General features: G+C 46.6%; 2 protein-coding genes across 11 annotated transcripts in view; both read left to right on the plus strand.

Moving 5' to 3' along the window:
* The window catches only part of LOC118787864 (protein mono-ADP-ribosyltransferase PARP6-like), an 18012-nt gene extending 16042 nt beyond the window's left edge, over window positions 1–1970 (plus strand). For all 5 annotated transcript variants that reach the window (XM_036543594.1, XM_036543597.1, XM_036543595.1 and 2 more), the window contains exons 21-23: window positions 8–71; window positions 508–592; window positions 702–1970. In XM_036543594.1, the coding sequence (XP_036399487.1) occupies window positions 8–71; window positions 508–592; window positions 702–804 (252 nt within the window). In that variant the 3' untranslated portion in view covers window positions 805–1970. The remainder of the gene's footprint in view (window positions 1–7; window positions 72–507; window positions 593–701) is intronic.
* Window positions 1971–19878: 17908 nt separating this feature from the next.
* On the plus strand, window positions 19879–119057 carry si:dkey-205h23.2 (CUGBP Elav-like family member 4). 6 transcript variants are annotated; one of them, XM_036544594.1, is made up of 13 exons: window positions 19879–20209; window positions 28083–28165; window positions 84132–84180; window positions 91155–91283; window positions 96202–96281; window positions 101500–101643; window positions 102133–102277; window positions 103670–103819; window positions 104467–104529; window positions 105084–105164; window positions 105930–106073; window positions 114286–114434; window positions 118680–119057. In XM_036544594.1, exons 1-12 carry the CDS (start codon window positions 19960–19962, stop codon window positions 114411–114413), a joined length of 1446 nt encoding a protein of 481 aa, XP_036400487.1. In that variant the 5' UTR covers window positions 19879–19959; the 3' UTR covers window positions 114414–114434; window positions 118680–119057. The 6 variants fall into 6 exon arrangements, with proteins under 6 accessions (XP_036400487.1, XP_036400491.1, XP_036400493.1 ...); XM_036544598.1 differs by having other exon boundaries at window positions 105087–105164; XM_036544600.1 differs by having other exon boundaries at window positions 104467–104511.
* Window positions 119058–144179: the final 25122 nt, after the last annotated feature.

Below are 144179 nucleotides of genomic sequence, written 5' to 3' on the forward strand. Positions count from 1 at the left end.
TTCTCAGAGCCGTCCAATACAGTCCAGGTTCCTTCAGAGCCGGAACTTAAACTGCATTGCTCTTTGTGAAGGTAAACTGAATAAATGAATAAATGTCACTTAAATAGATTCAATGTACTGTATTAACAAGAAGAAAATCGGAATACTGAGCTGGTTGCTGACAGTGTCTCTGATTTTCAGGGCAAAGAATGAATGGGTCCACATGTGACCTGATATACATTTACAGAGATGGTACTGTTCGAAGACCACTCTGTATCAAGAACAGGTTAAAATGAACCAAACTTTCATACTTATCCATAAATCCAGCATCTTCATGACAAGGTTATATTTCTTTTCCTGTATGAAAGGGGCATATGACTGCTGCTTTCATTCACTTCAGTGCAAGCGTCGACCTTCAGTTCTAAGGACCTGTGTTAAAGCTGGATAGATCATCATTAGAATGATATGGAATGTTGTGACACAGACCCGTGCTACTTTATAGATGAGTATGTCTGTATATTTCTGCAGTAATAACATCCAAGGACCTCCAGAAACATGGCAACATCTGGGTCTGCCCCGTGTCGGACCACGTCTGCACACGGTTCTTCTTTGTGTGAGTGCAGCGTCACTGAGGCTCAAATCCTTGCCGTTAACTTTAACATCCTTTCAAAAGCATGCGTTCTCAGTGAGCCGCTTCCCTGACCTGCCCGCCTGTCCCGCAGGTACGAGGACGGCCAGGTGGGAGACGCCAACATCAACACCCAGGAGCCCAAGATCCAGAAGGAGATCATGCGCGTGATCGGGACTCAGATCTACTCCAGCTGAGCTGAGGCTGTGGGGTACGGCCAGCAGGGGGCGCCGAGAGGCCTCGCGAGTCTGGAGCCTGCTGGACGGCTGGAGTTAAAAAAAGTGTCACTGCAGACACAGATAGGCTTTCAGAATACTTTCTTCAGTGGCCAGAAGGGAGAGCGAGCAGTGCTCTCCATCTGTTTTCCTTTCAATTTGCCTCTCCTCTATTTACTTTCCCTCTGTTCTTAACGTCTATTCTCTGACAAGCTGTAATAGAACTTTTCTTCCTCAGACTTGTTGTGGGCCTCAGGCATGGCGGATAATGTTGAGGAACTGAACTTCAGCCCTGCAGACTGAGCGAGGTAGAGGGATGAAATATCTCCTCCGGAAGGCGTCTGTTTAGGTCAAAACAGAACTCTTTTGTAAGAGGGGGTCTGTGAAAGCACACGGCCTGCTCTCGCTGGCCTAATGGAGGGAAAAGGCAGGAACTGGCCCCAGAGCGGAGTGAACAGCAGACTGCGGGCCTCCTGACCAGAATAGACCTCTCACCGTGTCCCACGAAGATGCAGCTCGGACATCTCTGCCTCACAGTCCTGGCTTTGAGCCACCAGGCCGCTACACTCATCCTTTTCTCCCTCCCTCTTTCCCTCTCTGCTGCGGCTGGAAATCTCTTTTCATCATTTCCTCTTCATTGATATCTAACACCCGTAAACGACGCAGTAATTTCAGGCAATTCAACGACGGCCGGCGACGTCCCGTCCTCATTGGACTGGGGATAATGGATGAACGCGTCTTTGTTTGTTCGCTCGTTAGCTCCGCGAGGAGGCGTTCCGGGGGTCCTCGGCCCGCCTCACACTCCGAAAAACCCGCATCCCATGATTTATTACGAGCGGAGGTCGTCGCGGCTCCTGCTCCCACAGTTGTTTCGCAAATTAGAGCTGATTTCCCTTCCGTGCTCGAGTACACACAGAGTGTCTGCAGACTCTGACTCTGTGACTGCAGAGTCTGAGCGAGGAGCATTACCGCCGTCCCCGAGAGTGACTGCTCACACTGTGCAACAGCACAGCAAGGGCAGAGAGGGAGGAGCAGGTGTGTAACAGAACTGAGATTCATATTAAAATATGCACTCTTCTTATGTATCCTTATATTTTTTCCCATAGGACCTCGCTTGCATATTTTTACACACACACACACACACACACACACACGTGCACACACATGCACAGACACGCAAACACACACACACACACACACACACACATGCACACACACACGTGCACACACATACAGACACACACATGCACAGGCACGCAAACATACACACACACACACACACACACACACACGCACACACACACACACACACATATACTGATGGAAAACCAAGGAAACAGTCTGACAGCTTTTCTTGGTCAAGAGAGGCCACGAGGACTTGGGTAAAGTAGGAAAGTAGGAATGACTTTGCCTCTACAGATTTCCATCCACTCAGCAACAGGGATCATTCTCTGAACAGCACATAAGGGATTGTGTGGCAGGTTCTCAGCATCCCTGACTAAAGATTCATTCCCAACGGAACAGAGGCCGTTACTGAAGTGCTTTAAATTGAATCAGTGCTGTTTACCTTGGGTAATGAATGCCACATGTATAATTTACTTAATTATTTATGCTTTGACGTGATTGTTGGTCTGTATTTTTCCTTCATGCGTTTCTTTACTTGACATTGCACTTTTTGCAGTATTTGCCACGTTCGAAGAGGCTTGTTTGAATGATTAAATGCCATCACCCTTGCTGAGGTTATTAGCAGCAACAATTACATCTGGAGAGAAACTTTCAAACGTGGAAGGGGATGGCACTCCTGGCAGAATGTTTGACAGGAAGCTGAATACAGAGAGCTGTATTGCTAGCACTGAGCAGGGAACTGGGAGAGACACAGACACCTGAACATACCTCTGCTTCCCCGGTGTCCTTCCTGTCCGTACAGTGCACTCGGACCGTCAAAGTCCGCTGCGACCCCAATGGTGACACTGCACGGTTAATTATGTATCTGTGGTTTGTTGTCTTTTTTTCTGTCGGTCTTGTGCTTGAAGGGGATTAAAATGAAAGACTGAAAGTTCAAGGAAAAAAAATAAAGACAGATTTTGCACAATTTTACTCAGCTTCCACCTGTTGCTTTTATTCCTCTGTATACTGACTCACGCAGCTTGTACAAACTGCACTTGCACCTCAGAGACTGAGGGGGGCGCCGACATTCTGTTTGACTGCTAGAGGGGAATACATTGTTGCACTGTAAGAGAGGACAATGATAACTCTAGAATACATTCACTAAGACATCATTTACCTGTGAACACTTTGTACATTTGCAGTAAGCATAGCTCTACACGCAATAAGCTCCTGAATTCTGTGTGCCACTCCCATTACTTTTAGACATCGAGTTTCCTCGCTGGATTTAAACTTTAACAAATATTATCTGTGTTCCCTTAAAAATCTTTCCTGGATTTCAAACTGTTCAAACTGGAACAATTAGTGTGTGTGTGCGTGTGTGTGTGTGTGTGCTTGTGCGTACGTATGGGTGGGTGGGTGCGTACAGATTTGTGTGTTAGCATGCACGCAACCACTCATCTGTGTTTGCATGTGTGCTAGCCTGCCTGGTTATGCACGTGTGAGCGTGAGAGAAAGAGATAATGTGTGTGTGTGCAACCCTTTCCATACCTTTTGAACAAACATAATTACATCTCCTTCACATTACTCTTCCCTGATGTCTGGGTAGCCTGCCTGTCTGCCAGAGTTATATGAGGAATGAGCACACAGGTCATTTTGCTGTCAACAGTAGCTGCAGTCAGACTGACGCGTGGATCCAGTTTATTCAGACGCTCCAGAGCGCTGTCCAGCGTGAGCCCTGCAGTTTCATACCAACCATCCACTGTGGGGAGCTCTTGTATAATTTATCAGCTCTGTTTTCCAGCCACCCACATAAAGGCAGACACACACACACACATGCACACACATACAAACACGCACTTGCACACATGCACGGACATGGACACCTACACACACAGAGTCACATGGATGAACACCGCCTGCACGCTGAAACACGCTCCCATTCGCTGCCGCGCGTCTTCCACGGGGTGTGCGTGCACACACGATCTTGCTTTGTGTGAAAATCTGATGGGCGCCAAAATGTAAAAACACTCATGCACAACAACTCGCATGCTCACTCATGCACTGAGAGCCAAACACAGCCCACGGGCACACGCAGACTCACATACGCATGCAGCAACGCACGTGCAAATGGTAGTGAAGGGAAAGGCCCAAAAAAGGACAACACAGAGGGGCTGGGTCAACCACAGCCCCCTGCCCAATCCCCCCCACCCGACGCAGTGGCGGCCCGCCTTCCTGCCCAGGCTCCGTAATCGCTGTGACCGCTTGATTCCTGCACAAAAGGAGCAATTAAAGGGAGTTGTTTAATTAGCCGCACTTTATTGAACTCCGGTCTCTTAACTTGCAGCTCCAGCCTCGGCGTCAGCAGCGGTGGAGGACGAGGCTGACAGAAAAGGTCGCCGGTTTAACCAAGCTTTAAGGGTGTCAGCCAGTCAGGGCTGGGTGGTCCTCTGCGGTCCTACACGGTCCTCCTCGTCCTGACACATGGAGCGCCAACCCTAAAGCTCACGGTCGCTGCTCAAGTAAAGATCAGGCCAGACAGGTGATCTAATTCTGCCCCACCATCAATGCCGCTTTATATAAAGAGCAATGTTCCCTACCCCCTAAAACCTGCAGCACTGTTTGATTTACACCCTGACCTTTCCTTTTCATCACCTCTTTAAAAATAAACCACACATGTTGGCCTCCTCAGAATAAGTGCTCACCATAGGCACTAAGAGCCTAAAGAGACTGTCCCTTGGCGGGAGAGAGGTGGCAAAAAAGACGCGTGGCTTGTTAACAGCCACAGACTGCAGCCGAACGGCACCGGGAGGTATCACGACCCGGGCAAAGCCACATGAGGCCTGGCCCAGAATTGCAACAGCTGGGTGGGTAATGTTTTGTAACGTGGAGGCTCTCTGTCCTCCTTCGTTTTCGAAGTGTGCTGGGGAAACGCCGACGCAAACGGCCCCTGTCATTTACCCCCCGAGTCTTAATTATCGCTCTGAGTTCTCCCCTCACCTCCCGTGGCCACATTCCCGTTGATGTATGGATCCATCTGTACACTGCGTAACTCCGCTCTCGCTAAGTGGTGTTTTCGACAATGGCTCCGACAATACGTCTCCGGCGAAAGTGACAGTCCTCTCAAGACAGAGAGGGGAGAACAAAAGATCGCTCCGAGGATGGGAATGTCGTGATTAAAATTGCCGCAAGGCCAAAACTGCAGCAATTTGGCACTAGCCATGTGCATCTGCCTCTCCCCGGTGTCCTCTCTCGTTCTTGCTCTCTCTTCCTCACTTTCCCTGTCTATTTCTACTTTTTGTATGTTCTCGCTCATTTATCTTCCACTTTGGAGAAACCGCAGCAGAAAATCGCCTCTTTTTGCTTTGAGGAATGAAAGTGTGAGTTGTTGGTTTTCTTCATTAATTATGTCTGGATTAGCTCTCGTCTTGTCCAGGGTTAATCTCAAGCCGTTACTAGCTCCAAATGACGGTCATGATGTCATGCACGCATCACTTCCTCCAGAAGTTAATTGGCAGATTGTCCTGACCCGCGCGGCCGTGTCGCCACGCTGGTTTCATTAAGCTGCGGGCCTCCGAGCGAGGCGGACAGCGCAGTCTGGGTCATGCACGACCCCAAGCCTGGCGAGAGCTCACCGCCGCTCTCGCACGCGAATGCCGTTGTCTGCTTCAGCGTCCACCCCGGCCTGTTAAACAAGGAAGCTTGATGAAGCTACTACCGATTCGTTTTTTAGCTTTTCTGCTGTTTTTTTTTCATTTTATTTTAAATAGATGCTTTTTTTATATTTACCAGAGGAGCAGCTTGCCAACTTCCTGTCAATTTAGGAAACAGCCAATCGCAGTGTCTGTTCCTCGGTCCCTCTCACCTGACGACGGGCCTCCCTTGCAGCGCCTCTCGGGTGTCGTAAATGACAGCCGCCTCTCCCCTGTCTGTTGTGACGCCTGGGAGCTCTGACCCCCCCGCTCCCCCCGGTGGTGATTGGCAGCTGTAGGTCTCATTTATCCGCTGTGTCTCAGAGGCTCTTCGGCGGTAACATGAGCAGGGGGCTCTGCTGTCCTGCTCCTTCCCTGATAAAGCGCCGAGGCCTGATTCATTCTCCGCTGTCCTCCGGGCTCCTCCTTCCTCAAATCTCTGTCAGAGACGCTGTGGTTTTTTTTTTTTCCCCCCTCTTTGCTAAATTTCCCCTGAGCTCCTGCCTCTTATTTGTCCTCCCGGTAACTGAGGCAGAGGGAGATGGGTTGTCTGTTTCCCTCCCCGTAGAGCTCACAAATTCAATTACGATCCTGTAATCTGACTGCAGCTCCTCCACCGCCGCTGTCCGATGCGTGTGCGTGTGTCTGTGCGCGTGCGTGAGCGCGCGGACGTGTGTGTTCTGTTGAGGGTAGAGGCACACTGCTGCGGCTGTGCCCTTGGTTTTTGCGGTCACTTCCCACATCATGCCCGCCAGAGGTGGCCAACAGGGCTGCGTTCCTCTGCAAAGGCAATCACTGGGAGGCGAGGCACGTCGAGGACAGTTCCAGGACCTTCCCTTTCCTTTTTTCGCCACCGCCCCCACCTTCTCCTCCCTCTGCCACTCTCTCACTCCCTCTCTCCCCCCTTTTTCCTCCCCCCCGCCCTCCTGGGTGGCTGGCTCCAAACGCAGTGACCAGAGCCGGAGTGACATTCAGGAACGGGTCCCCTGCCTCAAGAGCTGACATTTCTGGCAGGCTTTGATGGCGCCTTTGAACAGAGATCTGTGGAAGGAAGAGCTGGCTGCCTGGGAGCGGGATGTACCCTCCCGTACCCCTCCGCACCCCCTGCTGGGCCCCCCTTCAAAGGCCTGCGCGTCGCCGCGTCCGGGAGCAGCTGCGTCTCTGAACGCCTCGCGCCCCCCTCTCCCTTCCCCCTTCCCAGAAGCCCCTGCTCATCCTCATCTGTACCCTCAGCCTCCAAAGAATGATTAAGTGAGCAAAAAAAATGAATGAAGAGAAATAACAGGAGGCCACCTCACTCTTAGCTGCACACGTCCACACGTTGCCATTGCGTTTCGCGGTTGTGTCACCCTTGGTGAGGGACCCCGGGTTCGATTTTTGCACAACGACAGCCACACAGCAGCCCTCACACTGTTGAACTTAATCGGACTGTGTCAGAAGTAGCCCCATCTTTTAAAAACAAAGGACATAAACAGGGATATGCTCTTACGTGAGACCTCGCCCACTGATTTATGGCTGTTTGGAGGGGCTGTAACTCTGGTTGAGGACATGGGACTCGACTCACTTAGGGGAGGTCAGCTCATCCTCCACTGTTACCCCCCCCTTCACAAGAGCTGACCACTGAAAACTCCTCACCCCCCCATTCTGAGATGTGGTGGCAGCCCACCAGCAATGCAGTATTGATCAGCTGCAGGGTGACGTCTCACCTGTTAATTGAATGGCTTTTCCATCAGGGCTGTAAAACACCTCCGCCACACTGCGTTAAATGCCTCCGATGACGCACCTCTGTAAATCTGTGGTTGGTTAATTGCCCTCGCGTTCATGCGCCCAAGGTTTGCCTGGAGACGCCGGGCACGGCCGCCCGGTGACGGCAGCCTCCTGGGTGACATGTCGTTTCTCAGGCAGATGGTAGGCAGGCCAGGTCCCGCAGTGAACTGAGCACTAGCGTCACATCCCTCGTCTCCCCTCCCACATGGCCGGCCTCACTCTCACCCATCTTAAATCACACTTGCCGGTCCATCCCTGGGACACCACAGAACCACAGATACTCCATATATTATCCAGATAGCCAGCTCTGTGTATTTCACACTGAAAGCACTGTCTTTCCCATTGTCAGAGTTGTGGGCATACCAATTTACTGGGCCTTTGTGAAGGTTCCTGAAGGGCCACAATCTAAAACAGAGCAGCCACAGCTGGTATAGCGGCGCAGTCATAGCTACAACCTACTGTTGCCAAGCAGAACCTCGTAGACACAGGCAGAAAGATCAAGGAAGAAAGACAGGAGCCAAATATATGGTCATAACATAGAATATTTTGGAACTTTCCGGGCTGGATCTATGTCCCTCACTATCTAGTGAATTAACAGGGATGGAACTGGAACGGCACATCTCAGTATCCATTGCGGCAGCGCAGCGAAAGAGAGGTTAATTGGATTGTAATTAGAGCCAAGGTGATTAATTGATAGCATCTATAAATTTCAATTCTTTTTTTTTTTCCTATTGTGGACGTGCCAAACGAGAGTGTCAGTGCAGACGCAGGAGGGGAGGGAGTGGACGGAGCATCCTCCCTCACTGTTTCGCGGGAGAGGAGAGTTCCCTCGCCGCGTCCCTCGTATCGTTCTCCCTCATCGTCGGGCGTAATTACAGCTCCAGATTATCAGCTCCTTCCCTCTGAGTTTCGCTTGTCCAAGCACGCGGTGGCGGAGCTTGTGGATTAAGGCGTGAAATCTGGGTGACGGTGACACGAAAATGACTCCACGGTGCCACACTGCAACACCTACATGTGTACCCCCTTGCTCCCCCTCCCATTAATTTTCCACACACTTTCCCCCATTGTCTCTCAAAGCTGGCCAAAATGTGTGGCAACGTGAAGCTTGCAGTCCGTTTTATGTCACATTTGTGTAACAATGTGCATGTGTGTTGTATTGTAAAGGAGGGAGCTCGGCTCTGAGAACTTCCTATTGTCATATGTGAAGCTCTTCATTCACGTTAAAAGTAAAACACATTTCAGAGTATTGAACATGGGCTGTGCATTACAGCAGTTGTCAGATTGGTAGCACTTCATACGAAGGCCTGTTAATTAGTCATTAATAAAACATTAACATGTATTCGTGTTTTTAACTTTATTTTTCCTCAGTGCCTGTCCTAAAGTCGACACTATGCACCCCTTATAAATGACTTATGAAAGATCATCGAGCATCAATTAATGCTATAAAGCTGTAACTGACTCCTTTTGCAGTGCCCGTCCTGAAGTCATTTTTAAGGAATGAATGATGTCTGCTTCAGTACAAGCACTGCAATAAATGTTAATAATGTTTTAATAATGTATTATTTAATGGTTAATTAATGAGACCTTAATATAAAGTGTTAGCGTCAAATTTATGGGCTTTGAGATTATTTCCTTCCAGTATCGCAGAAAACAAAAAAAGATTTGTTGAAGCTGAAAATAAAACGGACAAAATCTTCTTTTGTCAGATTTCGCCACAGTACAATAATAATAATAGTAATAATAAAAAAATGAAGAAAATCTCAAATATAGTAGCTCTTAGCCTTACAAACAGAGCTTTCTTAGCCTATCAGCACAAGCTGTGAGTCTAACCTTAACATTCAGTCACAGAGGAGTCCACAGATACAGAATGCTTTTGGTCTGCTCTTTTACCTACTGGAACAACTTGTGCTTTAATTGAAAAGGCTCGCACAATGTCCCCGGCATAGAATGCCACACAGGGGTGGCATCAACTGCAGCACCAGCCAGGCCCCATCAGTCAGAACAGACTCAGCCAAACGGCCCTTCGCCGCAGCCCTGAGCCGCGTCCGCGGGCTCCCGGAGGAGGACGGAGAGCTTTCTCCTTAGTACCGCCACGCCTCAGAGTGAGCGAAACGCTCGCCGCTGACGCTGAAGAGGCACTCAGAGGCCGGCGATGGCTGCCAGGCCTGTTTGCGCAGCTGCCCCGGCCCCCCAGAGTGCCAGAGAGAGGCAGGAGGGGGGCTGTGCATGTGTGTGTGTGTTTGTGTGTGTGTGTGTGTGTGTGTGTGTGTGTGTGTGTGTGTGTGTGCGCGTGTGTGTGTGTGTGTGTGTGCGTGTGCGTGTGTGTGTCGGACAGGGGGGATGTGGACCGTCTGTGTAAGTGGGAGAGGGGGAAGGGGTGAAATCCATCTGTCAGACTTGGATAAAGACACCAGAAACAATGAGATTCGGTCCTGGGAGAGGCACGCTCAGAGGAAGGGGGAGAGCTGCCAATCCGATAAAAAGTGCCCCCCTCTCTCTCCCCCCCCACAATCCCACCACTCTCCAATCCCATCGCACCACTAGAGGAATAATCTCGCTCGATCTCTGATGTTCAAACGGCCCATCTTCCTCTGATTGGTGCTGTGCCACCTGTGGCTCTTTGGTCAGCTCCCAGCGCCGGAGCCCAGAGCCGCGACTCCCCATAGAGAAACAGGTGGGAGTGGCAGGGGTCCCTCCATCAATCGCAAATTACACCTCTGATGCAGGTTATTGCTGCAGTTGTGCAATTGATGTCTTAAAAGGAACCTTTTCGTGGGGGCAGCTGCTGGATGGACACGGGGCCTTGTGGAAGAGCTGTCTTCCCTTTTCACTCTCTCCGCTGTGGATGACAAAAGGGTGGGGGGGGGGGGCTATAAAAGGAGAGTAGGAGAACGGAATTTTAAAAGAAAACATGCATTCTGGGATGTCACTTTCCAAGGCCGCCGCGTCGCGTCGCGCTGTAGTAGCCTTGGCCGCTACCTGCCGCTCTGTGCTTAAGGGAGAGGCCGGGCTTGTCCATCATCGGCGAGGCTGCGCCGAGGAGCAGGTGGCACTGAAGCGGAGTGAGGCCGGGGGACACGGCGCCCGTGTCACGGTCGTGATGACAGGAACGCAGCAGCGACCAGGGGTAGGGAGAGAGCCGCAGAGCGGAGTAATGAGGTTACAGAACAGGCCCTGAGCCCGAATCAGATAATGAGGCTTTGGGCTTTAAAACAAAACAGAAAAATAGGAAAAATGCAAACCGTGCAGCACAAAAAGCTGGACTCCTCTCCCAATTACAGTCACCTTCAACGGTCTGTTTCTGGAGTAGCATACCATGCAAGTCTGAGGGAGACAGCACACCTTTTAACACACCTTTCAACACTGTGAAGCTGGGAAAAGCTGGACTAGATCAGCCAATAACAGACCTGTTCTTCGTCAGCCCTGCTACAGATTACATACATCTGGAGGAAAGGCAAAGTAAAGCAGGGCAGCAGTGTAGCGCTGTGGTAAGGAGCAGAGCTTGTAACTGAAAGGCTGATGTTCGATTCCCTGCTGGGACACTGCTGTTGTACCCTCGGGCAAGGTACTTAACCCACACTTGCCTCATTTAATATCCAGCTGTATACATGGATCACATGTAAAAATTGCAACCTATGTAAGACACTGTGGACAAGAGCATCTGTAACAAATTGGTACTTGTTAAAGACAAGACAAATAGCTATCAGGATGTACTTTCCTCCCTGCGATGATACACATTTCCGAAAACCTGGAGTTACTGCTTTTAAAAAGTGCCCGTCTCTTGTGAAGTACAATAGTCAGAGCTTCTTCTCCCCCAAACCCATCAGACCCAGTGAAACTATCAGCTATTTCTCATTACTGCAGCAGTCAGGGGAGTCAGACCTCACCCCTCTCTGAACCCCCAGGGAAAAAAAATCACAGTCCACAAGGGTGAGTTTTTAATACTTCTCACAGTTCTCAGCCCGCACAAAAGCAACCCTAATCAGTTTTACTTGAATATACTCTGTCTAATTTATCAAACAACTAGTAATTCGCTGCAGTGTGGAGATAATGACATGTGATTTCAAAACCTCATTGAATTCTTGAGTTGCCCCGACAAATGAGAAACATATGAACGTAAATGGATTAAAAAACCCACACAATAGCGCTATTTCATTATTTTGATGTCATTCATCAATGTAATGTCATTACAGGTAATCTCCAGTGATTAGAAGAAAGCTCGCCGATAAATTGGCTTAAGCCATTCAAACAGTGTTTTTCTGCATTCATGTATGAGTTATAATTACGCTGTTTTGCTGCCGCAATTTTCCCCAAAAGTCAGCCCGTGTGAACATGCACACGCGTGCGAACGCACGTGTTCGCTCACACGTATCGACAGCCCACAAGTAGCACTAACGCCCACTGAGTGATCTCTGACTGAGGATAGCATTCATCAATCACAGCTAACTCCCCCCCACCTCCCCGCTCCTCCATCCAGATATTATGTGTTTTGCTTTCGCCTTCCTTATGATTATTGTTGTGTTTGATGCATCTCCCGACAGCTCCCATTTCCATTACAAGTTGACAATTAATACACCCGAATGCGATTATCGTGACAGGGCATCTCGGACGGGGCCGCGGGGATGCTGAATGGACTGTGACAGGGCGTGTATTAAGACGGCCCCCCCTTCTCTCTCGCCCTACGCTGGCTCTGTCATGCCGGACACCGCCGCTACCCCCCCCCCTTCCCCCCCGACTCAAACACATACAAGTGGAAAGGTAGGTAGATAGTCAGACTGCCACACGCCACAGGTGAGGGGCCGCCGCTGAAACGATTAGACGCGGAGATGGATGGACTCCGAGTGATTGACAGGGTTCTGCTCTGAGCAGAAATAAAAACGACCGGGCTGCTGTGCCCCTGCCCCCCCTCCCCGCCCTCTCGTTCCGAGTGTACCAACTCTGTAATTCTTCCACTTTCTCTCTCGCCATGCCCCTTCCTCACCCCCCCCCCCCCCCCAAAACTGTCACTCCTTCCCTGCCCTCGTGGAGGGACGGCAGAGGGCTGCGTGTCACCCCCTCCCCAGAGGGGGCAGGGACGGGAGAGAACCGGCCTCATCTTTGTAACATTAATAAACAGCCATGAGAGCCGGAGTGATCTCTGCTCTGATCCCCGCGTGCATGCCCAAGCTGTGACACTCCAGACAGCCAGAGATGCAGCTCTCATGCGGATAAATATGGATGGCAGTTTGTGTTGCAGGGCCAGGGCCACTATGCATGTGCTCTGTTCTTTTCTACCTCTAGGGGGCTCTCAGAGCCCCTGCTGTGGCAGACCCGTTAGGGTTGGGGTTTGGGTCAGAGGGGCTTTGTTCTGTAATGCAGGTGGTTTTGGTGGTGGTGGAAGCGGGGGTATAGCGCAACCCCCTCCCCCACCACCCACCACCTACTGGCCCACCCACCCCCCAACCCCTCTGGCTCTCTCTCCCGCACACAAACATCAGTAATGAGAAACGTGCTGGTTCTTGGCTCCGCACGGGCATAAATATTTTAAACTCTAATGACTTTCCCACCCCTTCCCCCCAACCCCTGCTACCCATGTGTGCCGACCCGTCTCTTGAGTTCCAGAAATCCAATTTGAAAAGAATTTAGATATTAATTTTAAGAAGACAAATAGAAGTTCCTTCCGCATACATGCTGGCACTGAGGGTTCAGCTGCATGCATCATGAAACTGAAACCAGCACAAAACTCACTCCACTGGGACAGCAGACATTGTGCTTGATTGAGGAACCATCCTATACGCATATGATATAATTAAATTACCACGACTTCAGCTTGGCAAATGATAAGCAAAATCTTTGTTCCATGGTGAAAATTCTGCAGGGTCTGTATCTGCAGGTTTTTAAAATAGGACTGTCTTGGAAGGGTGCAAAAAATCCTGTACCCTTGTAATGTCCCTCCCCACAGCTACTGAGGAAAGTGCAGTTCCTTTTGTCTCGCATTCACCTTAGAAAGCTAAATTGCAGTAAAATACCTGGTTTATCCTTACATTTTGGACACCTGCAAATTTGGACCTGTCTTCCAATGTTCCGATTTAGAGAATGAAAAGATTTGTTTATAGATACGTGGCTGACATTTTCTAACAAACCCCCCCAAAATACACACACACACACACACACACACACACACACAAACACACACAGACACACACACACACAGTAAATCTCCCACAATGCTTTACACAAAACAAATAAATGGATCTTAGACAAAAAGTTGGGATAGTTTTCTACCCAGAAATAAATTTTCGCTCTTTCCATTATTTATTTATTTTTTTTAAAGAGACCATCTCCATTTCTAATCATTCTTTTCCATTTGATTAATCCGGCATCCAGCAGTTAGCATTCTTTGCAAAGCGAAGGGATGTGGGTATTACCCACAGTGGTGTAACAACTACCTCAGAAACGCCCCCTCTTTATCTAACTGTTCAGTACCCTTCATGCTCGCACGTTAATTAATAATGTCAAATAATGTCATGGGCAAACAATGGGAAGGGATGTCAGAGTACGGTGGACACGAGCAAGGTTAGCACTGAGCGACTCCAGACCGTGAAGATGAAGATGACACCTTTTCTTTCCTCTGTTTCTTCTCTACTCCTTTCTTCTCTTCCTCTTTTTTTCCTTCCTTTCTCTTTTCTTCACATAAAAGCAGTCTGTTCTGCGGGTGTGAGAGTGAGTGGGAGAGAAAGAGAGAGAGAGAGAGAGAGAGAGAGAGAGAGAGTGAGTGAAAGAGAAAAAGAGAGAGAGTGAGTGAGAGAGAGAGAGAGAGAGAGCAAGGTTAATTAGACAGAGGGCCGGAGAGAAGGGTACTTGATAATGGGAAGGAGCGGAGTGGAAACAGATGGCCTGGAATTGATTAAGTTGAAGGAGAACTTCAAGGAACCCACTGGACCAACCATTAGTCCTGATGTCTTCAGAAAGGAGGGGGAAAAGGGATATGCCTCACGAAACAACATAATTTGAGTGATGTTCCTAATGCAGATTGCTTGATTCAGAACGGTGGCGGACAGTGACTTAAAGGGGAGAGCAAATGATGGAGCTGACACTGGTTAGGCTCAGAGTGGCTGAGGACTGAGATTGTCCTCTGTTTAAGAAAGGCCTTTGACAGGAGGACAATCAGAGGACAAACACAGAGAAGACCAGGCAGAGGAATATATAGCATGAGTGGAATCACAAAGTACTGGAAAAGACCACAGTGCAGACCACCATACCAACTGTCTCACAATCTCATGAGCGAAAACCACGCAAAGATGATTAAGAACTCAGACTCCAACATGGTGAAGTACAGCACGGTAGAATGGTATGAAAGGAAAAAAAGTCACAACATTTTTGTGTCAAGCAGAATATAACAGAATGTAGCATGAACTAAAACAAAGCAACTTTAGATCATACAGGTCTCCTGTGCCTCTGAAATACGCTCAATAACTGGCCTCAGTGGTTCCTGAACCATGTGGTGTTCTTACTGGCACAGTACTGTGTTCCATCAGAGCTCGGCTGTGAACCTGCTATCTACCACGGCTCACGCTTTACAGCAACTGCAGTGTGAGGCTTGACGCAAATAAGGCTGAGCACTTCCTCTGGTAGGCACAGTTCTCCTGCTATTAATTAACAGTCAACATCAGATTTAATTAGATCTGGACTTAAGGAGACCCTTGTCTTCCTGCTCTACCACTACATTGTCTCTTCATCTCTTACCAACTGAGATACTTCCCCTTCAAGAACATGTTTTTCATTTTTTCCTTGAAAAAACGTGCACGCATATTTTTAGCACTCTTCAGAGGCTTATTCCTGTATATTTCGGGACTAAGGAACAAGACTAGATAGCAACATGCTTGCTACCACAGCTGAAACTGCCTACAGTACACCAGAGACACAGACAAGTGATGCAGCTCCAGTACAGAATTCACAGCGCGGAGCAGCAGGAGCTGATAATGAACAGATTTGAAAACCTTTCTGAAAGGCTCTCTTTCTCAAACTCCTCTCTGGAAGTCAACATGTATGAAAGAGCAGTTTGTTCGCTAAATGTGTGCGCTGTCTAAGAAACAGCTTCAAATGGCTCGCCAATGCTCCTGCCGGCTTCCGCTCAAATAGGAATAGACAAAAACGAGCACTGGATGTTCGTAATATTCTGTTAGTTCGCAGCTAAGATTCATTTTTATCCATTTCACACCAAAGTCCTATCGACACATGGTACAGTACGTCCACCACATGAGATTAGATTGAACTGCATGCTGGCTAATTCATCTTACATCACATCCAATACAGTGTGGATGAGCACGGCACACACAGCACAGGAGTAATGCACTATCATTGCTGACGTGTTGATGTGGGCTGACACAGTATGCATTATGGCCAATGCCTGTGACCTGGAGGGGTGCTAGCATTAGCTCTCCTGCCTTTGGCCTCAAGTTCTGCCAGCACAGTGTTGGGTGCTTGGCCCCACTGTCATCTCCTGACTTTCAGCTTCAGATCTGCACCTAGATAGACCAGAGTCACACAGAGTGCACGCACACACGCACACACACACACACACACACACACACACACACACACACACACACACACGTACACACACACACACACACACACACACACACACACACACACGTACACATGTCACTCGCAGACTCTGGTAGTGATCAGGTGAGTCAACATGTCAACATCAACCCACCTGGATGTCACAACGTACAACACAAACACACACACACACACACACACACACACACGTCTGTCAGGGGCCACCAGGAGGCAGGAATTCATTTAAAAATCACATGACTAAATCGCGTACACTGCATGTAGGGCGATGCATGCATACACAAAATATGAGATGATGAGCAGCCTGTAGTGCAGCGGAATTAATGAATTCAGTTTCATAGATGCATAAGTATGCCTTTCTGGCAATTTTAAAAGGGGAAAAAAATAAATATGATACCTCCAAAAAACTTAACTAAAATAACATATATAGATTCGAGTTCTTAATGATCCAGATTTTTCTATACATCACATCCAATGTGCCAGCCATCCATCAGAGAAAAGTTACTTGGAAAGTTTTGAAATTTCGCGTATTCATTTCACATCATGATAATTAATGTCTACACTGTCAGATCTTTTTTATGCAGTGTCATGAATTCCCCTGTTTGCCTGGTTTCTCATTTGTGTAATTGCCTCGACTAGTTTACTCAGAAGAAGTACATGCATATGCCATTCTGCATTCACAAACGCTTTGCCATACACACATCGGGCCCTGTAAAGCAAAATCCGGAATTACAATAAACCAGGAGTGAATTTATAGAGCCATTTCTCCTTTAATGGGTTCCGTTTATAATGTATGATTCTCATTGCAATTCTTTTTTATAATGATGGGAAATCATTCATATTCAAATAATGTTGGAAATAAAACTATATCAATGTGCTGGACTGTGCCATTTGCCCAGGGGAGAACAGCCTGAGAGGGAACATGGTTCTACGAGCTCCCAGAAATCCTGGCAGCCACTGTGGTCCCTGATAACCTCTCTTTTCCTTTGTCCCACATTTATTCATCGCTGCATTTGCTGCGAAGGCTTTGCTTTATGTGTGATCGAACCAGCTGGATGTCTGCTTGTCATTCACTGAAACACCCCACGACTAAACAAATTGCAAACAAACAATGGGGGAGAGAGTGAGAGAGAGAGTGAGAGAGAGAGAGAGAGAGAGAGAGAGAGAGAGAGAGAGAGACCTACATCAATGAAATGTAATCTACACTTTGAAAATGAAAATGACCAAACCTGAAATACTTAACAGCTGCCCAGGCTGAATAAACAGTTATTCCTGTTATTTCCTGAAGAAAATGTATTCCGAAAGAGCAGAGCTATGAAAGCAAATTATTGTTTTAGACTTTTATATCTGAGGGTGGGTGGGGGTGGGGGGAGATTAAAAAATCACATTAGGAGGCACATTTTTCCTTGTTTCATCAGTTCAAATGGGAATGAGTTAGATATGCTGATTCTCTGATGTTATTGTTTGCAAATGTCTTTGCTGTAATGTTTGAATCCATTACATTGGCTTTAAAATGTTGACATGCTAAAATGTGTTTATATAAGACAGCACAAAACAAGCAATGTTTTAATATATTTTTGGTGGGCATTTAGGCCAGTCTATTTTCATTTATTCTTTTATTTATTTGTTTATTTTGCTTTCAGCTTCGAGCTGAATTTTTCAAATTTCAGATTTCCCCTACACTCGGGAACAACTTTGAACCGAGTGGTCAGGTATTCCGGTGTACAGTTCTAAGGAACTTCAAACAATCTTTCATGCCATACAAAAGGTAGTGCTGGCAATGTCGTGCCAGTTCCAACCTGCCACCAGGAGGGGAACAGCTTCTGTGCCCCCCCCCCCCCCCCCCGCGGCTCTGTGATGCGCATCACAATCCAAGATCTCAAAAAAAGAAAGAAAAAAAAAGATCGCCTACTCTGGCTGCTACACTCAAATACACTGAAAGAGTACAAGCACAAAATATAATAGGCAATAAGATCCGGTACCTGTATTTTCCAAGTCGGTAATTCTGGCAACGCTCACAGCTGTGACGAGAGGTTCCCCACTGAGAAATGACAAAGAAAAGAAAAAACAAATCACAAAACCAATAAGCAGCACTGAGACTGAATTAGCTATGCCTTTATGGAAATGAAAGCCTCTGATGGTGCTGACAAGGAGACCTGCTGTGCCTCTATACCACATTTGACGAATAAAACCTGCATGCTCGTTTTGAAACGATCTACAAAGTGATTAGATACATAGGCAAGTGAAAATAAATCAATAAAACTAGGAATATGGGCGCTTTACCAGATGTTACCATGTTGCCAACGCCCCCTGATGTCTTGAGAAACATGAACTTTTAAAGACTAACGCCACTGAAAACCAAACAATTCGATCGTATTTGCTATTTCGACAACTTGGGTATTAAACAGACCGTGGAGTTTGTTTTCAGTTACTTTGGGGGAAAGTCAGTTGAGCTCTCTCCTCTCTAAAACGAAGATGATATGCTTTTACTGAAAGGTGGCCGTAGTCAAGTGAAATAATGTGCTTAAACTATTGAATTAATTTTGCCTGTAACCATGCAGCTATTTGGTCCCCTCAAGAGAGAAACTTTTTATGAGTGAAATTGTTTTGTGAGAAAAACACAAAACATAGCTCGCTTCAAAATGATGGTATGACCTCAATTTGTAACAACGCACACAATTGCCTATCTTGAGACTGCTTCTTTGGTTCGTATTGCATATGCATTCAGTTGTACACAGTGAGCAATAGCCTATTTACATTACGTATTCGCGTATAGGTGGTTTTCATTTTCATTCGGGTCTATTTTTTAATCCGCGGGATATTTTGTTTCCGAAAGAGGTGGAATCATTGCACCGCCTCGTTCGTGCGCTCACATCTGAACAACAGCTCTCTATACAGCTCTAATTCCTACTCCTGTTGTGCTCTTCGGCATTTTCAACCAACTCCGCCGCATTGACTTCACTAATGGGCGGAGTCCAAAAACGTTTTTTCTTCGCAAATAAGTACCATGGTCAGCAACAGGCAGGCAGCTGCGTGCTCGTCCTGGCTTTGCTCGGGTGGTCACTATACTGGTGTTTAAGACTTCTTAAATCCTATTTTTGCGAAAATGACACTTGTATAAGGACTTAATCGATTATGTCATCAAACTCTGTTACTGACAAAAAAAAAAATAAATCAAATACTGTTTTTCCACGGATATTAATGATGTCTCTATTGTATGGTAAATGCTAATACAGTGATTAAACTGAATACTGTACACATTAGTTTTACATACTGCTTGACGTAGTAAGGACTACGACACACGAGGAATCACTTAAAATTCTTAATCTTGTGAAACACATTCCTTATTTTTGTACCTTCGCCTCAACTATTTCTGATTTATGATTTCTATACAGTGATTAAGATATTACAACTGATTAACGATGCACTTTTTGGGAAAAGATGCCTTCTGACGTTACGCCGTGTTTAAATATTATGTGTAGGCCTGCACACGCGTATTATCTATTTGATTCTTAACATCCCAAGCTCTCCCTTTACGCAAATGTTTGGATTCACACTCCACCCCATGGGCCTCCGCTCGTTGTGTCCTCCGATTGGCTAAGCCAGGCTTATTATGCAAATTGCAAGGGGGTCTTGTCAGGAGCCCATGAGCTGACGTCACTAGGCAGAGTGGCAGCTGACACGGGGAGAAAGAAACAGATTGAGAACGAGAAGAGGAATGAAAATATATAAAAGATAAATAAGGTGAAATCAAAACAATAGGATCGAGAGTGGGAGGGCTAGTCAGAGAGGGAGAGCGAGAGAGAGAGAGAGAAGAGCAAGGAGAGAGGGAGAGAAAGAGACTGAGAAGGGGGAGTGCGTGCTTGAGATAGAGGGACAGAGAAGGGAGAAGAGAGAGAGGGATAGAGAAAAAAGAGGGAGAGGGAAGGGAGAGAGAGTGAGAGAGAGAGAGAGAGCGAGAGAGAGAGGGAGAGAGGGAGAGAGAGAGCAGTCGGCCCATTGAAGAAAGATGGCTACAGTCACAGCGAACGGAGTGCAGCAAGAGAATGGATTCAGCACCACGAACAGCGCCGGCAGGATGAACGGGCTCACAATCGGACAGAACACCATTCCCATGAAGGACCACGACGCCATCAAACTGTTTATCGGACAAATACCGAGAAACCTGGAGGAGAAGGACCTGAAGCCCTTATTTGAGGAATTCGGGAAGATATACGAACTTACCGTGCTGAAAGACAGGTTTACAGGAATGCATAAAGGTCGGTTTTTTAAATTTATTCTGTTACTGTTTTGCGCCACCTCGGGCTGAACTGCTGTAGATTGGTCAGTACTTCGGTAGAGTGCATAAAAAGTGTCGCGTTTATTCTCCAAGGCTGAGGTGGGGGTTGGGACGACGGTGAGCAATATCACCCGTTTCAAACTAAATGAACTTGTAGGGACTTCAGATGTACGTGTGCTTGGGAGGAGGGCCGACATATCCATGTCCCTCTTAAAGAGCGTTGGGTTTAAATGCGTCTACGCACATGAGTCCGCATGTGTTTCTCTCACAAACAGCGATTACGAGCCGGGCGTCCAGTGGCTGACGAGTGCTAAGATAAACAGCTAACCAAATGCGAGTTTTGAAAGTAATCCGACAAGACTCACTCTTTGGTTTACAAAAGCTTTTTGTCCAGGGAAGTGAACGCATAATCCACGCCGTCTTCGGTCGTAAATTAGATTCTGACGTTAAGTGGCAGGACGATCATACGTGAAGTTCACATCTGGCCATATGGTAAGCGATTAAGTTAGCTCTGCACTCATAAACTGTCATAGAAACGAATTAATGTGCGCGTTCTTCCGCTTCTCTTATGCAGGATCGGGAAGCGCAAATAAATAGCTTGGGCACTGTGTTTTGCTGCCAAAATCTGTGTCGTCGCTTTCAAAGAGCTCTTTCCGACAGCAATATTTGCAATTTTATGAAAAATGCAGTAAAGATTGCTGCTGTATTCCGAAAAACAGTCGCTGTCTCCGTCAAAATGGCGTAATTTAGTTGTCAAACGAAACGTGCCTTCACGACAGTCCTAAAACTGTCCTACAACTGCTGTTATCCTGCCCTTGTGGTTAAATTCCCTGAATGCAACTCTTATTTACTAAATGATCCAGTAGATACCCTCAGATACCCTCGATTAGTTCCTGCATGCCTTAGACGTTGGCATATAACAAAATTACTGGAACAGTAAATGCACTTTGATTTGAAAAAACTGAGAGACCAATCCATAGTGCTACCCTGTTCGTGAACGCGGATCCCAATTCAATTTCTAGCCAAACGTTGGCTTCTCACAGTAGTTGAGAAGATAATACAGACTAAAGTTGGCCGATGCCACGAAATGTATCTCTATCCTTGCTTACCATCAGGATTACCAGCATTAAAACCATAAGTAGACCTTGCAACAAACTGAGAACATTCGCAAAAATGAGAACATTTGCTTCACGCTGAGAAATATGTTCTCCACTCTCGCACATAATGCTTCACAATGATGGATTTGGATGAAGCTGTCTATGATAACATTAAATGGTTATTTAAACGTCTCCCTTGATGATCAGTTCGACCTAGCAATGATAGTCACTTCTCGAAGCGCTGTTTTGGCTCGATTTACGCGGTGATATATATTATTTTCAAAAGACGTCTTCAACAACACATGTAGGATTATTGCTCAACAAAACATTACACCGACATTACAGTGATGAAGAATAACCAATGGAATTTTACATTGGTTAAATGCACGAAATCCTTCAAAACGTCGGCCACGTTTTGTAAAGTATCTGATCCTTTATCTTCACATTATTTTAATAATATTCCCAACATTACTTCTTAGATCACATTGCAATGTGTTTAACGATTGCGTGGCTGTAATATTACATACAAACTGCTTTTTCATTTTTAAATGTAGCGTATATCATGTATCGTAGAAGAACTGAATAATGTTACCAGATACACAACAACACGTTTTTGGAGAAGAGTCATTTCCCCCAGTAATGAAAGCCTGTATTAGTATTGTAGGTGATTTTGTGAGATAACAGATGATGGAAGTGCGGCATAATAAATAGTGCTGTTTACATATATAATGTCAGCATAACGAATTTTGACATGATAAGCAGAAGAGCACATATTATTATTTTTATTATTATTATTATTATCATAATATGCCAGAAAATGAACTACGGCAAACTGAGAAAGGGAAACAATAGGTGTGTTGATAAGGTAAATAACTGTCTTGCGCTAATCATTTTTATCACTCACCTTTAGTTCTGCGGAACGGACTTCTAATCACAAAGATCCAGATTGCGGACTCGCCCCAGGGGGCCGTTGGCTAAGGCGCTGTACGGAATTAAAGGAGCAAGTTTATAGTTAATAGGTGCCGCGCTTCGGGAATCTGTATGGCACCGCGGGACGTAGAATAGAGTCCGGCATTCAGCTCTCTCGTGCCTTGTGTCCCGGGGGTTTCCGGCCACTGTCTCTTTTGTGCGTTATCAGTGCCGATTATATATAACTACAGCCTACATTATGCCATTCTGCTATAATCAATTAAAACAATGTCCTGAACATTGTTGATGTACTCAATTTAAGTATATCCATCCCTTATCGTTCACTGAAGCAGTTTATTCCAAGGTGCATGAACTTATTCAAACAATTCAAACAGTTATGCACTGTTTCCAATTTAAACGAAATTCTGCCCCATAATAATGTGGTATTACTCTTATGTGATTTTTCTAGCAGTTGTCGGTAGAGTGTAAATATGCAGCAGTCAAAGTAACTGCTTCCCTAAGTCCTGTGATTTTGTCACAATGTGAGACACGAACAAGGCAAATACAAGACAAAAACTCCGCTGATTATCGAAGAGATGAATGTGAAATACAATCTACTTTGAGGTATGAATTTTGGGGAGGGGGCGGTATTGTGAACCACGCCCCATAACAGTTTTCAGTAACCACAACCACAAGATGTTAGGGCAGGGTTTACAAATGCTTTCCGAATGACAAGGTGAATAGCATTCCAAAATGACATACATCTGAATAATTCAATGCATACGCATAATTTGTGTAAAAGTGCATCATCCTAATTGATTAAAATTTACTTAAGAACCTATATTATAGTTAAGATAAACATGCGGAGATCGTCTACACGGACTACGGCTGGACGTATTAATGTATAATTATCTAACAAACAGTTAATGCTGCGCTTGCTGAAGTGACGAGCCTGCTATTGGCATCTGACTTCATTAGTCTCGTTCTAGATTACTTCTATGTTAATTTACTTTTCAAAGTATGCCCTGATTTTGGAATCGTTTGGTGTTTCTATTTTGTTTGCCATAGGCGCGATTGCAGAAAATGATTCTGAAATACAGCATTTGGACGAGTGTCCGAAAGGCTGCTGGACTGCCTAGCAACAGGTCACCCGCAGCACGCAGGACCTCTTTGCAGCAGCTGAACATCTTCAGCTGCAAACAAGAGCAGACGAACCAGCCGCCTTATCCTCTAAAAATAACATAATATGAAACGAAGCAATGTATATTTCCATATCATGCGAGCCTTGTTAATAGTGTAGATTCATAGATCGTCATGGTTTGGTTGCATTGTGAACGATTTCTTTCCCCTCCAGTTTTCTTTGTCTTTCATTTTACAGGACAATATTTGGAAACCGCGACAAGGAAAGGGGTTTTGATGCCGTCAATAACAGGATTAAATCTTACAGCCTAGTTGAATAGGACACAGAGACACAGATAGATTATTCTACTTGAAGAAGCTGTGGATAATAGTAAAAAGCTCACAGCGCAATTTTGTTTAGGTTGCAGCGTTGCAGCGTCGCAGCTTGTAATTCAAAGATCAAAATCTAAACAAATGGCCGTGATCATCTCAGCAGGCAGTCAACGTCATTTCTACGTTGTAACTTAGAACAACTACATACATAAGTGGGTTTAGCAACGTCAAAATTAAAATTTATTTAAGGTTGAACAGAGGGTGAAAACAGTTACAGTTAAAAACAGAGGTGCAACGAGCTAGCAGAAACAGCGGGCCTCTTGGAATAGAATTTACCGTTTTACTTAAGGATTTTATTATCCGTTTATGGCTGTCCTAAGTGTGTAATTCAAACAAACACAACATTTTTACTAGTTTTGTTGTTGTTCTGGCAGCTTTTTCTCTGTAGTTCACTTTTAATATCACAGTACCTCTAGTCACCACACTTTGACTTTGTCAGATTTTTAAGTGGCTAGTGCTGGTGAACGGCGGTTTAAATGCTAGTTTTGCTTCCATAATGGGCCTCATTGTTTCAAATAAAACGTTATTGCTTTAAGTGAAGTCATTTGGACCAAGTCGTTTTGAGTCGTAATTATAGGTTTGTTCAACAGACGTCGGTGGCATCCATTGATGTCATAAAGTTGACTGCGTTCACAATTCAACATTGACTAAGTTTACAAAATTCATCTGATTTTAAACATGATCCAAAGTTAAAGTATAACTTTAATTCGACGTTAAACGTTCAAAATCAAATCTATTTACCAATTTCAACACAATTTCAGTACTGATGCATAACTTCGGTTCAACGTTTGAAAAATCACAATTTATTTCATTTTCAAAAGCGACCACTTTTAGCCTTATTTTAATATTGTTCTGTAACGCTGCTTCATCGTGGATCATTCAACGTCGATTCGATTTGCAGAACCAGCCATGGTTTAACCATAGCTTCAGTGTTGGTATTCCGTGTTAAGGCAAGGTTCCTTCAGCAGTATTTTGATGGTTTTACAACACCATCAAATTATTCTTCGAGATTATGATTATTACAATGATAACAATTATACACATACATATTATACATGCGTGTGTAAGTAGTATCAACAGTTTTATCACTGGGAGTAGTAGTAGTAATAGTGGTTGGTGGTGTAGCCCTTTAATTAACATAGCCAATTAATAGCAAACTCACTCCCTCTCTGCCACTACATCTGATTTCCTTTAGTATTGGAAAGATGGGCCGACTGTCTTTTACTTGTATTCCCCTTTAAAACGTTTTTCTCTTTAGTTTTTAAAATGTAGGCCTATTTATTTAGTATAAAAATCATAGCAGTCAAACAGCTAGGATCTACGGTGCATGTGTCATGTTTAATATCTGTCTGACCCGGGTTGAACAATCATTAAACACCTATGCTAAAACCTATGCTGTAACGCCTTTCAAATACTGGGAGTGTTAAACGGCTGAACAGTAGAATGAGTTTGGATGTGAAAAGGAATCAAGATCCGCGCTCATGCGATGGTTTACGATTAATTCATGTGGATCGTGGGACGTCAGCCTGAACAGATGAGATGTGGGTTAGGAATACCCGCCCGCAGCTTTGGAATTCCTGCGTTGTTTTCATCAGTGGGTTTGAACGTCTCAAATTAAAAATAAAATTCATTTTTCGACTGTTAGCGATATTCATATTTCTCCATTATGGTTTTTCCATTATGTAATGTTTTCTTTTCTTTGTCTGGGGGCACTCAGCTGTTCCTCGAGTTGTTTTTTTGTTTTTTTTCTTGGTCCAGTCATTTCCCGCTTTGCTGTGACTGTTAGAGAGGGACAATGTGTAGGATGCAGTGACAGAGGCACACCTCCTCTGCCGAGGGGACATCAGGTTCATGGACAGCATGGTCAGACATGTCGGCCGGACCCAGCCTTTATCGTTTCCACGTGCTCTGAATTAAACTGGTAACGGTGGGCATCAGGTTGGAAAAGGAGAGATCGGGCAGGCGCCCTGGAGGTGGGAGTCGGAACCGCTGGCATTTTGTGTACAGTCGTCAGTTGCCCTGGAGAGAGCTGGAGCTCCATGGACTCCCACAATCCGAGGGAGATGAGGTGTTATTAGATGTGAATAAAAAGGAAATGTTTTTATTCTCTGTGCACCAGCGCTCCTACGCACTTGCTTGTTGGTACCTTGGAAATAGTTGACTCCGTAGCCTTCCGCACAAGCGATAAAGAAAAGCAACAAGCAAAAAAAAAGGCTCTGACACAGTTTTGCTCTTACAGAGCCCGTCTCTGTAAATGCGCGTTGATGGAAAGTGAGGACCGTTCTCTCTTGGCCGTGTTTATTTGTTTTCCCTGCAGCCTGTGGCTTCGTCTCACCCCGCCCCAGAAGTTTCCATTTAGCTGTAAACAATCAGAGACGAAGAAAGCCGTTTCGCCTTTTTTAAACGAAGGCACAAAATGCGATTTTAAAACATTTACCGGAACCTCGTTTCGGGGCCAGTGATTTCTTGAGAGGTCTCCCGGCTGCGGGGTGGGCATGACTCATGCTGAGCGATCAGGTGACGGTGACAGGCAGGCCTGCGTCAGTGTTTCCCGTGGCTGAGTGACAGGGGCTGGCCAGGTGACGGTCGATTTCTGCTCATTAGCCCGGGTGTTAGTCTGCGAGAGAGGCGGCCCTTTCTCAGCGCGCTCAGAGGTTGCCATGGCTGACTGCTCTCCGTGCCACACTGTTGTAAAGTTGTAAAGACAATCGATACAAAACCTTCACCAGAATATATATATATATATATATATATATATATATATGTATAAACATCTGCTGTTATCGTTGCTCCAAAACAGCATTCAGCTGCACAAGATTGCCCTCAGACATTTCATCCATTTCAGTTAAGTCAAGTGCAGCAGGCCTTGTGGTAAATTTTATTAGCTGACCATTTGGTCATGTGCACACAGGCTGCTTTGCCCTATAAACAGAGTGGTAAGAAAGGAAGGAAAAGTGCCTGTCTTGTTTAAGTGCACATGGTCGCAGACAAGCAGTTTGATGGGTGCCAATGACTTACACAGCACTTAATTTAACGCCAACAAAAAGCTATATGGTACATCTTAACAGAAGTGAACTGCCTTTGTCATTGATAATCCTGATTTTACCAACATTGTGTGTCTTTTCTCCCTGGTGGGTGTTCGTGAATGGGTTATAGGCTTAATGCAGAGAGCAGCTTGCGAAACATGAGATGGGGAGATGAAAACAAAATTGATCATGTACTTTTGGTAGCATGCTACAATTACACATTGGTGTATGCAGATGTATTGAACTTTAATTAAACTCTAAGTTATAGACGTCCATAGAGGGCCATAGCAAACTGTTGTTTCGCACAAGCACTGCACAGCCCAATCTCATGAATCAACCCTGCTCATGGCACGCTTGTGCAGTTTCTCCAGCAAACTCGAAAAGGACCTCAACTGCTGCTCAGGCCAAACAACCGATGCAAGTGAGAAGGGAGCTGCAGCATCGCTCAGATACGCCTGTCCCCTCCTATTTATGCTGTCAGATATCTGCAGGAGCATCAGGATCCCTGTCACTGGGGAGGAGATCTCTGTCTGGGCTCCAGAACACGGCCCTCCTTTGTTCTGCTCTGTTCATCAGTCTTGCTCAGGAGAATTTCTCCCACGACGCCGTGCTGATTGCAGAGGAGGGTGAAGGTTGTGGTAGAAAGGAGCTGTCTTGGCGGCGTGCCCTAATGCTGCACTCCTGTCCCGGGTTGAGGGGTGCTGTGCGTGCGCGCGCGTGTGTGTGTGTGCGTGTGTGCGCATGCGCGTGGCCCCCCGCTCCCATGGGAAGCCTTGGCAGCAGGTGTGACATGCAGTAATTGGAAAATATGCTGCCCGGTGCAAAAAAATCTTCCGGAAGGGGTCATCCACTGTCAGCTCGCCCGAGCGCATAACAGAACAACCACTCAGGGTTTAATGAAATCTGTCACGTTGTTGTTAGTGTCGGAGTTGTCCATACATATTCAAATGAGCTTTTTGTTCCTCAACTTTGAGGATAGCTGCACCAGAAGTGAAAGGTCATGTTTTTTGGTCTTTTACAGTAGTTTTGATAGCTTGGGAATCTTTTTCCCTGTAAGTATGAAAGTTTTTTATATATACTTATTAAATTTTTACTTTTTTCCCTAAGTATAAAACTGACTTTACTTCTGGTAAAAGTATTGAGATTTTTTTGGATTAGTGTGTGGGAATACTTCCTCTGATTGACTTTATGGGAGTAGACCAAAGTTGATTTTAGCACACTTGTTCCTTAAGCACGGCTCTTGACTCTAATCATTGCCACGCAGTAAAGCCTCTCTGTCTTCTTCCTGTCTGCCTGCCTGCCTCTCCAGGATGTGCCTTTCTAACATACTGTGCCAGAGAATCAGCACTGAAGGCCCAGAGTGCACTGCACGAACAGAAGACCCTTCCAGGGGTAAGTGCCATGATTTCCCTCCCTAATTTCGCTCTCTGCCGGGGGTAAGGGCCATGTTTGCCCCCCCCCCCCCTCGCTTCAGTTCCCTGGCTGCAGCCATCTCAGGTGCCTCTGGTTATCTTCACAAATCCTCAGAGAGAGAGAAAGAGAAGGGGGTGGGGGGCAGAGAGGATATGTGTATGTGTATGTGTGTGCGTGTGTGTGTGAGGCAGAGGGAATGTTCTCTGTTGTGGGTTAATCAGCTATTTGCAATGCAGTAGATCTCTTGGGTAATTTACTGTGCAGAACATACCGGACTTCAGTGCACTGACGGAGTCCCTCAGAAAGAGCGTCTGTCCTGTGACTTCCTCATCAGTACGTACTATGGTAATTGCCGAAAAAATTAGAGAAGTGAGGGAGTGCACTCAGTGTTAAGGGGAGGGACCTTTTCGCTGAAGTCTTCTTGGGGATGTATATAGCAAAAAAAAAAAAAAAAATGCAATAAGTGTTCACACTAATTAGAAACATGAGACATGCACTCACCCTAAAGAACAGTTATGCTTATATCAAGATCATCAGGTTCAAAGAGATGCAAATTCCCTCAAGTGTATCAGGTACTGTAAAGAGACAAATGCATTTCTAGTGATTATGTGCATCAGCCAATCAATTAGGATAGCAGACAGACAATACTGATTCAGTACAGAGATGCTGAACGCATACACTTCGATACATCGTGCTTCACATCGATACATTTATATGCTCTAATTTACAAGCCGTATTCTGTCCCAGCCCCCACAACATTCAACCGGCAATACTGATCCTTCTCAACGCGCGAATCATCAAGAGTCTAATAGTCCTTCCGCCGCCTTTCCAGCGGTAATCTTTGCGTTTTCTCTTGTTTAAAACGGTTAGCGTAATGCCTCCGTGACTCTTGGGAGAATCTTCAAGGCTGATGTGGCACAGCGTGAAGCCAGCTCCTCAATCTGTATCAATTTTGAGCTAAGCTCACCAGCATCACGGGCCCCTCCCGCACGTGAACAGAGACAACAAAGGCACCGCGGGCTGTGATGGCTCAGATTCCTGCCTTTTTTTTTTGCGCGCTGAAAATTTTTCAGGTTTTTCTTTTTTTTATTTTTTGCTATACCCCATCTGCCCGCCATCCTCTCCCACAAGCTCGCAACATTTCAAGGAATTTGGCTCTGAATGAGGTCCTGAACGCCGACGTTTTTGATGCTCCGCATTGTTTCACTCTCTGGTCCTTATCTGGCCTATCAGAGAAGGCTGTGGATGCTTTTGGAAAATAACCCCCCTGGCCACCCCTGAAACGCAACCAGAGCGGCACACGAGTTCAATCAGTTATGTCAATTATTCTGCCAAGCAGCCAGTGGCGTGAGGGAGACAGGGGGCCGTGCACGGCGTGGCGCTGGGTACGGCTTTGAACAGCTACTGGCCTGCTTAGAAAGGAGATCTGCCGTGGTGGGCAGAGAGGGGCAATAAAAAGCTTTCCAGCTCTTTGTCGTTTTTTTTTTTTCCCGAAGCAAAGTGTTTCCATCCTTTGTGTGCATGTGTTTGGGGGGGGGCTGGACATCATTTGAGAGAGGTAAAGTCAGAAACAAAAACAAAAACCAAAATAAAAGAACCGATGCATTCCTGTCCTATCACCTGGAGGTTTCCTATTGGCCTGTGTACTGTTCCGTCATTTATTTATTTATTCGTCTTCCATTTTACATTCACATTTTGATTGTAATCTGTTGCTGCCAATCTCTCACCTGGTCATTTTTTTCAAATCTATCCGTCTGGTATGCATATGCAGCACATGTGATGCTGGTCTGAAGTATATTGCACGTAATGGAAACCCCCCCACTCCCCCTCCCCAGATGGTGAATGGTTATAGTGCATTGTAGTGAGAATCTGGCGGGTTCCTCAAGGAAAGGCAACAAGCTTGCGCAGGAAATCCATGAGGTTAAGTCACCGTCTCAGTTTGTCGCTCTCAGGCCATGATTAATGTGATCCCTTAAATCTTCTGCGGAACGTCACTTCCCTGTTAGCCACATGGATGCACAGCATGACTGTTTGTAGCTGATAATTTCATATTTAAACAAAACCTGCTTCCCTTTTGTTGGTGGCAGCGAGTTGCTCGCTACCAAGGCCAATTAGTTCGTTGGGTACGGATGTAACAGGCCTGCTAACTGGGGCTTACGCACGTCCAAAAGCCCATTAAAAATTCTGAAAAAAAAGACAGTGTTTCTTTATCTCCCCTTCCCTATCTCTCTCTGTCTTTCCTTCTTGCTCTCTCGCTCTTCATCTCTCTCACACTTCCTCTCTCCTTCCCTCTCTTCCTCTCTCTCTCACTTTTTATCTCTCTCCCTCCCTCCCTCTCTCTCTCTTTCTCACCCATGCTCTCACTCCCCACCCCCCATCCCCCCCCCCTCGCTGACACTCTCCTGCTTCCTCTCTCTCTTCTGCCTGATGTCTGTGTTGAGGGTACTGCCACAGCCTTGCACTTGTCATTTCATCAGCCGCGTGGAGGTGTCTGAAGAGTGCTACAGGCTTTCTTTTTTTTTTTCCTTTCCCCAGCTGAGATGCTTCGGCAAGACCTGAACACTTTATTAATAAAGAGCCAGTCAAGCGCGGCCGGCCACATTAGCTGGTGAGGAAAAAGTTCGGGAGACTGAGTTTCAGAACTGTTTCTGCACAAACTCGGAGGGCCACGTTTCCAGGCTTTTGCTTCCGCTAAATTGAGCGACAAAACCTTTCTGTGCTCTCTCTCCATCGCACGCTGGCACGCTTCTTTGGTTCTTACCACGCGGGGCCATTGACTCTATTGCGTATTACACAGAAATGGTCTGGAATGGCTTTGTTCAACGAGGCTGGACTTTAGTGAGAAACTTTAGCCATAGATTAGTGCATTGACTATGTCTCCCGATTTTGACAGCAGCACAATGTATCTGACAGATTGAGCAGCTTCCCTTTGGAATACCTAGGGTACAGGACAGTACAGCTGCTTTTTTCATGTTTAACATGCATGTGTCCGCAAGGGGACCAACACTTTGCTGTTCAGTTAATAGCATTTTACACATATGATTCCTCCTCTTGTTCTTTATCATTCCATAGAAAAGGTAGCTAATATTTTGTCATGGGTGATAGGCTACCCAAAGGCATTATCAGAGTTCTTCTATGGGGTGACTGCAGAGCTACATCAACACGCCCTAACGCCAGGAGTCCCCATCTGTGACACTCTCTCAGTGAGAGCAATCGGGAGGCTCAGACTAATTAATGGAACAGCACAAGGTGGGCCGACACTTTAAAGGGGAAACTGAGCTGGTTTATAGGACAGACTCCATTCTGCTGCTGGTCAGCCAGCCATACACCCAGGATTTGTTGCTCCATGCAGAGGTTGCCCGTGACTGCTGATCTAGGACCAGTTTTTGCTGTTAAGCTGCTAATGGTTAAGGTTAAACTTGTGGTTGGGTAATCTGGCCCTAGATGAGCACTTTGGTGCAACTTCTGCCTGGAGCTGATTCGTCAGACTCCAATGCCCATGAGCAATTCCTATGATGAGAAAGGAAGGTGGATTCTGGAGTGAGGTTGTGGGGGGCGGGGGTGTGTGGGGGGAATTTATAGCTCTCTGCTCTGGGCCATAAATTAGATAGCATTTAGATTTTTTGCTACAAAAGGGGACTGAAAAAACACGATGATGTGATTTCTCTTTGGTACACCCTCAACTGGAAATTCTTAAAATATGCTTTTCTTTCTTTTCTGGGGTCTCAACATTGGTCAGTGAATACAGTCCCAGTAAAAAATGTATTTACGTCTTTATCTTGGATATATATCTGTCAACCACCAAGCTTGCCTGCCAAATCAGGTAACTCGGTGACACGTCCTGTTGTGCACTTCATCTGAGAGGAAATGAAGTCTGCCTGAAGCGACTGCAACGGCCTCTGCACAAGCAGATTAGAAAGGTGCGCACTATTCCGACTGAAGTTGCCTCACTGTTTAACGAACGCCATCTGATTGTGCAGGAAATTTCCTCCCCGCTGGTGCCGGCCGACTGCAGGCTGAGAAGAAAGGAGGTGTTTATTGGTAGGCTGCTCCAGGAGGGCGGCCTGCTGTTCCCAGGTCAGCGGTGCCAGGGCCCGGTGTAAATCCACGTCGGGGGGCGGCGGCCACACATACAGAGCGTCGAATCAGGCAGTGCGGTGTGTACCTCACAGACCGAGGTCAGGTCATGATGGCGTAAAGGAAACTCAGCATTCGGAGCAGACTCCAGCCAGTCAGGCCGCCGGGTAAAGACTATATGGAATGTGGTCAAGTCAGGATAATATAGACAGGGGAAACTCAGTGTTAAGAGTGTTAGCCTGCGGTCAGTGCTTGCTGTTTAATGCAGGGTGGGAGAGAGGCCAGGAAGAAGGCAGGGGAACCAGCGTACAGATCAGCACTGAGGCTTTTTGCTGTACAGCTGAGAGCCAGATAAAGGGGAACAGATTGCCCTGAAGGGTGATGGCATAATGGTTGGCGTCTCGTGACGGCCCGCCTCCGGAGGGTGACTCGGTGGGGCCGGGCTGCGCGCTCCCGACCGTGTGACTGCGTGCATGTGCTGGAGTTGTATTCTGAAGGACACTTCAGACGCTTTTGCCAGATGCCATCCATCTGTGTCACAGCGAAGGTTTTCTCCGTGGAGCTCTCTTTCTGATTTATACATTAAGTTACTTACGAATGCAGTGCCACACAGGTCATGTTTAACAAATACTGAGATCCTCCCTTTCCTTGTAGTAAAGATGATTGAGGGTTTCGGGTTATTTTCCCAGTGCCCCTGTGCCCCCCTGGTCCATTGCGAAAAATTCGAATGCTGCAATGCCCCCCTCCTCCCTGTCCCCCCTCCCCCCCTCTGCATCTGTCGGGTGGAGCCCGAAGACTGTGGCGTTGCATGGATTCCTGTTCTAATTTATCTGCCTCTGCCTGTAATGGGGCAGAACTGGTAAATGTGACCACAGGATTGTTAACATCACTGCTTCAGTGGAATGGGTAAAGATGGCAGAGAAGAAAATGAGCTTCCATGCCAACGCATCCGACAGGCGGAGGAAGTAGGCATCGTTTTCTTTAGGCCATACACACACACACACACACACATACACATGTACACATACACACACACACACACACACACACGTGCAGAAATGCACACGGACACAACCACCAACACGCACCCACAGGCACACACAGGCGTACACACACAAACATACAGACACACATGGTGCATACACACACGTTCAGAAACACACACACACGGACACGCAACCAGGCGCACCCACAGGCACACACACACGTGCACTGACACACTCAGGCAGACAGCATCCTGTGTCACTCAGATGGGTGTATATCAACCAATTCTAATTCTCAGAACACATTAGCAGTTACCAGAGACATCAAGGCGATCTGCAGGAGCGCATGGCAGTGCCGAGTTAAGCAAAGTGCTGCGGTACAGGGCAGCCAAACTCATCTAACAGAAAATTTAATCAAATTAAATTCTTTCCTGGTTCAGAAATAATTTTATCAATTCTGCAATTCTCTCTCTCTCTCTCTCCCTCTATCTCTCTCGCTCTCCCTGATGCGTGCACACTAAGAAAACTTTTCTGTTTCACAAGTCTACATAAACAAAGCAGGCCTTCTGCTGTGTGACACAGAGGCTGACGGGAGTGTAACTTTAAAGTTGGAAGAGGCTTTAAAATGATGAGTCATCAGAGAATGGTAAGACATGGCTGAGTGTGGGTTTGCATAATTGATATTTAACATTGCCAGGACAACCGCTTCCTACGCCATGTCCAAAGGATTAACTGTGCAACTCTTATCTTATTGTGACTTCCATTTGGGAAAGTGACCTTGCAGCTGTTCAGACTGTGATTAAGACCTTGAGAGCGGTCGCGGCGCATGCGAGCATTGGCGGAGAGGGGCGGAGTTTCAGTGGGAGTCTCCCTCCCGGAACGTGCCGTCTCCGTACACAGGCACGCAGCATGCTCTCGGAGCTGAGAGGGGAACCTGTCTGCGCGTGGCTCTGTGTGTGTGCGTGTGCGTGCGTGTGTGTTTTATTGTTGTCAGGAGCAGGAGTAAGGGCTGTTGTCTGCCCTAGCAGGGCACCATGTCACAGCGGTAAACCTGCACAGTTCTTCTCCCATTTGGTTGTACCACACATTTCTTCTCCCACCCACCTCTGCATTATTCCGCTGATCTCAGACCTGTTTACAGGACAGGGTCTGTGCATGCCAATTTGGGTTACACTATCACACTAACCCAAATATCTCAATTTGGGTCACACTATTTCAATGTCACATTTCTTTGTCAGATTGTAAACAATGCCTCTCAAATGTCTTATTCTCAGCTGCCAGGAGAACCTTAGCAATTTGATTAAGACAGTACTGTGCATAATAATAAAGGGTCCTGGGTTATACATGCTTATGTGGCACGCTGCTTTGTATGTGTGTGAGGGACAGAGGGGATGTGTGTGTGTGTGTGTGTGTAATCTGCAGCAGTGCTGCGCTCAGCTTCAGGCAGGGCACAGAAGCGTCCGTGAGCAGCGGTGAGCGTCACCCCCTCGCAGCCTCGTCACGCCGTCGCCTCCCACGGTGACCCTACCGCTAAACGGGGAGGAGAGGGACAAGGAGCCGACTCCTGTCTGGCTGGGAGAAGAGAAGGGAGAAGGGAGAGGGGGGCGGAGCGGAGGAGGGCAGGGGAGAGAGGGGCAGACAGAGTGTGGCATGGCATCCTCTGCAGAGCTGCCTGGTGGCTCTCTCGCCGCACCGGCATGCGCCGGGCCTCAGATACAGCAACACAGCATGCGCTTCACCACCCTCCTGCTACTGAATCCCTCTTACAGCCCTGCGCTGTTCAATAAATGCATAGCACATTTGAAATGGGTGCTTTTTTATTCCCATTTCTTCACGGACACACTTGGTACTATTCCACAGCCCCATCATCAAGCATCAAGATTTGGTGCAAGATACAGTCCACCCATGGTTTGTTGTTTAGATCCTACCACAAGATGTAAGTTCTGTGGTCACTAACTTCACTGATCAAATATATTGCAGGAAAAAAAGGCTTGCTTAGGTTGGCTGTTTCTCAAATTGAAGGGCAAAGTGCATTGCGGTTAAATTGAATAGAGGCCAATCATAAGAACAAAGCGCTATGCACTTAGGTTGAATCTGGGCTTCTGAGTCATCTGGGTGCATGGCCTCCACTCCAGCAACACACTGTAATCACTTTTACAGCCGCGGATGGCAGAGGAGTGAAGTGGCTTTTTTACAAACAGCAGCAGCAGCCGGCTCACCTTCCAGCTGTCGCAGCCCCCACCCTGGCCTTCCGTCCTCTCTCACAGCTCCTATAAAAGATCGCCATAAACACAAATACACTCCGCCTCCGCCCCCCGCTTCCCCCTCGTCTCGAGCGGAGAGGGAGGGCTGTCGCTCTGGGGAGAGACGCAGGGTCCTTGGCGAAGGCAGATTGAGTTTCGGCTCTTACATTTAAACGGTGTCATTAAAGCAGGTGGGTACGAGAGGAGCCGGCCCCTCCACACCTCATAAAGCTTGGCGGCCGTGGAGGGGCGAGGCGGAGACCCGCAGCGCGGGCGGCTTTCCGGGGAGGAGGTGGGTTGGGGGGTTTGGACGCGCGAGTGGCACAGGTTCGCCCGCCGACAGTGGAACGGAGCTAACGGCTATGCGACCCCTCACAGCTGCTCCGAGGTCTTTCCTTTCTGAAACCTTGGAAACCTCACATGCAGCTTGTTCCCACTCACATCTTAATCATCTTGTATCCCCACCCAGTTCAGTAAAATAGTTTCCAGACACATTTACAGATGGACTTTCATTTTGAGCAAATTTACCCACAAACCTTTGTTGCTTGTCTCTTCCTTCTAAATTCCATTCCATTCGAATTTCTTTCTAAATTCTTTGTTGCTTGTCTCTTCATTCTAAATTCCATTCTACCACAATGTGTTATTGTACATTAGCGTATTTAGTGTGGTATAGTATAGTAGAGTATAATTTTGTGCCATATATTTTACCCTTGAGTCATTTGGTGGTTTATCAGGCCACAACAAAATCATCAATATATCAGCTATTGTATTTGATGCATATTTCCATACTGAACGTACTGTATATGTACCCTCAGAAATGAAAATTTGATTTAACGCAACATGCATGCTTCTTGTACATGTCTCATTACTATTCAGCTCCACCAAAGGTTTCAATTTGTTTATGCAATCATTCGTTACCTCATATTATCTCTCCTTCTATTTGATGTTTTGACCTTTCATTTTTCTCTGCCTTCTATTTTTCCTGCTTTTTACCGTCTTCGAGAGACAGATAATTCTGCTAATTGCATCCACCCTCCTCAGTAAATAATTGCTTTTTTGTCGTTGTAATGAATCCCGGTGATGCCAGTTGGATCTGCGGTGGCCTGGTGCATCACTCGCAGTCCTGGGTCCCCACGGCCTCTGTGAGAAACCAGCGCTCCCCAAAATGAAAGAGCCTCCCCCCCCTCGCTCCCCGTCCTTCCCCGATCCGCAGCATCCTGGACCATAAATCTCTCCCCAAATCCCACTTAAACCCGAATCAGCATCTGTCCTTTAAACTGGGCTGCCTGCAATTATCTCACCATTAGAGATCTGTGGCTGTGCCTGGCCTTGCGTAAGAGCACCGGCTCAGAAAATATTAAACTCAACCTTGTAAACATGGCCTGCTCCGAGAGACCTGTTTCTCTGTTGTTGATGTTTTCGGAGACGGCTGAAGCTGTCTTTTTGGGGTGGCCAGGGCGGCGTGTCAGTTCTGTGGGGGCAGGAGAGTTGTTACAGCATCCGCTGCACGCTGCTGCTTGTTTGCACTGTCTGACCGTTGTTTATTTTGAGAGAGGGGGGGGTGACTTGCTCTGGGGGCGGGCAGACAGTGACACTTTCCTCTGCCAGATTAGTCCTCCAGCAGCCAAATTTGCACTTTAAGCCGCGATGCTGGGGAGAACAGGGAGAGAATCGACGGCCGATTCTGTGCCACTACTTCAAGCTGTGTTGCTTGAGATAGGAGGGGGGGCGCAAGGTAGCTGTCTTTAATACAGAAGGTTGGTAATGCTTTAGAGATGGCTGTAAAGTGACAATGAGATGACGGGGCTGAGACTTTCTCATGGCTCGCGATGAGACTCAGCACATGCCAAATTCAAATTTAAATGCAAATTCCAATTTCAATTCAAATTCAAATTCAAAAATTCATTGGATACCATGTCCATGAATCCTTGCCCAGCCCAACAGCCTCACGCTGGCCTGCCTGCTGCTGTTTCTCTGACCCCCCCTCGTGAGGCAGGGAAATGTCGGGGGGCTGGGGGGCTGTTTTGGGGCAGTGGTGTGACAACGACAGGCAAAGCTGTCAGTAGGTAGTGCTGGCTGATCTCTGCTGATTGGCTATGATGGGAGATAAGATGCCACGGAGCAGGAATGTGAAACTCAGATAAGGCGGAGATTAGCGCCCCACAAAGAGAGGGAGAGAAAGAGAGAAACAGAGGGGGCGGAGCCTGGGGGAGGAAATGAGACAGGGAGAGAGATGCAGAGATGGGTAAGGGAGGGAGGAAGAGAGTAGTGTGTAAGCGTTGTTCAGTTTCAGAAGGTTTGCTCCTCTTTGTTGAGTTGAGCTGACTGCCCCATCACTCTAAGTTCGTTTTAGGAAGGCTGCTCTGACTGAGTCCTGCATATCACACGGACAGAGACTGAAATGTCATGCAGTTATGTTTTCACATGTATAAGCCTGTCAGTGTGTGTTTTCAGATGTGCAACAGCTTAATACCCCATCTTTATGTTAAACTGTGTCAGTGGATATGTCAGTGTCTGACATTGTGCTCTGGAATTGACACCCAATGCACATGTGTCTACACGTTTGTGTGTATGTTAGCATACGGACATACTGTACTTTAAGTGTTATTACTTGTGTATTAACATGTGCGTACCACGCACAAGCTGGACTTTGTGTGTGTGTGCGTGCGCGTGTGTGCGCGCACGCTCCAGCGCGGGTGTGGTGGAGAGGAGTGAGCTAGCCGATCGTCACGCGAGCCCAAGCAGCCGGGGGTTTCCACGGCAACGGCGCTGCACACTCATGCGTGGCGAACGGAGAGACACTCGCGCTCTCTCCACAGGAGGGGAGGATTGGACGCGGAGGGGGGGTGGGGGTGGGTGTAGGATTTGGGGGTGGTGAGGATCCTGCCGGGCGGGGGGGGGGGGGTGTCATATTTGCACAGCCACGTCGGCGGCTTTGAAGATAACGGTGCGGCGCAATGATTAGGTCGTCAGGGCCCGTGGCCACCGCCGCGGTTTGTCACAGCTGGAGCCCGCAGGCACGGCCACTGAGCCCAGGCGAGAGGAGGGGGTGGGGGGCGGTGAGGGGGTGGGGAGGGGGCAAAGGAAGCCATCTACAGCCAGGCCCTAAAAACCAAATCACCTGGACTTCGTTTCGTCGAACCGTCGCCTGCTTCTCAAGGCCTACCGTATCCCAGCGGCTCCATGCATCGCAGCTGGAGAGCTTTCCCAAAACTGCACGTGGTGCTACAAGCTGAGTACGTTCTGCTGAACGCTGGTCCCTCTATGCCATGAACCCTCTGGAGGTGCTTCCGACGGTCGCTGCGCTTCGACGTCAGCGTACACTCTTTCGGCGCGTCGGAGGAAGACGCAAACAGAAGCGTCCTGTTCCGGTGGGGAGCCGTGGGCCGCTTTCCACGAGACTCAACAATGAGAGATAAATAAATCGATGCTGGAGAGCCTCCTGTTAATTGCAGCTCTTTATAAATCTCTCGGCGAGGACTGGACCGGCATCAATTATGGTCAGCCAGATCAAAGCGGGGAGGGGTTGGGGGGTGAAGAGAAAAACTGCCGAACCCCAACCTAACAGTCCGTCTTCATTCAATTACAGCGGCTGGAATCCAGCCCCGCGCCGATGCAGCAGGAATGACTCACTGAGACTTTACGCTGGCGATAGCGTGGCCATTGTGTTTACCCACACAGAATGGCAAAGTAAATCAAAGCGTATTGAAGCCCCCTGAATGCGCCTGATTTCCCTTTGTTCTCCCCCATAAAGTTTGTCCAATTTACACACAATTTACATTCCCATTTACACAGTATCTCAAACCGCAAAACAGCGCGGCCCAGTATCCAGGGTTGTTTTCCAATTGTGAGTAAGCGTCGTATGGAGTGAAAAGGATGGTGTTTTAAAAGTATTGAAGTTAAGGAACAGTAGTTCTCCTGCTGTGTGTGAAGAAGTTAGACAATGAGACATAGAAAGTCTCCTCAGTCCCCTGACGCAGTGGGATGTTTAATCAGGTGTCTGAACTGAGAAGGTGAGGTCACCCCAGCAAACTCATTATATCTGAATGAGGTACTATGCAAGGATAGATGAGCGCAATCTGTCTGAGTCATCTCCTCACATCTATCTCACAACACACACCCCTGCACAACCGCACGCACACACGCGCACACACACACACACACGCGCACACACGTGTACACACACACACACACACGAACACATGCCCACCCACACACACGGACACACCCACTTACACACTCAAACGCAAGGTACAGAGACATGCACTGATGTGCCCGTACACACACACACAGACACACACAAAGCTCTCAGTGTTCAGGGCTGATAAGTCATACTGTTGGTGGAGAGCCAGGAATCTCCAGGATGTATATGTCTCCAGATTGATAAGCCTGGACAAAGGAAATGAGACTTTAATGGATAAAAGGAGGTTGCTCCAACAAAATAAATATATATCTCAGGATGCACGAACACATTATTAAGAGTCAATAGTCTGAGGGTTCATTAGTGAGGTCTTCGTGTATAAATACATTAATAAAAGTAAATGTATTGTTTAATCAATAGTTTCAGCTGTCAGAAAAAAAAGATGATCACTCTCTGGTCAAATGAGCTAAGCAAAAAAAAAATCGATTTAGTTTGTTATTTAACTCCACTAAGGAGTCATTATTTGATAAGGGCATATCATCTAGGATGTTTGCGGAAGCTGAGTGCACATTTCAACATGTACCATTTTTAAAAGAGACATTTAGCGTGATGTGAATGAAAACCTATATAGGAAGCAGCCAGTGGCTTATCTCTTGGATCTGATAAGCAAATTATATTTGTTCATACTGGAATAGGTTTGATCAGCAAACCCTGGATACCTTGGACATTTTTGTAATACTTTGCCTTTTTTGCATTAGAGTGTGGTATCAAATCTACAGAATTAACCTCACTACCTGCTCTGAAGAGAACGTGGTATGAGGCAGGATCAGCAGTGATCTCACTTGTTTGGTCTCAAACTGATGATTTCCTGATTTCAGCTCTAACGAAAGGGGTAATGATGTAGCCGATAGGGTTTTAAGCAAGGCCTTCCATTAACAAGGTGAAATCAGTATACTGATGCCTTAAAAGGATTCTGCTGGCTGGTATTTCAGCGTGACATTTTGAATGACTTTTATCTGGCAGCCACAACTAAGATACAGATGGGTAGCTTATATCAATGTGAATGTTCGGCCTTGTTAAGCTATTGATAGCTTTCTGAGACTCTCTACAGCAGGTCACAAATGCTGTGTTGTTACTAGTCAGAGCTGTTTGGTTGCTCTGCTAAATTATTCTTGTGTACATTGCTTGCTAGAAAAATGATTTTGAGAGATAGAGACAGGCTTATCAATTGACTGGCTAGCCTTTGAACATGTGCAGGCTATTGTATATCTACAATATCTGTGTGTGTGTGTGTGTGTGTGTGTGTGCGCACGCGTGTGTGTGAGACTATATGTCTCAAATTGGGAATTATTGGAGCTATGGCTTATAACTAGCATTAGAATTAGTTAATCACAAATTACTATCAACAAGAAGCATCCCATGGTCTGATCTGACACCGGATAAAAATGGTTTGGCAGAGTTTTGACTGGTTTGACGCTGTTTTCTTTGTGCCAGCAAAGATGAAACAGCCAGACGAAACTGCGTTCACGTTCGTGCGCGTGTGCGCACACGCGTGCGAGAGTGCGCCCGTCCGCGCGAGCGAGCGGAGGGAGAGCGTAATGTCATAATAGGCGTTAAGCGCGATGCATCTGGGTTCCCGGGCGAGGCAGCGCGAGATGGGGGGGACTAACGAGGATGTATGGCTCCTTCAGGATCCATCGGCGGACATTTTTCACCTTTGTTTCCCCCACCCCCCCCCCCCCCCCCGCCACTCACCCCCCCGGTGTCTCGGAAAGCCGCGCTTCTTCAAAGCACTGCCATTACGCGTCTATTACAGCACTCTCCAGAGCTGACAAATTACCAGCGCCGTGCGCAGAATCCTAAGCAGCGGGCCCCCACTCCTCCCGTTACCGTCTGTAATTGAAGTAAAGCCTTTATCTGAGTTTTAAGCCGCTCCGGCTCTATCTCTCCCTACCTCTGGGTTATTTATACCCGCCCAGCTCCATCCACTAAAGCATGGCATTTTATTCCTTTGTGTGGTTGATTAATTAGGAGATACATGTACTGCATTTTTTCTGCTTCTCTTACCTTTTTTTTTGGGTACACCTTGGTTAGAGACCACAGTGTTAGGACATGATTGCAAAAGCATGTTTGAGGCGTTCAGATGTTACCCTCCCTCCACCCCCCAGCTTTTTAAAACTGTCGTCTTTTGTTGCTGACCTTTTACGACGAAGAAGTGATGGAAAATATGAATTGAGACTTGCATTGTGTTTGTGTCGGTATTGACGCAGGCTTCAGTCCACGGCAGCAGGGTAAACTTCTCGTCGTTATCTGGCCGTGAGTTCTGTTTTTATTTTTTTGCATTCCGAGCCGTCTCCATGTAGGAGTTTCAATCATTCCTGAGGAGCTGCGGCACGTATCTCCCTCCGGTTAGGAGCGATTACGGCATTCATTTTCTCTGTAACCCCGATGGTCCCCACAGACTGACCCGTGAGCCGGCCCCCTCCGCCAGCCGGCCGCTTACACTCCCAGCTCTGTCCACGCAGGCTGTCTGCCTGTGATTGAATTGTGTGTGTGTGTGTGTGTGTGCGCTTGTGGCCGGTGCAGCGTGTGACCAGTGTGCATGCATGTCCTGGTTTGCCATCCAGGCCGTCTGAGACATTATTAATGGATGACAGAGATGTGTGAAGGTGGGGGAGGCAGAGTCTTGCCGTGCAGCGGACGCGTTGACACCGCTGCGGTCGCCATGGCGAGCAGGCTGAACGCCACAGCCTCGAGGGAGGCGTGTCCAGCTGCCCCCCCACACCCCCAGGTGGCTCACGCCACCCCTTCTGCTACTGCTGACAGGGAGGTCAGTGGTCAGGGGGGTCAGCGCGTCGCTTTGGCCGATTTGCTAGTCTCATGGTCAGCTCGTGTTCCCACTCAGTGGTTTCCGAAATTATTTTTAGCTGCCATTGTCGTGGCTATCAAAGTTGCCTCTGAAAATTGATGGACTTCCGGAACTGGATGGTCTGCTCTGTCGGTTGGAGTGCTTTGTCCTATTTAGCTCTCACAGAGGTGTGTGTATGTGGGTGTGTGTGTGTCTGTTTTTTATCCAGGTGTTGTTTTTCAGAGAGGCTATTCCGTCCTCGAGAGTTAATGTTTCGCGGTTCAGAAAGACAGTGAAACGGGGAGAGTCTCCCTGGGCATTTTCAGGTTTAAAATAAAATGGCACTGTGTGTGAAAAAAAAAAAAAAAAAAACCCCTTCAGCATTCACACACAAGTCACCTGCAGTGACCCACGGGGCTCTAAATGAGCTTCAGCCCTCAGTGTGAGCAGGGCGGCTGCCTGCCCCTCTCTTCACTCGCTGACCACACAGTCGATAATATTCTGAAATTGTCAAACAGAGCCGCGCCTCAGAGGGGCTTCCAGGCCTCACAGGGCCCTGACCCCCGACTGTAACGCGACTGCAGCGAGACACCTCCTCCTCCCACTCGCTGCCGGGGCCGAAAGCGACTTCATAGCGCCCGTGCGCGTTTATTTGCCAGGTGTGGAAAGGGAGGGGCTGCGAGGCCCGGCCGGTGGAGCGATATTTACTGTAGTGTTTGCGTCCACCCCGGCCCGATCGAAGGCCCGAGGCGCGCGCGGGTATCGAACGGCCATCGACGCGGCCACGCCTGAGATGCCGTAGCTCGCTCTGTTAACACGCGGCGAGCGTCCGCTCCGTGCCTTCCCTCTCTGAGCCCCCCCAACCCCCGAGCGGATCCCACCGGCAGAGGGCTTTGGAGGGGGGGGGGCAGGATGGGGAAAAGCCCTGCCCTTGAGCGGAGAGCAGGGAGGGTTAGCCGCGCTGCGTTACACTCCAGGTCTGATGGCAATTAAAAGGCAACAGGAGTATTACAGGAGGCATTAAGGGGACACGCGCCGAGATCACCCCCATCCTTCAGCCAATTATCCCACCGCTCATCTATGCAGCGCCGGTGCTCCCTCCCCACAGCAGCGGCCAGGACCCCCCCCCCCTCCGGGGGACGTGCCTCCGGGACCCTCCACCTGCAAAGGGCGGGTACTCATTACCCTCTCTCCCCCCGGAGGGAGGGGCAGGACAAATCATTCCTCCCGGCACCAGCCTGCCTCTGCGGCGCCATCAGTCACCCACACACACGCGGCGTCGCAGCCACAGTGGGGAGCCCTCCTCCCCCAACACCCAGCACCCTCAGCTCCACTCACTGAAGCCAGCCGAACGCAGCCGGCGGCGTGGCCCGGACTCCCAGCTGCTGCCACCACTCCTCACTCGCTGCTCTATCTGCCCTCTTGTCGTTTATCTTATAGCTCTTTAAAGGCTTGATTCAGTTTTCGGTGTCTGATTTATTGATTGGGGTTGGGAGGAACACAACGGGCCGGTGTGTGTGAGAGCTGAAAACTCCCATGCGCACTCACAGCAGGCTGGGCTGCTTGTGTCTGCTGTCTCGAATGTGTCTCATCCGAACGGCCCTGAGTGATTTTGCATTTAGCTTATGTATGCAATAGGTCATAAGTAAAAGTGAACTGATTCCCTTGTTATATATGCCTCCCCCCAGCAAAGAGCCACACAGTACTGTTGCATGTCCACAGCAGGAGGCCATGCCTATTGTGGAGCAATGCCTGCTCTTCATTTAGAGGAACCTTGAAATTCTGCATTAATTTACGGGGATATCTGGCGCGGCTCTTTCATTGTGGGCCCTGGAATTAAAGCGTAATCCATTGGCGACGGTCTGCGCGAGCGGCGATAATTGCCGCGGCGGCGTCGCCCGTCTCGTTGGGAACGGCGGTCTCCTCCATGCGACGACCCGGTGGAGTAATTTCTTTCTCTTTCTTTCTTTTTCTTTTTCTCTGACCCCACGGAGATGAGGAGGCCCCAGGCTGCAGAGGGGGGCGCAGAGGGCGTCTGAGAGATGAGTGGGGCTGATGGGAAATCGGGGGGGTCAGGGGGAGGCATACCTGGGAGAGGCCTGCTCCAGGGAGGGAGTGCGATAGCAGAGAAGTGGCGGGAGGCTTATGAGTGATGTATGTCCTCTCCCTCCCACACACACACACACACACACACACACACACACACACACACACACACACACCTCTGCCACTCTCCCCTCCTACCCCAACCCCCTACCCCCCAATCCCCCCTCCCATTCCTCAGCCCCCCTGACAGTAATTTGACAGCGCTGGAGTTGACAGATTTGAAGGCGATGGGGTAAGCGGTTGCTGGGGCGGCTGTGCCGGGCAGCTGCTGACTGGCTTTGAAGCCGGCGGTGTGATCAGCGAGCGATGATGTGCCCGGGGAGCAGTGGGGGGTGGGGGCGGAGGGCGTTAGGCGGGGGGGGGCCTGCCGTAGAGCACTTGGCACGCTGGCTTGGACGGATGCACTTTTTGAACCGCAGGTGCAGCAAGTCCTCAGGTCTGCACTATAACCTAATATATATAAATATATATAAAGTCACATAAATAAACATGTGGGCCTTCCTCTGAGACCTATGAATTATATGTTATTGCAGAGATGGAGATGGCCAGAGAGGGTTGCTGGCCTGAGAGAGAGAGACATAGCTTTTTTGGCAGAAATTAATAGCAATAATTGTATGAAATTAATTAATAAAATGGTTTGTTTGCGAACATGAAAGGAGGAGAAGAGCCTCAATTAGAGCTGCCAGCTGTGGGAGGATTGGGGAGTTCCTCCGGAGAGGTTCAGACCGGCTTAAGGGGTATTCGTGAGGTGGTCTCTCCGCGAGCCCTCCGACGTGTCTCTCGCGGTGCATCCCAGACCTCAGCGCACATCTGTGCTTCGGAGTCCCGCGGAGAAACTCCGGTGCGCTGCTCACAGGAAGTCAGCATCGCAGAGGATCCAAACAAAGGGACTGAGAACAGCAGCATTTTCTCAAAGGACGTGAGGGACATCTCCTGCAATTTTTCAGTAATCATTATGGGAAAAAATAAAATGAATAATGATACTATTACTACTAGTAATAATAACAACATTAATAATATGAATATTAATTATAATGACTATTACGTATTTTATACTGATGCATCTGTTACTCAATAATTACTCAAAGAAGCATGTTTACATAGCGGCCCCTAGCGGCTGGCATCGAATCTGCTCGTCGGAGACGTGGACGAGACGCCGTCTTTATTAAGTGTAATCATCCGTTGATTTTATTTCATTTTTGCAAGAGGACGCGAGCTGTTCTTCAGTGGGTGGGTCTTTTGTGGCTACATTTCGAACAGATATTTAAGCCAAACCAATAAATATCCACTTGGTCTGCAGATCGTGACAAAGAGAAAAGTATGGACAGAAACGGAGGTGCGCTGACTTTTTAAGCGATTGCGGTAAAAAAAATATATATCGATTGCAATTAAAAAAAATCTTTTCATTATTTTTGTAGTAGCTGATTGCGTTGGTGAAAGGGAAAACAACGTTTCATAGTTATATCGATTTCACTTTTAATAGATGCCTTGTATTTTTTGTTTTTCAAGTTCTGGTAGATTAGACTGGGTTTATAAAGAAAAAGACTAGAGGAGATTTTTTGCGGATCAGATGCAATCCATACGAGTGCAGCAAGAAAATGCGCCTTAATCTACCACCCAAAATAACCCCCATTAAGAGATGCATTCAACAGAGCTCGGTTTGGCAGATTTGAATGATTGACAAGAAGTGGTGCTCCGCTCTCTGCCAGTAGCCTTTTCTTTAGAGGCTTTTGTAGTTTGGCTGGATTTTACATTAACCGTGTATGACCACAAGATGGTCTAATGAATGAAATCTTTAAAAACACAGCTGATCATGAGAGTAGTCATTTCACTGAGACCTACAAGCCCTCTCCAGCTCCGTTTTTCAAATTAGATGTTAAATGGAGGTGCTGACTTTGTCACTATAAATCCCATGGTGCTTATTGCAGTCCGAAATCAAGGAGTTACCCCTGGCAGACTTCCAAATGTGGCTCTCTCAATACGGCCACCTAATAATCCCCTGGTTTAATTGGCTAAATCAGTCCCTGCCTTTTCACCTCAATCCATGTGTAGTGATCACTGTGATTCAAAATGACATTAGCCAGTTGGGAGTGAACAAACCCTCACCCACACTCTGAAGCGCTTTTAAGACCATTGGAAGACTCTAATTCACCATTACTTATTTACTTAGTTATTAATACATAGAAGGTGCTGAGCATCTGATCTCACACCTGCTGCAACATGCAAAATTTCCCCCTGTGTGTCTTCAAGAACAACAGTGCTCCAAGTGGGGTTAACTCAGAGCGATGAAGGCGCCAGTACCATGTGTTGTAAATACCACCATGGGCATCCGTCTGTGCTGAATTCCCTCCACCTCTTCCTCCTTCCCTCCTGCCAGCCAATAACATTCAAGAGGAGAAAGCAGACAAGCTCGGAAACCTTCCTTCCTTTTAAACGGCCAGCAATGTGGCGTTGTAGTAACCGAAAGGTTGCTGGTTTGATTCCCTTCTGGGGTGCCGGTGCTGTTCCTTAGGCAATGTGTTCAACCTAGAATTGCTGCAGTTGATAACCAGCTGCAAAAACTGTAACCCATGTAAGTCACTCTGGATAAGAATGTTTGCTAAATCTAATGTAATTTAAATCCTTGCACTCCTCACAGTAGCCTGCTTAACAAGATGTTTTTGGGGTGAAATACACGGAGGGAGAAGCATGCCCCCCTGGTGCCATGTACATCGGCCTAAACTGGTCCAGGAAGGTGCCACACCCCCAGGCCTTTCTGGCCATATGAACAGTGAAACACCATTCTCGGGTGTAACCCCACTTTTTTAATTATGATTACTGGTAAAAGGCATGTTACGGTGACCTCAGCAGAGCGGTGTATCTGTAGGAGTCATTGTTGCCCGACCTCAGCACCAGGGCTGGAAGGAGAGTCTCGAGGCCCGGAGGCAGTCCCCGGCCTGGGGTCCGTGACAGCTGGGAGGGGACGTCGGTGGAGCTCAGGTCCTCTGCGAGGGAGAGGAGCCCGCGTGTGTAGCGGGAGGGAGGGATTTGGCTTCAGCGCAGGCCCCCTCCCCCGGCGAGCGCGTGACCTTTAAACAGCCAGCGTGGGGCCGCCGAATTCTCAGATGGGAGCGACGGGAGCGACAGCAAAGCAGAAGAGGAACAGAGATGTAGGGAAGGATAGAAAGAGAGTGGGAGGAAAAAGACGGACGAGGGGTATTTGGCAGCGGAGATGAGTCCGAAGTCTTCGCGCCTGTCCCTCTTTGATCCGCGGCGCGTCTCCTTCTGAGATGGAACCCGGTTCTGTGCCCCTTAGCACCACTGCTACTCCGCTCCCATGTGCATTCGTACTATCCCCAAACACATAGCACACTTTGCATTGCCCCTAACTCTTTCAGAGTCCCGCCCCATCTCTGATCCTGCCAATCACAAAGCCCCCCATCTCCAATGCCCCAGCTCCACGGGAGTGGTCCCTCTAAGCTCTTTGCCTTTTGCCTTCATTAGCTTCCTCCTAGGTGAGTGAGTCAGGGTGATTATTAACATTTCTTAGCATTATCGCTGCCCTTTAGCATGTGCATGTTTTAAAATCAAATTTATTGTTGTGTCCCATTGTGTGGCTCTTACAGTGGGTGAGAGAGAGGGAGCTGGAGAAATGGTGGGTAGAATTACGGTTGTTTGAATTGCAGAGTTTGTGTACCTAGTCATCAATCTCTGACCCAACAAAATGCTCATCTTCACGCCTCTACCCCGAGTTTAGGACTCTTGTGCTGCAGAAGATGGTTCTGAGAGAACTCTTCCAATAGAGTTCCCTGAATAGTCCTTAAAGCCGTAATAAAGTGGGGTCAGTGGAATATTTAAAATACAGAAAGGTCAGGATTGTAAATGGCCTCTTAGTGCATGAGTCTCGGCAGGGCCTCTTTTTGATGTGTCGGATTAATTCATCCCCATGTCCCATCCACTCCAAATAAGCCGGATTCTGTGTAATACTTAAGCAGATGAGTTTTTTGGTACATTGCGTTTTTTTCTTAAATGCTTTGAAAGATTAGGACTGAGGCTAGACATTGGGGGACATGACTAGAAACAAGATTTTGAAACAAATTCAGACTTGAGGTATTACTTTCTTTGTCTATGTATTGTGTGTGTGTGTGTGTTTGTGCGGCATGTGTGTGTTTGTGTAGTGTGTGTGTATGCGTGTGTGTGTGTGTGTGTGTGTGTTTGTACATATGTGTGTGTGTGTTTGTATGTGTGTACATTCATGTGTGTGTTTGTGCAGTGTGTGTGTGTGTGTTTGTGTGTGTGTGTTTGTATAGTGTGTGTGGTTGTGCGTGTGTGTGTGGTCGGAGCCCTGCTCTGCACACGCGAGGTACGGGCCTGTTCCTCCCTTACCCGTATCCGAGCAGATGCTCCTCCGCGATTTTTCCTGCCTCCGCTCTGAAAGGCATATCTCATATCTGTTGTGGGTTTCATTTCCATATAATTGAATTCTGGCCGTTCCCCATCTGCAGGGGGATTCGGTTAAGCTGAGAGTCCTCCTTGACTGCCGTTACCTCTGTGCAGACTTGGCTGCAGCTGTTACCGAGACTGAGAGAGGCCTGGGCCTGTCTCCGAGGACATCTGCACTAATTACAGTGTTTATTGGAAATTAAAGATATACCAGCTAATGGAACACACTGAATATTTCCTCCAATGCAATGGCATTAACTCCCCGCCATCATGCACCTTCTGCGCAGGGGGGAGAGAGAGGGGAAGAGGATGCAGGCATTAGCATAAATATGAATTTTTAGTTGTCACAAAAGTACTTGAATGAAAAACAATATGATGAAACAACCATGTTTTGGTCTGTAATTTCAGCATCGGGGCCAATAAATCACGCGTGACAGCTTTCTGAGGGGGCTCTTTGCGCACACTCCCCCCCCCCCCCCCCTTCCCCCCCTGCTAGAGTGCTGGATTTGTAAGGGCACAGGAGCAGCCCCGTGCCTCCTGCGGGACTGACCCTCTGCCCCCAGCGTCCTGGCTCGGGGTGATCGTCTCGCCGCGTTCACCCAGAGGTCTTGAGGAGCTCGGCGGGGATTAGCGGAGCGGCGCTCACGATCTGCAAGGCTTAGCACTCGCCTGCTCCGGCCCTCATGCAGAATTCAAAGCCAATCCATATACATTTCAGACCTGGGAGGGACTCTGAGATCTCCAGCCTGTTTTGTGCTGTCTTGTTCCTTCCCCGCATTGTGCGTGCACTTGGTACTGCACATCAGGAGAAAAGTCTGGATGCTGTGGTGATTCTGTCGAGCCCCGCAAAAACTGACACACCGTCTTGTGTGTGGGTCGGTGGTCTGACATCCGAATGTAGTCTGAGAGTGACGCTTCATACCCTCCAAAGCTGTAACTTATTGTTTGTGACTCACTGAATTATTCAAGCACAGTGTCTCACCATGGAGCAACCAATCTTTTGAGTGGTCAAGCCAGTGATTGACAGAACACCGTGGCCCCGCCTGCTGTGCGATTCATGAGGCCACACTCTCCTGTCACTAGTAGGTAGAATCATTTGAGGTATCGGGGAGGGAAACAAGCTCCTCGTATGACCTGCGTGCGTCTTTCCTCCTGCTAAGGGCTAACTAAGGGCTGAAAGCGGGGAGCATTAGCAGAGATGTGTCACTTAGCCATCTGGAGTTTAGCTCGTCATCTGAGAAGTGGGTTCCTCTTCCAGACCTCCACCCCTGCATTCCTGTTCTTTTCCTCCTTTCCTCCTCTTGTGTGTGTACATGCTTCCACAGAGGGATCTCATCCCCAGTGTGGCCAGAAGACATCACAAAGAACAAATGTGTGTGTGTGTGTGTGTGTGTATGTGTGTGAGAGAGAGAGAGACAGAGAGAGAGAGAGAGTGAGAGAGAGGGAGGGAGAAGACAACGAACCAATGTTTTTATTTTTCACCCCCCAGCAGAGCCCCCCCCCCCCACCCCCACCCCACCATCATGAGGGATATCAAAGCATGGTAGTGAGCGCACCGCTCCAAGTGGACACTGAAACTCAGGAGACTCTACAGCTCGGCATTCTGGGGAGGATTTCGGTATAAACGAAGCAAGCTCGGTCCCTCTGAGACCCACACGCTTCTGTTCCTCTTTCCTTTTGAATAGCATTAAAAAATACAGTAAGGAAGAAAGATCCCACAACACAAGTGTGCGAGTGAAAGAGCCAGCATTAAAAAACAAGAGAAACAGACAGATATTTTCAGCATGCTTCAGCAGTGGTCGTCAGTGACAGGTTGTCAGGTCACATTTTGTCTCTGAGTATTTTTGTCCATTTTCTCATTTCCAAAATCTCATTAGGCTGCCTAATAATAAACCTTTGGCGGCCGGCGGCATGTGTTGCTGGCCGGCAGCGTTCTTTGTCTTGCCTCTATTTTAGTCCAGCTGCTGTATCCTCTGCCCTGTTTCGGGGGGCTCACATTTGTCCGGCACCGACTGTCCCCTGAATGTCTCCGCGAGCGAAAAAGTCCTCCAAGCTCCTTGGAGCTCTACTCTGGCTTGATTGACGGGAGAGCGGGTTTCGCTGCGGACCCGGCTCCGGGGGGGGGGGGGGGGGGGGGGATCGCATAGCCTTTGGACCGCCTGTCTCCACGACGATGAAAGCAAACGCGTTTATCTGTGGCTCCAATATTAAACTCAGCCGATTTCATCATCTGGGTCTGAGCTGGGGAAAAGAAGCTAAAAATAATAAGAGTGAAATCCAATTTGATAGAGCAATAATTGGATTTACAAACATCTGAGGAGAGATGTGATCCCAGATTATTTATTTAATGAAGTCTTATGATATTGGCTATATGTAAATGACTAAGAGACTGAAGTTTGTAATAAATCTCATGACAAATTTGTTCGAAAGTAGCGAAACCGATACGTTATTAAGCCCTTGGCGGCACTCACCAGTAGGGTAGGGGGGTGGGGAGGGGGGTGATCTGACACTTTCTGCTCAATAAAATCATTAGCAGATTGATAGATTCACTGTGTGGACTTCCTAAGAAAGAGCAGTGGAGGGAATAGATCTCGTTGAGATCGCTGGCACACACTGCCTGTCAATCAGTTTATGATGGAAACGCCTCCATAAATAAACTGGTTGGATAGGATCTGCGCCTGACACATCTGATGTAGCGGCCGGAAGGAGTGGTACATCACAGAGATCCCAGCATCCTCCATTTATCCTAGCTGCCCAGATGGGCCCTGGCTGCTCATTGGTCCCTGCTCGGAGGAGGGGGCGGGGTTTGTATTGTTGGTCAGGGCCAGCGATTTCTTGTCATTTAGCTCATTATCGTTGACCCCCGGCCCCCCTCCAGCAGTGAGCCGGCGTTTTTTTTTCCAAGGGCAGGAAACATCGCTGCCCCCTCCAGGCCGCCTTGCTGTTTCTCCAGCCCGCATGACCACCTTCATAATTCCTGGTCACCAGGAGACCTATAAACAACTCAGTGGAATCCGCTGAAATTTTAATGAGCGGGTGATTGCTCGCCCCTCCGCTGTGACACAAAACCCAGACTCTTTGCCCATTTTGGCTTGCGGGGGGAAGGATGGGGTTGGGGGAGGTTGGGGAGTTGGGTTGTCAGGGCGTTTCATATTGAGTGACCGGTTCTTTCCCTAAAAGCAGCCCCTGTCCCTACACATGTGGGAACTAGCACTCTTTCGCTTCTCCTTTGCTGCGAGCCCTCCCCTCTCCTTCCAAACTCCACCACCTCCACCCACTGTAAGCCACACAGATTGCTATTGGAGATAATGGTAAAGGTAATAAGGCCTATTTTCACAACACAGCTTGTGTTTACCATTGCCGTTCCCCCCACTGGCAGCCATGGCTCCATTGAATCCATACAGAGCTCCACCATTTCAATCTTTCATCTCTTCTTCTCAGCATCCAGGTGATTTACCTCACGATTCATGTCTTTTCTGAGGGACGTAACTGAGAAGCGAGGAACATTGGTGTACGGTCTCAAAGACCACATTTCAGTGCACTGCATTATGCATGGCTGACCGTATGTTAGTCAAACCCGCAGAAGTGGTGACGGAGGACAAAGAAATTCAGAGGCATCCCATTTTTTGTCCCCCCTCCTGTTCTGGTTTGCGTGTGTCTCCTCACGCCCAGACTCATTAAACACAACGCCGTCTCGGAGACGGCCGTCTGCGTCTTGCGAGAGAACCCGCCAGAGACTTTAATGAGAGAGCCACCAGATATTATGCAACCCCCCCTTTGAAGACGAAGTCCTCCCCTCTCTGAAGAAATGGGGGGGAATCAAAATTAATGAGAATTCACCGTGGTGAAGCCGCAGCTGCTGTGAGGGAGCGGACAGGAAACTTTTGTTTTTCGCCTTATTTGCAGCCCCCTTGCGGGCGTCAAGCTGACTTCTCAAGGAGTGGGAACGGGGGACGGGCGTCCGGATTCGCTCAGCGAGGGCTCTGGGGGTCAGACATTCGGGTTCTGCTACGGAAAGTGTCTCGGCGACCCTGCGTTGTGGCACACCACCTGCAACGCGTCGCCCGTTCAGTGTAACGTCAAGGGCGCGGAGAGGCTTTTCAGAGCACATTCTCAAGCGTGCCGTGAGGCGTTTCAGCAATGCGGTGGTGTCACAGGTGGCCCTTTGTCTGCAAAGGGGGCCGACGTTGCACCCCCCCAAGGTCGTACGTAATCGGCCTGTTTATTCGCCGCTGTCACGCAAGGTCGGGTTTATCGGCCGAAGAATAGAGACAACAATGGCGGTGACGGCGGTAACAAAAGGACTGGTCACGAGTTCCCCGCTGTAGCAGGTGGGCAGACGGGCAGCGGTTGAAAACGTGGACGATCCGGTGGTTTCACTCCGTCTTCAAGGCCTCCCGTCACATGACACAAATCTAGATTTTTCCACAGGCATTTCTCCCACCTCTTTTACAGTCAGTTACAGTGACCCGTCTGCATTCAAGCAGGGCAGACCTCAAAGGTCCATAGTAGCCAAGCGCGCAAGTAAGTTTGTGGAGAGCGGCATTGCTGCTAACTATTACATGTGGCACGTCTCTGCCAATCCTCTTTGCAATGACACAGAGCAACATTTGTCCACCCTGATTAACCCTGCACGGAGACCTGCGGGGACTCTAAAGCACCTGTTTTGCAAGCAGTAAATACAGCCCTGGAAGAGATGAATCAATGGCCTCTTAATGGTTTAGCAATCAGCTGCCATTTAGGTTAATAGGCTTTCTGGAGACCAGAGCTGGCTAATGTGCAATTTAGAGGTTCAGGCTCCAGTTGTGAAGGGGCACGGGTCACGCACGCAGCCAGTCAGCCGAGGGGCGGCGCACCAGGAGAGCGCTGTCCCAGCCCATTTTTTTGGCGCTGCAGAGAAATGGTAGATTACGATCACGTCCACCGCACTGATGCTGTCTTTGTTCAGCCCCTGGGTGAGTGTCACTGTTGCTGTCAGGGCAAGGCTTGGCTGTCGCTTTAACCTCGTTCCTCTAACAAGGGTGTCGTTACCACTGAAGTCTTAAAAGCGTCCCAGCTCCGCGACCCCCGTTCTGTCGTGTTACCCAGTGGGTTGGTATCAGAGCTTTTACGCGGTCATGCACTTTGTGCTGACTCTGGAGGTAGACACCTTTGATTGCGAGTCGCTTCACCAACAGCGTGAGCCTAGCGTTAGCACCGGCCCCTCTCCCTCCCCATACCTGCCTCCCTTTCTTTCGCCGATCCCTCTCTTTCTCTTTTCTTTCTTTCTCGCTGAGACGCACTCTCGGGCTGTGACATTTCCGTTTCCCCGGAGACGGAGCGTGCCAGGCGGTTGCCATGGAAACCCCCTGCTCTTGAAGGCGCATGCAGCTAACCCCCCTCGCCTGTTCCTCCCCCCAACACACACACTCACTCCTTCCCCCAGAGCCCACAAACTGCTCAGGAGATGGGAGCGAGAGAGGAGAGAAGGCACACCTGCTGGCTTCCTGCTAATTGGCTATTTCTCTTCTCTCTCTCTCTCTCTCTCTCTCTCTCTGTCTCCCTCTCTCTCTGTCGCTCCCTTTCTTTCGGGTTAACTTTTCCCTCTTTGCCCTCCGTCACTCGCTGTCCCTTTTTTCCCCTCTGTGCCGTGTTCAGTATGAACACGCCTGTCACCTGCTTGTAAACATGCATTATGCACACATGCATTTGTGTATAGCCATTACAGCTATTACCAGTTTCCCTTTTTAATTACTTTGTTTTTCTCATTTTCTTAATTAACTTTGTTCTGTTTTCTCAAAGTCCCTTGCTAACGTCGTCTTTAGTTTAAGCCTGCCTCACTAAATAAAATGTAAAAAAAACTTGATCACAAAGGAAGTGTTTCCTTTCTGCCTTTATTTTTTCTTATTAGCCCTCTCAAGTTCTCGCCTGCCTCTTGAACCTTCTGGCCCGTAACTCCTGTTGAGTTTGATGCCTTCGCAGATGGAGCTTGGACATCCTCTTTATTTTGTTAAACGTGCACACAGGTGTCTGGATCCGCTGTGACACAAACAGGCATGGCAGTTTGGAATGCATCTGGCAGCATTTATCACGCCTGGCCTCCGAGTGGCAAAAAAATATTAGACCGGTCCTGTGTCTGGGCAGTGCAATCTGCTGTGCTACAGCTCCAGTGACCTCCGTCTGATTGCAGTCCCGGGCCTGGAGTCTGAATGCGTTTCACCCTACATTTCCTCCCCAAGGACTTGCGGGGCTGATAAAACTGTGTCTATTCTGAGTTAAGACAGACTGATGCCTCTGTAAGAATGGGCCAAACTGCAATCACCGCTGTGCCCAGTGCTGCCTCGAGTCGTCAGGACAGGGAGGGATCAGTAATTATGCACGTAGTTTTGCTCATAAATCATGGAGCCTATTTTGCATTCAATTAGCAGTGAACAAACATGGCGCGTTCTCTTCTAATAGCCGTGGAGCAATGTGATCGCGAGGAGCACAAGCCGAAATCCCGAAATCTGGGCGTCCTCAAGAACTGGCTCTGAGTAGTCTGTGTGTTCACAGGGTGCAGAACGAGCAAACAGCGTCAGCCGAGCAAGAATGTGACAGGCAGAAAGGAACAGGGATGGCCTGGAAAAACAGACTGGTCCTAATGTACAGGAGTCTCTCAGCATGGGCACGTGTTTGTAATGCAGGCCAAGGAAAGAGCTCTCTGCAATGGCGAACGCTTTTAAAAGATGAGAGAGGCAGAAAGTGGGAGGAGCCAAGGGAGGGACGGCGGCAAAGGCTCCCCAAGCTGAGCCGTGTGAGGTGACTGGCCCACCCAGCGGCAGCTCGACACCTCGGTGCGCCGGGTGCGACATTTTGCCGGTTCCTCGGCTGCTCGACGCTTCCCGAGTGCCTTTCCTTGCACCCGCGGCACGAACAGCAAGGAGCCAAATCCCGACCGCGGCATCACTACACCCAGCTGCTCGCCACAAGCGTGCCAAAGCACCCGGTATCACCACCGCTCTGGATCATTTAAGCTGTTTAAAACATGGAAACCAAGTACGGAAATCGAATTTTTTTGGTGACTCCTGGGTTCATTTAATAATTTGCCAGCATGCTTACAGAAGCAGAGCCAGGGCACAGTCCGAGCTGTCTGTCAATCTCAGGTCCCCTGTCGGTGAGGCAAGTGAAGGGGGAGGGGCGCATTGAAAACACGGGCCCCGAAAAAAGCGTCTCGTGCCTCCCGTCTCTCTCCCGTTTGCGCCCACGCTTCCCCTCATTGAAGCCGAAGCGCTCGTTCCAGGCAACATTCTCCGCCCGTCTCAGCGGCTCGAAACTCACGACTCGGAGCCAGCTGATGTGCCGAGGGCGCTGGGAGGGCGTCTCCTTTCACCCCCAAGTGTGATGGCCCCCTTGCTGCAGGACTTCTCCTGCCCGCTCCCTCCCTCTCAGCCTCCTCTGGGGGACCAGATGTCACCCCCCCTCCATCACCCCCCGTCACCCCCCCCGTCCGCAGCAGCACCCGTTCCGTGTTGCGTAAGCACACCAGCAGCGCTCTGTGTTGATCAAGTGTAAAATTGATTTCAAATTGATCGCGCTCCCGGGCTCCGGAGGGAAGGAGCTGAAGACTTAGGCCCATTTGGCAGTTCAGTCAAAGTTATTTCAGAGCTAATGCTCCTTTGAAAGACTGCGTTAAAGTTGCTGGAGATACGGAGCTGGATCTTTCAGAGGTAATTATGCCGCTGAGAAATGATTTCAGGACCGAAACCTGTCATGCGAGCACAGATCCCGAAGCCAGATCGAGAGTAAAACAAACAGTTGTAGATACAGTTACAAAGATAAAGTGACGTGTTGCTCAACCTGATGGAATCTGTGCCCATTGAAGGCATTGCTTCTAAAACATACCGCTATCTTGATGACATTAGTGTAACAATCTTTCTCATGAACCTGTCTGAGGAACTACTCCATCACTGAATGTGAAAATTGCCATATTTTTTATAAAATTAGTTTTCTTACAGCTATTCCTACATAATGCTTATTTCCCTCCACGCAGCTAGGGGGAATTAGGGAGTTGGCCTTCTCTTCAAAGACACATCCTCAGATAGCTCAGCTTGGTCTTTTATCAATGGGACTGAAACAGCAGGCCCTTGCATAGTTGGTGTGTCGAAGGTATCATATGTATCATGAATAGAATGCAGTTGTCCACTAACGTATAAAGGTGCTTGTGAATGGAAAACATTAGAATTCAAAGTTGACGTCAACTGTCATTTGAGGAGGAGAAACTAGATTGTAAGACAATTGTTTTAGCTGGTATAAATGTTAAGGAAAGTTAAAGTTGGTAGAATGTGCTTGCTGTTTGTTGATCAAGGAGTGAGCTGTGTGTGGCAGAACAGCAGAGCTTAGCGCAGCAGCAAGGTCTTTTCAGTAGAGCTGAATAGCGTGTCACCCCCCTCCTCCCCGTCAGATGTCCCCGGCGGCTGAATTACTGTGGGTCCAGGGCGGTCGGCGAGGCCTCCCTGTCACCGTGCCTCTGTGCGGTTTACCCGCCCGCCCTGGGACCTGTTCTCAGATCAGCCCTCAGGAGCACCCTGTGTCAGAGCAGGAGTGATTGTGAGTGTCCGGATGACGGATGCCCACATTATCGTCGGCGGCCGCGGTCCTCCCTCCCTCAACGCCCCCCCCCCCAATCCTCCCCTTTATCCATCCCTTTTGTTCTGCTGCCATTTCTCAGGACACGGGCTCCGTGATGGATCAGACAGCGTGCTCCGCCAGAGGACGATCCTCGGCACGTTCCGTAGGCCCGCGCCTCCCAGAGACAACCAGCCGTGTCGTGTTACCCACGGCAGCTCTCTCCAGCCCCGCCCCCACCTGCGCAAGCCCCGCCTCCCAGCCGTGCACAGCATGCGCTCCGGGTTACATGCGCCGCTTCAGCGTTCCCGCTTCCACGTTTGGCTGCCTCTCTTTATCTTGCGTTTGCAGTGCCATTATCTCCCCCATTATCTCTGTGTTACAACTCATTCCAGATGTATTTGCACGCTGCCACTCCCCCCACTCCCCCCCCCCCCAGTTTATTTTTAGACGTCGCGCCTAATTAAAGCAGCCCTGACTAAAACAAAGGCGTAAATAGCAGCATTAATGCTAATGAGCAAAGTCACAGTGGATGGGGCCCGCTAATTTCATTTCAGAGGCTTCTCATAATCTTCTGTTAGCGTCCTGGAGGATGGCCGGCCCGTCTGAGCTTTTCGACCGGGCGGTGATTCGTTCCTCTCCCACGCCCCGGTTTTGACGTCTGAAATCTGATGCACCACTGAAGCAGGGGTCCAGACGCGTTGTTAGGGGAGAACTGCTCGTCCGGTCTGAGCAGATAATCTGTTACCTGTGTTTGTGAAGCGCTGCCCCCCCCCCCAACCCCCAGTCTCCGGTTTCATTTGAATAAAGAGACAACAGAGAAAAATGAAAAGCAATCAGCGCACATCAGCAACGGGCCATAAAACCGCTCCCAGTTGCCACGGCGAAAGCATCGGCCGATTTATTTATTTGATTCTATTTTGACGGAAATAACACTCATCAGTTACCATAATGCACCTGGCACGCTTCAGAGGTCTCTGGAGTGACGGGGAGCGGGGCGTTGGGCGGGCGGGCGGGGGGATGGGGTTGATGGCGGCGGCTCTTTGTCACAGCTTTGCCGGGGTTTTGCAAGAGGAAGCCAACCACCCATGCCGGTGCGAGACGCGTCTTCTGCCTAATAGTTTGTGTCCCCGGTGAGGGACGTGGCCAATGGGGGTCAGCCTGCGAGTGGTGGCATTGGCATTAAACCCCCACCCCCACCACTCCCGCCGTCACGCCTGTCTCCTCGCTGACGAATCCCGCAGCGGCGCCTCTGTGTAATTGTCTGCCTTTGTATCCATAACAGTCTCCCGCCGCCACCCCTGCTGCCGACCCCTCTCTCCCCGAGAGTAAGGCATTGCCGTGGGCCGGTGGCCAGCCTGTGGATTGCTGTTTGGTGGCTGTGGCTGGCCAGTTCTGCTCCAGGGAGGCAAATTGATATCAGCAGCGATCACTCCTCCCTCTGTAACTTTCCGCAATGCTTCCACTCCCCCACTACCCCCCCGCCTGGCACCCCCAGCGACTCCAGAGTGCCACCACGCCAGGCGAGTAGGTGGACTGTCACCAGCGCCGTGACAGGGACACATTGCAGGGTTGTTTATTGCTTGCCTCCCGGTTCATATCTCACACTGAATCCTCTCTCCAGCGGAGTGCGTGACTTTCGGTGTCGCTGTGATAACTTCGGGCTGCCGTTCGCTCCCCCTGACTTGCGCGCCCGCGCGCACACACACACACACATTCACACGCGCGTGCACGCAGACACTAGCGCGGACATGCTCCACAGTATGCCAGGTCTGATGCAAGACCGTGCAACCGCGCACAGGGCCCCGCTCTGCACTCCCGATTTTATCATGCTGCTGCAGCAAGGCCTTACACGAGAGTGGAGATGCTCCTGTGGCGATTCAAAAGTAGGTTTCCTTGTTGGTTTGTACCCCTCCCCTTCCCCTGTCCCCCAACCCTCCCTACCCCCCCCTTCCCCATATTGTTTTAAAAGCTTTATTGATCTCCAAAAACTGCTTCCTCTGTACAAAAAGGTCTGAATTTGTCAGATGTCCCTCCTCCCCCCCAGAGCTCTTCCAAACCCCAAACAGATGATGTAATCTTTGCTTCCCAGGAGTAGATTGCAAAAGTTTTATAGGGCTGATCTGAAATCCACAGTTCACAGTCTTTCACAAGTATTTTGAGTGTGCTGTACACAAAAGCTGTCAATGTGATCGACATGTCGGCCCCGGCCAACACAGACAGGACGTGGGATGTGCCTAGAGTGCAGGCCCCGAAGCGTGGAGCCCATGTGGTGGTTAGCGCCGCTGTCTGCTCACGAGGCCGGGGCACCAGCTGCGAGCGCATGCCATCGCCTCTGGCCGTGACACGGTCCTTATTGTCACAGCGCCGCTCTGATTGATTACAAGGTCTGATTGTCCCATGAGCGCGGAGCGCGACCGGCTCCCTCCTGCTATTGGGCAGACGCAAGAAAGTGAGGGAGAGAAACAGACGAGGAGGAGAGGGGGGGGGGTTAACACTCCTGCACCTGTACCATAGTAGCATTCTGTTTCAATTTCTTTGTTCCGGTGCAAATCTGACGGGATCACTTTTAATGCAGGGGAGGAGAAATCCGTCAAGCAGCGGGTAAGCAGAAAGAAATGGACACTTCGTAAGCAAAAGGTTGCTGGTTCGATTCCCTGCTGGGGTACTGCTGCTGTACCCTTGGGCAAGGTGCTTAACTCACAATTGCCTCAGCAAATATCCAGCTGTATAACATATAAGAACTGTAGCCTCTTTGTGCAAGACTTGGTAATGCTCTGTAATGCTCTGTATAAGAGCATCTGCTGAACGAACATAATGTAAAACCCTGCTGGTGTCACATGAGTGGTGACACGTTCCCTCATGCCGGATGTGCGCGGAGGGGTGGCCCAGCTCAGAGCTGAACTGACAGCAGGGACTGAGGTGCAGGGACCCCCACAGGGCTGTCCCCCCACTCCCCGCAATCAGCATCGCCATCTCTCTCCCCAAGGGGGTCAGCACAAGCAGGGAAGAACATGACCTTTTCATTATCGAACCAGAAATGTGGGATAACACAGTGGCCTGCTGCACAAACTGCTGTCCCCAGCAGCAGACTCCGTTAAGCAGCGTGTCTGCAGACTCATGTTCACCGCGATAAGCTTGTGCACAGCTTATGCTGTAGTGCCTGAGATGCCGTGCATTGCATGTCATCTGCTAGATGTAAGTTGCGAGTTTACAGTTTTGATATTTGATGCATTATATGACAAAATAAGATGAAGCCTTTGCCGTGTTACTCCTCCATAACGTGGTTTATGTGAATGTTCTAGTTATGTGCACTCACTCGGAAACTCCCACACATACATATATGTACAGAAACACATGTATTGGCACGCATGCACGCAAACGCATGTACACATACACAGGCACACACACACACTCGCCCTGCCATCCCCTCCTCCTTCCTGGGCCCCAGCTGGGCTGCCGTGTTGAAGCAAACACTCGACTGGGAGAGAGGCCGGACTTCAGGGCAGGCTCTGTCTCTCTCTCTCTCTCTCTCTCTCTCCCTCCCTCTCTCTCTCTCTCTCTCCTCCCCTCTCTCTCTCCTCCTGTTTCTCTCTCTGTCTCTCTCTCTCTCCCTCTCTCTCTCTCTCCCTCTCTCCTCCTCTTTCTCTCTCTCTCTCTCTCTCTCCCGCTCTCTCTCTCTCGCCTTGTCGTGTTTGTCTGTTCCCATCTCCCTCATATCCTCCTCTGTGCCCCCTCCCGCTGCCTGGAGAGTAATTAAATCAGTGTGCGCCTCTCCAGACCAACCAGGCTGATAAACAAGAGCACAACAAACACACACACAGCGGCATGTCTGCGTGTCAGTACATACACATGCACTGTCGCACACACACACCCACTCAGAACATCCTCCCTCCACACACACACACACTCACACACAGCGGCATGTCCGCGTGTCAGTACATACACATGCACTGTCTCGCACACACACACCCACTCAGAACATCCTCCCTCCACACACACACACACACACACACACACACACAGTCTTCCTCACCATTGAGGAAGTTGAGGGAACGGCTACAGCTAGGCTGTTGAAAGAAGCCTTCAGCTCAATCCATGGGAACCTCAGCAAAGCCAGGCAGAGAATGTAGGCTTCCAGTGCTGTTTTGGCAGGCCAGGTCCCTGCTTTGAAACGCCTTTGTGAATATGAAGCTGTGCACGAGACCAGATAGCCTTCTGATCTCTCATCACTGCGCGGTGCTTCAGCGCTCATTAAAGAGGGTTCCGGAAGAAGCGCAGGAAAGCGCGCATGGCGGAGAGATCCCTCGGCTGTTGTGCTGGGTAAATGCGGACCCCGAGCTGCGAAGCCGCCTGTGATCTCTTGGATTTCAGCTCATTTAGGTGTTGATTAACTTGGCAGCATATTAATTAGCAAGGTATCGAGCAGGCTGGACTAGGCAACAAAAAAAAAAAAAAACAACTTCTTTCAATTTGTCATGTAAGCAGTTGCGCAAACTGATTTGCATATCTGAGTAAAGACCAAAAAAAAAAAACAAATCCTATGTTTTGGAATTAACGTGAGCGTGATGGTAGCTTGAGACTTGGCCTTGGGAGCCTTTGGTGAAGGGGAGCCTGTTCCCTTCAATTCTCCTCCATCCAAGGGAACAAAGACACTTATGAGGCACTCATAAATCTGCCGGGCTATGACTTCACCCTGAGAGAGCAGCTGAGCGCTGGCAGTGGAGCGATATTGTAGATTTGAGAGTATTCTGGAGAGTGACGTTTTCTCACAGCGAGGAGCGTCTCGAGTCTTTTCCGTTCCGTTTATTTTTTTTTTCTCTCTTTAATAAGCAGTATTTCTTCATGTGTAAAGTCCCTGAATAAGGAATAAAGCCGAGGCAGACATCTGTCAGAGATTGTGTTGAAATATGCCAGACAGATATCTGGGCACCTACGGTAAATTGCAAAGACCTTGTTTACATGTACAAGGGTAAACCTTGGTAGATACAGGATGGGACTTTGGCCCACTCCTTTAATATCATTGGCTGGTGTAGCCTGGTTTCTTCAGGCAGTTGTCCCAGTTTTTTGCTGCGGTTCATGTGAAGCATGTGTGTAATTATCACCCTGCCTGGGGGGGCGGGGCCTGCCACACCCCCGGGCCCAGTGGCCTGTGTGCTGACCGCCTGTTCCCAGCCAGGGGGCGCCCTACCAGAGGTAGAGCTGGGAAGGGGATGGCCATGATGTCACACCCTCCCCCTGTCGCTACAACCACTACAGAGGGGACTTCCTCAACAGAGATGATGGAGACAGAGGACGTGTATCAGTAGCTCAGTGCGTGGCAACTCATTTCCCTAACCCCAATCACCTGCACCTCAGTGCTTTACAGGTACAAAGGACAGTGTCTAGGGACAGTGTTTGCCTTATAAGACAGCTTTACAATGGCCACTAATTGAACTCTTTGTTGTTATTTCTTAAAAGCCTGTTGATTCTTTCGGAAAAGCATTATAAAATTACAATCTAATCAGACAGAGCTACTTCACAAACAAAAACTGGTCATTTTTGCAGAGAACATCCCAAGGTGTCCTTTAAACGGCATCCTTCAGCCTGTATCCTATACGTCATTTCTTTTCTTTACCTCGCTTTCAGCAGACAGCGCTTTTAAAAGCATTGTTGTAGTAGTTGTTTTCTCAGGCCGATTCGTCTTAATGACATTCTCTATTTAATAATGCAGTTCGGCACAGCCTGCATTGAATTGAGCTCCGCGTCTTACAGCAGAAATGGCCCATCGCTTCCAATACCCCAGAACACTGCAGCAGCGCAGAGCCGCGGTGGCCTTCAGGAAGGGGACAATTGCCCTTTTGTTGTGCCGTGTGCATCGAAATATGTGTCCCCATCTTCTCTCCCTCGTTCTGAGCGAGCCCGCCCTTTGTTCCGGCACATTCCACGGGCGTGCTTGTGCCGGATTAAAATCTTAATTAACCTCATTGGCTGTGCGCTCGCTCCCCGTGGCTGAAGAGCGCAGACTCCCTCAGTCTACATGTATCCAGGGTGTTGAGGAGGGATACGCTGTCGCCGGTTTCTTGCCAGTCGCTCCATTACAGAACAAAAGCTTTACTCTTTCAGCCGACTGGAAGCCCTTCGCTGGAAAGCGAGCGCCAGAAGCCACTCCACACTGAGCAGGACAGCAGAATAATAATCGGCTCGGTTGGGGAAGTGGTTGTGATAATAGCAACAGACTGAACGCAAATAATACAGAGGGACTTTGTGGCATGAACACAACAACGCAGACAAGATACTGAACTTGCAGAAAGCGAGGGGTCAGCATCCAAAATGGCATGTTACAGTGAGGAAGTGCATTATTCTAACGGCACAGGCAATCAGCGTAGGTTGGCACAGGCACACAGCGCTCAAAAGTGTTGCCCTGGTGTATGTCACCTTGGCAGTGGAATAATTCTCGTCTTGCTGCCGGGCCATGGTTCTCCTTGTGTCCGGCTGTGTCAGTCAGACATCAGAGACATCCTCGAGCCTGGCCTTTTTGTTTCTGAATGAAGGGAGGCCCTCCTGGGAGGAACGCACCCAGCAGTGCAGTTCTATAGGTGGGTGGAGCAAGGCCCACCCCCCAGGTAGGAGGAGCCGAGTATGACAGCATTTGCTACTGAATCCCTGGAGGGGGCACTGTTGTGCTCACTTACTTTACACATCCACCTGCATGCAATGCCTGTGGCCCCCATCTGCCATAGGAGTTCACTTCCCCACATTAATTAAATAAATTAATTATTATTAATGTGTTTGATGAATTTCACTACACAGGGTGAGTTATGAATGCTTACAGTACCAATGCCTTTCACATATTCTGTAACCTGTGTATACAGTTGAAGGGTACAATAATAGTGTTCAGTGGAGGATTCATGCCAGCATCCCCATGGGATCAGTCCCCTAGCCATGGCTCCACACCACTGCATCCTTAGCCTGGGAGTGTGTTTGGTTTAGCCCATTTTATAGGTCACGTAAGACACTATTTGTTCTGAAAACACAAAGCCCATTTCGGTCTTGCGGGAGCCTGCCTCTGAAGGCTCTGTCAGTACATTTCTCTCCATCGTCAGAGGTACTGTTTAAATTTAAATGCTCAAATTAACTTTAAGACCAGGGGAGAAATTTGAGCAAATATTGAATTTCATTTTTGGGCTGTGCATTCTTCATTTCTTAAGCTGTAACTGTAAGCGTTTTTGTTGTTATTATTATCATGATTATTTGCAGAGCTTCTCTCTGCATCTCAAATGCACGTTTAGGCACCGCTAAGGTCAGCTCCACTCATTTAAAAAACAAAATACACACTGTGCGGAGCGCTGGGTCCCGGGATTCGTCCTCCCCACATTGCTGGCACAGTGGTGTGATTTATTGTCTGCTCTGCGCATGTGTTGTTCCGCTTCGTTACGAGAAAACTCTGACCCTGTCCTGCCGTCGGGGCAGCTGTGCCAAAGAGATACTTAATCTCGGAGGACAACTGCTGCATGAATGCATTTACGCAGCCAGCAGAGATACTGCTGCACCAAGCCAGGATGCTGCGGCACTGACAGGACGGGACCTACAGCACAGTCACCACCACCATGGGCGAGAGACAGAGAGAGGCCTACAATGTAGCTCCCACTGCCATGAGCGAGAGAGAGAGAGAGACCTACAGCGCAGTCACCACCACCATGGGCGAGAGACAGAGAGAGGCCTACAGTGTAGTTCCTACTGCCATGAGCGAGAGAGAGAGACCTATAGTACAGTTACCACTGCCATGAGTGAGAGACAGAGAGAGACCTACAGTACAGTTACCACTGCCATGAGCGAGAGAGAGAGAGAGAGACCTACAGTACAGTTACCACTGCCATGAGCGAGGGAGAGAGAGAGAGACCTACAGTACAGTTACCACTGCCATGAGTGAGAGAGAGAGAGAGACCTACAGTACAGTTACCACTGCCATGAGCAAGAGAGAGAGAGAGAGAGACCTACAGTACAGTTACCACTGCCATGAGTGAGAGAGAGACCTGTAATACAGTTACCACTGCCATGAGTGAGAGAGAGAGACCCACAGCGCGATTACCACCACCATGAGCAAGAGAGAGACCTACAGTACAGTTACCACTGCCATGAGCGAGAGAGAGACCTACAGTACAGCACGGGTACCACTGCCATGAGCGAGAGAGAGACCTACAGCGCAATTACCACCACCATGAGCGAGAGAGAGACCTACAGTACAGTTACCACGGCCATGAGTGAGAGAGAGAGACCTACAGCGCGATTACCACTGCCATGAGCGAGAGACAGACGTATAGTACAGTTACCACTGCCATGAGCGAGAGAGACCTACAATACAGTCACCACCACCATGGGTGAGAGAGAGAGACCTACAATACAGTTACTACTGCCATGAGCAAGAGAGAGAGACCTACAGCGCGATTACCACCACCATGAGCAAGAGAGAGAGATGTACAGCACAGCACAGGTCCCACAGTCATGAATGAAAGAGACCTACAGTTCAGTGCACCAGTGTCAGGGAGAGACATACAGCACAGATGTGATATCCATCAAAGAGAAGGAGCCATCTACAGTCCAGAGTAGTACAGCTCCCATAGCCATGGATGACAGGGAGAGACCTACAGCACAGATGCCACAGTCATCGGTGAGAGGGAGAGACCTACAGCACAGAAGCCAGAGCCATCAGAGAGGCAGAGAGACCTACAGCACAGAGGCTACAGCCATCAGAGAGGGAGAGACCTACAGCACAGATGCCACAGTCAGAGAGGGAGAGACCCACAGCACAGATGCCACAGTCATCGGTGAGAGGGAGAGACCCACAGCACAGATGCCACAGTCATCGATGAGAGGGAGAGACCTACAGCACAGGCGCCAAAGCCACCAGTGAGAGGGAGAGACCTACAGCACAGACGCCAAAGCCACCGGTGAGAGGGAGAGACCTACAGCACAGACGCCACAGTCATCGGTGAGAGGGAGAGACCTATAGCACAGGCGCCAAAGCCACCGGTGAGAGGGAGAGACCTACAGCACAGGTGCCAAAGCCACCGGTGAGAGGGAGAGACCTACAGCACAGACGCCAAAGCCACCGGTGAGAGGGAGAGACCTACAGCAAAGTGAGCACAAGCAGCAATAAGAAGGACAGACTTATATTTACTACACTAAGCACTGAGAAAAACAGGAAGACACCTGCAGATGCTGTGATCACCCATACAACAGCGTCCTATAAGAGAGGCCACAATCCACAACTGTCAAAAAGGGCATTTCTGTAAGGTCAGCACTGAGAGGGAGAGGGAGTAACTTACATCAACTGTGTGACACATCCCCCTTATCATGGCTCAACACTGACTCCAGAGAGAGGAGATTAAGAATTTTAAAAGCATGAGATGAGTAATATCCACAAAAGGACAGCCTGGATTGATGATGTTATGTCCCGGAAAACTTAATCAATGCAGGCGGAACAGAGCAGTCTGACCTGTGGTTTGGTTTGGGACATAGTAATATAAACTGTGTAAACTCTTGGATTATCCCAGTTTAGCTCTGACCCCCCTTGAAGCCATGTTATCCCATTTGATGGGATTATGCTGGCCAAACAGAGTCCCTCAGATAGCAGCAGGCACATCATTGCCTGGTCCATGACAGTGCTCTTTGAGATTAATATGCGTGAGGCCACATACTGCTCCTGTTTGCATAGACTCTCATCTCTTCAGCAAAGCTGGGGCCAGCACTTCTTGGCCACGCCCGTTAGTTCTCCGAGTAACTTCAATGACCACGTTGACCCAAGGCTATTTTGCCTTTGCACTGCCCGTCTTTGGTGATTTCCAGCCTTCAAAATGACCTTGTGAATTATTTTTGCAAAGTCAAACTTGTGATCTCCTCTTTGGGGGAGGATGTCAAACGGGCTTGTAACGGAATCAGAGACAGGCCGATGCAATCACTCATTCCCAGGAATCACCTGACCCCACTGCTGCAAGAGGCTTTGGAGGAAGGATTTTATGTCTTTCATGTACTAAATTTGGTTTTATTCAGGCAACTCCCCTTTTTATCTGCAGCAGCAAGGCTAATATCTTTAGGTCGTTTGACTGCTATGTTACAAAGTGAGAAGCTTTTTCAGCAGAATGGAAACCTGAGGAAGGGAAGAGCACATGCTGCTAGTGATAAAGCTCTCTGGGTTGTTCTGGGGAGACCAGGGTGTGTATGCTGGAGCCTCACTGACTGACCATTGGCCAATAGCACTGCATTATGACATCACAATGTAACTCAATGAGATAATCGGTGAAGTCCATTAGTGTGAGTGACAGACCAGGAGAAAGGCCCTGTGCTTTCGTACGGTCGTTGGTGACCCAGGACTGGACAGTACAAGGAATCCCAACGGAAACCTCAATGAAAAAATGAAAGTTTTTTTCCTTGTCTAAATAAACTGAGGTTATCAGCAAAAATCTGCTGTGCCACCAGCCCTGGAAAACTAGAACTGGTCGTGCTTGTTGTAACATATCCACATACGAGATGTGCAAACAACAGAATTCTCATCTCATTGCTGTAAACACGCTTCTGTAAGCACCGGCTGGCACAATCACAGAGGTAGACAGCGCATCTGCAACAGGGGGACTGACACTTCTCTCTCCCCCGTCTCCAGCACAGTTCGCACTGGCTTACTTTGTGTAAGTGACATCTCTGACACTTTTTCAAACTGCGTACTTGCAGTTGGTTGCATGTAAGACACCCCTGACACAGGTATGACACCTATGAGATGTATTCCCTTTGTTATATTCACTAATATGTTCATATAATATATCTGTAGCCAATGACACGTTGTATTGGGTTAGAGCAGATTTACCCTACCAGCTGGAAAAAGAGGGGGAGATATTTATTCTAAATGTTCCTTGCGCAAGATATGTGGACGGTATTTTACCATAAAAAAGTACATCACATTTCACCGTGTGGCGGTGCCAGGAAAGGAAATTCATCCCGGGAGCTTTGTGTAATCCTTATCTCTGTATAAATATCTAGTGTTAACTGCGGGGCTTCATTGCACTCTCCCATTCTGAAAGTAAGTGGTGACTAAGCCATGTATTATTCATCCAGGTTGGGTGTTTGTGGAATGGCTTTGAAATCAGATAGGAGGTTTGATTAACTGTTACAAGCCTGTGATGTGTTCTGGCTGGGAGAGGGAGGATGGGGCCGGGAGCACAGTCGCGTGGCTGGTCGAGAAAGGCAGTCGCACATGGCTAGACTCCTGTTGGAGTTATGCTCCTTCACGGGGGCTGTCATAAAATCACTTGTCAGTAAACAACCTTTGTATACCTGATTATTTTCCTTGTTATGTCTAGACATCAGTCTGTTTTGTTTTTTTTTTCCCTGCATGTTGTGGCTATCTGGCTTAATTGCAGCTGTTTGTTCCACAGTTTTGAGTAGTCATTGTTCCTAAAGTTTTCATGTGAATACCTCTCCCCTGCAACTTGACATGGGGCTGAAATCCTGCCAAGGGTTGCTCGTCTGTTTGAAAAAGAGATTCAAACCCATGAGCCTGTGACATAACCACCTTAAATAACTCCCAGATTGTGATGTCAGTCCAAAATTAAGCAAAACAGAAAAGACATTTTTTAAATGAAAAAGTGGTTCATTTGTGTAATGTGATACTTCTAACTGTGGATCAGCATGCCAATCAACACGTAGCCTGTGAGCTGGCGTTAGACACTAGGATAGCTGCCCAGATATTGAACTTTTTATATTCATAAAACTTTCTTTTCTATTCTTCTTTATACGCTCAGTATCTCTGACCTTAACTGAGCTATATACATAATTTAATGAATTCATGCATTTGCAGCGCTGAATTGGTTGAGACGTGACTGTATAGGAAGCTCTCAGAATAGACAGAGCTAGTCGATGTCAGATCGCTGATTGCAGAATTCACATTCATTGCTTTAATCTGTTGCTCAGATGATCCAATGCTGGTCAAAAACTCTAATCTCTCAGCGAATCAGGGTGGATGTGTGGAAATAACCTTCAAGCACTTACAAACAAAGGAAGAGGCCCCTAATTCATTCTACCCTCAACTAGCTGCTGGTGTTCACATATTCTGTGTCTATTTGCCCAGATCTTTATTATTCCTTGAGAAAAAAGGAAGTTGATTAAGGAAATGAAAATGTATTCTGTCAAGCCAATACTGTATAAACGCCAGTCTGTTTCATGCAGAGGGAGTTTTAAACCTTAATGGCCATCCAGTTAGTAACTGATCGATAAAGGAATGCTCTAATGTACTGTTTATTTATCCAAATATTCATTTTTTAAATCAGTTAATCCGTTTCTCTGAAGGCCCAGAAACACTTAAATAGCCTTGAAAGGCTTTGCTTCATATACTGTGCAAATGTTGCCACATATTTCTTCTCCTGTTACATTACATTACACTGTTATACAGGCTTTGTCCCTGTATAACTGAGAGAACTCGTGTGAGACCCCTCCCCTACCATCTCCTCAGTGGAACTGTCTGCAGTCACTGTTTGGATGATGTCACCACGCTGTCCCTCTGCCCTCGTTAGGTGTCAGGTGACGGCGGGGTCGACCGTGTCTCCAGTCCCGCGCGCCGCCCCCAGGATGAGGAGCTGCCCCCGAAAAACCGAAATCACGCGGTTGACGGCCGCGGGTGACAAGCTCTCGAGCGACGTTCCTCTTCCGGTTTACCTCACACGTCCCCGCCGTGGCGGTCGAGCTGAGGGGCGGAGGAACATCCGCTGGTGCGCCTGCCGCGTTTCCTCACTCCCCCACTGGGAGCCTCACTCGCGTGGAAACTGGTGCAACAAGGAGCGCCGCGTTCAGGGCGCACCTTTGCCTGAGCGCGTTCCTGTGTGTGACAGTGGCTCTGTGGGAGCCAAGCCGGGCCTGCTTTGCCATTCATAGCAACACACACACACACACACACACATACACACAAACACACACACACGCACACACACACGCAAAAACATGTTTTGCAATGGTAAGAGGGCGCGACCGTTAGCGGGTTTCTGTCACCTAGTTGTCGTCGACGGTCTGCACCTCGCCGCCCGGGCTTTGTGCAGGCGCTAATTAAAATGCACCTGTGTCATTTCACACCTCAGCCGGGAGAGCGATCACCCCGCGCGCGCCGCTGCTCTCAGCCCCGGCACCGTTAGGTAATTGTTACGCCAGGCTGACGGACCGGCAGCCGGCACAAAGGAGCTCCGCCACACTCGTCGCTCCCTGGCTCCAGCGACACGGGAAGGCTTAGCGGCGCACTGTGTAAATGGTGTCAGGAGATAAAACTCCATATTGCATTCTGTTTCAAGTGTAACAAATCTCTTGTAATAATATCATAATAGATGTATTATTCATAACGCCTGCAATGATGGAAAGAATGAAATATACATGGCGTTTCAAAGCGCCAAGCGTCATTGGACGGTTTGGGCGATGTCGCTCTTTTTGCGCGGGGGGGTCGGGGGGGGGGGATGCATGCTGCGGCATCTAGCCCCCCTGGTGAATTCAGAGGGATTTGGGGTGGGACGGCGGATTGATGGCTTTGAAAATGTGGAGCATATTAGCCCAAATGGGAATACTCTCCACTCTGACAATAAAGCAGAGTACGGGGCGGGGGGAGAGATTTTAAATAAACATGTGTTTTCACTCCAAATGAGGAGCCTGTTGGTACCCAGGTGTGACCGACAAAAGGGTTTGGGTATTTTTGTTCCAGTTGCCATTAAATGAATTTTGTAAAGGGCTGCCAGCAAAGCCATTTCCCCGCTTCGTCCCAGCAGGGCGTTGGGTAAACCTGGGGCGTAATTGCAGGCCTTAAACACATCGCTTCCTGCTTTGGCTACAGCAGGGGAAAGACAACACATTTGACTTGCCAGTGGGAGGGGGGTCGGGAGGAGGGGGGGTGGTTTGGGGGTGTGTTGGGGGGGGGGGGGGGGGGGGGGCGATGAATTGAGACGTGAGAGGAACGTGTGCCGTTGCTCTCTCGCACGGCAGAGGAAGACGACATTTAGAGAACTTCTTTTTTTGAGGATCAGTTTATACCGAGCACGCTCCTTTGCCGGAGAGCCACCCAGGGGGGGAGGGAAAACGTCTCATCGCGCTCCGCGCCGAGTGAAACGCTCGAAAACATCTGGAAGAACAAATAGAGCGGCGGAGCGGAAGCAGCGGCGCGGAGAAGCCGTCGGAGAGCGGGGCGTGGGGAAGCGGGAGCCGCGCATTGATTCTGTAATAACCTCTCGGCTGGCTTTTGATGGCAGAGGCACGGATTGCTGAAACGCACGTGCACCGCGAGGTTCCTCCGCCTCGGACGCCTTTGCCCGTGCGGCCGTGGCGCGTCGCGAACACAGGAGCGGCGATGCTCGACTTCACAGAAGCACCCCGGGCCATCGGTCCCTCCTCGGCGCGCACAGAGGCGCAACTGCCAATCAAAGCAGCCTCAGGCGCTGCCACTGACTTGCTTGCATAAATTAGCATTCATTTGCATAAGAATCCATCGTTTAAGCAGCCTCACTTGGCTCTTCCACTGAATGACATTTTCTCTCGTTCTCTCTGTCTCTCTCTCCCTCTCTCTCTCTCGCTCTCCTTCTCTCTTTCCCTGTTCCTCTCTGAGTGCTGATAAGAGTTGGAAATTTGCGGGGTTAACTCTTTGAGCGCCAGAGCGTTTGAGGTTGAGTTGTATATTGTGGGGAATGTGCTGTGATTTGGTATTGTAGTCCAGTGGTACATTAAGATTTTGATCCATTGTCCCATCAAATGCAGATCCTGAAGCTATTTGATTTCTTTCTCAAGAAAAAAAAAACATTTTGAGATCCTCTTAATGAACACAGGTTTACTGTTGCACATAAATAAATGTGACACACTAGAGGAGTGGAGTCCAACTTAGCTGTATAACCAAGTTGTAGTCTTCATATGAACTTCCAAGAATTAGGAAATTGTTATACCTACATTATGAATGAATGACTACTGGTTGGGATGCATTGTGGGAAATTTATAATAGGAAAAACTAAAACATCTTTACTCTTGGCTGCACTAATTGCTAAGTTTGTCAAAAATCAGATAGTGTTGACAAAAACTTCATTCATTGCTCTCGGAATTTCAAAGGATGGTTACAAATTGATCATCATTTTTACAAACACTCGTCAGCATCTCCATATCTAGGATCTGACGTGGTGAGAAGCCCTCTGGTTGCAAGTCCGCTGAGCACTGTGCCATGCTGCCTAATTTGAAATGGATACCAAGCAATATACACTGAAGCCAGTTACATGAAAGCCCCTTATGACAGTACTCCATCTGGAAAACATTGCTTTTGAGGTACACACTCTCAGAACAATGGCAGGAGCGGCAGACAGGTACCCTTTCATTTCGGCTCTACAGAACAGCGTGCCCCGTGCTATTGAAGAGCGGTTAAGGATGGCTATGAAATTGCACAGATGGAGATCGGGGGGTTGGGGGAAGAGTTCAGATGAATTTTTTAGTGGGGAAGGATCAATCCAACGTGAAGGGCGTCTTTCCCGAAGCCTGCGAGGAATAAATTTAAAGCAGGAAGTGGAGACCCTCTGCCCCCAGCAAGAGTTTAGGGAGGCAGTAATTGGCCAGCCTCTTGTCTTCTGCCCGTGTTTGAAGTGGGGAACGCACACCAATTGAAGCCCTCTTTGCCTTATTTATTTATTTATTTATTCATTTTTTCGTGTGTTACACGATCCTCGTCTGATTAATTATTGAGAGTGCACTTTTGTCCCAAAAGCGGGCCATGTTTACGGATGAGATCCAGGCTGCTTGCAGCGTGCCGGGCACACAGATAGGACTCCACAGGTTAATGAATCCACCCGGGAGGGGCTGTGCAACAGGGTAGAGGCCGGGGGGGCTGATTGAGTTCAGAGGCTGAATTAGCTTTTGCATTTCAATTTCATGTCTGCCTGCATGTGTGTGCCTGTGTGTGTGTGTGTGCGTGTGCGTGTGTGTGTGTTCGTGCATGCATGCGTGCAGTTGTGTGCATGTGCATGTTTGTGTGTGCGTGCGTACATGTGTGTGTCTCTGCCTGTGTGTGTGTGTGTGTGTGCGTGTTCGTGCATGCATGCGTGCGGGTGTGTGCACGTGCATGTTTGTGTGTGCATGCGTACATGTGTGTGTCTTTGCCTGTGTGTGTGTAGGTGTGTGTGTGTGCGCGTATAAGTGCCTGTGTCCTTGTGTGTGTGTGTATGTGTGTGTGTGTGTGTGAGTATGTATGTTTGTATACCTGTGTCTGCTGCCTCTGCTGTCCACCTCATACCACTGTGCACTCCGGCTCTATGATTCTGCAGAAGCTTCCAGTCACAAGCACAACTGCATGTGGCACAATCCCCCTCAGGAAGGACTGCCATCCTGCGTCTCCTCTCGTCCTCCTTCAGAGCCTTTCCAAAGATTCCCAGCTGTGCATGAATGGCTTTGGAACGTGGCTCGCTATCTGAGGGCTCAATGTTTCAGAGTTTAGGAAACTGAAGCCACCGTGGGTGATGTTGCCTGTGGGGAGGGTTTGCCATTGGCACTCCTACCAGTATACAGAGTGCACCTTGGAGGGACCAGAGCCATTAGACACCACAAAGCAAAAGGCAAACAATGCAGCACACCATGCCATTTCCGCTAATGACGGGAGAGGCCTAGCGCCGCAGCCTCTGGGACAGACCAGCGGGGCTCTCGTTATGTGGATAAATGAAAGCAGTGGCGGGCTGTTGTTGTTGCTGTTGGCCGGTGTAAATGAAAGATTAATAAAACGAGTGTAATTCACAAACGGAGGGATCTAATGATGCAGAGAGAAAGGGGGGGTGGGCGGGCGGTATAACGGGCAAGGCTGCTGAGCTGGCGGGTCTCGGAGCGTCACCAGGCTGCCCCCCGGCGGGGGGACGGGTGGCTGCGCGCCCTGGAGCACCTTATCGCCGGCCCACACGCGCTGGGCCTCCCCCTCCGGCCATAATTAACTGTCGCGCCAGGTGGACTTGGTCACCGCCACAGCAAACAGCCTTTTCAATTACAGCCTTGCATCTACTCTCCTTGTTTTTTCGCGGTACATTGGCAATCTCTTACTCACTATCCCTGCTTTCCATTACCGGAGCGGAGAGCGGGAGCGGATTCGGATCTCAGGTGGAGGCTGTGCATGCCGATCACTCTCTCATAGCTCTGTACGAAAAACACAATCACGAGCGTTTTTATGCGGACATGTTTCACATTGATGCTCAGTTATAACTCAGAACAGCACGGAGCCCCACATATACATCCGCGGCGTAAGCGTGGAGTCGGCGGGTGACGTCACGTCTGAATCCTCCAGTCACGCTCGTAATCCCGAAGTCTGGAGGCTCCGGTGGCTCGGTGTCGGATGAGTTTCCCACCCGCTGATCTGCAGCCAGTCCAGGGAGACAAGGAGCCTTGTCCCGGGCTGGCTCTGCCACCCGCTCACTGTAAGGCTGCAGGCTGGCACGCTAAAGCCCTAATCTGTGCATAAACTGTGCCTACCGGAGAGAGAGAGACAGAGAGAGAGAGACAGAGAGAGAGAGAGACAGAGAGAGAGAGAGACAGAGACAGAGCGAGACAGAGAGAGAGAGAGACAAAGAGATGTAGACAAAGGAAAAGAGTAAGAAAGAGAGATCTTTAAAAACTCTTTCCTTGACGTTGTTAACAAAGAGTGTATTTTTGAGGAAAATTAAAGAAAAACAATCTGGACTCCATCATTGCCCTCAAAATTAAAATGACATCAGTGTCCAAATGCCTGTCTTAGTAAGCCTTCCCTGCATTGTGTCTTGCCAGGTTTTGCAGTTCTGACAATAAAATTAATCTACATGTTTTCCTTCTGTTTTATATTTCATTCCAAAAATAAAACAGGTGTGTGTGTGTGTGTGCGAGAGAGAGAGAACAAGAGAAAGATAGTGACAGAGGGAAAGAGGAAGACAGTAAGAGAGAATGAGAGAAAGACCGCTGGAGAGAGGAGAGAGACAGAAAGCAAAGAAGATAGCCAGGGAGAAACAGAGAAAGACAGAGAGAGTGACACAGATAGACAGAGATGGATGATGTATCGATATGATCATTATTGTTGCGATAGTGTGGAGTTGTAACCTGCAGTGTCTGAGCGCTGGGAAAGAGAGCAGACAGTTCCTCGGCCTGGTATTTGCGTGAGTCTCTTGCTGGTGGGGGAGGGAGAGCAGTCTGCAAAGGCAGGTTTAATTAAAGACAGAGCGCAGTGCCCATTATCATCCTTATTTTCTGCCAATTGATTAACTCTAAGAAGATTGTTATATTTCCATCTAGGCACTGTAAGCATCGTAAAGCCCGTGTTCACTATTAATCGTGTTCACTATTAATACAGTGGTTCTTCAAATGTAACTTTCTCTAAAATGTTACGATTTGTAATATGCCTCCTTATTTATTCTGATTTTTTATATTGACACTGTGCAAGGGGAGATTTAATTGAAGACGGAATAATGTGCTGTTCTTCAGGAATTTGATTTACTGAGTTAGCTAAAACAGACACACAGAAACACAGAAACACTTACACACAGAAACACACACACACACACACACACACACGCACACACACAAAGAGTCATCTATTGCATTATGCTCGCACACTCCCTCTCCATTACAATAAAGTTTAGATTCATCCATAGCATTTCATTCATGCACTCTCCATCCATAGCCACTCCCACAGCTTTATGCTGCCTTGCTCTGCTTCTCTTGTCCTCCTGCAGTATTATACTCAAACACTCTGCCTCCATAATGTAATACTCTCACACGCTGTGCTCCGTAACTTTTATACCGATGAATTAGGTTCATGTTTTATTTCCAGCAGTTTAGCTGCTATTGGATCAGTTTGTTGACCCGAACCCTGTGACGTAAATGAAAAGCCAAAAGAAAGCCGCTTTTTAATAAATCATCGGCAAACTCTGATCCTGGCGGTGAGTCAGAGTGAGAGTTTCATTAGTCATAGTTTTGCAGGGAAAAAGAAAGGGCCGATTGCTTTTTTAAACTGAGTTTCAACGTGCCACTGAGAAGAGAATCTATTCATTAAAAGAAAGGCATGGAAATTGTGTAGAACGTGTTCAAAACAAACTGTAGCAAAATCTATATGGATGTGTAAAATCTTTTGCCTTGTCTACCAGGAATACATTAACAGGTGTTTACAGGTGCGGTTTTACGGACATGCATTTTTAGTGGTGGAGCACTGCTGTTGCACCTTCATATCCTGGTACATATCCTAGTTTATTAATATGTAACATATAAAGAATCCATACCATTAAAGTCACTGGAATGTTTGCTATCTGCCACAAAAGAGCTATACTTTTTAAGATCCCTCCATTTTGATGTCATCATTGCTGTAGAATGGCTATTCACACAGGGGTATTTTTTTTACGTATTTATCTTGTAGACCCCCACTTTCAGGTTGACACGTAAAGCAAAATTCAATTAGCGTGAGGTGAATTCAACCAGGCAGGATGTGTTTAGTCTCTGTGCTCCAGTTGTTCTTGTCTTTGAGCATTAACCTGCAAGCTAAATTGGGTTGAGCCTGAAAATTCCTTGAACAGGGAAAGTGTTTCGGCTGACAAAGGCTGATGGAACTGACACTGAAGACTTTCAGTTGCTACCACCTGGTGCGCTGGTTCTCCATGCAGTGTGAGGTACAATAGGCACATTAAGAGTGTTTCTGTTGCCAACAGTAACACAATTTTTAGCTATGATTCTGTCACACTGTCCATAGTAGATGTATTTCTAAGCTGCCAGTGATAGTAGAGTATGTGTCACGAAGACAGAAAAGTCGTGATCGCACCAGGGTGTCTGTCCTTTCAGCTCTAATTTGGGACCTAGTCAGATTTTATGTGAAAGCATTTTATTTAATCTACCTTATTAATATCAGCTGTGGTTTTAGTTAATCAAACCCCTTACTGAGTGGGTATGAAGTTGCGTTATGATCTGATATCATCCCATAATGCTTCGCAGCTGTTTTTAAAATGTCAGCTCCTCATAGGCTATTTCTCATCCTTGGTTTTGAGATTCAGTCCAACTCAAAAAGCAATGTCACCCATTTATGCTCCAAATAATTGGGGTGCTTTATTAATGTGAGAAATATTTTTCATATTTATCAGTGGGACAGCCTGATGTTATGGTTTTAAGGAGCGGGCTCCTTGTTACCAGCTTCAACAGCGACGTGCTCTGCCCGGTGACAACATCGGATAGCACTTCACGTTTCCCGGGCACAGGGGAAACAGGCAAACAAAAAAAAAATCCTCTGTCACTCTTTTGTCATTGCAGCGGCTGCACCTTAATTAAAAGCTGAAGGACAATTAAACAATGACAATTAGGAGCTGAAAAAAGCAGGTGGAGAGATTGGTGGGCGAAATGTATTCTTGGCAGCCTAGCATAGGTACAAGTCGCTCCATATTTGTGTGTGTGTGTGTGTGTTTGTGTGTGTATGTGTGTGTGTGTGTGTGCGTGCGCGCGCATGCCCGTATATATATATGTGTGTGTGTGTGTTTGTGCGTGTGCGTGCGTGTGTGTGTGGGGGGGGGGGGGGGTGGGGTGGGGGTGTAGCTGAGTGCTGGCAGACAGGAACACTTTGATGGGAAGGTACAGTGCAGAGTAACGCTCTGATTAAAGCCAGCGATCCGCTATCAGCCTCATATGTGTCACATCTATTAGTGCTGCTCAAATCTCCAGGCTCCCCCCACATGCGTGCGTGTATGTGCGTGCGTGCGTGCGTGCGTGCATGCGTGCGTGCGTGTGCCTGCATGTGAGTCTTTTGAGCTGTTTGTTTTAATGAGCTGCTGTATAATGCTTCTGCTTCCTGCAATTTAAAGGTAGTGTTCCCAGAATACATTTGCACTTGAGATTGTTTAGATTTCTTTGATGTCACCTGAAAGATCCAGGCCTATACCTCACCCAACTTTGGTGTGTCAGGGGTTTTTTTTCTTTGTCTCAAGGAATGCACTAAAGAGCAGATCAGATAAATGGAGGAAAAATAAGCTCCGTGTATCTCACCAGGACAGACCCCACTTCGTCAGTCCCCCGGTGCTCTTTTGTTCCACAGTGCAAAACACGTGCACGGGTCTGTGCTGAAACCACTGGACTCCATGGCTCTCTCGCTCTGTGATCATATAAAGGTGGCTGATGTCACAGTCCATCTTGTTTCAGCCTTTGCGAGGGATCACACAGAAATGTCTAAAGAGGCTGGGAGGAGGAGTTCTACCATTACTCCTTCATTTTCTGTCTTCCCTTTGCCCTCCTGTCACTTTCTTGACTTCTTACTTGCCATCAGAAATACAGTGCTTGTGTATGGCCTTTAAATATAATGAATATTCTGGGCCTTACAATGCATAATGATCGTTAACGAAATGACCGTGTGCAAAAACGGCCAAGGTCAGCTTCTTGTTTTGAGCTGAAAAGCGCCTGTTCCTCCCCTTTGAAAAAAAAAGCAGCGGGACTCACAGCCAATCGGCGCAGACTATGTGGAACAGCATGTGCTCTTTCGGAGTGAAAACCCAGAAAGGTGGAAAAACTTCATCTACAGGACTGAGTTACGACCACATGGAAGGCAGAGTCCTGTACTTTTTGGACAGACTGTCCCCCTCCCCACCTCCCCCAGGTACCGTGGCCGCATCTCACACTGCAGCTGGAAGTGGAGCTTCTTAAAGCTCGCTGTCACTTTGACTAATTTGTTAGCCTTGTCTCTCTTTGTTGAATCTTCACCCCCCCCCCCCCCACTGCAATTTCCCGCTGCTCTGCCTGTACTTCAGGAAAAAAGTGGGGGCCCTACAAAAAATGTAGTGCAGTGGACACTGGCCGCGGTGATCTAAACGCGGATCTCTCCACAGCTGGTGAGGAAAAGGTGGGGGGGGGGCTTTATGAACCAGAAGATAACATGATGGAAAGATTTCTCATCCGCCCCGGCTGTCCGATGTTCTTTGGCGTCCCCCACCCCCCACTCCCGCCTCAGACGGAGACCTGCTGGGCAGCTCCTAACAATAGGAGAGGCATGATGGATACGCGGCGCCGCGCGCCTCGGCTGTTTCGGCCGCCTCTCCCGAGGATCGTGGGCTGCGTGAAATGAGCGCCGGTTTACAAAGAAAAATGATTGTGCGGGGAAAAAAAGGTCCTCTGCGGGGAACGAATTGCCAGGTAATTGCGAACGTGAGGGACAGAATTTAGAGAGACCGAAACACAGAATAAATAATGGTGAGATAGCTGTCGGCGCCCCCACTCGCGAAAATGTTTTTTTGTTTCTTTTCGGAGCCTTCGTCTTCCTTAATGGGAAATCTGCCGAAGCTAAAAATAGGTCCCACCTTCTGCCCCCCCACTGGGCTGCCAGCAGTCTGCCACATCTTACTTGATGGCAGAGTTGTCCTTCATCAGGCTCCGGTCGGTCTGTGATTGCTTACTGTAACCCCCTCCTCGGTCAGTACGAACCCTAAGATGGGCCTGACCTCTCCAGTGATTAGGGGGTGAATCTGAAGAAGCTCCCGGTCTGGTGACCTACTCGATGAATTTTAGCCGGACGTGAGGGGAAAGAAAGGATTTTGAGCTGCCGTGTGCACCGCAGTCTGTGATTTGTTTTGCAAGTCCTCTGTGACTGCAGCCCCTGCGTGCCTCTCTATCTTTCAAATGGCGCTTGGAGAAAAAAAGTCAGACTGCGTAAAGCATCTTTAATTGAGCTTAATAGGCTGTAAATGGCATCAACAACTTGCGCGGACGTCCTGATGGATGAGCAGGCGTCGGCGGGCAGAGTGGTGAGACGCAGTGTTGGACCGGGCCACCATTTCTAGAACAGGGTCGAGGGAAGAGCGGCTCACGTCACTCACTCATGCTGAAAAATACAACTGAGCTGCGCATAACCCTGTTGACTACATTCGTGCTGTCAAAGTTCTCACTAAAGATGGGCGGCAGAGCCGTTAAAAGGCGGCTATCTCCGGGACAGAGCGCTCTTGTTAAGCGTACGGGTAACCTTCTGTGAGTTTCGCATAACACGGCGTGATCTCAGCGCCTCCAATGTTTTGAGGCGCAGCATCACACTGACGGCAATAACAAGGTGCTTTTGAATGTTTTAAGAGACTGGCCTACGGGGAGCTAAGTTGGTTGCTGAAACAACAGCAGCTCTTTCTGTAGTATTTGCGAGTTGTGGCACCACATTTTCTGGGTGCAAAAAAAACAGGCAAAGGCTGGCTCTTTCATCATCGTCGTCTTTCATCGCTACGTGACATTATCAATGCCCGGTGATGACATATAGCTGCTTTAAAAACGTAAAGGGCTTTTTTTCACAGCGTTTTTTTTCCCTCACTTTGCTGTGACCGGAGTGAGGGTGTATTTATCATAAAAGAATGAAAAAAGTATGGATCGGCAACAGGAGATTAAAAAAAAAATAACAAGGGAAAAAAAACATTGGAGGTGCGGAACGTAGTGAGGGAGAGGCGAGGCGGCAGGTCAGAGCATGCCTTCGATTGCGAATTCCCTGGCAGGACAGAGCAAGCTGCCAATTTGTCAACATTGATCAACCCATTAAGAAGCTACGGTGGGAAGCATATTGGCTTTGGAAGCCGAGGGGCTGGAGCGAGACAGAGATGAAGTGCAGGAGATGCTCCGAACTCTCCTCGGCGCTTGCTGAATGGGGCAGCGTTCACAGAGCCTGCTCTGCCGTCCTGATATATGTATGTGTGTATAATAGAGATGGCCACCTGTGGTCGGAAATGTCAGTTCCGCTGCATCTCCAGCCCAAGGGGAGACAGTGCTGCCTCTCCCAGCCTCCGATAAATTCATATAATTAACTTTGCCTTGATCTGCCGGCTAATCTTGCGCTCAGTAATAAGGGATTAAAATGTCACTTAAGCCACCTGCTGTTACTGAGCCTGCAGCCACTGCTTGTGTGCATCTGTGTGCGTGTTTGTGCTGTGTGTGCATGTGCCTGTGTGTGTGCGTGTGTGTGTGTGTGTGTGTGTGTGTGTGTGTGTATGTGTCCATGTATGGCTGTGTGTCTGTGGAAGTGAACATGTGTTTGTTTGTTGTTGCCTGTTTTTAGTATTTTTGGGGGGGGAGGGGTTGGGGCCATGACTGGTGCCTGGGTGTGTTGCATTGTGGGTGCTTACGGATAGTGATGCCAGTCTGCAGAGACACTGGGCTCTGTGTCAGCTCCTCTTCCTGCTCATTGGTGCTCAGTCATTATGAACAGGGTAGAGTTCTGGCTGGGTTTAGTTCCCCTCCTCCCACACTGTAGGCCAAATCATTATTACAATTGGTTTAAAAAAAATACCGGCGCATATCACATGACATTTTCCCTTGCAGCTGTTACTACAAGGACAACAAATAGAAAGAAAAATCTGTGACAGTGATGTGCAGTCTGATGTGGCAAGGCAAGGAAGTTTTCCAGTCACCGAGTGGACCTGAGGACTTCATATCACAGTTCTACAGACAGGACAGACAAGGGGATAGTGGGGAGGGGAGGGGAGGTTGGGGAAGATGTGGATGTTTAAAACTTGTTTTTTTTTCTGTAACCCAGAAAGCAACTGATAGAAAGAGAGAGAGAAAGATAGAGAGCGGGAGAGAGAGCACCAATTCACCGGATAATGGCCTAGAAACCATCAGACTGACTATTCCGGAGCTGCCCTCCTCTCCTTGGTTGCCTGGCAACTTCCAGTGTATTAAACGTTGTCTAATGGGTCCTGTTGCTGCGCTGGCTTGGAAGCCACATGCAGAGCTACATCTCCAGCCGCTGGTAACCAGGCAGCGGACTGATCACTGTACTAGGACACCGAGACCTTGTCCCTCGTCTGTCCGCGTTTTTAAAATTTCCCAGCTCACAAGTCACACAAGTGATCTCCCTGCCCTTTCCAAATCCTAATACCCCACACAGTTGCTACACCTAGAAAAGTAGTATGCTTGAGTCTCATGCATACGCTCCAACTCAGATTCAGAGGAATTGAAGTAAACATCAATATTCACACAGGCTGTTCTGGGCCAATACCTTCAAGGGTGCAACAGCAGTGTCAGATCTTGGATTCAAATCTGCAACCAACTGCAAAGCTCAGTTATAGAGAGGTACTCTCAGAAAATCACTCTTTTTCTTCTTTGCTTTCCACCCTCTTTTTCTCTCTACCCCATGGGTACTTTGTTCATATGCGTCAGATGGGATCAGGGCCTCTGTATGTAGGGGTGTGCATATGTGTCGTGGCAGATCACTCCCCTCCGTCACTGTGTCACAGTGCGTCAGAGCCTCCGCGTGTCACGCTGAATGTGTGTGTCTGTACTTGTCTGTCTCGCGTCCGCGTTCAGCTGAGCTCTGGGCTCGTGTCAACCACTGTCACACACTGCGTCCTCATCCTCACAGCCTGAAACTGATGGATCTGAGCCGGGATGTGTATTTAGGACTTTCTTTCTGCTGTCTCACCCCTCATCACTCATCTAATATATGTTTGATTTCTCATGGTTCTTTTTCCTTTAGATTTACATTTAGAGAATGTACGTGCATGTGTCTGTGGGAGTGTTTATGCATTTTTTTGGGGGTGACATGACCTGTGCTTGGTTGTGTTGCATTATGGGTGCTTGTGGATGTCTCTGGATTCTGCAGAGACACTCTGTGTCAGCTCCTCTTCCTGCTGATGGGTGTGCAGTCATTACAAACAGGGTAGAGACAGGGTTTGGTTGTTTGGCTGGGTTGAGTGCTCAGCATATCATACTGTAGGCTAAGCCAGTATAACTCTTGGAATTTAGAATGGTCTTTAAGTCACTGGGTAGGTTTACATTTCTAAGTTCAGACACACATATTCCTGCCTGCCCCTCATAGATAGAGAGAGGCAGGACAGAATACACAAAGAGAAGAAGAGAAAGAGAGAAAGGAAGCTGAATCCATCTCAGCATGTCTGTAGGGGACCACCTGAAGCTGCTTTTTCCCCATTGCTGCTTCTTCAGGAGATGTCCGTTTATGAACGGATTCTTTTCTTTTCTCACTCCCTCTTTCAACATATCATCAATACCCAAGCAATCTATCCTCATAACATGCAATGGAGGGCACTGTCCACAGCGTCAGCAGCATGTCAAGAATGATGTCATGATGTCTGGCATAGCTCCAGGTCCACAGAGAGCTCAGGGAAGGGGGTGGGAGTGTAGTAAGCTGCCTTCTGGGAGCTCTGGGTGTGAGGCTGGAACACAGTGATGTCATGGCATGGATGCGGTAGGCTGCCTTTGGGAGCTCTCTATGCAAGGTTTCAGAGCTGGTGATGTAATGGCATTAGTCACCTAGTGCTATGTAATACTCTGTATGCCTCCTGTCATTGAAACCTGCTAATGCTGCTGAACTGTGAATAAAAGTAGGACCGTCCAGAGGTAAATTATATCTAGGTAAAGCAGACATGCTGTGACCTGTTTCTGTGCAGGTTTTCCATTGCAGGACGTTTGTGTGTATGACACTCAGTGACAATCAGGCCACCAACTACGGAGGGGCTATGCTGCACCCATCAGTGTTCAGCATGTTGAGGGTTGCATGTTCCGGTACATGTGTGTCCAGGAGTGCGTGTTCACCCCAGTTTTTTCCCTTTTCTCCCCTCAGATGAACCGACCGATCCAGGTGAAGCCAGCAGACAGCGAAGGACGAGGAGGTAATTAACCTTCTTCCGGTCTTTCCGCACCCCTCAGCACGCTTTAATATTCCGGTCTCTGAAGGGACGCGCGAGCAATTTGCGGGGTGGCCGTTAATATAGGTCACTCTCCGGCGCTGACTGGAGCTTGGTGCCATCTGTGCAGGGCACGCGGTTCGCCGGGGTTCGTTCTGGTTCAAAGACAAGTGATGAGCAGGTGCTCTACTCCCGACCACCCTCAGAGTGACGACTCACCCTAATTATACATGCAGGCTTCTGGGAATCCCTCTCCACCCCCTTCACTATGGCTGCTATGCTAGAATTGTAACGATCCAAAGTGTCAGATATTTTGCTGGGAATGATGTGTTTATTATGACCTTGCATGCTGTATGTTGCAAGCGGCCAGCGTACAAGAGCAAAGCACACACCTGTAACTTCAATTGGGCTGAGATGCGTGACACGTACCGAAGTTAAATTGGAGTATATGGTCTGGATTTCTTCCACAATAGGCCCCTCTCCACCTCTCTTCGCCTGGAGCAAAGCCCGGGGGTGATTTACACAGCCAGGTTAGGATCAGGCAGCCCATTTCCTCGCCACACAAATCCCATTTAGATCCTATTTTTGTCACGGCGCCACTTTAATTAATGGCCATCTAAAAACAGGCAAAGTCTGACCGACAAGGCTTGGGCGGGAGCCAGTCGGCATCTTACGGAGATAAATTGGATGGAGGGCTTAAGAGAGAAGGATGGATGGGCCTCCGCTATCAATTACCACTCTTTCTCTACAGGAGAGGGGAAGGAGAAATACAAGCGAGTGAGTGAAATACAGGCCGATGCAGGAGCTGGGCTTCGCAGTTTCGCAGGCCAGCAGAGGAAACATTGTATTTCAGGCCGCGTGGAAAAAGAAGACAGGGCACCGGGGTGATATAAGACCGCGGAGGCAGTACGGAGCTATCGAGCGCTAACGGCAACAGGTAGTCGGAGCAGGAGTGCTTTCATAGCCAACGATCAGAAATTTGATTCGCTCCGACGTTCCCATGGAAATTTACCAGGCATATTGCCGGTGTGCCTCAGCTGTAGCTGTCAGGGATCGGCGCGCGTCAGTCAGCGGGGGTTGAACATGGCGGTAGATCTCTTCCACGGGCAGGTCCACGGGCAGGATTCGTTGGGAGCGGCGGATTTGTGGAGGGCCCGAGCAGCAGGGAGAGGCCTTTCCGGCTCGCCGGCCGCGTCGCATTCATCAAACGCATGACATCAGCGATTACCTGTCACAGGAAGCCGGGGAGACATCTCACGCAATGCCTCCGCTGGCGTTAGCACCCATTAGTGAGTTCTGATGCTTGCTCTCCTTGGGGTGAACGTCCTCTCTGGGGGAACAGGAAGATGTCAGCTCCATAGTCAAACCCCAGCAGAGCAAGCATCACAGGGGAGGACCTAACTTTTAAAGTACATTATAGCAGTCCTGCTCCTGTCACATAATCTAAAGCTAAAAATCTCCTCATACTGTGGAGACACTATGGCGTGCAATGTAATTTTGTGGCACGAGTTTGTCCAGAACCTTTATTGGCGTCAATGTCAAGAACATGCGACCTGTTTCCAGCTGTAGGGGAATGTAGGCTAAAGCCAATATTCACCACAGACCAAATCTGAGCGAATTACATGTCTTTGTAATTCATATTACTGCCTGCCTCCTGCACTATAAAGAGAGAACTGGCAGTGAGGTGAGGGCAGAGAGGGAGATAGAGAGAGAGAATGAGGCGAGAGGGGAGATGCAGGCAGTTAACGCGGAGACAGGAGGCAGCCGAACGAATCTCTTAACAGCGGCAAAGAGCCGGCCGACCCCCCCCCCCCCCCTCTCCTCCTCTCCCGACGGGAATCTCTTCCCTCTGACCTTGTCCGCCGGTGTTTGGTTGAAGAAAAGATCAGGCCAGATAATCTGTGATTGGAGATGGCCGTTATCTAAACACAATCTGTTTGTTTGCTCTGCGCCGCTCCTCCCGCTGGAGCCCCGGCGAAATATGGAACACATCCAATTACCGGGCAGATGAGGAGAGACGGCAGGCGGGTCACAAACCCCATTCTCTTTCATTAGCTGCGATAACAAAGAGTCCCTCCTTTCCACCGGGGGCCCCGCTGTATCTGCTGGGGCTCTTCCTTCATAACCTCTGCGGGAGGACTTTTTTTCCATCCCCCTTTTTTTCCCCTCTCTCTCTCTCTCTCTCTCTCTCTCTTTTCGACCGCGTTTGTCCTTGCGGTCTTTGTCTGAGCATCTGAAGGAGGGCCCCAGTGAAAGGTTAGAGATTGACAGGGCCTCACGCTGTTCTGTGCCCCCGCTGTCACGCCCCTGGCCCAGCAGGTAGGAGCAGCGAGGGCTTCTGGGTAATGCGTGGCTGGAAGACCATGGGAGGGCTGTCTGTCAGCATCTGGCCCCCACGGAGGCCCACGTTCTACTTTACATGCAAATGAGACCAAAAGATCCCTCCCTGCCTCCGGTCACGAGCATACAAAAAAAAAAAACTTTTAAAAGTGATCCAAGACTTTGGAATCGCAGCCTCTGCCAAAAAATTGTAATGTGTTAGTTTGAGGCAGAGGACGTAATAACTCAAGGTTTCTCTGGGAAATTGAATTGCTTTCTAAGAGTTTGGCATAATCGTTTTTTATTACAATGAAGAGAGTATATGCCCAAAATGTAATGAAAAAAAAGTTAAAATATCTACACCAAAATGGCAAGGTACAATTTCAATCAGTGATCTGTTTACTGTGTTAGCTGCTACAGGCATACTGGAAAATTTGAAGCTTTTCCACTGCATCAAAGCAAATGTATATGAGAAACCCTACACCATGAGCAACGCATTACAGATAGTGAATCTGAATATTATAATCTCCAGTGTCTACAGTGTCGATTTGAGATTTCCTTGCATTTTAATTACAGTATTTACTTACTGCTTAATTGAGCTAAAAAGATAAAGTGTCCATCTTAGAAATTAGCAGTGAGTCTGGAAATGTAATGGTGGCTCTAAAAAGAAATAGTCACAGCAGTGTCTTAATCGCCATGCGACAAGACAGCGTATCGATCCATATTCCGAACCCTCGGTGCCCACTTCAGGTTTTGTAATGAGACCATCAGAACCGTAACATCAGTGATGTGCTGTTGAAAAATGATTCAGCTCTGACATCTATCCTAAAGGCCGAAATGAAGCTTTATTGTTAAAGAGATGTGCTCTTAGAACTCGTAACCAGCCCTGCAAGCGAGGGAGTGTGGAGCATAAGACAGAATTTAAAAAAAAAAAAACCTCAGAGATTTGAGCCTGACAAAAATTGTTGGGCAAGCAGACACAGAGACTTATTAATGCATGGGAGAACTTGCTGGCTTTGCAGCAGAGCCTGGGACTCTCTGATACTTGGGAGACCAAAGCAGACACAGCAACCGATTCATGCATACAGGAGATTCACTAGATTATAATCAAATCAGAAACTGAGGCGGGTGTAAGTACCTGTACTCATCAGGATGCGTTCTTATGTTCTTTTTGTATTTTCCATGACATATAAGCCGCTTAATAATGTAATAATCCCCTGATTTGATTGGCTAAATAATTCTCCCCCTCTCCTGCCCCATTTGATGTGTGGTGAACATTATCATGTGAAATGGCTACCTTGCACTAACCCAGTGGGTGCCATGCATTAGTGGCGGTTGAGGTGAGCCCCCCCCCCCCCCCCCCCCTTTGACTGGAAAGCACTTTGAGAACCTGAGGCTGAAACCTGAGGAGCTATATAAATGTGAACCATTACTATTATTATTGACAAACAAAAATAATAAAAAAAAAGATTATCTGGGTTTACAGCAATGCAGACATGACTTTGAATAACAAAGATAATGACAAAAAGCAGAAACAATACAAAAAATGGTAGTAGTACTCCATCCGGAGGAGAGAGGCATCAATCTTGACAGCATATGCCTTCTGCACAAAATCCATTAATTTTTCATACATGGGGCGCTGAAATGAAAAAGCTCTCCGAGACAAGCAATTGTCAGATGTCAGTAGTGTTTTGATAACTTTTTTTGATCCGCTTTTATTTGCATTCATAAACCCGGCCGTCCACACTCCATTTCAGCTTGGACACGGCTGAGGCCTGACTCCGCCTCATTTCCCAGACCATTACCCCCGCCTCCAGTCAGGAAATAAATAGCCACAGGTGCCAGCGCGTGGGACGGAGGGAGAGAGGCCGGAGGGGGCGGGGTTATGAGACGCTCGGGCCCCTCGTGCGTAACGAAGAGGGGGAGGCGGTCGTTGCCGCGAGCCGATGTGGAGCGGAGCCCCATAAGCCGCACTGATGAGGCGCAGCTCATCGCCCATTCTGCAGAAATGACCCAAACGTTTTAAAGGGACGAGTGAAGGTGTACTTCCTGTGACGGTCTCCGCTGGGCGGACATTTTGCGAGCGTGGTCAGTCACTCAGCCAGTTTATCACCGCCCTGCCAAACACCAGCCACTATTACTCAACTCCAGAGTACACAAGCATGTGTCACCCCAACTCCTTCTGTATGTAGATGCGTAGCTCCACTTTAACTCAGTATTCATTGATTTTTTTTTCCCAGCCCCAGCTCCGGGCTAAACATCTCTTTATTCACACTGTGCATTAGAAGTCATTTATTCATATTCATAAATGCACTTTAAAGTCCGTGAATGGCTGAGAGACCATTTGTAGAGTGGGGAAAATGCACAAATCCAATAACCACGGCTTGGGAGACAGGTGCAAAGTGGACTAATTAATTGCGATCCATACTCTGGCCAGCGCGCATTGGCTTTGCAGGGCTTGTTGGAGATGCTCGGAGCACGATGGTTGGAGCACTGAGGTCAGACAATGAAAAGATACCAGTTCCAAATTTAATTTAGAGTTTCTTCTGGAAAAAAAAATGACTCAAAGGCTGTCGTTCAGTTCTGGCTGGGTGTTGTTTATTTTGTCATTCACAAAAGCATTAGACAGTTCATTACCTGGCTGATGGCTAGTTAATTGAGGTGTACGGAGCCATCATCAAGGCTCATAATCAGAAGGCATAATATGTGGACATTCTCTGGCTCCTTGTATTTGTACACCAGTCACACTGATCTGTTTTTGTGTCATAAACGGCTGGTATGGAGACATGAACAAAACAACCGCCAGAATGTATAAAAGACAGTTTGATTCATTTAAAGTTTGAACTGAGATGGCCCAGACTCAGTGTCTCACTTCCCGGACTCATATCTGTGCATAGAAAAGCAATAAGTGGTGAAACTGCAGAATGAACTCTCTGCGGTTCATGATAAAAGATGAACAGTCTCTGGCACCGACCGCAGCGCCCACTGTAGTGTGAAGCCAGGGGTGAGGAACCGAACTTTCACGTCTGACTCCCAGCCTGCTGAATGGGGGAGGAAAGGCAGACAGGCTCCCATTAGTTCGTATTGATCAGATCAGGCCAGACAAAAAAGACGATTTTGATCATTGGGAACAGAAGAGTAGGGATGTATGGGTAATCACTTGCCCCCCTCCTCACCCCTACCGGCAAAACTACACACACTGTTTATGGTTTACATTTTGTGAGCGGCCCTATAAGGAAAGGAAACAAAGTGCATCTGAAACAACTGCTGTTGTTTCTCTTGCCTACTACTAAGATGCACAGTGCTGCCGTAGACTGCAACACAAACACCTGCCCTGCACTGGCCTCCAATGAGGTGGGCTATGAATGCCCCCCCTCCCCCTGCTGCCACCCACAGCCCATCATGAGCTCTGTCCCCTCGCGAGCAGCAAAGGCCCCTCCCCTGAACGGCCACAGGGCCTCCTGGGTACCCATAACAAGAGGAGATAAGCACTAATGAACAAGATGAGAAATTGGCTCATTCGCAGCCCTGACAGGTGAAGCGTGACTAAACGACCATCCAGGAGCTGGAAGCCCTCCAGTTTAAGAGAGGGCTGTACCTGCCACAGCGACGGGCGGGCAGCCGCAGCGAGCGTGGGGTGGGGGGGTGGGGCCTTAACGGCTCTGTTTTTCTCCGTGGGAACGGGATGGAGGTAGGGGGGCCCGGACGCTGGGAGAGGTAGAGGAGGCCCCGGGTTTGTTTTTTCTTTACCACGTGGGCGTTGGTGACAGGAGGAGCAGCCGCGTCTAATGGGGGCTGGCAGGTACAGAAGGCGCCGCATCTGCCGAGGCCCAGGTGAGGCTCCCGCTTGGCGCCCCCCCCCACTCCACGCCTCCCTCCCCCTTCTCACAGTCAAATGACTCACGGCGAAGACCAGCGGTGTCGCTTCTAATAAACTCCCTGCCCTCCTCACGCCACTTTGCATCAGCTCCGGAGGTAGATTTTTCACCGGTAGCCATTTTAATCCACGGCACCGCGGAATGAGAAACAAATAATGCCGGCGAAAATAAAGAAGATGAATGCTCTGACTAATTCCAGAACAGACGGGCAGATTAATGAGAGGAATCCTTCCTCCTGACTGTGGAGATGTCTGCGTTTGTTTGGCAGCAGACAGCTAGAGTTCCAGTCTGCTCCGGGTGCGTATAACAACCCTCCCCCCACCTCCCCAGACGGGGGTTCTGTGGCTAGCTGAGTCACAGTGGATGAAGGGGATGGAGAGATGGTCAAAAATGGTCTTAACTGTAGCTGACAGAACACAGATTTGCAACAAGTTGGCTCTGTGAGAGAAAATGGGTTTTCAAGTAATAATCCGGTGCCTGGTGTCAGAGAAACACAGCTTTCCTACCAGAACACATACAAAGAATCACAAAGCTTGCCTGAAGTAGTAACAGAAAATAAACATTAAGCTAAGTCCTCTTTTATCATTTGAAAATATTACAATATGTGAACTTCACAATGAAAGTATCATAATAATAAGAGCAATAATCATATAATGGATTTTTGGAGCTATGTTTTAGCCACAGCTCAGCAGGGAAGATCCATCAGCTGCTGGATTGTGTATTTCTGTTTTTTTCTTTCCTTCTCCTTCCTGTTCTCTCCAGAAGACAGGAAGCTGTTTGTGGGGATGCTGGGAAAGCAGCAGAGTGAGGAAGACGTGCGGCGGCTGTTCGAGACCTTCGGCCAGATCGAGGAGTGCACCATCCTGAGAGGGCCTGATGGGGCCAGTAAGGGTCAGCGCCAACCCCCTCCCCCACCCCTACCCTCGCCCCTCCATCCCTACCTCAGCCCCTCCACAGCAAACAGACAACCCTCTCTCTTTCTCTCTCCTCTCTCTCCCTCTAAAGTCCACACTCCCCCCTCCCTCTCTCCCCCTAAAGTCCACACTCCCCCCTCCCTCTCTCCCTCTAAAGTCCACACTCTCTCTCCTCTTTCTCCCCTAAAGTCCACACTCTCTCTCCTCTCTCTCCCTCTAAAGTCCACACTCTCTCTCCTCTCTCTCCCCCTAAAGTCCACACTCCCCCCTCCCTCTCTCCCTCTAAAGTCCACACTCTCCTTTCCCTCTCTCCCTCTAAAGTCCACACTCTCTCTCCTCTCTCTCCCCCTAAAGTCCACACTCTCTCTCCTCTCTCCCCCTAAAGTCCACACTCTCTCTCCTCTCTCTCCCTCTAAAGTCCACACTCCCCCCTCCCTCTCTCCCCTAAAGTCCACACTCTCTCTCCCTCTAAAGTCCACACTCCTCCCTCCCTCTCAAGTCCACACTCTCCTTTCCCTCTCTCTTTCTTAAGTTCACACTCCCCCCTCCCTCTCTCCCTCTCTCGCCCACACACCCCTCTCCTGTCCCTCTGCATCCCTCCCACATCCCTCCACTCGCCGCCCCCCTGACAGGCTGCTCTCAAGACAAAACACACGGACCACAGGTGCTCCCTGTTCCCCTCTCTGGTGTGAAAGATGTTAAATCACCAAGACTGATAGGCTAAATTTAGCCTCTCCCTCTCCTCACAATGCTCCCTTCCGCCAGCCAGGCCACCTGCCTGTCTTTGTGTCTCAGATGAGCACACGGAAATTTCACCGCCCCACCTGAGCAGAGCACAGGCGCACACACACACACATACACACATACACACACACACCTCACACATAGGCTTTACATAGACACTTTCATAGCCCCAATAGCATCCAGATCCTTTAACTTATTTCTACAATGGTAGCAAGTTGACTCACATTAGCATCACTGGCCCAAAAATATATTCAGCAACTAAATTAGGCAGACCTGACAGATGAAGATGAAGATGGATAGTTCTCAGGGTGATACATTTTTTAACCTTTTTTTGTTTGTATTTAGGTGGTGCACACCACCACCACCTACTCTAAGACCAATCTGTCTCACTGTAGACCCAAACAGAGGCTGGCTTGCAGACCACCGTCTGTTCCATTATTTTTTTTTTCAGATACACAAACACAGGAGAATGAGATTTTTTCCCCCTCCTTATTAAATATGTATCTGAATCTGCGCAAGGGGCTGTGTGGGATCGTCAGAGGCGTACGATAACGTGCCCTTCCAAATATATCAAAGAGGAATCTCAGATCCACAGAGCCGCGCGCCTATCGGTGTACATCTGGTTTGTTTTCAGTTCATCCTGACTTTATTGGTCTGCGTCGCCTGCAGCGCTGCTCTGCCCCCCCCTAGCCCCCCCCCCCCCCCCCCCACCTCTCCCGGGCCTGTTGCCGGGTGCTGATTGACAGATGATAAAATGAAATAAGCCGAGTGCTGCTCTGTCGGATGGAAGCTCGCTCTCTCGCTCGCTGGGCGCCATCCCTCCTCACCAACCACAGGACACATGAACTGTGCTGGCATTTGTCTTCCCCATCACCTAGTGTGTTGGCATATTCTGTTCTACTCCGTACCTTCAGAGCCTGTTCTTATTTCACCTTTGAAACTTAAAAACTTAGGCTGAAGAGTGCTCTCAAAGCAAGATAAGGATACACATAAATATATAAGTATATGTAAATAATATATATGATACTACTTCTACAAACTATACAGAGCAGTAATATTTTTTTTCTTTCTATATTTATATATTATATACTCTTAATATTTATTCATATGCCTGACTAAACAGGTATAAAATTTAAACTGTGAAAATGTATATACTGGGTAATTTTTTTCTGTTTAATCTTAATAGCATTGCCCAGAACAATTTCATTGTTCACAAGCAGTGAAATTTAATCCAGAAAGCACATTACTGTAATTACTATTTTGTAAATCCTCTTCTGGCATGGATTACATAGACAAGACGCCTCCTATAGCGTTTTATAAGGTTCTGACACTTCGAAGTGGGATATAGCATATGGAGAGGCTTATTGTGAGCAAACAAAACACTTTTGAATACATGTCACACAAGGCTTGCAACACAAAGACAATTGAATTAATGTCATGAGTCATCTGACGTCACCATGTTGTTCTGAATATAACTCAAAATGCATGCATATCCACCTGCCCCTATTATATCCAATGAAAGGGCCAGCGAGTTTAATATGACACACTTTGGCAGCACTCTACAAAGTACTTTCTATCAATTTCCTATTAGAGCACATACAAAAAAAATCAGCTATTCTCTCCCTAGCCCGTCTGAATGCAATTCTTGCTGCCATAGTTGAATTGAGAGAGGAGCTGTCACGAATAATGGAGAGATGGCTTTTAAGTCTACAATTAAGTTGTGTTATAAATGTCACCCATTCATTCTGATGGGATTCATACATGCATACTCTTCCCCCAGGAGTTTAAAAGGCAGCACAGAACCTCCCAGTTGAAAGCAAGGCAATATTTTTTCAACTATCCTATTCAAAAACCTCGGCGCCTCGCTATAATTTATGAGCCCGCCGCACTTCCAATTCTTCTGAGAACTTCCATTGAGAGTCCCTGAACTTTTCTTTTTCTAGGTCAGGGAAATCAACGATACGATGCAAAACACCGTCCTGTACGGTTCAAATGTGCTGAATCCACCGCATTGTGTTTGCTGTGCCAACTGAGCTGCAACAAAGTTCGGAAGAGACCTGCTGGCACAGGTTCTAAATGCCTGGGAAAGTGCTCGGGGCACGTCAGATACAGCAGTTGTTCGCGAGCAACACGTTATGGAATATCTCAGCCTAAAAAAGAACGCACGGAGCTTGCGGAACGTAGCGTCCCTCATAAAGTAGCTTCAAAGGCTGAAGGGCTCCCCTCAGACATGCGTTTTAAATGAACAGGCAGCAGCCAGCCGCAATTCGGCTGGAAGGAGCTCTCCGACTTTTTACGTGTCTACAGCGGACTGCAGAAAATAAATAGGTAAACGCATGCGGGGAAGCGATGAAATGAGAAACGTGTGTGGCGCGCCTCTCATCTTCTACTGAAAATCCTCAACTGCCCGCATAGCCTCTGGGCAGACAACGAACGGGCAGCTTTTTTTCTGATACCGCGCTCTGCATGAATCTGCGAACTCTGTGATTTTCTTGGAGATTCTTTAAAAAAAAGCAGAGCTTTTTTTGTCTGGCTCCTCTGTGGTGTTAATCCAATTATAATGGACATCTCCGATTTTTCTTACACTCCGCAACGTTATTCGGGCTAAAGGAGGAACGATTGTGAAGACTGGCATATAGACATCATCTAAAATGCTGTACCCTCATCTTCTAAAAGATGTTCAAGCCTGTTTGTGGCTATGTTGTGCGTCAAACGCATGAGTAAACAAAACACTTCATAGTTCTCTTGGGGTTACTGATACGTGTCTCAATCATGTTGAATCATCATTTTCGCTCCCTTTGGGAGTAGTTGAGATATGCATAGATATGCACATATTTAGTGGTTAGTTGACATTTTTATTTTTATACGATACCACATATTTATACTAATGAGAAACCCAGGACTCCCATAGCTTTCAAAGAGACGCGTTCTACTGCAGTAGAAAGCAGGGATACACTCAGTACACCTTGGGGTCTTTTACACAGCCCTCTGCGAACGGGTCTTATATCCAACAGATGCAGGTGTCTTTGGTTAGCTAATTACCTGCTCGTTAATCACGCACCTGCGCTGACTGACAACTGGAGCGGGAACACCACACCTGAGGTGAGTTCAACGGGCAGAGCAACGCGTCATGTTTCACAGCAGCGCTAACGGGGGAAGGTTACTGAGTAAATTACAACGAGCCCTGGACCCCGCCCCCAGAGAGCACCCCTGTGAAACATTAAGCAGTGTTTTTCCTGTTGAACTTGAACGCATTCCAGAATTAATTAACCCATTGAGTTCACCAGAACTCAATTCTCATTCTTTCAATTTCAACAAAGAACGTCGCCTTATCAAGATGCCTGTCTGCTGCTCAGTGTAAATTAGATGAGAATCTTTCCTCTGTCCTTCACTGTATCATATCATTTGGTTGAAGTGTTTTTTTTTTTCTGTATGGTGCACGATATGATAATCTGGAAATGAGTACTGGATGATAAAATGAAGGATTTGATCTTGAATAATTTAGGTTCTGAATCTGTAAATGAAACGCTTTTTTATATTCGGAGGGTTACTCAAAACATAATCATGATCTTATGTAAATTCACTACCTTTTGAACTAATAAGAAAACTCATATCTTCAGGAATCTCATTTTAAACCTTACTGAAATAAAACCTGATGTTTATTTTCAATTTTGTTGAATTCCGGCCCAGTTTCATCTTTTCGAAATCTGAGAAGATTTTAATGCTCTCCGAATAAAGCCCTCTTTGTCTGAAGTAACACACCTGCATATATATGGATAGATAAACAGATTATATTACTCTGCAGTTGTCATCATAATCTCTGTTGTGAATGACTGTACACACAGATCACAATGTGTAAATATTAAACAGATTATTAATCACAAACAAGCCTCAGAATTTAAATGCTTTGGCTCCTGCTCCCCGAAGCCAGAAGGGATTGCTAAAGGAACCGGGTTCAGGATGCACTCTCCAGTTAATGCATTCGGTGCAATTAGAGTGATTTATTCACTGTTATGTGCTGAAAACGTTAATGGTGGGATATATTAGCGAAATGTATTAAAGGAAAATAATGTTGATGAATGATTTTTTTTTTTTTGCCTTCTTCCGCGGCCTGATACCTGACCCGTCTGTCTCTCTCCTGTCTGTCTCAGGCTGTGCCTTTGTGAAGTTTTCCAGCCACGCAGAAGCACAGGCGGCCATCAACACCCTGCACGGCGGACAGACCATGCCAGTGAGTTCCGGCGTCTGCCTTCCGTAATGCACGAGCGAGCGCTCAGAGGAACGAGCGCGACCCTGTATCTCTCTGAAACAGAGTTGGCATTTAATGTACAGTACAGCAGTGTGAGGCAATTCCACTGTTTAAAGGATGGATCCCAGCAGACATGGCTGAATCCATTAAAACTTGGGGAGGGAAAATATTTGATTTCTTATCCAACTGGTATTTTAAGACAGTGTGAAAACTTACTGCAGTAAGGGTTAGAGTAGAAGGAACCCCCACACACATGTCGTGGCAAATGTACACACGCGCTCACGCGCAAACACACACACGCACACGCGTGCAAGTGCACACGCATACAAAGAGCTGTTTGATATCTGTATTCTGTATGTGCACTGGCAGCGGATACACATGGCTGACCCTGAAACTGGAGCCCGACCATCTCTTGTCTACAGAAACGTGGGGTCAGGCCAAATCCAGCCACCTGAGGTCCAGTCTAGACGGGCTGTCCAACACGACATATGGAGCTGCAAACAGACCCGGGGTGTATTCTAAGCCGTCCAAAACCTTATTATTAAACTACATATCTATATCTCTCTGTCTATATTTTTTTGCACCTGTTACCGCCGCGCCGGGGTCCAACTTAGAATCAGATTAATAGACAAGGTGGCAGCTAGTGTTTATCTAACAAGGTGTGATCCAGCTAATTTGGATAGTGCCGCGGCCACATGTCCCCGGCAACAGACGAGCAGGGCGAGGGACCCAGGGAGCGTGCTGCCTCCTGCCAGCTGCATTGTCCAGATACACGCTCTGCGGAAGGAGTGCAGCACTGACGCTCTCCGAGGAGCATCTGTGCATACTGGCATACACCAAAACCCATGAATAATATCTATTAAAAATAGATTTGACACTCGGGAGCGCTTTAATGAGATGAAAAGGAGTGAATCGCACCGCACCACGCAGCAGCGCCACAAGATGTATCAGTTTGCCCGCCGTTTTAATTGATACAAATTGCAGTCGGGGAAGATTTTTGAGAGAATGCGTCTGAAAAAAAAAGAAAGAAAAAAACGATCAGTCCCAAACATGCTGTCGTTCGGCAGTTGAATCTAGGACGCTAGAGACAGGAGGCGTTACTTCAAATGGCAGAGCAGTGGACAGACGGTTGGAAACAAATTGCCCAAATCGTGTTGTGTGTGAGAGCATCGCTGACACAGCCCGCTGAGCGCACTAATAATGGCAGCGACGCCAGCGCGAGGGAGGATGCTCAGTCACACACGGCGAGGCCGAGAATCGCGATCTGCGAGCCCAGCGATCACGCCGCGCCCCTTCACCTGTCCATACAAGAAACCTTCAGTCAGCAATCAATAAATAAAATGCCTTCCATTCACGAGCGTCTCTTCCTCCTGATTAAATCCCATCGGTGGAATCTGAGGTGTCAGTGTCACTCCACCACCCAGTGTTAGACTGGAACCATGCCAGAGAAGTGCTCTGTGCGGCTTTCAGTGAGGCATAAGAACCTAATATTAACACAACTGCTCCCTGTGCGTATACATGCATAGATCTATGTATGCGGTTGTATGCATGCATTTACGTATGAATGTCTGAAGGAACTCTTGCTCTATTCTATGGGGGCGAATGCGCAATGGAAAGCAATGCTGTGTGCTCAGACGACAGGGCGCGGATGCTAATAGAACTCGTCTAAACCAGGAGATAGGAGACTGGCAGAGATAATGAGCCGCGTTTCTCCCCTGTGGCACGCGGTGGTGAGCAGAGGTTTAAAGAGGTGAGCGCGAAACCCACGGGGCAGAGGGAGGGCACATTCAATTACGCGACATACTCGTTACCTTTTATTTAATCAATTAATTTGCTTATTCTGTTCTAACTCTGGGAAGAAGCGTTGTGTGCGTTTTTTCTTCCAGCGTTGTAACACATCGAAAGCCTCTCTGGAAAGTTGGGAAGAGGAGATCATGCATGCGTTGCATCATGGGGGAATACATTTCCGAAACAAACACCAGCTACATATTGAAGTGGATAATAAACAGCCATAATGAAAAAAGAAGTATTTTTATTGCTTCAGGATATAGCCATATATTGCAGTTTAGGTGATGCAGTAGCAGCAGTTCAGAATGAATTATATGACTCGGATGTGACAGTTTTGTTTAACATTTCTTTGTTTCACCTGATTATGCATGACTGCTAGTAGCCTATTTAGATAACTTATATTGCCTTTTAATTGGTACTTAACTTAAATCATAATTCATCAATGAAAAAGCATAACGGAGATATACAGAAGGCATTCATACATAAATACCAGCAAGAGTAGGGTCAAAACATCCTAAATAATTTCCATAAAGGTCTATATAATCTGGGAAGACCAAAATCAAGAATTGAAACCAAAATAGTTAGCCAGAAACGCTGCAATGCAGAACTCTTCGAGTCCAGATAACAGCCTGGGTTAGATCCATTATCGCTTGGACAACCACTAAGAATTGGTCGTTGTCCAGTGGGGAAACTCATTCTTTTCAGCCGTTAATTTTCATCGAGGCGTTAGCAGGAGGTAGATGGTGTGTTGGATTGCAAGATGCGTCATCTTGGTTCACAGAATGCAATCAGTAGCGGTGCTCTGCAGCGCATTCGCAGACATAAAAACCGGGCCTCACTTAAACCAATGACCCTTTCCAGGGACCGGCTGTTTCCCAAGGCAGTGCAGACTGTCTAGGGTCTCGGGTTAACTTTAAAAGTTCGTTTCGGGAGACTAAGATGGATTTGGCAAGAGTTTTGAAAGGAGGTATTTGCTCCTGGCTGGAGCAGAAAAAAAAATCCACGTTAGTATAATGCATTCTTAAAGTCCTGATGTGTCACTATATTTTATTTGCAGCATCCAAGATACACGCTGACAAGTGCATAGCAAGTGTTGACGGTTTCTACCTAATTTGTCAATTACATTTTCTGTCTATATTCTTTAGTGGTGTGTGTGTGTTTGTGTATGTGTGTCCGGTGGGGGCAGGGGGGGGGGGGGGGGGGGGGGGACAATGCAATTTAAATGCTTTTCACAATGCTAGTGTATTGCTTTTAAAATTAAATTAGTTTTGAACCAGTGAGGAATCAGTATTGCATCTGTCAAATGTGAATTGATTTGCTTAGGAGATTGAAGTCAGTTAGGTGTAGGCTGTTGTTTTGTTTGTTCCCCAGGTTACGATTTTCATCTGGAAAGGAAGACGTTCTTGTTTTGGGGATAGATGTAATGTGGGCACTATGTGGGTGTAGTTCCTAAGCCAATGCATTCATCTACTACATGACACCTGTGGCATGAGTTAGGTTCTAAACCCAGCCTATTCACTGTTTCCATGACAGTGCCTGTATGAGGGAGGTGCTAAACCCAGCTTTTTTATTAATTCCATGACAGTGGCTGTATGAGTTAGGTTCTTAACCCAGCCAGTCTCCACAGACTCGTCTGCTTCTCCTCCCCCCGGTATCTCTTCACCAGGGAACGAGAGCCGGGTCCAGAGTCACGCCTCTGTGAACAAAGTCTGCCCTGGGCTTTCACAGCTCTATTCCGGGAATATATTCTTCAAAGATAATAAATAAATAAACACACAGATACATAAAACAGAAATTGAATGTGATCTAAATGCCAGCTACTCTGCCGAGGGAGAGGCCGGTGCTGGAGGGAGATGTTTGCTCAGCGATGACCTCATTAAATCCGACAGCCCGGTCCCTCCACTGGCCCCCGAAAGTCAGGGCGGAACAGGGAAAGGTCATGAGTTCGGACGAAATAATATTAGAGGGGACAAAACGGCGCGGCATGAAAGCAGCGCTTCAGAGGATTGATTCGGCTAATTGAAATGGGATCTTCAGCGCGACACCAGATGGGTCCCTCTTGGCTCGGGCCGGGCCGGGGCTGCGCTGACAGCATCCATTATAAAAGGCGCTGTCTTTGGGGCCGGCTCCGAAGCCCCACCGCCCACACCGGCGGCCGCCTCATCTGCCACGCAGGAGAAAACTTTAAATTAGGTTCCAGGGCGATGATGGCTTATCCGAGCGGACAGTTTGCAGAATGCATTTTGCATTCACAAAACACGCGCCGTTGTTGGTGACTTCATGTCTGTTTATTATGGGTTTTTTTTTTTTTTTTTACAATGGAACCACTGAAGCTTGTAGAGGCTCAGAGACAGGTCCTTGGGCCTGAATCCAGCGCTTTGGTCCGGGCTTCATGAAGGTTACCATCTCCTGCCAAAAGCACTATAGGCGGACCACTCTCATCATTTTCTGCCTCTCTGTAATTCACACACACACATCACACCTGCAACACTTTCAATTTCTGTTTCTAAGAGCTATAAATGCACATCAACCCGAATCAAAAGAGGAATTTATGCAGGCCCTGCCAATATGACGCACCATACGCAAGACAAATACGAGTTATGATTATGGATTCCTTTTTTGTTATTTACTGTGTCCTTGCTTTTATGACGGTGCCGATCGCATACTCATTGCCTCCTTGCTGGCTGCACCGGCTCCTCGGCGTGGCACCGGTGACGTAGCGGAGCCGAGCCCCAGGGTGACTAACAGCGTCCGCAGTCAGTAATTCAGCACGCGCGGGTCCCCTTGGCAACATCTTAGGACTGCTTGTACCGCTGTTCCCTCGACCGCGCTGTGCAGCGGGACGCCATTCGAGGAGCCGGGGGTTCATCGCGGGTCGTCATTTGCGAGAGTATCTATCATTTCTCCGCCGCTCTGACATTAAAGTCGCGTTCCCCGGCCGGCCTCTCAGATGATCTGATTGGATGCAAGCTCAGCAGCACGGCCATCGATACGGCGACGCTCTCTCCTCAAGGTGATGACCGTTAGTCAATGCCGCGCCGTGCGCACAGGAGGGATTTTGGCAGAGATGATTGCAGTGTATTGTGTTCTTTCAGGCAATGGGGAGGGGGGGGGGGTGGGATCGATCTGAGATGAACTCGGGTTCCCAGCGCTGAGCCGTACGCGGTGTAACCAACATGAAGCAAGGAAGCGGTGGAGAGACAGCCGATTCCTCTCCTTCCTGTTCCTTTCAGATTAATCTCAGTTTATGTCAGTCCGAAGCTCCGATTCCTACACATTCAGTTCCAGCAGCTGTTCTTACAGCTCGTTTCAGGCTGGTGATTGGGTCCCGGAGGGGAGTGGCTCTCAGAGCAGAGGCCTGGCTATGGCACAGAGGGGAGCAGCCGTTGTTCCTGTTCTCGTGTCTCCCCAGGGGGCGTCGTCCAGCCTGGTGGTGAAGTTTGCGGACACGGACAAGGAGCGGACCCTTCGCAGGATGCACCAGATGGCCGGGCAGCTCGGCATCTTCAGCCCCATGACCATCCAGTTTGGAGCCTACGGAGCTTACACGCACGCTGTATGTGATGGGACACACGCATACACGTACACACACACACACACACACACACATAAACACACACACGTACGTATTTATGCATGCACACACATCCACACGCACACAGACACACACACACACAAGGTTGAGAAATAGTTTCAACTCATGCAGTTATTTTATTAACAAGACAAATCAGAATATGTATTAAAAGAAAAAAAAAGAAATTGGATCACTAATATTTCCTAACACTGCAGGCTGCCAACGGTGCTTTCTGTCGAAGGAAGGGTCCTTTTTTATGTCTCCGTGCTAAGCCGCTTGGCAGCAGTGTGCAAAAGCCAAATACGCCCCATAAACCAGGGCTGGGGAAAGGAAAATCCGCTCCTCTCAGTGTGAATATTTCTAGGGGAAGCAAACGAGAATGTCAATGTAAGCATGTCCTCGTTATCCCACTATTACACTCTCTCGCTCTCTTCTCTCCTCCCCCCTGCTCCCACTCCCAAACCCTCACAGCAAATGATGCAACAGCAAGCAGCCATCATGGCCGCCGCCCAGGGCTCCTACCTTAACCCCATGGCAGCCATCGCCGCGGCCCAGATGCAGCACATGGCCTTCAACGTCAACGGCCTCATGGCTGCCCCCATGACACCCTCCTCAGGTACGTCTCCTTCCTCTTTGCCTCCCACGATCAATTAAGGGTGCCAAAACTGCAGTCACAACTTCCGAACCACACCGGGGAAGGGAAATAAAAGGAGACACAGCGATACGTCCCTCACGGGGGCTGCGCACCATGTGCTTGTAGAAATGACGCAGCTAGTTTTGAGAGAGAGAGAGGGAGGGAGACAGAGAAAGAGAGAGTGAGGGAGGGAGAGAGTGAGAGAGAGAGGGAGAGAGACAGGGAGAGAGAGAAAGAGGGAGACGAGAGAGGGAGAGAGACAGAGAGAGAGAGAGGGAGGGAGACAGAGAGAGAGAGAGAGAAGAGAAAGAGAGCAAGGGAGAGGATGAGAGTGAGAAAGAGAGAGGAAGGGAGATGGCGAGGATGCAACAATGCGGTGGTCAGGGGTCCCGCGGCGAGTGGGCCGGCCTTCCGGAGACGACTCCGCTGTGTCGTCCTCCCGCTGGCGCCAGATGCTGACAGGGGCACCCGAAACGAGCAGGCGAGCAGAGCCCGGGAACACGTGCCCCATTCAGGAAGCGGCGCTTGTTCTCCGCCAGCGTGCCCCGCAGCAGCCGCGGTGAGCGCGTGTGCAGTCATACGAGAAATGAACACCTGTTGGTCCTTGCTCGCCACCGCAAACCGGCAGACCCCCGAAGGCTCGGCAGTTACCGCCAGCCCTCCATTTCCTTAAATTGAAAAAAGGGGGAGGAAAAAAGTTTGTCGCTCTCTCTCTCGAGAAATAAAAAAAAATTGCCTGTGAGAGGTGACATTGCCGGAGAGAGGAAGCCCTGCCTTGGGTGAGCCGTTGATGAGAAATGATACACGGCGCTCCGTCACCCTGCCAGGCAAACCCACAACAAGGCGTTCTGTTGGTATTCTCCGTTTGTGTGTCACCGGGAACCGAGCCAGATCTGATGACTTTGGAGGGAAAGACCTTATCTATACAATAAGACAAAAGATTTGTGAAAGCTTAGCCGGGGCTTGAAGCTCACCTGTTTCCCCGCGAAGAGCTTTGATCGCTGCGTACGCGGTGAGGTGACTGCTTAAGCGCGGCCGGGGTGAACGCATTAAATAAAGCGTCTTGACGCTAGCGGTCGAAATCCACTAAAACTTATCTGCGTTAAGGTAATACCTATCACATTTAATCCTACATGACTTCAATGACCTTCACGGGAGGAAAAAAAAAAAATAATAATCCCTTATCGTGATTGGCGTTCACAAGGTGACTAATCTGAAATGTGACTACAGGGAACAGGAGTTTTTAATAAGCAGACAGGACTAAACCCTCGTGTCCAATTAAAACGTATTTACGGTGAGGTGAGGTGCGGTGCATTGATATGTGATTCGTCCCTGTTCTGCGGTCTCAGTGATCGAACCCTTCTGTGTATGCAGGCACCAGCACTCCTCCCGGTATCAGTGCCACAGCCGTGCCTAGCATAGCCACTCCCATCGGGGTGAACGGCTTCAGCGCCCTCCCCCCGCAGAGCAATGGCCAGCCTGCCTCCGAGCCCATTTACGCCAACGGGATCCACCCCTACCCAGGTGAGGCTCTCGTTGCCATTAGGAGAGGGCCTCAGGCCCACAGGATGTTGTGGGTTTTAAATGCTAGCGAAATGTATGAATTCATGTTCGGCAAACACTGGCAAAATGTGGCACTGGCAAAATGTCAATAGTGCATCTTTTCTTATGTGACAGAACTAAACTCTTCTTTTCTGAATGTTGGCACGCCACTGTGTGATTCTCACACAACTGACAAACGCACTGGATTTTTGCATTATGCAAGACAACTGCAGTGATAATGAACTACAAAGTGTTTTGTTTGGCATGTTGTTAATATTTGATGCAAATATCTGGGGAGGGTGGCATTTTATAGAGCTGTACAGGATGATAACACCAGCTTCCTTCTCTCTCTCTCTCTCCCCCTCTCTTTTTCTCTCTCTCTCTCCCTCTCTCTCTCTTTCTCTCTCTCTCTCTCTCTTTCTCTCTCTCTCTCCCTCTCTCTCTCTCTCCCCCCCTCTTTCTCTCTCTCTCCCTCTCTCTCTCCCCCTCTCTTTCTCTCTTTCTCCCTCTCTCTCTCTCTCCCCCCCTCTTTCTCTCTCTCTCTCTCTCTCTCTCTCTCTCCCCCCTCTTTCTCTCTCTCCCCCTCTCTTTCTCTCTTTCTCTCTCTCTCTCCTGCTCTACCTCTGCAGCACAAAGTCCTACGGTTGCAGACCCTCTCCAGCAGGCTTACGCTGGTGTGCAGCATTACGCAGGTCTCCTCCTGTTCCCCTCACTTCACCTCCTCTCCTTCTTTTCACTCCACCTCATCCTGTTCCCCTCACTCCTCTTCTATTCTCTCTTTCCTTTCTCCTGTTTCCATCACCTCCTTCCGCAAGTTCATGCGAGCAGACAGTTATCTTTACAAAGACAGGTCAATGTTCTGTAGTATTAAGCCAATTTACTGTAAGACTTGAAATGGCTGTCAGTACAGCAGTCTTTGATATATAACTTTACAAGCCTGATGCCCCAAGGTTGATGCACATAGAACTTTGCAGTCTCAGATTTTCTGAAAAATTTTAAGTTTAAGTCAGTTTATGGCACCAAATCTAGAAAAGCCAGGATTCTACCCGTGATATAGCCTGACAAGTACATATCCCCTTGCTGATGTATATTTCAACAGCCCCAAAGAATATGAAATAGGTTTCAAACTGTAATGTGTTGCATTTGTTCATTGGACTGGTAGGGGAAAATAGACTTATAGTTTAGGTTGCATTTTGAGACTGAAATTTAGGAAGTAAAATTTCCTCTCTATCCCCCCTTGCTATAGCAGCCTACCCCGCCGCCTATGCGCCAATCAGCCAAGCGTTTCCGCAGCAACCAGCCATCATTCCCCAGCAACAGAGAGAAGGTAAGACAGGTCCCTCCCATCCCAGATAAAAGGTGATAATTGCAGCGTTCCGTTCGGATGTGCTGCGCAATAAATTAGCAAGGAAAGATAACTGCTAGCTATGTGAGAAATGTTCTCGTGAGCATGACTTAATTTAGTACTGTCGCTTAGCTGAAGAGGAAGAATTGTACTCTCTTTCTTCGGAGAAGTGCGTAACATAACAGATATTGGATCTTGTTTTCATTTGGCAATTAAACAGTCACTACCACTTTATTCATTGGCCCAGTTAGACCCAATGTTCATCATCATGGCAGGCCATATTTTGTTCTAGTTGTATTCACGTGTTTGCATGTGTGTAGGTCTAGTCCTGATTTGGTGCAGTGTTACAGCATTTTGTGTCACAGCCTACGTTAAAACAAGAAACGGGCAAAAACATGAGACCCACTCACACCGTGTCCTCAGACACACTGAGTGAAATGACTGCTAAGGTTATGTAAGACGCCCCCCCCCCCCCCAATACGGTGGCATCATGACAGTCACGGTGCAATTACTCCATGCAGAGAAAAACTAATCCGTCTGATGCTGCCATTCAGTTTATATGAACGCGGTCAACGTTTTTCTCTGCCTAACAGCCCTCTCCCTTCCTGCACATGCCAATGTGCTTTGTTTTAGTTGTAGAGTCATTTGGGAGCAGCACTACAGACAAAGGAATCAGGACAAACACTGTGCTTGTGTCAACGCGAATACTTCACCTGTTTTTCGTTATTCCTGTTCTCTGTTTTCCAGGGCCAGAAGGCTGCAACCTGTTTATTTACCACCTCCCCCAGGAGTTCGGAGACGCTGAGCTCATGCAAATGTTTCTGCCTTTTGGCAACGTCATCTCTGCCAAAGTGTTTGTGGACCGGGCAACCAATCAGAGCAAATGTTTCGGTAAGTCGAGGCATCCTACGAAGCGATCCACAGGAAGGAGAGGGTGAAAAAGTGGTGAAGAGTGTTGTTATGTTTGGAAATCTTTTTTTTTGTGTGTTCCACTTTATTTCCTCCAATTACTTTCTTGCTTCGTTCCCCCTGCCTATCCTAATCAATTTGCAATTAAGGTTTTAAAGTTGGCGTCATGCGTTGGTGAGCAGGATGGAGCAGGTGAGGGCTCGCTGGGCTGGCTGCCAGGATCAGCACTCTCCTGCCCAACCCCCCCCCCCCCACCCCCCACCCCCCCCGGGGACGACGCTTCTCAGCAGATGTCTCTAAGATGTTGTGCGTTGAGGGCCCAAAGCCCCACAGACCGTCCCCTCATAGAGCCGTGCTCTACAACGAGGCAGAGACCTGAAGGCAGCACTGTTGTCCCGCTCATTGAACTTTGAATCCAATTCGAGCCTCGAGTCCCTAAACTTAAAATCCAATTTGAGTCTTGAGTCTCCAGTGTTCAAATCCGATTCAGGCCTCAAGTCACCAGACTTTGAATCTGATTCAAGGCTCGAATCGCCAGGGTTCGAATCCAATTTGAGCCTTGAGTCACGAGACTTCAAATCTGATTTGAGCCTCAATTTGTCACATGAATTGGCAGTGCTTGAGCTCAAGCCCAAGTTACTAGCGCCTGAGCCCAGATCTGAGATTGATTTCATAGTTTGAGAACTGGTTTGAGACCACAGTCCTAGGGAGTGTATTTATTTAATTTACAAAACCAATGCCTAATATTAAAACATATTATGTATCAAAATAATAGGCAAACAAAATCATTTTAGAGCATCTTCATACTGAGGTCATCAATAATAAATCTAAAAAACATAATTTATTAATCTATAGTACATTTCATAGTACAAAACACAACAGAAATAAAATATCTTATGCTTATGTTGCTTATGTATGTAGTTATAAAAATAAAAATAATTGAAAGGAGATTTGTAGTATATACCACAGCCATATCAGTGTGCCCTACTATAGGAAATTAAGCATTTAATTATCACCAGTATGATAAAATCCTAACATTTAGCAGTATATGAGAAGCATTCCTGGTTGCAGCATATCTTCATGGCTTCCTCAAGTCTTCAAACCCTCAATCAATGCACATACTGTACATCACAAAAGAGACAGAAAATCTTTACCGATTGACCTCAGTTTGTATCTAATTGTTTTTGATCTGAGGTTATAAGACCAGTGAAGAGGAGGGAGAGGAAGAATGAGAACTGCCCACACTGGCCTAGTTCAGTCTTATTTTTACTTCCATCAATTAAGGTCTTGGCTGAAAAATAATTGTTTGACCTCTGTTTTTTCCCCTCCTCCCTTATATCCATCTCTGCCCTAAGGTGCTTGTGAAAGAAATTGAGAAATGAAAGTGAAGATGCCCTGTATTAAGTGACCTACATCATGGCTCTGCGGCAGAAACACGAGAAAACATGTCATCTTTCATATTTCTGGCTATTGTGGGTTTGTTCAGCACAATTTGGCAGTACATCACTGACTCTGACCAATCACGGCCATTGTTTACTCACCCTAACCAAACATCGGTAGCTGGTGGAGATCCGTGGTGACAATGGGCACAGCATGTTTTCTGGAGGAGAGGGCAAATAAACTTGCACCTGGGCCCTCCTTGTTATCTGTGCTGCGCTGGTGAGTCAGCGATGATTAGCAGTGATTGGCTGATGCAGCAGCTGGCGATCCCCAGCGGAGTGATGGAGGTGAGAGTGACATTCCCTATCTGATAAACAAGATTGAAGGTGTGAGAAGCTCCGCTCAGAGCAAAGGTCGAATTTCTCTGCTGTCCGTGACTGTGTCCTGCCACCGGCTTCAGCCTCTGCCCTGCAGGCTTTTCAAACAAACAGCAGAATGTGGATTTAAACATATTCAAAGCTTAGATTTTTTTACTCATTTTCTCATGAGTGCCTTCTTTTCTCAGACTATTCTCCACCATTTCTTTTCCGTAGCACATCATATATATGCTCTCGTTTGTGTATAGTCAATTTAGCATCGGTCATCTGTAAATTTCTGATTTAAGCAGTAAATAACAAGTGTATAATCAGTCTCATATTTAGGGTTCTTAATGGAAGTTAATGCTAAGTGGAGAGTAACATGTATTTGGCTGGTTGGGGAGCTGAGCACCACAGTAAGTCAAAGATGAAGATACTTATTTGTTGTTTGTTTTTTCTTCATTAAAAAGCAGAGGAGTTGCAAGTACATTTGTTGCTGGTTGTCTTTATGTTCAGCTACGGAGCAGAGTGAGAGTATTATAATGTGTTTAATGGAGTCAAGCCATCAGGAATGTTTACGTGTTACTGATGAAGATTGCCTGGACTGAAACAAGCAGTGGCAGGTTGCTGTTAAAGGAAGCCTACAGAATGTAAAATAAGGAGCAGCTAAGTTAAAACCCATTTTCATTGCTCCAAAAACTTGTTTTGTTGTATCTAGACACCAGCTTTCAATTAACTTAGCCTTTCAAATAACTAGCTAAACATTCCAGCTGTCAGTTAGCTAGCTAATGATAACAGATAGCAGATAATAAGCATAGTGGTGTGAGCAGTAGCTATCAGTCTTGTAAGATGTCATAGAAAGTAGTGTTGGTACAATGGTTTAGCTACAACAGAATTAAATATATGCTTACTACAACCAAGACTAGAAGCAATGCAACTCCTATGGTGGACACTCTTAAAAGTAAAAAATGTCTAGGCTTATAACAAATTTCATTGTAGGGTGGCAGGCTTACCCTCATATGATTACAGTTGAGGACACCTACACATTTCAGCTGTATAGACCAATATATATTGCTGTATACACCAGCAAAAACCATCTAAACAAATATCTGTTTAGATCACTGAATTATCTCATACCATTTCACCGTCTTTTGTTCTTAAGTTGGTTAGCTCTGTGTTTATTGTAAGCAACAGCAGCATGTCCACTTTCACTGATTAAAGGAGCAATCACAAAGGAAACTTGACTTCCCTGCTGTGATAAATTTGTTTCAGAGGGTGTGCCTGTGACACAGATGTACAGGTACGTTCTGCCATCAAAGGGCAGTGAGTTCCATTACCATACTTTCCCGCATTGATCACTCCCACGTTTAAAAATGTTAACAATGCCAACAGCAACTCGATGCTCATTGAATAGAGAGGCTGCTGCCGTCGGCGGTAGTTATAAAAAAAGCAGAAACAAAAATATACCATTTTTCATGTTGGCTCACAGCACGCATTTACACACCTTTGCCTTGTGGGGCACTCCAGTAAACGAGTACATTGTGAATCCCGTCTCAATGAGTACACAGGCCAACAGCAGTGTGCAGTTTACTGTCACTGCCTGTTGACACGTTAAAATAATTGCCAAATATTAAATATCATACTGCCATTTTTTTCGTCCTCTAAGGAAATGTATCAATATCTGCTATTAGCTATCTGCTATGTGTGCGGTGCTTTTGAGGCAAAGGCAAATACATTTTATCCTATCCCTCATCTGGAACAGAGGAGTTTAGGAGGAAAGTTTAGGCTTGGTCTACCTGCATGACAGAGATTGCTGAAAGCTTGCCCCTGAAGCTGCTGCCTCCATTAAGAAATGTTAGGCTTTTGTTGCTGCTGTTTTTCTAAAATACTACAAATGCTCTACCGTATCTGTTAGTGTTTTAGCAGCTTTCAAATATACAGCTACTTATACTGTACATTACAAGGTATCCAAAGTGATTTAGGATGCGCTCAAACACACATACCAAGTTAATTGGTGTAAATGGACTAAGAATCACAAATATGTTTATACGGCAAATATTCTGTTATTACTCAGAATATATTAATATTAATCCTGCCTCTTACTCGGACTCACCACATTTGGTCTACTAGCTTATTAATATTTATTCATAAAACCTGTTAAAATGGTCAGGTCACATATAGAATTCTGTCATATTTTGACTAACAGTGGAAAATTAAGTAACCAAATGTGATTAACCATAAGTACTGAGTGAAGATATTTTATTTTTTGTTTACTTCATCTAGCGAGATGGAGGTATTTAATGTGTCGGAATCTTTTCAGCTTCATGTTCCTTCCAGCCCTGCACTACTTTTTTCTCCACAAACCCATGGATACAGGGGAATAAGATTCATCACTAACAGATTAGGTGTGCAAGCCATATGCCCAGTGGAAATTATTAATACCAGCAAGCCGAGACTTTATTTAGAACCAATGTGGTGACAAAATCAAACGCTGGGTGTTAATTAGAAAGATCCAGACAAAAATAAATGAAGCTATTGTTGTTAATGCATTGAGACGTGGCAAATATTTTGAAGTATGCTGTTCAAATATCTTGAAGTGTGGAATGAGCTGTGTGAGTCTGAACTGCAGCGTTGGTATCAGTAGAATTGTGGAAAAGGAAGAGAAAGACAGTTATCTAAACTTATTTAACCATTTTTACAGCTCTTGTTTTCTTGGTTTTATACACAAGGTCATGCGTCTGTCAGACCCACTGTTTTTTATACATCTTTCAATCTTCCCGGTTCTACACTGTCAACCTGAAATATTAGATTTTGGGGTGGAACTGGCGTCTGGACCTATTGGATGCTGTGATTGAGGGGATCTGGCATTTAAAGCCATAGGCTGTGTTCAACACCATTAACAATGTCAGTTTAAATGCTAAGCTTGCTTGTGTTTAAACCATTACAAGATCCAAAAGCCTGACACTGAAGTGCAATATGGAGACCTACTTTGAAACAAGGCCTGTGCCCACATTTCTATTTATTCAACTTAAGAACTGAAGAATTTGTGCTATGTGTCGTGATGTAATTCTTTGTGTTTTTTTCTTCTGCATGTCTATAACCAACACATCAATATCCAAAGTACCAGATTTGTTCACTCCTGCACTACACTGTTACTACACTAGACAGAAAGAGAAATAAATTGGCATATGTGACCAATTAGGTAAAGGACAGCTGTGGAAATACATAAATGTAGTTTTGGTCCATTAAAAATAGAGCATGTTGGCATGTTAGGAAAACACCAGGCTCATTTATACAAAGAGTGCACAAACCATAAACTATTATCTTTTCACCAGAATATGAAGAAAAAAAATGAAGACTTGATAGTATGGTCAGTATGGTTCATGCTGTCGGTGGGTTTGGTTAACGTTTTCAGAACAGAAAAAAACTGTAACCCCAAAGTCATATTAATTTAAGTATATCAGTGTGAAAATAGCAATCTGAAGGAAGGATTCTGGAATCCTCTGGGACACTACATTATTTCAATCCTCCGTATTTACTCTCTCAATATTGACATTTACGGGGATCATAGTCGAAGTCTCCAAGTGGAATTAAACGAATAAAAATGGATTTTCTTCAAAGAACTTGTTAGGCTCTACTTTTGGGTTATATAAAGCATTGTGTAGACACAGAAACTGGGAAAATAACCAGTCATACTTTGAAACTGCAGCAGAACCTTTCTTTTCAGTTTACGTGAGGGAAAATAATTCCAGTCAACCCAAGTTTATTGGCATCTGTCTTTTTTGCCATTATTGTAGCATTCTATCTCCGTGGTGACTGCTGCAGGTATGAAGTAATATACACCCTCATGGGCATCTCAGTGCTCCGAACCTTGAGCACTTTGCACTAACTGCAGCAGCACAGTTAGATTAGTTGGGTTTGGAATCCCCCGCATATTCATTTACTGGTATTTGCAAATTCTGAATTTGTGTTCTCTTCCCCACACTGGCCTCCGATTGCTGCTCACAGCAAAGTCAGAACCGTGGCGATAGTCTCTAGTGGGTGATCAAGGCCAGGGCTCCTTCTTATGTTCAATCCATTATCGGAGCATAAACACCTGCCTGAGCTCTCTGTTCGGGAGCTGATGGTCTCCTGGCAGTTCCATCCACCCACCTTTTTCCCTCATTGGTCCCCCCAGTATTGGAATAAGATGCACACAACCCACAGAACTATTGAGTTGCTCATCATATTTTTACATTACTACTTGTTTAGACTTCTCTTTGGTTCTCAGGTCTTGATCATGTCCTACACCTTGCAACAAGCATCTAATTACTCCAATCTCTAAGTGAAATCTGATGGAATGTCACTCTAACATATCACTGTTTCACCATGAGTTTCAGTAGGTTATACACAGTAATGTTCCTCCTATTAGTCATTTGCTAGGCATCATGCAAATATCATGACATGAGGTAACATTGTTTCTAGTTATTAAGCTCTATGTGCTTTTGAGTATGATGCAGGTAAGATAAATTTAAGCATAATTGTCAAGCACCATGTATGTCCCAATATTTTATCACTGTACTTTAGATTCATGCTCATTTATTGTGTTATTGGCTGTTCTGTTCCGGTGCGCTCTTGTTGCTCCTGTGATATTAATTTTAATATGTCTTGCAATGGTGACCTTGTAACTCGCTTTGCATAAGACCGCCTGACAAATAAATAAATAACAATAACAAATGGGCATTGAAGAAATAAAAGCATATTTGCAACACTGAGGGGAGAGGGGATATATTTTCCTCCTCTAATTCATAAAGGTGCTGTAAATTGTAATGAAACACCTACTCTGCTAGCAGTGTGTTTGAGCAATGCACCATGACTCTTAAACCATAAAACAAAGATTCAGGGTCCCTCATTTGTGAAGGTACAATTGTGACCCAAAGCTTCTGATTTCTGAAGAGTGTTTACTTTTCAGCAGAAGCCGAGAAAGCAGCTATTGACTTCAAAATGTGCATCTGCCACAAACACGCTGTACATTATAATTTCTCCTTAACATTGATGGAACAAAATGTTTACTCTTTTATTGATTCTTTTTTACTACTATTTTGCTGCTTGCAAAACATGAATTTCGGCAGCCGCGGTAATTAAGTGACAATGTTATGGAAATAACAGAATGTAAGGCTTTAAATTTGATAAGGACGAACTGCAAAGCAGGGAGATTAAATAGCCTTGGAGCTTTATTGTGAAGTGCTGGAAGCTCCTGTAATGTAAAATGTGTTCTATAAAATAAAATCTGATTGAGCTGACTGATTTACGTGGCAGGAGGAGCCACATAAGTTGACAGAACTGAGTTTGAGCCAGGCTGTTGTAGTTTCTTCCTCTTTTTTTTTCCTCAACACTAACCTTTCGGAAGCCAGCGCGAACGAAAGGGCGAGATTTATTAAAGTTGGATCTTACGGGGGATTGGTGCTGTTTGACAGGCCTTTGGCTGCCTGGTTTGTTTAAAGGGTTTGTAAAAGCACGGGCCTTATCTCTCTTGGGCTGACAAAAGCCTGCCCTCTCCCCCCAAATTAAATTGGACCCATAGCGGCGTGATCAAATCAGCCAGCAAGCGGAAAATTCGAGCCGTCAATCACAGAGGCGTCTGATAAAAGCGGGCAGGAGTCGCGGTGTGGAAAGCTCTCGGCTCATTCTGCCCTGACACTCAGGTAATAACTCAGAGCAGGGAGCGCGGGGCCTGCACCCCCAGCCCACCGTGCCATCAGCCAACCCTACGCTGTGATGCTGACCCACCTCTGCCTCCTCTATAACATACATACATACATACACACACACACACACACACACAAACACACACATACATATGCACACATATATGTGCACACACACACACATAACCACACTCACACACATACATATGTACACATATATGTGCACACACGCAACCACACACACACGCACACGCAATCATACACACACACATATATTTACACACACACACACACACACACACACATTTAGACAAACACGCACACACACACAGACACACACACACATGCACACACACACCTGTGTACACATGCACACACACCTGCACACACGCACACACATAAACACACACATACACACACAGACACACCACATGCTCACACACACACACACACACACACACACACACTCCTTACCACCAACTTAATAGTTTTCTTCTCTTCCCTCCCTCCGCTTTTTCTGTTTTTCTTTTTTTTTGTCTTTTTTAATTGAAATGACTTCATTTCAATCTCCATCGTAGAAACAGTCAGTGTCTGACTGTCAGTGTCTGTAGAGAAAACGCAGTCGTTTTGACTCCTTGGCAATCATACTGACCCACCCGACTGGACTTGCCGATCGCATTTGAAACAATCCATTGTGACTCGTCCTCTCTCCCCGTCCTCTTTCCCTGCACCTTCTTCCCGCCCCCTGCTCCCTGCCCCTCTCTCGGCCAGGCTTCGTCAGCTTTGACAACCCGTCGAGCGCTCAGGCTGCCATCCAGGCCATGAACGGCTTTCAGATCGGCATGAAGAGGCTGAAGGTGCAGCTCAAGCGGCCAAAGGACGCCAACCGACCTTACTGACCCGTCTGCCATCCGCGCCAGGTAAGGGCGGCCGCCAAGCCTGGCCCAGAGGGACGCAAGGGGGGGCCCCACAGCCTCACCCCTGCTAGTCCATCCGGAGGGGAGCACACAAGCCAGACACTTCTAGGGAAACAAGTCAGAGCAAATCCCACTCTTAACAAAACCGGCGCAATGCTGAGCGCTGACATGTGGTTCACTTCAGGAAAGTGGACTGGATTCTGGCCATTTTTCTGTACATCTCAGTGGCGATGATGATGATGATGATGATGATGATGACAATGTTGACGACAATGCACCATGGTGTTGTCATAAGATTTCCCAGATAAAAGAGAATGATTGTTCAATGGCTGGTTTCATTTCCATCATCAGAGAAATGATAACAGGCTTATCAATTAAGTGATGCAAACAGTGTGTTGTCATAGTTCAATCCACATACCATGCAGTGATGCATACTGTAAAACAAGCATTAAATTTAATGACTGTGAAATACAGATTGCATGAAGTGATGCAAAGAGAAGGTTCATTCTCTAGCATGTTCACGTTTTAAGGTTGCCAGATATAGAGCAATAACCGCAACAAATACAGATCAGTGCCTCCGTGAATAAAAAGTGACAGTCTTAAAAATTGCAGTCATCTTAATTGAAATTTCCTGTAAAGGAGACAACATAAAGCCAATAAAAGGCCTGAAAGTGATTTAGATGAATTACCTGGGGACAATTGGAAAATGTAATGGAAGCAATAAGCAGAGGGGTCCAATTCGGACCTACAGATCTAGGGTCTGACAACGACCATTTCAAGCTATAGAATGTCTCGCAGAAGAATAGACTCGCTGCTGTGTCCTGGCTGGTTCTCCTGCCAGCCCGGTCCTCTTATTTGTTGTTCATAAAGATCACACTCTGTGCGTGTCTGGCTGTAAATGTTTGTTCTGTTCTTTCTTTGGTTTTGTCGTGTCATTTGTCCTATGAATGTCTCTTTCAGGTGTCTGTTTTTTATGTAATTTTAACCTTTGCTCAAAATCTAAATGGAACTAAATCCACTAAAAAAATCCACATAAAATAAGTGCTAAATGATTAACAAGACTGCATAGTCCCTATAGGTGTTTCTGTTTCGGTTTTTTTAAAGTTTTTTTTTTTATTTTGTTTAAAAGGTGTTAGTTCTGCAGGTCCTCAGACCTACTCAATACATCCTGCTTGAGTTTTGTAAAATGTCATGATTTTTTTCATGAGTTTTGTCCACAGGGCCCTGCTGTATGCTCTCAAGGACAGGGGCCAGTGAACGAAACTGACAGTTTACAGGTCCTCATGTGCAGAGGTGCATCCTGGGAATGGAAGTCTCACAGAGAATAAAAACAATTATCTTCCACTCCCATGCCAATTTAAAACATCATAACATGCAATGGCTTTGTGCCTTTGACATTTATTTTACATGAACTGTTCAAACTGCTGCAAGAGTTTGAATGTAAAATAAATAGTGATAATTGTGATAATGATAATTCTGGGTTTTAATAAAACTGCATATAAACCAATGGACAGTTATGGTGTAGTGATTGAGGCTAAACTTGTTGCTCTTTCATCTTCATAAATCAAAGCACATCTGTAAATGGGACATGTAAATATTGACTGGCTAGAACCAAAAAAAGAAGAACTCAGCACTGGTCATTTATTATTTTTGTTCTTTTCCCATTTTGTTCATTCATACCTTTAACTCGCCAGTCATTATTTGATTAATTCATATGTTCTGACAGCTTCTTTGACTTGTCAGCCAAGGAAGGTGAGAGGCTGGGGGCTAACGGGCTGGGAAGGGTTAAATTCTATTTCCAACACAAGGAAAGAAATTCCACCGCATCTTTTCTTCTTTTGCACCCAACCAATCTGCAAACCAGGCAGGGCCAATCATAGCTCGAGATGGCCTTCCTGTTGTCTAGCCACGCTACGAGTCATGGGGGACAAACTCCCAGACCTGTAAGTTGAACCCATGGTGTCATTTTATTTTGGATGACGTCATGTGGCAGGATTGTGACTACGTTGCATGACGTGGCGTCGATTCATTTCTATATATATATTTACATATATATTTATTACATATTTATCTCTATATTTTTTGGCAAATTGTGAAGTGCGGTTGATTGACGCCTCTTTGATAGTCGATAGTTGTTGTAAATCTGAAGTGCTGATTGATTGGTTGATCATGATCGGACGTGAACTTTGACCCTTTTTTGCTGTCGTAACGTGACCCTGTGTGTTTTCATTTTTGTGGACTTTGATGTGTATGGATATGTTATATTCTATATCGCTATATGAACCAAGAGTGCTTTTCAATTATTTATGATTTGTATCAATCTGGTTGTTTATGTTAGGAGCTGATGCCCGCTTTCGCTCTCAAGAATTTGATTCTTTGCAGAAAAGGACCTTTTTAAATGCCTGGCTCTCTTGTGGGTGGGCTTGAAGGTAACCTGCTGTTTGTGGAGGCACAGTGTTAAAGTATTTTAAATCTTTAGACTTTACATATTCATACAGAGTATGAACACAAATATTTGTACTTCCCTTCTTCATGTAATTAATCTACATTTGAAGGAGGCCTTGTTTTGTTTGCCTAACTCGGGCATCAGTTCCTGTTTATCTATGAAGATGTTTACCATTTGCACTGTGACTGCAGGCTACTCAAACAGTATCGTAGACCTGCACAATACAGCAACCGTGACTGTCTGTCCACAAGAAGAGAAAAACACCCACATAAAATTGTTGGCTCTTCTTGCCTTTGTGAGTCTAGGGTGGTTTATTCTCATTTAAACAGGAAGTGACCTTACATTAGAGTGGTCTTGAGAATTATGAATACTATCTTGCTCAACAAAATGATCAATTTCAGACTTAAGATGTAAGATTAACATAAACATTGCTGCCCTTTAAAGGGTATGGAACAATAACTTAAGTTTATGTGCCATTGTACATTAGTTGCCGAATAAGGGACCTTTGGTGAGGTATACTAGGGTCAGAATCAAAATTCTGAAGCCAGCATACCAGCTACACATGAGAAGAATTGCGAGGGTAGTGCAGTCCACAAACGCCTCCTTACCCTTCAGAATGGGGTGTCACAAAAAAGGTCCTTTTCGTGCAAGTTACACTTTCTTCTGTCCCCACGGGCCAACCCTGATAAGACCACAATTCTCATTGACTCTCTTTGCCCCATTCTCCAAAAGCCTCTCCAAAGCCGGCCCCTCTGGCACTGCACCGTGCGTAGGGGGAGGGCAGGGGGGTGTTCGGCTGGCAGAAAAAAGGGCACCAGTCTATTGGGGTTCACCCGATTCTCTTGCGCCTATCTTGTACCGGTCTCTCTTGTAGTTCCACTGCAGGCGTGCGCTGGAATACTTGCATTGAGCATGCCTTTTCAAAACAACTCAGCATGCCCCAGCTGAAACTCCGGTCTATGTCCATATGAAATGAACATATATGTGACAGGGAAAATGCTCCTCTTTCCTCTGTGCAAATAGTACTCGTTCTGGAGAAGGATAACATTCTTTTTCATGTTGTTTTGTTTCTCGCTTTTTCCTCCTCAAGCTTGAACACTTCTGCGAGCTTATCTACTTTAAAGCGACTGTTTTTAGCCTTTGTCTCAGAGGAAGGTTCAGGTGTCGGAGTGTCTGATGGTCTGTGAAAAATGGGGATGTCGTAATTAGATCCACGCGCACGAGGCGTTGCCCCTCATTGTCTTTTCTTCTGTCTAAATTGGTATCAGATCCTCTGTGGTTAGAGGGACGTTGTAGGACAACAGCATATGTTCCCTTTCAGTAATTAGGTGTTTTCTTGTCTGTTTTATGATTGAATTTGTTGTCCTTAATCTTAGACTTAAATCTTCAACCATTATCATCCTGGTCATATTATTATTATTATTATTATTATTATTATTATTATTAGTGTTGTTGCAATTTATATCTAATATCCCTCCTCTTTTTGATGGTGCTCCAGCAAACCCATGAGGAGCAGGCACTAGAAGTGCCTAGAATTGCATCTTGTAAAGCCAAACAGTAAAAATACAGTCGCTTTAAATTACCTGTGTCTGAATGAGTGTCTCCTGTACTTTTTAAGCATACATGTCTGTTCCATATGGTAATACCCAGGTACATCTGTTTGCTGGATTGTATGTGAAGACTCCATTTCTTTGTTTTTCTTTTCACAGTTTTTTTTATTGCATTCCATGTTTGTTAAGCGGGAGCCAGCATGCTGCATAATGCTAGTGGCTCTAACGCCAGCTGTTCTCTCTCTCTTTCAGGATGAAGGGCCTCGAAATCTATTTCCACAAGTGCAGTATAAGTACAAAGACTTCTTGCTCTGCTACATATCATGAAGGAAGTGTGGTCCCTTGATTATTCGGGGAAGAAACCGAGAGATTTGGCGACCGAGGAAAGTAAACCAGGATAAAGTTTTTTTGGTATTGATTTTTTTCTCTTTTTTTTTCCCTGCCTTTCTTGCCTGTTTTGCATCGGCGTTTGTGGAAGAGGATTTTTTGCCAAGACCAAGTTTTCGCTGCTGTTTAGTTTTTTGTTTTTTTTGTAGACAGAAATACTTTATAGACACATAATGCTGAAAGCATGCAAATGCACACACACACACACACACACACACACACACATATACGTACATACACTCACATGCATACACACACATGTACACATACACACACACACACACACATACATACACATATACATACATACACTTACATGCATACGCACACATGTACACGTACACACACACACACACACACACGCGCCAGACAGCTGGCTTTTTGTTTTTTGTGCCTATACTGGTGTTTTGAAATCTCTGTCTGCAGAGCTGACAGGGCGAGCTCTGGAGGGAACGGACAAAGACGAGATGAATCCAGGATTATTTACACGCATCATTCCTTAGGAAATAGGGACCAAAGGACCAAATGCTTTTTAAAAGAATATATATTTAAAAAACTCTTACCTTGTAGCTGCAAGTATTACAGTTTAATAGTAGTCAAACTTAAGAAATCATGAAATCCAATATCCAGTGGCCCATTTATGGATATAAAAAAGCAGAAGAGAAAATTAAAAAAAAAGATATAAAATAAAAAGTAAAAAAAGGGGGATGGTGAAAAAGATTTGGTCTGATAGCTCTTTGCTGTACCAGTTAGTTTAGAGAAGTAGACTTAGAAAAGTAGATTTGCAAATTCCTGGCTTTTTTAAATAAATGATATCTTCAACTTGTAAAGTAAGGAGGAAAAAAGAGAAAAGGATGGTTTTTGTCTGTCCTGGTGAGTCTCCACACAGGACATTAATGACTGGCCACTGGATAGCTCTCATTATAATGTACATTTCACCGCGTCTATCTGACAGCTGCAAATGGAACTTTGTTGGGAAAAAAAAGACTGAAGAATTTTTGGTACGCCTGCTCTGGGCAAGGTGCAGATTTATGTGGCTTCCCAAAAGCCTTTGTGTTCAAGCGACAATCTACTGAGAAGACCAAGCAAAATGGAGAAGTTTATTATTTTGCTTTTTTTTTTTTTGTACCGCGACAGAAAACGTGCTGTCACAAAACTCGTTATGACAAAAAAGAAAAACAAAAAAAAAAAATAAATAAAAAAAGATTTTGCAAAGGAGGCAATGGACATGGTGAAGAGAGTAGGAAGGACCTGATAGCTACTGAAACTGCCAATAAGGGAGCGCTCAGAGTGAACTGGCTGCTGTGACATTTGTGAAACCCCTGGCTGAGCAAAGCAAAAGCAGGATGTTTTGGGGCTAGCGAAAAAGGCGAGGACGTTTATATCCGTCAAAGTCATTTCGGGTCTAGCGAGCTGCCGCGAGATTGAGAGATCAATATTTGTTTCCCTGCAGATATTTCTGCATCTAGGTGTGAAGGCAAATATTTGCCACTCGACGATAGCAAAAAAAGGAAAAAGCATAAATTGACCTGTCCTGTCAATGAAAACCTAGGAATTACCCAAACAGCATAGGCTGATGACAGGGAAAAAGTGAAGCGTGAAAGCTTTGAGAACTAATTTAGCTTTGTCATTATATTATGCAAATAGAATTATGAACATGTTCCCTGACCTGCTTTCTCCACATTTTATGTAATGAGCCTCTGGAAAAAAAACCCTTCCCTCACAACATGATGCAGATTAAATTCCAGCCTCCGCTGAATCTAGGCCATTCCAAAGCTAAAAGGTAGGAAAACTGCTCTGTGCTGCCATTCATCCCTTGCAGAACACAGCAGTCAATCCCCGAAATGTTCGGCAGAGTTGAGCTAGCGTCTTTGAACCCGAGGAAGTCTGATTGTGTCATTAACCAGGGATGGATTTCTTCTGTCCCGGGTGCCAAATTTGCATATTCCGCGCATCAAGTCAGAGGTCGGAAAACAACGGCTCCGTTCTGAGGGCTTTCAGAAAGCGCTTGAAAGTTCACTGTCTCCAAGCCAAACACCAGCATGTTCACACACACACACACCCGCACACACTTCACCGCCACGGGTCGGGTCAGCGTCTGGAAGGGGGGAGGGTGCGGATCAGTAAGGTAGTGTGCATTTAAGCAGGGAAGAGACAGGTTTGAGGAGCGAGGAGCTGAATATCCAACCGGCAGACCTAATCTGACCTCCGATCCCCCCAAGCTAGCCATAGGCCTCATCTTTATTCCTCCAAGCGGGGTTCACTCGCGGACCACCCCGGGACCAAATCCCAGCTAACAGAACACGCCGGCCTCTGCATCCTAAACGCAGCGTGAGTGCACCTCCTCCCCACGCCTCTGGGGTGGCCCTGCGTTGCTCATAACGACGCCCACTGCCTCCTGCCCCAGCCTGCTCTTGTTTACATCCGGGAGTTTCTCCCCGAAGCCGAACGGACACGTTGGCAGCCGCACCGGCTATGCATCCGAACCCCGCCTGGAAAGATGCATGCACCGAGACTCTCGCTCTCTCTCTCTCGCTGCTTAACGAAAAATGAGGTGCCACTTTTTATTTTCCTCTGCCTAATGTCTGCCTAACTTTTGTTATTTATGACGGCATCGTGTAATTTATATCCATGTGTGTCCCATTTGAGAAGTCCCCTGTCTGTGTTCCCCGGGACATCATTTCAGATATTCTCGCTTTGTACAATCTTCCTGCTATCTACACCTCAGTATAATCTACCTGCTCTGCGACTCTTCCTGGAACGATATTTTAAATTTTACAGAGATAAGGGTTCAAGGGCTTATGGAACTGTTTTAATGGAATATCCAATAATACTTCCCAAAAATGTATTCTCCTTTATAACACATGCCTACCCCTCTCTTCCACAAATCACGGTCTGAAGCCATAAATATATTTATTAAAAATTGGATAACTCACAGAAATATGATCAAAATGCATCATTACTTCCAAATGCATATATGGTTGACAGAGTGAGGGTTTGACAGTATTAAGTTTTTCCCCAGCTATTCTGGCAGGGCTGACACTGGCTGGCTACCAGTAATACTGCCTGAGTGATCTTTGGCAGTCACAGCAGAAATGATTGATGCTAGCTACGTATCTGATGGAAATTGCAGTTCAATTCCGGAATGTAAGGTAGTCTTATTTCTGAGATTGTTCAACTCCCAGCAACACTCAAATACCTCAGCAATGAACCTAATGCCCCCTATAAACTTTAAAATTAAAATAATGAAAAATAAAATATAAGCAATAATAATGATAAAGAAATAACTGACAAAAGTGGTAATTGTGTCTTTAGTCCCTGAGATGCACATAGGTGTCTTCTTCCACCCCTGTATCTTGTTTTTTTTGGCAAACAAACCCAAACCCACATTCAAACTTTGAATCACAGTTGTCCAGTTTAGCTGAGGTGACTTGGCCTTGTTGCAGAGATATTTGGATGCTGTTGGATTATTATAATTATCGAACATATAATTACAGTAAACAGAGCAAATACTAAAGACAGCTACTTAAAGTATTTCTGGCACGTGGCATATAAGGCATTGACTCTGAAAGAGGAGAGACCATTTTAAACGAAGATGAAACGACTCAACTCCAACTCAGCTCAAACCCTGTTTCTATAAACCAAGAATGGCCGTGGAAGACAGTAACGTAATGATGCATTATGTTCTTGAGAAAGGCATTCAGCATGTGTGACAAAGGCAGATATCAGGAGGTAACAGGGCATTTCACTAAAGTGGCTGTAGAAGATATTGAAGGTAAGGCACAAGAACTATGATTCTTAAGTTGTTCCAAGAATGAGTCGCTGGACATAATTGTATTCAGTAAGGTAGCAACCAGCAATGCACTTCTGCTGGCCGAGAACACTTAGTTCCTCAGCCGTGCGGCACAATATCCCACAGAGCATTTTTTTTTATTTCTTTAACTACAGCAAAAAATGGCCCAACTCTCTCTTCAAAGACCTTTGTTCTACTGAAAATTCCCTTTCTAATATGTTGCCTTATATTGCCCGTTTTACAGTAAAGACAAACTGGAAAGGCTGGCAAAGCACAGAGTATTGTAGAGCACCGAGGAAAACAATGAATATAGAGTATTGGCAAGCACAGTGGGTATTCCAAATCAAAGTGAAGTGCACAGGGAAAAAAAACAATGCAAATGCATTTGAACTGTACTTGGATTGCATTGGCTCCTCTTCAGAAACTTGGTAGTACTTCCTGATTAGTTTTTTTGCAAAGTTGTAGCCAATTTTAGGAGACAACATGAATTTGTTGAAGGATGCCAACGTGATTGCATGTTTGCTGCAGTGCTCCTAAATAAATCACCAGGACGTTCCTCGGTTCCATGGGCAGAGAGGCCGTAGCAGCTTGCTTGTGCAGTCTCAAAAGTACCTCCTGCAAGGCCAGACACAAGAATCTACTCCTGCATCATTCTCCATGCAAGTTTCATAGCACCTGAATTTGATCCCTGATAGGAAACATGCTGCACTCAAACTGGCACGGTGTAAACCAAGAGCTGAAGATACAGGCTTCAATGATTGCGTTATGCTCAACATTTAATCAGAGAGATGTTTCCCCTAAGGAATTCTTTGTATACTTACACTCCGATGAGGACATTACAGGTGTGACATGTAACACAGCAGAAGAATGCAAACAGCATGCACCAAACTCCCAGTGAGCTTATGAATCTGGGTCTGTCCAGCACTCAGGGTATCTGTTGTTGAGCCAACAGTACTTTCAGTGAATTTGAATTTGAATGCTGGAAGCTAAGAGTGGTTTACATCATGTTCACTGAGACTATTATGAATAAAAACAAAGTAAGACTTTCGGTCATTCTCAGTACAGTGTTCCTAAATGTGCTGAAATGAGTTGCTTGGATGCTAAGAAAATGGCAAATGTGTATGGAGAAACAACTAGTGTTGCCAGAGTAATGAAGGTGTATCTGCTAATAGTTACCTGTTTTGGTGGGGGTTTTTGGACATATGGATTATGAGAGGTAGTAGTGCATGGTTTGTTGTGGAAAATGAGACCTCCTACCAAATATTAATACAAACAATATAGGAAAAGTGTTCTGGGACATATTCTTGTCTGGTTGAAAGAGTGGACTTGTATGAACATGAAAGAATTTGGTAATGACAGTCTATGAGTTCTGTAAGGGAATATGACAGATATTGAGACCATTTCTAAAAATGCCCTGTTGGTAAGAATACATATCTAATTCAATATGGGCCAGACAAGAACTGCAGTTTCTTGCTTCCATGCTCGCAAAGGCAAGATAGACAGTAACTGAGAAGTGCTGTGTAACAATATATGCACTTGGTCATTGTGTCATGTTATTGCATGGTCATACTCACATTGTCAGGGAGCAGAGGGTCATACCGTAGATATACCGTAGAAGGAAGCTAGCATCTTTTGGAGATAGAGGCCTGACATGAGTGTGTCATACCCTGATATAGCAGCTATACATTGTCGCTGGGAGGGAGGGGTTGGTAATGAAGTTGAAATTTCTTTCAAATTTGGTATGCATACCAGCCCAAATATATCAGTTCTTATTTAACCCCTTAGGTCAATTCTGACAAATAAATGAATAAATAAATAAACCCAGGAAAAGTGCTTGTAACATGTACCTGTCTTATGATTTGGCCTTGCAATGGTCACGAATGTGAAGCATGCTTGATACAGCCAACCAGATTCTTTCCATGGGTTTCATTGTCTTATACCATTAACAGTTTAAAGCTACCACTGATTTCTAAATTTGGCCTAATAAAAACAGAATTAACTATGGATATTTTTTTTAAGAAAAATAACCCTAGATGCATGCCAGACATGTAATTGTACAAAACATGGAAATTCATTTGCTTAATATAGCATATACCCGTACGTTTGTACTTGGATATCACCTCTAATATTCAAGAAGTACTAACGAGAGTAAATTTTTAAACTCCATGTTGGTGGCAGGGTAGGTGAATGTGCTCTTTGTTTTTTATATAGACCACTGAGTTTACCTCCTGTAAACAAGTTGCCAAACCATCTGTATTTCAGTGTATACTAGCTATATATTTCAGCCAGGGATGCCTTGTACAGTGATATGACTAACTGCAGGTGATATCTATGAGATCTGGACAGAAATGCTTGTAGTATTTTTAAGGTCATAGAGATTCACAACCGGAGCAGTGATAGAGACAGTGATAGAGAGCTTGAAAGAATATCTTTCCCAAAGATTGACAGAGTATACAGGTTAAGATTAATTGTGAAATGTTTAGGCTACTAATCAACTGTTTGGTGGATTTGATGTACTTTGACCATCGATACGTCACGCATAAAAATGAAAGCACAGAAATTGCACAGGATTCAATCCCAGTTTTGAACAAAGAAGGACTGAAGGAAAGCTGTCAGCCACACAGGTCTCTCAACCTGAAGCATCTTCGCTGTGGGCCAGCAGATAACTTGCCAGACAACTTGCGTTACCTGGTGGTGTTGCCGTTCGCGAGTTACGACTGCGTGAGCTTTGAGTTAGCAATAACTCACTGAACCCAGTGGATCGTCCCTCCAAGTCTTCTTCCTGGATGTAGAACGGTTTCCCTAAAATAGCACGAAGTAATTGTCAAGGAAAGGAAGAGTAACGTTAGTGGCGGAAAGCCGAGAGCTAATTAAAGGAACCTGTTGGATAGGAAAAGACAAGGAAGGGGGAAATTAATGCCTCCTAATAGTTGTTTAAGAAGAGACGTTTTTAGTCATCTTTGTCATAGCTGGCTTCACAGGAAGCTCTCGGGCACCGAAGCGCCAGGTGGAAGTTAATGGTGTGCACCGGGCTTGGCGGGGGTTGTAAGGGGGAATCGGGTGGGTGCTAAACTGAAACTCCACAAAATCACCTTAATACTCAGGGCATCAGAGAAATTGATGTCATGATTAGTGGTGAATTTCAGAGCCTTGCCCATTTGCTTTGTCATCGCCATGGAGAAACTTTGGGTCAGCTGGGGTGGAGAACGGCCACAGAGCCTAGATGGGCTGGGTCAGAGATTTGTGGAATTCCAAGAGTTTGGGGGAGAGTTCCACTGTCATTAAACGTGCTGGACCCAGACTTGACCTGGATGACTTGGCACTTCAGTAGAGATTCGCGGGAACTTCTCACATTGCCTTGTATTTATCAGGTCATTGTGTAAATTAAAACTAAATAAAGGAAATACAGTGCTCCTAATATGAAACATGTGAATAATGGATAATATACAATCATGTTATACAAAGAAGCTGAGATTCAAATCCAAGTGGCGAAGACTAAGCTTTGTTTTTGTACTCTTTCATGAAAGAAACAGAGGCAGGTTGCAAATGCTGTACAGAGAGCTTTCCCTAACCCCCCGGTGTGTGGAACAAACCATGATGTCAATTTAAAAAAAACGTATCCACAGTGGCATGGGGAGGTTCGGGGGACATTTTTACCTTTGACCTTTCCTGATCCAGCATGCGCACCACACCTCAACCTAAGGCTTGACGGGGCCGCAAGGAGTCGAATGTGATTTCACATCGATCCGACACACACCAGGAGAAATCCTTTCATTAGTCTTGTGTTTACAGCGAAATGTCATGGTATTTCTGACGGGCGGGAGGTAAGCAGATTGGTTCCGCCGGGGCTGGCCGGGCTAAAGACTAACCCCTCCATTAATGTAGACCCGCCCAGTCTCAGCCAAGCCTGAGAGGCAGCTGTGTAGCCACAACGGAAGCAAAACATCACCGAGGCCCTTGACGGCACAGCCCCTGCAAAGCAGTGTTGAGGTGTGGGGGTCTGCAAAGAAATGACTCCAAAGGGAATCCAGACTAAAAAAAAAAGCATAGATCTTTTTCAGACACTTTGCCAGGCATGATATGTGTCTGCCGTTTATGCCTGGCCTAAAAGTCCGGGCCTGCCGTGGGGCCCGGACGTACTAGCGTTAGCGTGCCATGAACACCATGCAGATCCTCTTCAGCCTGTGTCACGACCTGCCTCTGCTTTCCAGGTTACGCCAACTTCAGTACTTGTGTATATATAATATAGCTTATTTTTTAATTCTGTTATCAACCTTCTTTATAGACTGTACAATAAAACATGTTAAAAAAAAACAGAAATGAATAGTTATTAATATATTTCACTGAGTTTAAGAGAAGGAAACTATGAAATAATTTATCACAAAACGTTAATAGAGAAAATGATTTTATTTCTTGTATATTGATGCGCTGATGTTTAAATGATTTTATATTCCTGGTGTTTGTTGATTTTCTCTATTTTGTTTTGTTTTGAATTGCATTTTTGAAGTTTTTTCTTATTTTTCGAAGCAGGGAGAGACCCACTTGTTCACAGTATTTATTCTGATGTATTTTCCCAAAACACATTATAAAAGGATTGTATTGTGCTATCCCTTTGAAATTTATATGGCTAGGTTCAAAGATGTTTGGGGTTCAGTATTTAGACAGCAAGCCCTTGCTATTTGAATATGGAAAAAGAAGAAATTATTGTGTGGAAATCAATGTGCAGAGAAAAAGGTGATGCAAGTAAGAAATGTAAAGATGCAACGCAATTCATTTTAATTAAGAAAATGAAATCTGCTGGAAGTGATAGCAATTTCAAATGCAGGCTTCATTTGAGGCTTGAATCTGAATCAAAATGATTGAAACCTCAAAGTGTGATTTCTGACTTATGTATGCTTTGGAAAAGAAGTCTGTAACTATAGTCTGTCTGTAAATCAGGATTTCTCTTTGGTTGGACTGACTTACCTTTGCAATTCACTTCAGACACCATTGGAGTCAAAGATATGAAATGTTCAACAAAAAATCGCCTTTATTCTGCTCCTTGCTCTGCTTATTGCTGTTTCCCTGTTTGCTGCACCTGCCTCAGAGGATATTGTGCCAATAGCAAAAAATGCACTTTTTCTGACATAGTTTTATATAATTAGCTTGTAGTCCAGATACTGAACCTAGGCACATATGTAAGGATGTCAGCCTTAATCAAAGATCTCTTAAAATGCTGCCCTCACTAGCATGTAAGATTAATTCTTATCATGACTCTGCCTGTTTGTTTGCCAATACCCTAGCTTGCTCTTCTACATGCTCTTTCCTCCCCTGGAAACTGCTGTGGGTAATGGTGTTAGATCTGAAAGATTGCAATGTCAGTCTTCGCCTCAATCCCACTACTAACACCAGTTAGCACTGAGTCCCATAATCCCATTCATACAGGTGTAAGGACCAAATTTTATGAGAGTTAACTACCAGAAGAGCTTAGACTTACTATTGTTTAGACTGGAAGCCCTGAGTTATTATTCAGGGGAAAAAAATCAGCAGATAGAGAGGCAGCCTGAAAGCATAAAATCATAAGAGAACACATTCCCAGCTTCTTATCATTAGTATTTTTTTTTTGTACTTATTTTTTATTTTTTTCTCAGCCAAATAAAAACAGTCATATTTTATGGAACTGTTTATTTATCTATGTATTTATTAATTTATGAACTTTTTGGGTTGAATCATATAACTATATACCTTTTTGAATCATTTCTTGAATAAACAAAGTTTTTTATGTTTATTTTCCTGAAAAACAGAACTGTAATTTGAAATAGTATTGGTAAGGGCCTGTTTTTTTTTTTTCCTCCCTGATTTGGAGTGATTTCTCCCATAGTGCTCCTGAACTCTGTAGTTCTCTAGTTCATTATATTCTGCTTAGGCTAAAATAAAGCACAGTCCTGTAGAACACTGAATGAGTGTAACTGATTATTTATTCTTGAATTCCTCTCGCCCAGTTCAGGATTTAAACACCTCGTAGATTTCACCGTTCGAAAGTCCATGCAGGAAAATAACGGGTTTATACAGCTGTAAAATACCTTGTGACTCTTTTTTGTTCTCTTTAATTAGAAAGAGAATGTGTTTGGAATATGCCATTGTATTAATTGAGATAATAGCACTAATCCAATCTGAATACCAAATTAGTGAGGGAGGTGAGTAGCAAATCGTTTAAAAGGAAGAATAATGCATAATAAATAGGATGGAAATTGGGAGTGGGGGGAATAAATGGTGAATTGATTAAAATGAGGCAGATAGCTTGGCCCAGCCCTGAGACGTTACACTTTAAACACAACCGCAGAAGCTGTGTGCTCTGGTGGGTGGTGGGGATGAGGGACAAAAAAACAAAGAATTAATGGTGTATCTCAATAAAAGAATAGGCCTCTAATGCTGCAGTCTTTAAAAAAAAACATTACTCCAGTGGGCCACCTGTTAGCAGCGCAGGTATCACTAAGGGGACCCCACCACACACACTTTTTTATGACCCCAGAAAGGAAAAAGCAGCCCTCAAGGGGCGTGGCCTGTCCTGTTGGCGTGTTTGACACTGGGAAAATGGAAGCCTTGCAGGGGTTTGTACAGCTCTGCTGTCGTTCCACTGCTCAGAGACGGAGGCTGAATGAGCCCCCGGTTCCACCATACTGCAGCCGATCGATATGACATCGCCGACACGCTGCAGGGGTCAGGAAGGGGAGTGGGGGACCAGCGCGGCAGACCTCCACGGGGGACCGGGGTGGTCTCCTTCCACAAAGGTAACATATCTTAGTCACCCTGCCAAGTTAAGGAGAGACAACCTACAGGGAGGAAGGAGCAGTGAGCTCCACCTTATCTCCCTAGCAATGATAATACGCTGAAGAGATGCCTTTTGATTATAATAGCAAGGATGATGAATTGGATTTACAAAGCGCCTTTCATGGATATAAAAGCCCTCTAAATTGTGTGTGTGTGTGTGTGTGTGGCCTCAGACTGGCCTTGTGTGGTTGAGTAGTCTCAACTGCTCCCAGTGTGAGAACCCATACTGATGGATGGCAGCCATTTTGCAGCACAATGTTTACCACACATCAGAAGAAAAGGGATTTTTTTAGCCAATTAACCTGAGGGATGATTACATGGCCAGACCTAACGAGATTATTGACACTGACCTCCTTGCCAGTGAAGTTTCTTGAAGTCTCCATCAAGCACTGTGTTTCAGGCTGAGTCCCCTGTTTCTGGGCCCTGCTTCAGCTTAAACGACGGGCTACGATCGTTAAACCCGTAAACTATGAAAAAGAGAAAGGAGGGCAAAGGCCCCGCTGTGGGAGTGACGGTGGGCGGGCGGTTCATCGCGGGTCTCTTATTATTCGCGCATCGATTGCGCCTGTGCATCTCCAGCGATGCATTCCCTGTCCCGGCTGCGGCTGGGCGACCGCGAGCGGCATGCGGCTCCCGCGGAGAGCCCAGCTGAATCACCGCCGGGGTCGATGGCCGCCGTTACCCCAGGGGACGCGGCTCTGTAGTTTCCGTGTTGTAACCCACCGCTACCCTCGCGGTCAATACTTAATCTGTTACAGCTCCTTGAAAGCTGCAAAAACAAAGCTGAAGGTTTTTCTTTCTTCAGCGCAGGGAGAAGGGGGGGGGGGGGGCAAACAACAGAATTTCCATTGTTGTCAAGACCGAGCAAATTACCGGGACAGAAGGGTACGCTGAGGAGAATGCAATGGGAGGAAAACAGCTATGGCAGTGCACTGTATGGCATTCCTACAGCCAGCAGCTCCGCAGCATGTAGCACCAAAATCATTTCCACAAGATCGAATCTGGATCCAGCAATGAGGTTATCTAGTGATGCACATTGCTATCATGTTGTACAATATTATAATCCAAATATTCATAAATAAAAAGTTAATGAGAACAAAATGCCTAATATGTAATATATGTCTACATATCTAAAAGATATTCATACAGCATGTACATTACTTACAATTTTTAACATATCTGTTAAAATATAATAATGACTTCCCACTTATTAAGATAAAGGTAAAGTCCACAGCGCTACTAGAGTGGAAGAGTGTGTTACTGTACAGTAGACCTATAGCACTGCTGAAGTTACACAGTGTGTTCCTGTACAGTAAACCTATAGCACTGTTACAGTGGAACAGTGTGTTCCTGTACAGTACACCTACAGCAGTACCAGAGGGGAACAGTGCAGTGCAGTAAACTTCATCACACTGCTGGGAAGGTTCTATGTGTGAAAAATAGGTGGCTGCCAGCCTCACACTTCTCGGAGTGGTAAGTCAGGTCTCCACAAAGTGATAATGAGACACCGCAGCCCCTTTGACAGCGAGGACAGGGATAGCAAGGAAAAGAAGGACAGAGATGAGAGAGGCAGCACTTCTCTACAAGCAGCTTTCTCCCTCCAGCTCCACTCAGATTGCCTCAGGAGCTAAAAGTCTGCATTCTCCCAGGGTCGTGACAGGTCAAATACATGATATCTCTGCATGTTAAAATATTTAATTATCTTTAAGGTTTGTGCAACCATGGGAAAGTGTAATGTTTTCATTAAATAAAGGTGATTTGCTTAACCCCTTCACTATAACTCTGCCCCTATCTTTTACTGTTTATCAGGGCCATCTTTCTAGCTTACTTATGTCCGTTTGTCCTAATACTACTTGGTGCAGTTGCATACCCTACCCCCCACCAACATTAATTTTTCTCCTTCTGCTTCCTGCACTCTTGGTGCTGGAGAGTTTTGTAAAACCCCTCTGACGTACGCAGAACATTTCCTCATGATACATTCATATTTATATTCATCCCAAATTGAAGTTAATGGCAACAAGTTTCCACAAGTCAAACTGAATATGGTCCCAATCAGTCAGAAAGTAATTCATCTATTTACGTCCGGAACGCTGCGCAAGACAACGGGCATTTAAATTTGATCGCGCCCCCCCCCCCCCCCCCCCCCCACCCACACCCACACCCACACCCACACCCACACCCGTCCCCTCGCTCCCTCGGTCGGGCAGATATTAATCCAGGAGATTCTGACTAAACGGAAATGTGAAGCTGACCGGGGTAGGCGAGGCCGCCTGGCGCTTTTACTTCTATTATGTATTACAAAAGCGTAATCAATATCCAATCAAAAGAGAAATACAGCCGGCCATGTCTTACAGAAGCCTTTGTTGTCAAAGGTTAGGTTGTCATGGCGACCGGACAGGTGGGGGAAAAAGCTCAGGCTGAACAGGTATTGACAGAAATTAAGGTGCTTCGATGGACCTTGAGGATGTCAAGAATTAAAGGGAGCGAGAAATAAAAGGAGAGACACCGAGGGGAGCAGCACTTACTGAGTTCGGAGACAGAGAGGGAGTAGCGTGGCACATGTTTGCTTTTAACCTCCCTTATCTTTCCCATTTCCAGACACGCATTATACATAAATCTAACATAACGCTCCGTTGCGGAGTATGGGGCGATACGCAAATATTTCCTTCGCTGTCAGTCTATTCACTCTGTAGCGCACATATACTGTAATATTCATTCCTTTGTAACACATCTGCAGTGCTTTGATGGAAAAAAAAAGCAACACATAATTCGTAACAGGCTCCCAGAATACAAATGAACATGTTGAAACGTGAATAACATCATTTTCGTGGATTCGAATGGAAAATATTGCACTGTGTGATGCCAGCTAATCAAGGGTAATATTTTTCGCCGGGCGTCTCCGTGTAAGCATGTATTTTCAGATGTTTACTCTGATGTGCAGGACTGGAGGGGGTCGGGGGGAGGGTTGAAAACCGTCTGAAGTGCTTCTTCAATTCAAAAAGTCACAGCCCTTCTGACGGAGATCGGATGCCGAACGGTAAGCTGGCACGGCGCTCGTTTTTGGTGAAGCGCAATCACACCGTTGGCCCGCTTAGCATTCAAAACCCAGCCGGCCGTCTCCATAAAAGATTAACGAGTCGGGGGCTCCAATGCTTTTAATTGATCCGCGCTGCAACACCGTGGCCTTCCCTCTAACCTCTTCCAAATGCCATCTCCAGCAGACACTGTCCAACTGTGCCGAGACTCTCAAAGCATGCCTGTTTTCTGTAACGAAGACGAGGAGAAGCACACGTACACTCTCTTCAGAGAAGTCGACCAATGTTTTTAGCATACCTCCTCTGTTGCTGTTGTATAAAGAATAATTGGTTTATAAATGAAACAATTCAATTAATTAAATGTTAGTGTTAGTGGTTACTTAAGGAGTATAGCCCATATTTAACATATATGTTCCACTTTGGCAAAAACCAAGAATTGGAAGTCATTTGCAACAGTGAAGAAAGCCAGTTGTCTGGACAAATCAGTAACCCTTGGGTCAGACCAGCTACTAATTTTAATAATGTGAGCAACGACAGTAAAGGTTTACAGTTCTGGAGGCATGTGTTCTCAATTCATGAAACCTTTCCCTCTGCCTCAGTCCTTTGATAATATTTTACAAAATTCTACATTTCCATTGATCTAATATGAATTTTGATATCATAGATTCCATAAATATTAAATGAAATGTGCATGCCTGTGCAAGGTCTGTTTTGTGTGTGTGTGTGTGTGTGTGTGTGCGTGTGTGCGTGTGTGTGTGTGTGTGTGCGTGTGCGTGTGCGTGCGTGTGTCTCATTTCAGGGTAATTCAGGAGATGGTAAAGATACATTGATATAATATAAAAGCAAGTGAGTGCAAAGGTTTGGGCTCAAAGAAGCCCATCAGCTGCAGGAAGATGATGCAATTAGCATGCGGACACCTCCACGCAGAACTTAACAAATAAAAAATATCTGCATTGCCCATAAACTCATGCTTTTAAATTCTGAATTTTTCACCCAAGAAATAACACTGAGGCACGCCACAAAATGACACATAACCCAGGCCCTGACTATTATAGAAAGACCTTCCCACCAGCAGGTGACTAACACCTATGAGGATAGGTCATTAGACATCCCACACAGGTCACATGTCAAATTAAGTAATTATGCCAGAGGTGATATGGAGACCAGAGGCCCCTAAGGAGTTTTTCACCACTGTTTTAGATACATTAAAGCTGACCACCACTAAATATTAAAAGGCTGCTGAGGGTTGGCATTTGCACCAACGGTGGCTCGTTAAGGCTATAACACTGTAATATTTTGAGTTTTGTGCGCCAAGGGCATTGAAGTTCAACTGAGCTGAACTCGTGTCTCATCTCCGCTGCCCCCATCAAAACAGCCAGCGAAGTGACACTTGTGCAAAAGACATAATACCATTATTATCACTCATTATCGCAAAACCAAGCTTTTTTTTTTTTTGTTTGTTCACTCATGTTTTCACTCAGGATCTCAAAAGTGTGGGTAGTGTTTTCTGTCCCTTCAGTAATTGATATCTGCTTACACCAGAATCAGATTTAACTACTTAACTAGAGATTTGCATTCAACATGCATTTATACTGTGACACCCTCTTCTTCTGTTCCTTTTCTCTCTCTGCCATTTTACTCGTAGTCTTTTTCTCCCTGTCTCACTTCTTCCATCTTCCACTCTCTCCTATCCACCCCCCTTTTCACTCACTCTGTCCTTTCCTCCCCCCCCCCCACCCTCCTCCCCTCTCTCTCTGGCCTTCGGGAAGCTCTGTGATAAAATCTGTGTTGGTATTTTGTGGGTCAGTGCGATTTAACCTGCCACTTTTCAGCTCTGACACTTAATCTATTCTCATAAATCATACAGAAGCCCTATTATTCTCTAATTATCTCGCTCTAATCACACACACACTCTCGCTCTCTCTCTTGCTCGCTCACATACACACACACACACACACACACTCGCACAGGTTCGGAATACCAAATGGAGCAGCCGACGAAAACGCGAAAGCAGGGCATTGGTGTTACCCCCGTCTTCCTCACCGGTGACTGATGCACTGAGATGCCTGAGCAAACTGACAGATAGAACAGAGAGATCAGGCAAAGGGGGCACTGCCATCAGGAGGAACTCTAACATTCTCTTTAGCTGCTGCTCTTTAGCTTGCGAGCATAAAGCTGTTTGCCTGTGTGCTTGTTGTGTCAGCGTGGATGCGTTTGGTCTTTTGAATCCCCACCTGTCTTCCACTGACAAAACAAAATGTTTCAGCCATTCGAAGGGCATGAAAAACTTTTCAAAGAACAAAAGATCGCTCTGGAACAAGAAAGCTGTAGTCTTTTCCAGTCAAATAACTGAAATCAAATAGCTCAGATCGATTCAAGTCTACATCACATAGCATAACTAACTACAAACCAAATGATTATGCCCTTTGCCTGTAACCCTATAATTGCAAATAAATTACTCTATCAATACAAATATTTTGTAATATTCACAGATTTATGTGTTGAAATAGGTAGGAGGTAGGTCAATGGAGGTAAAAGGTCTCATGTGCACTGCATGTACAGATTCCAGCCCAGGACCCTCAGGGCCGGTGTTCAGGGCGTGAGGTGATACGCCACGCACAGCAAGTATTATTAATGCTAACGATCAATGGGTATTTCTAAGAAAAATCGCAGTCATTGACGGGTTACTTTTCCTCCCCACTGTTTTAGTGGGATTCCGAGAGCGATGGCGAGATGTCTTTTTCTTTTTCCTTTTTTTTCTAAAAACCGCTGAAGGAGAAATGATGCAACCCAGAAGCAATGCTCTCTATTTGCCTATATTCCGTATTTGGATTGTGTTTTTTTTTTTTTTGCCAAAGCAGGATGGCCTGTGCTTTCAGTACACAGGGGATGCAGATGCTTTACCCGCTCTGTACCGCGAGACACTGAGACACTGCCGTTGTGCTGCTGCCACTGTCACAGCACGGTGGCACAAAAAATAGCCGCCACCTCGTAGCCAGGGGGCTGCGGGGGGGGGGGGGGGGGGGGGGGTGTTGAAGCTGCCCCTGTCTCTGCAGAACTGGGCTCTGGCACTGTCAGACGGACCGCTGTTCACTCTGGGGCGTTGGGTCTGCCTCGCACCCCGCGCCTGCTGGTTTCTGTCCAACTACCACTCTCCACAAGAGAGCACAGAGAGTCGCAGCGCATAGGGCTTATTGTGTGCTCGCTCATTCTTTCACAGTTTTAGGGGAAAAGGCAGGCTCAATGTACAATTGCAAGATAATGCAGGAAAAATTATTGTGAAATATACAGTGGGATTAACGTCAGTGGCAAAAGCAATGCAGTCAGAAGATTTTGAACAGCAGGCAGAGCATTTGTTAATCTGTTCGTGTCTGGAACTTGATGTGATGGTGATGCTATTTTCAATCTTTTTACAGTCTCAGTGATACTTTAGCAACACCCCATGAATGACATATATCATCTGTCTATCATACATGTACTTTCATTAACCACGAGGAGGTAAGAGTTATATATAACATAAATAAGCAGGAGTAGTTAGTTCGTGCTTTTATCTTGCTTAGCTCGCAAGCCTTATCTTGAAACCTCCATAGCAGAAATATTCCATAACAGAAAATAAAATTTCTTTCAGGTTTTAATGCCAGTACATTAACAGGGTGAAGTGGCTCCGAATCCACACGTCAACCCCCTCCCCTTTCCCCACCCAAAGAACGTTCTGTTCTCCTCCTGCCATACCCCCCCCCCCCCCCCCAACCCCTCCCATCCTACCCGAGCACCATGTCCAATACAGATAGATAAACAGAGCATTAAGACCAACAAGTACACAGAACAAACAGGTAGGCAAGCATGTAGAACAGACATACAGCACATACAAATACAGAAGGCAAGCACGGCAGGCAGCAGTAAAATGCAGTCATTTGGGTTTACAGAGGGATATGAGTCTTTCAGGAGCGATTCATAAGCATCTGGTATTTGTAATGCTGGTGGTTGAGGTAAAATAGATAATTGATTTTTTTTTAATGGAAGAATATTTTTACAATCGCTCTGGTGCTGTTATAATTTTCTATATAGGCATAATAATTAATATACGAGTAGTAGTAATAGTAGTACTAGTAGTACCAGTAGCAGTAGTGGTAGTATTGTCATTTTAAAGACATCATTATCCAGGCCATCTAATAATGTACGAGATAATTAGAATATCAACTCTATCGAAATTTACTGTAAAACACATCTGAAGAAATTAATTATATGTCAAAACAGAAACATAATTACTTGCTGTTGTTTTAAGTTCTCTTTTAGAGGGTTTTATTTATTTTGACATTATGACATTGTTTTATGTTAATACTTTTTTCTTCTCTTTAAAGTGCCTTCTTATTAATAGTACATATTAGTACAAGTTTGCAGTGCTCTCTCTTGGGTCCAGAACACAGCGCGTATCTTAGCAACCTGCACAGCCACAGAGGAAGATCAGAGAAGCTACTTATTAACCTGTTGCTATGACTACAGTGGAAGGCAATAATTCACATGAGGTTTTAACCCCTTCTTGATGGTCTGACACATTCATATCATTAGCCAGACAGTGCTTAAAAGTCTTGTGACAGGCTCCATCAAGGGTAAAATGATGAATTAGTTCTCTTTTTCCTACATTGAACAAAAATGAGCATGACAGAGATTTTGCTATTATTATATTTCAGGAGGTTGATTCATCAGAATCAATTATGAGGGTTAGTAAGACAAAGGGGTTTTTTTCAGTCATTGAACACATATGTACGCACTCATAAACAAACACACACATACAAAAATTTTTTATTCTGTAGTGTATACAGATATATTATATATATACTTAAAGAGCATGTGAGAGCACGTATATGTGTGTGTGTGTGTGCGCGTGCGTGCGTGCGTGCATGCATGTGTGCATGTGTTTGTATAAAATTTATGCATACAATTTATAAAAATAAATACGTAAATACCTCAATGTATCTCACATCCCTCTGGTGTGAATGATTTCTTTTTTTAAACTATTCCTTCTGAAACAGAACATTGAAAAATGCTCTCCACATACAACATGAAGCAAGGGCACAAGCTGATTTGAATTGATGTTATTCCAGCAAAATCGATGCATTTTTTAACAGCTGCAATTACGGCCAACATGTCAATTCATCACAAGATTTGCATGAGGTAATTGTGGTGGCTCCAGCTACTGATGCATTTTTATTACATTTCAATTATGAATTGAAACCAATTAGGGAAGTCATTCTATCCAGCCCAAAAGGAGCCTCTTCCCCTCTCTTGTCCCATGGTAATACTAATTGAAGAACAGAACAATGCATTGTGCAAGTGCTTTATTTCTCTTACAGTGGCAATGCAGTGTTTTGCATCAAAAACAATGAAGGATTTGAGCACCAGCCATGTATACACACAGATAATCGGCCATAGTTCATGCAATAATGCAATAAAAATTAATTTTAAACAACTGACAAAATACGTATTACTACATTAATGTCTGTAAATGACAAGTGTATGCCTTGTTATTGACACATCGATAATGTGTTGGCAACACAGTTCTCCATTATGGAGATGTTATGGAAACTTATATAAAATAAATCAGGAATAAATCGGAAAGGATAAGAAGCCCAGAACTGCTGATTTAGCTTGGTAGTACTCTATCCTAGTCGGGTTGTGGACATAAATTGATCATTTCATGGGTGATCTGTGATGTTTCATTTGTACTAAATGTAAGTACCTTTCATTGAGTCAGATGGAGAAAAAAATGGAGACTCTCAGGTATACGTGTAGTCAATTGTCAACCTCCTTATACAACACGTTGTGGTGTTCATTTTCCCCTATATAAGGCCATATTCATGTGCAGACCTTCTGCAATATGGTACTATAGTATCTCTGCACACATAAACTACTGTGATTTATTCCTTTCTGACGCCTTTCATTTTTATCACGGTCTGTAAAGTAACATTTATTTCGACTGCAACACTAAATCAGCTGAAGTCCTGTTAGCACTCCAAGACGTGGAACTTCAGAGAGATAAAACCCCAATGGAGTGTCCTTCACACTGCGCAGTCTGGTCAGAGTTGTAACATCTGGGGACGATAATTTTGTGCCTTAAGAAAAATTCATCAGAGCGTCGTAAGCTCATTGTAGAAAATGTCAGGGAGTTGTATGATGGCATAAACTCTGGTGTTGAGCGCAGGGTTTTAAGCCTGTGTTTTGATCTCTGCAGGAGCCGAGAGAGAGGCGAGTTGGCAAGATTCGCCTTCTGCCATGTGTGAATAGTAACACTGCCCCCTAGAGGTCGTTTGAGGAACAAACACAGGAATACAGTTTAGACCATACACGTTCCCCAGCAGAAGTCACTCAAACAGATTAGTATCAATCATGGCTGCCTTCATTTTATGACCACTGAGATAGGATGCCAGAGCCTGCCAAAACATTAAGGTGTTGTATATGAAGCCATCCACAACACTGTCATATCTCATATCTACTGTGTAAATGAGATAATCAGCAATTCGACTGCAAAGTGACACTGACTAAAACATCTCCATTTGTATTGTCCTTCAAGTTCCTGCTAGAGGCAGCCTAGCATCCAGTCAGTGTCCATTTCTTTAGCTTTGGTTTGAAATGTTAGCGCTCATCGGTAATGGCAGATGCCTGGATGCCCTGCTCCGGACTGGGGTGGGGGGGAGTTGTGCTTGGGCATTGAATTCCATCGCTGCATGGGGGCGTCTCTGGACTCCGCACGGAGCTGGCACAGCTGCAGCCTTCTGAGCGGACTGTCAACGGCAGTCCGGCCAGGTGAGTCAGACAGGACGCAGCGTCCCGCGTATTTTTAGAACTCCTTTGTGCTCTGAGGGCCCGCCGCGACCGGAGAAGCCCCGAGCAGGCGGGCGCGGGAGAAAAGAGGGCAGGCCCCCGACAACAATAACTTTTCGATCACTCGCCGTTCATTAAAATCTCCGCCCGTCACACAAAAGGAGCCGCGGAGTCTGGCAAAGTCACATTGCCTCGCCTTTATTAAGATTCTGCCAGGCCGTGGCCCGCTGTCACTGTGATTCACAGAGTGAGGGAGAGACACTTTTCATTCAGACAGGCCTTTGTGATAAGGGTTCGGCTCCTGCGCGCTTTATCAAATAAAAGGTGTTCAGTCGCCTCTTCCCTTCTCATCTTCTCTTCCTTGCTATCAGATGCTTTTTCTCTCTCTTGTCCTTTTTTCACATCGTCATTATTATATTTCTTTTTTTTAAGCCCCCCCCCAACTCCCCGCTCCCCGGCGTCACGAAGGACCCCGTGGCCTCCCACGTAGCTGCACTGGAGAGAGGGGTCTGTATCTCAGCAACGCACCTAGCAACCGCTCCCCGTAACCATGTATTATAACCTGTTGCCAAGGGAGACAGGGGATGGAGGATTGATTTTCAGAAATAAGCTGTGAAAAAAAACATGAAAATAAATAAAATGTGCCTGGAGCGAGAATTTATTCTGGTATATGAATTATATATTTATTTATTCATTTGCTGTTCATGTTTTTTTTGTCTTATGTACCCTTGTTTCTTTCTGTTGTCTGATGTTGATTAAAATAGTGTGCCTCTCTCTCTTTCTCTCTCTCTCTCTCTCTTTCTCTCTCTCTCTCTCTCTCTTTCTCTCTCTCTCTCTCTATCCACCAAGGACTTTTTTCTATTTGCTTTACAGCCAGAGCCGAAGGACTGACCTTTTCTCATGGGTCCATTGCACAGTGGTGCAAGTGATTTCAATGTGACATTTTTAAAGCTTCTCTATCCCCAGATGCCTCCATAAATGAAGATCATCTTGAACAAAGATACTGCGCACTGATTTCTTTGTTCGTCATTATTGCACTTATGAAGAGCGCCTGGCATAAACCTGGACGGCACTTCAGCCAACTAATGAGGGTGCACATTTCCCAGAGGTCAAGGGTCAATGCCACACTCATTCAAAATGAAGTAGCTATGACAAGAAGACGGTGGTTGGGGGAGGGCAGGAAACAATTTACCAAATGGCATGTAGATATGGTATCCAGTACATTTCTGTGCAAGGCAGGTTATCAGCAAGAAACCTACTGTATGAGTGTAAAAATCCTCAACAACTTCACCAGCAAGCTCCTGCTGCCTCCTGAAAGCAACTCCATCAGATCTCCAGGCTGCCTGCACCCCAGCTCCAAAAGAATGACCCCTGCAGGACATTTCCAGAATAGCACCCTCTAATTCGCTTATGTCATTTCCTTTTTGGTGGATATTAACGCCAAAGCTGTTCGACAAGAGGGGAGGCAGAGACACAGGTTGGACTAAATAGACTTTCCCACATTTAACCTGTCGGCCAGCGTAATGCTCATCGGCTCAGCACATCTGGTTCATTATAGCCTTTGATATTGTTTTTTTTGGGGGTTGAATTGTTGGTCTGCATCTCTGTGATTAGGTCTCCATACAATGAGTTGCTCTCTCCTCTGGAGCTATATATAGAGCGATAATCTGAAGTTTAAATGTGCACTGTAGGCCATTTGCACAATTATGTATACATTAATTGTAAACTAAAGTAATTAATTTAATTGTAGTCTAATTATATTAATCATATATTTTTTAATAATTATATTTTGTTATTATATGTGGTAGGGAGCAGGGCTAGGAGCCAAAAGGCTGCTAGTTCAATTCATATATATCTACACACACACACACACACATATATATATATATATATATATATATATATATATATATATATATATATATATATATATATATATATATATATATATATATATATAGATAGATAGATAGATAGATAGATAGATATCCTTCCTTCAGCTCTGAGCCCAGATTGAAATGTCATGATAATTGGGAGTATATTTTTTTCACCAGCACTCACAAACATTACCAGCACGTGCCCTGTGCAGTGTCTCTTCTTTTTCATCAGATACTCAGCCCGGTCATTACACAAAGGCCCAATTTCATCTTAGCTTGGAGCTGAAGCACAGAGCACACAGCCTGGCGTCCCACCACCCACCTGAGGATATGAGAGCCATCCATCCTGTTGCTCACCGGGGTCTCGAGGCTACACTGGTAATAATGGCCTGGTGCAGCAGACCTGCTCTCGCTGGCATTACACACACACACACACACACACACACACACACATGCACACACGCTGTAACGTAGCTAATGTGCCAGTGATGCCCCTGCAAGCCATCAGCTCGTAAAACCCGCTCTGGCTAAACACCCCCATTTCGTGTCACTCTTGCTCAATTCACCGCAACAAACCCGCGCGCTAATGCACAGAGACCAGGCCTGTCCTGCTGGCAGAAAGGACTCTCCTTTCTGCTGGGTTATGGAGAGGGGGAAAAAATACATAAATATACATATTAACACCTAATAACACCAGATGAGATTAATACACAAGGGTGGAGGGTGATTCAATCAAGCAGATTTAAAAGAAAAACTAAGATTACGTGGGGAATTACACCAGAAGACTGACAAAAACATGTACATAGCCTCTAATCAATACCCATCAACATTTATTACACTTTGCATCAAATAATGTCCCTGGTGACTAAGCCACTTGCTGGGCCCTTAGTCGAGAGTTACTTATTTACCAGAAGGCATTAGTACTGTCTAGGTTTGAAATGAAATGACCGACAGGCACTCAAAAAGATATGCTTAGGAAAATGAAAAGAGGAATAAAAGGTTCATCTGATCTTCTCCGGCTCTCTGATTTACAGCTACATAGTCTCAGCTTCTGCCGCACCGGCAGAGGAGTGTGGTTCTAATAACAGCCGTCCCTGCTACAGGGTTAGAGCAGTTGTGTACCTCCTATTATTTGTTCAGGTGCTTACAATGGTATTGCCACTTCAATTGACATTAGCTGTTTTTATCTGTAAATAAATGGGCTGCTGCTAGACTGAATATCAATGTTTGGGAAGCTCAAGAAGCCCTTCATGAAGGTAGGATTTTGATTGCTGCGTCTGGCTGCGGATTTGAGCAAGAATATCTTCTCACGACTTGTTTTGGCCCAATGTTTTTTTTTTGGCCCAATGTTTGTTTGCTCAATGCGAAGTACGTAAGCATTGACTTGAAAGTAGACCCCATGCTTCTCTCTGTATTTCTCTCTGTATCTTTTTTAGCTGTTTACTAAGAATCTTATGTCCAGGCCTTCTGTTCTGAGAGAAGATTAGAGCAAAGACTCCATTTCTGAATATATGACTTTGGTTGAAGATGTGAGATTTCTTTTTTTAGCATGGGACACCCAGATGACTAACGCTGCCACTGTGAAGGTCATTTATTTTGCTGGTGTATCTGATATTCTCACACTAACTTGGTCATGGCTGGCATCCATGTCAAGTTCTACCAATTTGTCTACTTGTTCTGCAAGTTGGCCTCCAAGTGCTGTTCCTCAAAGGATGAACCCAAATTCAGTGCTATTTTATTTACACACAGATGCTAATTCAAAAGGGATTATCCTTTTCCGGTTGCATTTGATTTATCTTCATGTTTGCTTTAGGAATTTCCACACAGAATACGTTGCGTACAACAGCAGGGCTTTTTCACAAGCGGTGATGACTTTTACAGGAGTGTACTCTCTTTTGGAGTGTTTATTGCTCAGAGAGGTGGGTTAGATTCAGAGTTAAGTTTCTGCTTTTGGGTAAAGTTTCTGCGACAGCCTGGTTGACACGTCAAGAATTCATCAAGGTCTGACCATGTCAAGATACTGTTAAACCATAAAAAATGGAAAGAGTATCTCAGTTGCAGTTCCACCCTTCCGGAAACATTTACCTTAACACATGCAGACCTACTTTTTCATTGCTCTCCTGGTCCAAAGTTTTAGAAGTGTTCATTTTGTGTCATTTTGCCACATCACATTTCTGTTATTTTAACATTATCTCTAATTTACAGATGATAGAACGGGTCCTCTTTTGGTGGGGGTGGCTGGCACTTTCGCTATCTTGGTGGTAGGGCTGCAATGCAGCAGAGATGGAATGTTTTGGATAATTTGCCCTCAACACTCTGTGTACTGACTGCGCACTGTAATCACCTTAAAATGAGAACTTGGAAGCTAAAGTGCACTTAAAGAACCTAGAAATTATGGTGGAAAGGGGTATAACGTTGTTGGAAGACATGTGCTTACTGGCCTCTGAAATTCACTGCTGAAACCTTACGGTTGGCTATATCTGATTTGATGCAACACCCTGATTGAGATATACTAGTTTAATCAAGAGTAAACACGATTTGAGTTTTAAAGTTGCCAGTCATTATTGTCTACAATGTGCATTGTCTGTATATCTGTCTATATATCTTTGGCAGCTGTAAAATACATTTGTTCTAAGACTTCTGTGGCTGGTTCATGATATATCGAGTAAAATACTTGACATATGCTGAGTACTGCAATGAAATAACGTGTTTTCCATCGTGGGAGGAATTTATTGACCGCCTTTACTTTAATTTTGTAAAACTGCATGTGTTGAAATTTGCAACCATAGAGCTAAGTTTATTTACTGTAACTACCAAAACACTTGCATGTACTGCTGGATGCATAAGAAAGCAGGGCGTATTTTGTGGACTGTCTTGTTTTTGTTTGTTATGTCATTGCAGCAAAAAATACATCTTCTTAATCAGACAATCATACACTATGTTCAGGCTCAGACAAGATGTGTGGCTAAATCTGAGCTTCTCAAAGACTCACACAGGTCAGGGGGACACCCTTAAAGAAACATATGCG

The sequence above is a fragment of the Megalops cyprinoides genome, chromosome 13 (assembly GCF_013368585.1).
Source record: "Megalops cyprinoides isolate fMegCyp1 chromosome 13, fMegCyp1.pri, whole genome shotgun sequence".
Taxonomy (NCBI): Eukaryota; Metazoa; Chordata; class Actinopteri; order Elopiformes; family Megalopidae; genus Megalops; species Megalops cyprinoides.

Bases quoted from the DNA above. Each gene is read 5' to 3' on its own strand.
- si:dkey-205h23.2 (XM_036544594.1), top strand. From the start codon at position 19,960: ATGGCTACAGTCACAGCGAACGGAGTGCAGCAAGAGAATGGATTCAGC. The intron at 20,210-28,082 runs GTCGGTTTTTTA...CTGCCTCTCCAG, and splicing joins GTTTACAGGAATGCATAAAG to GATGTGCCTTTCTAACATAC. The intron at 28,166-84,131 runs GTAAGTGCCATG...TTCTCCCCTCAG, and splicing joins AACAGAAGACCCTTCCAGGG to ATGAACCGACCGATCCAGGT.